Source organism: Puma concolor, chromosome D2 (genome assembly GCF_028749965.1).
Source record: "Puma concolor isolate L17-30 chromosome D2, mPumCon1.1.hap2, whole genome shotgun sequence".
Lineage (NCBI taxonomy): Eukaryota > Metazoa > Chordata > Mammalia > Carnivora > Felidae > Puma > Puma concolor.
In genome coordinates, this window is record NC_141677.1 from 18,405,990 (window position 1) to 18,550,168 (window position 144,179).

The 144,179-nt window shown below is 44.3% G+C and overlaps 1 long non-coding RNA gene across 7 annotated transcripts; it reads right to left on the reverse strand.

Annotated features, from left to right (window-relative positions):
- Positions 1-39,330: 39,330 nt before the first annotated feature.
- LOC147575817 (uncharacterized) lies at positions 39,331-120,847 on the reverse strand. Of its 7 annotated transcripts, none has more exons than XR_015241586.1 (15): positions 120,717-120,847; positions 120,425-120,563; positions 105,423-105,517; positions 105,205-105,322; positions 99,502-99,676; positions 75,058-75,176; positions 73,555-73,737; positions 58,416-58,660; positions 57,476-57,694; positions 55,241-55,307; positions 51,772-52,390; positions 44,001-44,285; positions 42,912-43,058; positions 40,916-41,072; positions 39,331-40,718 (listed from the first exon to the last, which is right to left on the reverse strand). It is a non-coding gene; the product is annotated as an uncharacterized LOC147575817 (long non-coding RNA). The 7 variants fall into 7 exon arrangements; XR_015241591.1 differs by having other exon boundaries at positions 39,331-40,516; positions 40,916-41,689; XR_015241590.1 differs by having other exon boundaries at positions 39,331-40,636; positions 40,916-41,689.
- Positions 120,848-144,179: the final 23,332 nt, after the last annotated feature.

The following is a 144,179-nucleotide window of genomic DNA, read 5'->3' on the forward strand; positions in this document are numbered from 1 at the left end:
AAGAAAAGAAAGGAACGGTCTGACAAAAAATGTCCACTTTATAAATTTCTTTAAAAATTTTTTTTGATGTTTATGTATTTTTGAGAGAGAGAGATGGCGGGGAGGGGCAGAGAGAGAGGGAGACACAGAATCCGAAGCAGGCTTCAGGCTCTGAGCTGTCAGCACAGAGCTGGACGCGGGGCTCAAACTCACAAACCGTGAGATCACGACCTGAGCTGAAGTCAGATGCTCAACCGACTGAGCCACCCAGGCACCCCTATAATTTCTTTACATGAAAAAAAATTGCAAACGCATAGCCATTAAGTCACACTCAAAAGTTTGATGGCTACAACTTTATTTAAATTAGAGTCAGTAAAATCGATTAGGTTATAGAAGATCATAAGTATGGTTATTGCATGTATATGGAGACTGCAAGTATGTGGAAACATCCAATTTTCTCATTTGCTTAAAGGTCATGGTTCTTTGTGGTCCATAGACCGTAACCATTAGTAACCATTAGTGGATCTTGTTAAGAATGCAGAATCCTGGGGCGCCTGGGTGGCTCAGTCAGTTGAGTGTCCGACTTCGGCTCAGGTCATGATCTCTCAGTCTGTGAGTTCGAGCCCCGCATCGGGCTCTGTGCTGATGGCTCAGAGCCCGGAGCCTGCTTCGGATTCTGTGTCTCCCTCTCTCTGACCCTCCCCCTCTCATGCTCTGTCTCTCTCTCTCTGTCAAAAATAAATAAAACATTAAAAAAATTAAAAAAAAAAAGAATGCAGAATCCTTAAACTTTACACTGGAAGTACTAAATCAGTACAGAGGGAAATGGCATCTGGGAATCTGCATTTTAACAACTGTTGTGTTCACTCAGTATTGACACCTGTTGCTTCAGAGGCTATCTCTGAGAGCTGTGAACAATGGCCAATGCTAGGAACACAGTCGGGAAACCCACCATTTAGACCTAGACCAGTTTCATTACTCAACTTCCCTGCTTTTAGCAAGATACAAACTTGTAACAGCAGCCTTTGGGTCTTGCATCTGCTTTCTAGATATTTTTAGATCAGATATGCTTCACTGAAGCCTCACCCATGTGCCCAGCAGGCTGTGGCTTCTCACGTGGAAGGAACAAACGTGTGGGAGTGGGAATGGACGATTGTCCCCAGGGCCCAGACTCTGGTGCTCAACTCTGATTGTCAAGAGACTCTTCTCCTGGTGGTAGGGTGACCAGTAGTCCCAGTTTTCCCAGGGCTAAGGGATTTCCCAAGGCAAATGACTTTCAGTTTTAAAACCAGGAAAGTCCCAGGCAAACTGGGAGTTGGACACCCTCCATGGCGGCACCACTATATTCTAGCAAATGTCACCAAAGACTGAGAAACCACTGTCCCAACTTATTTATTCCTCAATTATTTGAAATATAATTGCCAAACGTCTGTGGATTAGTCAGTTCCATCTTCCAATGGAAAAGTCTATTTGGGAAACCAAATTACCATCAAAAGTTTGATTGGAGAGAACAGAATCAGAGCAAAGAAAGTGGAATGATCTTAGGTGGGGGGCTGGATGACCCCGTGTGTAGTGCCAACAACAAAAATTCTCAGACAACACCTGGGTGTCCTACAATTCAGTTCAACTTTGACACTAACCACTTGGCATTAGCACTGGCTCCACAGATTAAGGGCTCAGTCTCACAAGGCTGCCTCCACTTTAGATATCAGTTACAAGTCTCGGGGACCACCCACACATCTGACCAATGGATAAATTGAGAGGTTCTCACAAACCCCCTTCAGTTTCGAGAATTCATTAGAATGACTCACAGAACTCAGGAAAGCATTACAATTGCAGTTTGATTATAAAAGCTACAACTCAGAAAGAGCCAAATGGAAGAGATACATAGGGTAAGGTAGGGGGGGTGGCAGGCACAGAGTTTCCATACCCTTTCTTGGAATCCACTGTGCCACCCTCCCAGCACATCAATGTATTCACCAACCAGGAAGCTCTTTTAGCTTCATTGGTTCAGTGTTTCTATTAAAATTCCACTATGTAGGCATGATTGATCAAATCACTGGCCAAGTGACCGAACTCCACGTCTAGCCTGTCTCCCAGGAACTGGGATTGGGCTGAGTGCAGATTAGTCTAACCCGGTAATCACGTGGTTGGTTCTTCTGGGACCAGCCCCCATCTGGAAGCTATGTAGGGTCTCCACAGCCTGGGCCAAGACTCACCTCATTAGCATAAACTCGGGTGTCCTTGAAAGGGGCTTGTCCTAAGTAACAAAAGATACTCTTATCAGTCGGAAAACTCTAAGGGTTTTAGGAGCTCTGTGCCAGGAACCAGGGACAAAGACCAAATAGGCTTTTTACACCCAAACCAGTACAGCGAGAGATCTGCCAAGGGGCCAAGATCGCTCCTGTCAGCCAATGAGGGCGTCCTTTTCCAACACAGCACCGGAAGTGCATTCACCATTTATCACCCTCTGACACTTCCCCGACTCAGTTACCAAATCGCCCACCCGAATGTTGATAAGATTTAACAAATCTCCACCATGGCAGCTTGGAAGCAAAGCCCTTTGTTGCACACCTTCTGGAAGCCTATTTGCGTGCAGCGAAGTGGAACCCTGCCCTCAGTGCCCCGCTGAGGCCCCCTGGTAGGAAACACCTCGGGCCTTGACAGGGACGCTCTTAAAACATCTGTGACGGTGGGGGATTTTCTGCAGCTGATGATGTCATTCATTGCCCTCTTGTCCTCAAATCCTAGAAGCACACCCTATTTAGAGCCAGAATCTCCGTGACCTCATATTGACCTTTCGCAAGATGGTTTTTCAAAGTATAGTATTCTTTTTAATTGAGAAAACCTGGAAAATAAGCACAAGGTTAAATAGGCCATGATAAAATACCAAACACAATGTTTTGCAGCCGCATGAAGTGATGACATGGGAAAACGTTCACAATATTATGTGAAGTCATACTTGTACCGAAAAGGCCACAAAGGGGCACCTGGGTGGCTCAGTCTGTTAAGCGTCTGACTTCAGCTCAGGCTGTGATCTCGAGGTTCATGAGTTCGAGTCCCAAGTTGGGCTCTGGGCTGACAGCTCGGAGCCTGGAGCCTGCTTCGGATTCTGTGCCTCCCTCTCTCTCTGCCCCTCCCCCACTCGCGCTCTGTCTCTCTCTGTCAAAAATAAACATTTTAAAAAAATCAAAAGAAAAAAGGCCACAAAGAAACGCGGTCATATGTTAGCAGCTGTTATCACTAGTGTTTGCTTTCTTTTCTATTTTTCCCTACAGTGGCCGTGCATAATTTTTATAACTAGGAAAAATATATTAATATATTAGGTAACACGGGCAGTACAAATAGATTCTGATTTGTCCCTCACCCAGCCCTGCTAACGTGATTTTACTTCTGCTCTCTGGGCTCCTGGCTTCCTTCTGGAGCCTCTTTCGGCGTGGTCTCACGTGAGGGCCCATTCCCAAGGCCACACTCTGCTCCCATCATTCCCTCCCGACCTCAGAAAAGCCTCACATTGTATTGTCCCTGCTCCCATCCCCGCCCCCATCCCCATAGCCAATTTGGCAAACCTTCCTCGGGATCCGTTTCCACTAACCTCTGCCCCACCAGGAAGCACTGTGAGGAGGAGACGAGAAATGCAGGGAAGTGAATGAGGTAGTCAACAAAAACCCATCTACAATGCATTTTTCATTATGGATCCATCAGTACGCAGATGAGTAGAGCGTCTCATGTCACCAGAGAGCGGTCCGCCCACTGATAAATGGTGCCTGCGCGGGCCAGAGGGCCATAAGGAACCCATTTCCAAGAAGACCTCGTTTTCACAGGCAATTTTCCCCCTTAATCAATTCAAGGTTATGTTCAACAAACTCTTATGGAGCATCGATTGTGTACCAGGCCCTGGGGATGGAAAGAAATCATCCCATTCAACATAATGACAGACACAATACATGCAAAATAAATGTGCGTTGAATAAAAAGGGCAAATAAGAAAATAGGCTTGCCCAAATCTATCCAAATAGCCGGAGACAAAAAGAAACACTGGACACAAATTGTTCAGCTAATTAAATCTCCCAGATCTGCCGCCATGGTGACTGTCCTTGCAGGCCTCCCTCTTCCTTCTGGCTACTTCCATGCACCCATGTGCAGAAGACCCACCGCTTCTGAGCCCACGTGACTTCTTAGGGTCCTTGTCACGGTCACATACCTTGGGATAGCTTTTTAGTTTAGTTTTTTTTTTTTTTAAGTTTATTTTATGTATTTATTTTGAGAGAGAGAGAGAGAGAAATTGCGGGGAGGGAGAGAGAGAGGAAGGGAGAGAGAAACCCAAGCAGGCTCCACACTGTCAGTGCAGAGCGAGGGTGGCTCGGACTCATGAACTGAACTGTGAGATCGCGAGCTGAGCTGAAATCAAGAGTCCGCCTCTTAAACGGAGCCACCCAGGTGCCCCACTTGAAGCTCTAGCCTTTTAAGGTTCAGTGACGGTGTATTCTCCGGAGCCTTCCTTTCTCTAACTCAGTGGTTCTCAGCACCCCCCAGAGGACACCCGACATGTCTGGAGATCTTTTTTTTTTTTTTTTTATCATCACAGCTGGGGAAGAGTATGCTGCTTGCCTGTACCGAGCAGAGTCCCCGGATGCTGCTTAAACACCCTGCAATGCAGAGGACCGACCCCATAACAAAGAGGAGTCCAGCCCGAGATGTCAAAAATGCCAACAATGGAGAAACCTGCTCCGGGTGAAGCAGATGCCTCTACGGGAACTCCCCGACTTCGTTTCTCCCTCACTCTCCTGATCTCCGATTCCCTGAACGTATATAGCCCAGAGCTGAGCACCTTGCCCCAGGGACAGCGTGACGTGTGCGGGGCAAAGCCTTCTGCCACATGGGAGGCCGCAGGGCACCCCCTTGGGCTCCAGGGCCCAAGTTCATCGCGGGCTCTGTCGCTCTCGGGCTGTGGGATTTGGGGCATGGCGAGCAGCTTTAGTTTTCCCAGTGTTGAAATTGTGGCAAGTAGCCAAAGACAGTGAAAAAGTATAAAATAGCGCCCACATCTTTGGAGGTATTGGGAAGATTTATGCGACACAGCATGTTCGGATGCCTAATGCGACGAGCTCAGTCAACGCCAGCAGGTAATAATAACGCCGTAAGCCACCTTGGGGTTGCAAACTCTCCTTTGAGGAGTTGTTCGTTTCTAAAACCAGTTATCTTTATGAGATTTCGGAGAGCTAAATTGAAATCTTTGAACTGAAAAACTTAGTTCTCGCCCAGAAGCCCAGGGACGAGGGACAGAGGGGCGGCGAGCACCAGAACGATTGGGGTCCAGTCTCTGAAGCTCAGGTCTGGGCCGGTGAAGAGGTCTGGCACCCAGGTCAGCGACCAGGAGGCTGTTCCCACGGCGTCTTCCGCCCAGCCGGGATTCGTCCGGGGGGTATTTGCCTGGCGAGGGCGAGGGTTATAAGGCTTTCAAGACTGATTTACAGCTTACAAAGCACCTCTGTACCCATTATCTCATTCTGTCCATTTTCCTGCTTCCCCCTCTGGCTGCCAAAGGAAACTGTCTAGAGGGTGGATGCACGCCCTCCTTACCACCGTTATCATTATTCATACCAAATAAATAGCAATGACCATGCCATTCTTGAAGTCAATAACATCGCAGCTGAGCCAGCGAGGAAAATTTCAAGGGTTGAAATCGCCTCTCTTCTGCTTTGTCGCTGCTGCTGGTCCCTCCAACTCGAAACGACAGCAGAGAAGGTGCCCTGTGGCTGCTGCCCGGAGGGCAAACGCTCCGCTTTGCAGGACTTTCGGAGGGGACTGTCGGGCCGTGGGTAGAGCCATGTGGGAACAAGGACGGTGAATGTCAAAGACAACCTGAGCCCCCGGCATCCTGCGTTACAAAATGGGCAGCTGGCCGACTTCAAAACTGAACCGGAGACTCAGCATGCAGTGTGGATAGGATTGATCCACACCGCTGCTGTGGCTGGGATGGGCAGCGGACCCATGCTCAGGAATCCCTGACTCTGAGAGGACCCTGGTAAAATAGGAGGACCCTGGGCTAATCCTGCTTTTTAGTATGTAGTGAAGGTATAGACATCATGAGCTGGACGCCAGGTGTCAGAGAGAGTGCTGTTCATGGGGTCACGTGCATCCTACATGTTTTTAGAGCATGATCTGCTTAAAGCAGGGTCTCCTTTGCATCTCCCACGAGAGCTTGTGCAATGTCTCACCCACGGCAGGTGCTCAATGATACCTGCTGGATTCAGATCAGCCGCCTACCTCTTCCACAGACCTACCCCCACCCCTTTCCTCCCTCTCTCTTCCAGCCCAGAGGGACTGTGGGTGATCCTGGCAGACATAGGAGGTTAAAAAAGGAAGCAATGAAGACAAAGAAGTAAGAAAAGGAGGTAAGAGAGCAGGAGAACTGTCATAGCTTGGCCAGACTCCTCCATGGCGTGGTTAGCTGGACAGAAGCAGGGCAACGACGGGTAATCGGCAGCCCTGAAGAGCCGGTTCAAGGGAGGTCTCCCAGGAGCCGGGGACCCACATGGAGGCGGCCTCCAGAACAGATTTCCAGGCAGCTCAGGTGCTGCCGGGGCTGAGAGACACCACAGTCTCTCCAAACCGGAAGTGGCTTGTGCTTCAGCAACCGGTCAGGGCGATAAACTCCAGTTGGGGTCCAGGCGATGAAGAGACAGTTGGGAGCCAGAGGGGCGGGGGTCATGGTTGCAGGAGCTCAGTCCAGAAGGTGAAGTCCCAGAGGCGTGCCCGGATCCCATGACAGAGGCTGAAGTTCAGGGAGAGCTCCAGTTGCCCGGTGCTGAGAAGGGAGCCCCTGGAGAGTAAGATTTCCCATCCCTCTCAGGGTCTCTCCCTTATGGACTCCTTCCCTTGGTGGGAAGAACAGCTTGTCTGGTGGAAGGTAGGAGTCAGGTGCCCATCGAGGCAGGCAGAGCCTAAAGGCCTTCCTCTCTCTCTCTCTCTCTCTCTCTCTCTCTGCGCTCTCTGCTCTGCTTTTTTGGGGAGCAGCCTTGATCGGCTTAGCAACTGGCTGGGCAAGTGTCCACCTCGCTTTCTCTATAGGAGGCCAGAGATCGCAGGAAGCCCCGTGCTGGCTTCAGGCCCAAGCTGAGCCCTCAGAGCCAGCCTGAATCAAAAAGTGCCCAGGAAGCTGCTCTCCTCATGCCTATTACCCAGCTGATGGGAGCCCGAAGGGAGGCGGCTGAGCACCGAGCACCTGCAAAACCTCTCTCTCCAGCACAGAGCAGCCAATCGGGGCTTTGAAGAGGGGCCGCCTCAGTGCCAGAGAACCAGAAGGCTTTGCCTTGAGTCCGTGCCTCTGATGCCAAGCCTGGCTGGCAGCAAACATTTGGGCCTGGGGCAGGATGTGTCAGACGCCTGGTCTAGGGAAGTGTTTAGGGCTGAGCCTACCGGGTGATGAGGGAAGATGGGAAATGGTGCAGAGGACCTATGCGACATGCTGTCTGTGGGGATTGGCCCCTACCGGTGGATTAGCCAGCAGTGAGGACAGGCGGGGGCAGAGGGGGGACAGCAGAGGCAAATGGAGGAAGTCGGGAGAGGGAAGGGATGGGCAAGGGGCAAACAGAGCCTATGGTGGGGGTGGGGGAGGGGTAGAGAAGAGAAGCCTCCTCTCCCACCTACCACCTCTGTGTGGGCCGCCTGTGCAACAGGCCCATTTCTTCCAGGGGCCCAGGAGGGGCTGGAAGAGTAGAGAAGGTTTGTCCTAACTTCTGCCCCCACCGCCTTTTCACTCTCAACTGCTAGTTCATTGCAGGACCTTGTTGGAGGAGAGAGGGAGTAGCTAACAGTTTGACGGAAGTTGAAGCTTTTTTATCGTTACCTGGGACTGACTGGTCTAATTTCTAAGCTGAGACTGTGTTTGTGACTTAGAGTGACCGCGGGACTTTTTTGTTATGCAAGTAGTAGCAGCAAATTCACGGGACATCCCAAGTTTTTATTCCGCCACTGAATGAATTTTAAAGGACAGTAGAACACAAATATAAAGACGCCTCTCGATTGTGTCATAAGAGAATTTCTTATTCAATGTCCATTTATGATTATGCAGTTGGTCTTTGCCCGAGGTTGGAAGGGAGTTTCTTATGATTTGAGTTGGTACATTTCAAGGGAAGAATGGATATGGATGCAAGGTAGGGGCTCGTGGAGGTAACAGGGAAGTTCCATTCTGTTTCTTAGGAAAAAACGTCCAGTTGTGCTTCACTTCAAAAGAAAACACATTGAGAAAACTACCGCTTAGGGGCATCGTAGGCTTTATTCAGAATCTCCAAGAGGGAGGAGCTAAATTACTCCCACTCAATAGACAGAAGCCCAGACGCCATGGGTGACCATCTAAAGAGGTCAGTCTGTCTTCAGGAAGCCATCATGAAGAAAGGAAGTAAAAGCAACCCTAGCTGTGCCCAGATGTCAGTCCTCAAACGTGAGCATTGACAAGGTGGCTGGACTGGGGATGGGGCAGGTTTGTTTTGCCTGACACAAAGCGACTTTGCTCTGTGACTACTGGGGCTCAGCTCAGGCCTCTTGTCTTGGAGAAGAGCAATCTAGGCAAAGCCACCAGGCTGATTCTGAATCCAAACTGGCTTTCCTGAAGCCCAACAAACCAGACATTTAATAGGCCACTAAGACCTCCTCCAGTCCCTCCAGCCAGCCTGCATCACTCGCTGGCAGACCAGAGGAGTCCAGGGTGAGGCCAGCTCATGTGCACAGGGTCCTTCAAGGAGTCTTCTCTTCACAGCTACATAAGCAGAAACATAAAGGCTCACTGAGAGAGAGAGAGAGAGTGTGTGTTAAATAGTTGATTTCAGGGGCGCCTGGGTGGCGCAGTCGGTTAAGCGTCCGACTTCAGCCAGGTCACGATCTCGCAGTCCGTGAGTTCGAGCCCCGCGTCGGGCTCTGGGCTGATGGCTCAGAGCCTGGAGCCTGTTTCCGATTCTGTGTCTCCCTCTCTCTCTGCCCCTCCCCCGTTCATGCTCTGTCTCTCTCTGTCCCAAAAATAAATAAACTTTGAAAAAAAAATTTAAAAAAAAAAAAATAAAAAATAAATAAATAAATAAATAAATAGTTGATTTCAGACTTCTTAGCCATAATTCTCTTCTCCAAGTAGAGCCAGAGGGGAGTGCCAGAAAAACTTCATTATCAGGAAAGCAGACACCTTCTAGGAAAGCACAAGCCCAAATCAGGCTTGATGTTCCAATGGGGTTTGCCCATGGGAACCACAAAACCTAGCGTTGGGCTTCCTGCAGGGATTTGAGGGAAGGAAATCGAGATTTCAAGAGTCAAATGTCGCCTGCAGAGGGGATGGCTGATGGGGGAGAGGGCACAGATCTCTAGAAACTCCGATAGAAGAAGCTTAGAAAGTTGCACATCAAAGAGGGAGCTGGTTTAATTTTGTGTTACAATGGAAAGACATGGGACCTAAAATCAATCCCTATCCCCTCTCTTTCTTCAGTGTAAATATATGCACATGGTTTTAAAAGTCAAATGGTACCAAAAGGCTAATTATAAAAAGTATCAGTGTCCTGCCCTACATCATCTCCCAGGACTCTGTGCAGGGGGGGGGGGGTCCTCAAATCATCTAGCTTCTCCCCTTGCTTCTAACCTCATCATTTCTAAATAATATGCATAGAGTGCTAAATCCTAATTTGTCCATTTTTGACACTGCAGGCTTCCTGCTGTGGGAGAGAAGGATGTAGCCCTCCTGTTCCATCTTCCACCCCAACTTCTACACAGCTCCCAACAGTAATATCACAATTATTGATTGAGTCAGTAAGCAGTGTTTACAATACTATGACTATGAAATATGACTCTTTATTGAGCCAAAAAGTTCGTTATGATCTCACCTCCTTTCTTCTACAATCTTTTCTTTTTCCTGGAGTTAATCATTGCTTTGCGTTTTTTTTTTCATTTGTCAAATTTTCTATGTTCCAATGGTTACTTGTCCCCCGCCAAGGAATTCAAAATCAATAGCATTATTTATATACACTCAAATACAGAGATTCCAGTTTTGGCTCCTGCTGGTGAATTCCTCCTAGAGAGATCCAATCCCCTGAGCCAGTCTGGAGGCTGAATATTAGCCTGAGATGTCCCTTGGCCCTTCCCTGTGTTGAATCATCTGTTCTCTATGTGCTATCTTCCTCTTTCTTGATTAATTTCCTTCTTTTGCTGAAGCATATCTTCCTAAGGAAAGTACATTGGAGGTGAAATATTTGAGTTTTTGGTTTTCTGAAAATGTCTTTCTCTTACCCTTGCTCTTGATTAATAGTTTGCCTGAGGATAGAATTGTGGCTGAAAGTCATTGTCCCTCAGAATATTAAAGGCATTGTATCATTATCTTCTATCTTTCAGTTTTGCTATTAAGAAGCTCAATGCTATTCTGACTTAAAACCCTTTATATATCACACACATGCACACTCACACCCATGCACACACACACACACACACACACACACACACACACACACATCATACCTGGAATTTTTAGAATTTTCTCTTTGCTCCTGGTAATTCTAAACGATGATGTGACACTTTTTTAGAAATTCATTATTATGGGCACTTTGTGTCCCCTTTCAACTTAAAGCTTCTCTCTCTCAGTCCCAAATATCATGGTTTTGATAATTTCCTCTTCACCAACTTCTCTGTTCTCTCTTCCTCTATAGTTTCTCTTCAACAGACATTGAAACTCCTAGATTGTGTTTCTAATCTCTCTTTTTCTCTTCGCCATGGTTTTGTTTTGTTGGTCAATTCCAGTTCCTTGGGATTTTGTCTCAACTTTATCCTCCAATCTTGCTAATGAAGCTTTTACATTTGTTTTCTGTGTTTCATGTCCTGGTTTTAATTTCCAACAGATCTTTCATATTCCCTGAAGACATTAAGAGGTTTTGTTTTGTTTTTAGTTTTCTGCCTCCTGCATTATCTGCGTTTCCTCTGGGCTCCTTTTTCCTCTTTATTTTCTTTTATCTCTCTCTTTGATATTGAAGACTTCCCTCAAATACTGATTCATATTAATCCAGACAACAAAAAGCTGACCACAATTTATATATGTGTGCAAGGGCTTGGGCACTCTACACAAGATGGCTGGTGACAATTCACGTTTGCAGTGGAGGGGACCCCAAGTGTCAGCAACCATCTGTCTTGAGAGAGGTCTTTTCCTCCATTCTCCTGCTTAGAGATTGTGGGGGTAGCAGAATGCAAGTCTGGCTCCAGCATTCAAGAATGACCTGAATGAGGTTCTACCATTTATCCGTTTCCTCCATATCCCCCTGCCACACCACACTCTATCTGGTGTCCCCAGTCAGCTTTCCTGGAGTATAAACCAACTATCTGTTCCCCAGGTGGAAGGAGAGACACTAGACTGCAGATGGGAGAGCAGCTGTGGGGATTTAAGTACACATGTGCAAATATCATTGAATCCCCACATCATACCTCACCCTCATTTCCTAAAAATTTTTTTAATATTTGTTTATCTTAAAGGAGGCGGGGGTAGGAAAGAGAGGGAGACACAGAATCCGAAGCAGTCTCCAGGCTCCAAGCTGTCAGCACAGAGCCCGACGCGGGGCTCGAACTCATGAACGATGAGATCATGTCCGGAGCCAAAGTCAAGAGTCAGATGCTTAACCAACTGAGCCACCCAGGTGCCCCTAAATATGCTAATTTCTTAAACTGTGCCTTAGATACTCAAGCTAAGGATCCTTCTTTTCCCTTAAGTCAGTAACTGCCATATTTTCCGTCCAGAAAAAAGTTGTTGACACTTCTTACCAGCTATTGTCAGTTTTCCCAACCTCTTTTTTCTTGCAGGTTATCAATTTTTCTTCTAGAGTTTTGGGATGGTGAGAAAATTGACTCTGTGGTCAATCTGTCCTGTCCTCTGACTCTGGCCTGAGAATCAGTCAAGGCTCTGCCATTTGTTAACAGTGGGATCTTGGGCAAGTTATTTGCCACTCCAAGCCTCAGTTCCCTCATCTGTAAAATTGGGAGACTAATGTCTGTCCTACATAGGTCACAGCCACCTCCAGTGATTAAACGAAATCATGTACGTAAAAGTACTTGCAATCCTAAAGGATCCACTTTAAAAAACTATTAGCGCTAATTAACAAGTTCAGCAATAAGTTCAGGACACAGGATCAATATACAGAAATCTATTGTATTTCTACACACTAGTAACAAATAACTCAAAAATAAAATTAGGAAAACAATATCATGTATAATTACATGAAAAAGAAAAAAAAATTAGGGATAAATCTAATGGTTTGTACACTGAAAACAAACCATTAGAAGAAATGATCTAAATAGATGAGAGGGCATGCCATGGTCATGGATCGGAAGGGTTGATCTACAGATTCAAAACCATCTAGATTTTTTGTGGAAAATGATACGTATGTGGAAGTGCAAGAGATTCAGAGTAGCAAAAACAATAGTGAAAAAAAAAGCAAAGCAAGGAGACTCACACTATCTGACTTCAAATTTGACGATAAAGCTACAACCACCAAGACTGCGGTACTAACATAATCATATACATCAAAGGAATAAAATTGAGAGTCTAGAAACTAAACTTTTACATTTATGGTCAATTGAGTTTTGGTAAGGGTGCCAAGACCATTCAATGGCAAAGAATAAACTTTCCACTGTATAGGGCACAGCTATGTATCCACATGCAAAAGAATGAAGCTGTCCCTCTTTCTCACACAATACACAGAAACTAACTCAAAATGGATTATCAACCCTAAACGTAACAGCTAAAGCCATAAACCTCTTAGATGAAAAATAAAGGAGTAAATCTTTGCGGCTTTGGGTTAGGCAATAGTTTCTTAGATACGATGCCGAAAGCATAAACACAGAAAGAAACAATAGATAAATTGGACTTTATGAAGACTAAAAATCTGTACTGCAAAGAATAACCGTCAAGAAAATGAAAAGACAACACACAGACTGGGAGAAAGTATTTGCAAGTCTATAAAGCACGCATATCCAGAATATATAAAGAACTATTACAAATCAATAGTAAAAAGACAAATATCCCAATTAAAAAAAAAAAAAAAAACGCTAAGAATCTGAATGGATAGTTCTCCAAAAAGAGATATGCAAATGACCAACATGCATATGAAATGATACTCAACATCATTAGTCATTAGGGAACTACAAACGGAAAGCTCAACAGATATCATTTTACACCCAGGAGGATGGCTGGTAAAATTAAAAATATATAGTTGGTCTTTGTCCCCAGTTCTTGGCACATGGTGCCTAAAATCTTTGGAATTTCCTGAGTGATGGGAGTTTCTTTTGTGATTCATAACGAGCTGCTTAGGACCACACCTGTGTTTTTGCTTGATGAGATGACTCTTTGAAGACCCCCAAATAGCCTCGGGATGGGGGCTGGTGCCCAGAGGAACCAACCACATGATTAGAGAGTTAGAACTACTAACACCCTTCCTGTCTGAAATGGAGGTCATCTTGTTGGACTGAGCCCTTAAACCTGCTCAGTCTATGCTAATTCCAGGTAGACGGTGTCAGAACTGGGTTGAGTTGTAGGACTCCCAGTTGAAGTCGGAAAACTAGAGAATTGGTTGTTATGTGGGAAATGAAACAGTGGCTGTATTTTTTTTTTTTTTAAGACAATACTAAGTGTTGGGTGAAGACGTGGAGAAACCAGAATATCCGTACATTGCTGACGAGACTGTAAAATGGGGCAGTCGCTTTGATAAACATTTTGGCAGTTGCTCGAAATACGAAGCACACAGTTACCGTATGACCCAGCAATTCCACTCCTAGGTATATATCCGAGAGAAATGAAAACATATATCCGCAAAAGACTTGTACATGAATGTTGACAGCAGCATTATCCGTAATAGCCAAAAATTGAAACAACTCAAATGTTCGTCAGCTGATGAGTGGACAAGTCAAATGGGGTATATTCACTCAATGGAGTATTATTCAGCAATAAAAGGGAGTGGAGATCGGATACAGGCTACCAGCACGGAGCACCTTAAAAACATGTGCTGCACGAAAGAAGCCAGTCACAAAAGGCCTTATCGTGCATGGGACCGTTTATACGCAATGTCCAGGATAGGCAAATCTACAGCGACAGAAAGAAGATTAGTGCTGACCTAAGTCTGGGGATGAAGGTTGGGGATGGGCAATGGGAAGTGACCGCTAATACGTATGGAGTTTCTTCTGTGGGGTGAAAAAAAATGCCCTAAAATTAGATCGTGGGTATGGGCACAGCCTCTGAGAATATGGGGAAGACTCCTGAATTGTACGCTTTAAATGGGTGAGTTGTATGGTCATATGAATCATCCATCAACAGAACCGTTTTTACAAGGTAGTTTGCAAACTACGAAATGAAATACAAAAGCTCAGCTTTTACCTAACATTACTATTGGTAGTGAAACAGAGTAGCAGAACATAAGCATTGGAAATAACTTCGATCACTATTCCTAAGGTTTATTTCACAATTATTTTTTAGCTGCTCTATAGGTTGCTGTTCGGAAATGGAATTTCACAGATGAAGCCGACGGTTCCTCAGGAAGCTGCTTCGTACGCTGTGTGGGGCCACCTACACATGGGATGTTGCGACTGGCGACAGTGGACAATGAGGATCACCTGTGCGCGTGGTCCCCGCACAAGCTCCCATTTGAACCATATATCACGTCTTTAATGGTCCAAGAAAGCTCCCTACTGAGTGGCACAGCGTGCTTCACATCTCAGAAATCAAAGGCTCAAGTCCCAATAAAAATGCCGTTCACAAAACCACTTGATATTAAACTTTCAGTTCAATTTCCTGAAGAATCATCAGAGCCACAAAATGGAGAAAGTAATCCTTCTTCTAGAGTCACTGCAATAAATGCTTGGAAGCACCTGCTGTTTCTAAATTCACTGGCGTGAGCCTGAAAGCATCTTGCAAGAGCACACCTACTTGATGATGAAAATTTGATTATAAGCTCAAAGTAGGAGTGGGCTCAGGCAAGGAGTGGGCCAAGGTGTGCCCTGGGGCGTTGCCTGTGCCGCAGTCTTGGAGCAAATGGCAGGCAAGTGTACAAGAAAATGGCCCTTTCTTCACCATACTGAGATAATCACCGGTTAACAGTTGTAATACATGCTTCTGGTTTTGTGTGTGTGTGTGTGTGTGTGTGTGTGTGTAAAGTATGTTATTTTGCAAAAATAGAATCCTACTATAAATATGGTTCCATAGCCTGCATTATTCACATAGCAATATGTTATGGAAATCTATGGATATCATTTTAAATGTTTGGTGTATTCCACTGAATAACGATACTTTCCTTTTACCAATCGCCTCTGGTTGGATATTTAAAATTTACATTGGCGGGGGGGTGGGGGTGCGCCTGGGTGGCTCAGTCGGTTGGGCGTCCGACTTCAGCTCAGGTTATGATTTCTCAGTTGGTGAGTTCGAGCCCTGCGTCGGGCTATGTGCTGACAACTCAGGGCCTGGGGCCTGCTTCGGATTCTGTGCCTCCCTCTCTCTCTCTCTCTCTGCCCCTCCCCACTCACACTCTCTCTCTGAAAAATGAATAAACCTTAAGAAATTAAAAAAAAAAATAAGTAAAAATAACATCCTAAGCCCTCACTTCATAGAAGAGTAAACTGAGGCCTGGAGTAAATAGCTTATCTTTGTATCTGACACTAAATCTCGGAGAAAGAATGAAGGTGTGAGACCTCAGACACCCGGGGAAGAAAGAAGGCCCAAGGGCTAAAGGTGACCCTGGGATTTGTCTGGGAACACGTGGCCACTGGCACTCCCAAGAGCATGAGAACCTCAGCCCCTTTCCAACACCCCAGGGCGGGCCCCCAGAAAGTGCTCACATGCTCATGTGTTTCGGGAAATCTTGTGAAGTTAAGATCACTTTTTGCTCTTTTTCTTAAGCAGGGTCCCCATAGCTGTTTTCTGGTTCGAGCCCCATAAACGTCATCTAGATGCTGCTGTCGAAATTTTTTTACCCCACAGTGAGCGGGACCATGAAGCCCATAGGAGCTGGTGGGGCTACAGGAGAGGTCCTTTTGTGGCGTCAAACCCTGCTTATGCATTTCACAGTGTGAGTTTTATTATCCCGTACTCCTCAGTGAAGGGCACGGCTAAGACTCAGGTTTGGCTTTTTGTAGTTACATTGCAGTCCGCACCTGGGTAGAAGGACAGACTGCACGTGCCTTTGAAACGACCCCCCCCCCACACTGCCATCACAGCACATTTCCCAAAGGGATTAGGCTCCTGCCCCTGAATTCAACGGTAAATTATGGCAGTGAGAAAGGCTGAGAAGAAATCTTTTTTAAATGTCGCACCACCAAAACTGCCGGCTCTTGGTTGACTTGACGCCTGTAGGTGAAGTCAATCTAGGTGGCTCGTCCTAGAGGGCTGTTCCCTCTAGATACCAGACATCACGGTGGTGGTCCTTCATCGAGCACGAAAAAGCTGCCCTTTGAATTTCCTGCAGCAGGAGATTGTCCTAGATTGAGAAAAGATTTAGCTGTGGTTAAGGAAAGATTTCTGAATTCAAATAAAAGTAGTTGTAATTGACCCCTTTGAAAACCCAGAGGTTTTATTATTATTGCTTTAACCAGTATGCTTTCCCTGTGTTTTTAATCTGTTTGCGTCAATGACCTCTGACGTAATTATACCTACCCACCTTATTTAAACCCATACTCCTATGTGGCAAAGCAATAAGGTTTGGGGTTCAATGGCCCCCTACAGGCAATGTGTTTGCCCCTCGGTTTGTCATTTGTAGCCACATCTCGGCGATCAGTGCTTCCTGAGAGTCGCAGAGGCAGAGTCGTTCTGCTTTAACCCCATAAAAATGGTGTTTGTCAAAACATGGAAGTCAGAGTCCTCAACTATAGAGAGGCTGTTACTCTACTGCAGTCCAAACATGATGCCTTCAGGTATGCACAAGTAAGACGAAGTCCTCATTGTCTCTGTCCTCTTGTGGGACCCGGTGGCTGGACAGAAACCAGGTAACTGCACAGTGTGAAGGCACAGCCTTAGTGGGTCAAGCTCTTGAACCAGATCGCAAATGGCGGTGGACTGGGCACCCACTACCGAGGCCAGAAGGGAGGCCAGACCAGCAGAGGCAGAACCGCAGGGCCAGGCAGCCCACGTGTGTTTCCGGTCGTGGCGCTGGATGTTGCAGTGTGGAATAATGGCATATCCCACCGTGGGCTAGGAAAGGAGCCATGGATTCCAGGGTTGGGTTCATCTGGTTGGCGCATTCGGTAGGGCCGGCTAAGTAAGAATGCCTTCCCTGGAGCACTGCAGAGGAGGAGACCAAAGTTCAAGGTGGTATAGCCAGGAAGTTGGAGGTGAGGTTCAAACCAGCTTTGTGCGTGACAAGGGAGAGGATAAAATGGAGTTGGCATTGCCGGGAGGGTTATTTAAAGTGGAGCTGGGAGAACATTGAGGAGGTGGGGCGTTCACATGTCTCCTGTCTGGAACCCTGGGAATTTCTGCTGAACTCAGCTAAAAGCCAAAGCACCTGCTATATGATAAAATGGACACAAATTAACTTTCTGCCTAACACCAGCCCTAGCAACCAATCACATATAGATTAGCGTAACTGTAGCTACACCAGCACCAATCGCATTTGGTTCAAAACAACTTATGTAAATTCCCTCTCTCCTCTCTAGAAACGCTAACCTCCTTTGTCTCTCCGGAAGCGCACTTTTGAGTGCCTTGGAATCTGTGTCTCCCGGATTGCAATCCCCGAGACCCCAAACAAACAGACCCGTTTTCTTTTGCAGCTCGCACCTTTGTCTTTCGTTGGTTGACATGTGACTTCAGAGCCCAACCGTGCGGCCGCCTCCTCCAACAACACAAGGACCATCTTCTCATGGAGGCCACAAGATAAACGCGCATGAAGCGGGGAGAAAATACTAAGGCTCCCAGACCACAGGGGTTCGGGGAAGGGAGAGCTGTGGGTTGAAGTGGCTGTTGAAGGTGTCATTCGCGAGGGTTTGAGTGAGCAGGAAAGAATGTCTCTCCCCCAGAAGAACACTGGCCCCACCTCCGTTGGCAGGGGCGGAGCTGCAGACCCATCATGGATTCCAGAGCACGGGCAGAATGTGTTCGGTTCGATCTTTGGTGACAAAGAGGAGTGGAAATGAGGGGTGAGGATTGTCACACTGCATATGTGTTTCCTGGGGGGCACTGCAACAAAGTACCACACACGGGGAGGGAGGCTTCAATAACAGACATTTATCACCTCCTGGTTCTGGAAGCTGGAGGTCAGAGAGCAAGGCGTCAGCAGGGTTGGCTCCTCCTGAGGCCTCTCTCCTTGGCGTGTCGATGGCCGTCTTCTCCCCGTGTCCTCGTGTGGTCGTCCGGCTGTGTGTCCGTGTCTAATCACCTTTTCTTAGAAGAACACCAGTCCTATTAAATTAGGGCCCACCCTAATGACCTCATTTTAACTTAATCACCTCTTTAAAGACCCTAGCTCCCAACACAATTATATTCTGAGGTACTGGGGGCTAGGATGGCAGCATATGAATTGGGGGGAGAGGACACGATTCAACCACAACACTCTGACAGAAGGGTTCTGTTAGGCTTGTTCTGTTTTTTTTTTTTTTTTTTTAATGTTTACCTATTTGGGGTACCTGGGTGGCTCAGTCGATTGGGCATCCAACTTTGGCTCAGGCCATGATCTCACCGTGTGTGGGTTCGAGCCCGTGTCAGGCTCTGTGCTGACAACTTGGAGCCTGGAGCCTATTTCAGATTCTGTGTCTCCCTCTCTCTCTGACCCTTCCCTGCTCGCATGCTCTCTGTCTCTTGTCAAAAGTAAATATTTTTAAAAAATTAAATGTTTATTTGTTTTTCTTGAGAGAGAGAGAGTGAGCAGGGAAGGGGCAGAGAGAGAAGGAGACATAGAATCTGAAGCAGGCTCCAGGCTCCGTGGTGCTCCCAGCGCAGAGCCTGACGTGGGGCTCGAACTCACGAACCGTGAGATCAGGACGTGAGCCAAAGTCGGACACGTAACCCACTGAGCCACCCAAGCGCCCCTGGAGCTTGTCTGTCAAGCCTCTCCTGCCAGATTTCCCACCACAGGCATTGGAGCTATAGCAGGTGTCCTGAGCTCACGGGACTGTGTGGGACAGCTTTGCAGGAGGGGCTCACCCTGAATGTAAGCAGAGACTTGGTGGTGTTCCAAACTTTAGACCTCACCCGGGCCCCAACACACTCATCCGGACTCTCTGCTTTCACAGGCTCCGGACGGGTGGCAGAGAAGTGACACGGTGTTGCCCTCTGAAGAGGGAGTGTGGAGGCGGGCACTCAGCAGGGTGCGTCTCCTGGGAGAGTCAGGTTCTCGAGCAGGGTAGGAGGAAGAAACCATTGCTCCCCGGGGCCTCCGGCATATTAGGTGCTTTCAGCCTGATTTCCTCACTTGATCCTTAGCACAGCCCGGAGAATCAGGTCTGACCCCCTTTTTTTTTACGGATGGGCAATGAAAGCTCAGCAAGGAGAACCTGCCTGAGGCCATCCAGCTTGCACAGACCAAGCGCTGAACAATCAAGCCTTAACCAGCCTGACTACAAAGCCCATGTCTGTCCCTTCTGTTACAGCTAATTAGAGCAAAAACTTCTTTCCTCCCTTCCCCAAATCCTGGCACCGCCCCCCTCCCTGAGCTGCTCATACCCCCACACCCCATGCACGGCCATTCCCTCTGTCGGCTGCCCCCCTACCCCGATTCAACTCAGGTATCACCCTCTCTGTGAGGCTTCCCACACCCTCGGTTGCCCCCTCCTCCTGCAGCACGTTGTTCAAACTTCTCTGATGGAACCCCATTTTAAAAATGGGCGGAGGATCTGAGTCAATATTTTTCCACAGAAGACACACAGATGGCCCACAGACCACAAAAGGTGTGAGCATCTTTGAGAAAAGATGCTCAGTGTCACTAATCATCAGGGAGATACCTGTTAGAAGAGCTATTATCAAAAAGTCAAGAAATAACAAGTGTTGGTGAGGATGTGGAGAAATAGGAACCCTTGTGCAGTCTTGGTGGGAATATAAATTGGTGCAGCCACCATGGAAAACAGTATGGAGATTCCATAAAAAATTAAGCATAGAACCCCCTTATGATCTAACTATTCTGCTTCTGGATGTTTAGCTGGAGAAAACCAAACACTAAACCAAAAAGATACATGCACCCCATCCATGTTCATTGCAACATTAATTATAATAGCCAATATATGGAAGCAACCAAAGTGTCCATTGATGGATGAATGGATAAGGAAGATGTGATATATACATACAACAAAATATTACTCAGCCGTAAAAAAGAATGAGATCTTGCCATTTGCGACATGGGTGGAGCCTGAGGGCATTATGCTAAGTGAAATAAGTCAGATGAGAACAAACACCATACGCTTCCACTCATATGTGGAATCTAAAAAAAAAAAACCAAAATGAATGAACAAACAAAGCAATACAACAACAAACTCGTTGATGCAGAGAACAGACTGATGGTTACCAGAGGGGAAGAGGGGCATAAGGAAGGACAATGGTCAAGGAGTCAATTGTATGATGATGGATGGCAACTAGAATTTTGATGGTGATGATTTTGGAGTGCAAACAGATGTCAAACTATAAGATTGTGTCTTATGCCAATATCTTCTCAATAGATAAATAAATAAATAAATAAATAAGAGAACTGCCTAGCAAAGCCCAGCCCCAAATCACCAACCCACAGAATTGTGAGCTAAATAAATGGTTGCTATTTTACTCTGTTAAGAAACAAGAACTTGCCTGTTTAGGAGGATAGATCTGTTAAGTGTTCTTCCCACAGTCACATTAAAAAAAAAAAAAATAAAGCCTACCCTTGCTTTCTAGGTTTTCTATGGAAGATTTGTATTACTCTGCAATGAGATATCGAGTAAAGGAAAAGTGCTTTGAAAATATCAACATAAGATTTACTTTCACGTGTACATTTTACAGATATTAAAACTTAGCAGATGTTACGCGAGATTACTTAACGTCGCATCAGAATCTAAACAAGCCAAACAAAATTTATAGTCCCATGACTGAATTTCAGATCCAGAAATGGGGGGGTTAAAGAAGTAAAAAGGTTATACGATTCACATGGTTTTCTCATCCATATTCCAACACCACTCAGGTTGTACAGTGAAGGATGAAGGAGAGATAAGTGTCTCTAACCACCTTTCTGGGACAGCCCCGCTTTCTGGGGCTTACACTGACTGGCCCTGGGCGCTCAGTGTGGCAGTATCCACTGATGTGAACGTTTTCTTTTTTTTTCTTTGAATGTTTATTTATTTATATTTGAGAGAAAGGGGGAGGGGCAGAGCGGGGGAGAGAGGGAATCCCAAGCAGGCTCCATGCCAGCAGCCCGGAGCCCGACGTGGGGCTTGATCCCACAGTCAGTGAGATCGCAACTGGAGCCGAAATCAAGACTCAGATGTTTAACCTACTGAGCCAGCCAGGCGTCCTTGCTGTGAACTTCTTGGAGAACACTGTCAGGCCTCTCTCGACTTATTCTATCCCCTGAAGTACCCACTCCTGACCCTCCATATTCGAGTGTCTGGGAGTGGGGTCCCTGACCCAGCCAACAGCCCCTAGGTATAGAGTACATAGCAAGATAGCCCAAGCTGTGCTGTGTTGTATGGTTTCTGCTCAATCCAGGGGAGACATATCCTGCCCACATCAAATTCTGAACTAGCCTGCTCCCTGATGGCTTGCTCCCACTCCCACCGTCTTCCTCCCCAGCTAGGAATCTGTTCCTGGGGAGCTTGCCTTCAGCCCTGTGCTTGGGGACAAGGGACACTACAAACCACTGCACCTTAGGACATGTCATATTTTTATTAGAGCGCCTCCATAGACTGAGTTGAAACCACCCTGCTGTCTCCCCTTCTGACAGGAAGCTCCAACCTTGAGAAGCAATTCTCTCAGAGGCCCCCTCAATTGGCTCAGTGAAAGGAAAGGCATCATCTCTTAAACTGAACACCACATTCTGCACAGGGCACAGCCACAGGGCCCTTTTCCCTGTCTCTCCTGCCTCTGCCTCTCCTATGACCTGGAGAGAGAGGGCTGGAGTGAGGGAAAGCCAGTTCTGCCGCAGACCTGGGTTGCTGGCAGCCCCTGGAAGCTCTCTCAGGAGTATGGGGAACCAAACACCGCTCATCTCTAGCTCTAGAGATTTGGCCCCAATTCCAGGAAGAGAGAAAAGGGACCCGTCAGCCATCCCCAGGAGAAGAAACTGGTGCTGTCTGGGAAGGGTAGAGTTACATGTGAGGGATTCTGGGAAAACATGGGGGAGCATGAAGTCCCTGAGTGTCTTGGTCAGAGCAAGGGTGAGGGGTGGTCTCAACAGGAAGAAGGTCGGTGCCAGAGGGGAGTAAAACACAATCCCCTATCTTGTCCAGAGCCACATCATGAGTATCTTTGGGTTTCCCCCATCTTCTGTCTGCGTTTCTGTCCAAGAAGTAGCCTGTCTCACAGAGGATTCACAGACAAGACAGAGCTGTCCTTCATGGATGGGGACAGTGCTGCTGAGGAAGCTGATTTGGGAGACAAGGGCCCACCCTCAGCAAGAACAAATAGATGGTTTTAAAGTAGGAGGTTCAAGCTGCCTGACTCCTTGGCCACTCCCACTCAGACCCTGTGGATAAGGGTACTGTCCAGAAAGATTGTAAATTGCTTTCAGAGTACAAGATGTGTATTAATAACCCCATACAGCTCTCTGGTGCTATCTAAATGCTAAGTAGAAGAGAAATTACTCTGGAGTATTCTCTCACCTGAATGATCTCCCAGATAGAACTGTTTTTGATAAGTTATCAACACAACTTTTGAAATAAAGCAGCCTCAGCCCTTGCAGTTCTGACCACAAGACACAAAGCATTGAACCAAAGGTTAAACTCCAATTGATTAAGGTCTTTCTTTGCCTTCCCCCCACCCCCCGCAACCCCCCCCCCCCCCCATCCTTTGTATCGCAGCAAATCTTAAGATTAGCCCCGGGATCACTTCCATTGTAGAGACTGCTGTTCTGTGGTCGACATTCACATTTCTCCCCCAGGCGAACAGACCAGAATTGGAACTTTACATGCATTACTTGGAACACCAACTAAGGTGGCTAAAATGCACCTCTCCTCCGCGCACGTTGTCTTGCAGAATAAATCTGGGGCCGTGAAAGGTTTCAGTCTGGTGTCCAGTGATTTCATTGTGACTCAATGCAAGGGTCTTAATTCCCCAGACGTGTCAGGTTTTAGTGGCGTCTACATTGTCATCCTTTGTATTTAAGATGGCTGCGTGCATCTGGCTTGGAGGGACTGCCATTTTGCCTACTGTCTGTCAGTAGCCTCGAGCACCCCATCTTCCTCTGGCCGCACCCAGAGCAGGTGGGAGTCGGCCCGGCGTCCTTTGTGTACTGAACTTTCTGGGGTTCTGCACCTGGCATTCCTCCCAGTACGTGTCTGCCTCTTTCCTTTCGCCGCCATCAATGCTCCACCTTCCATCGCACGTTTCCCAGGGCCTCGGTCGTATTCCCATGAGGTCACGTGTTGGAAGTCTCGCGGTTACCGTGTCCCCCAGGTCACGCCTTCAATCTTGTTCCTCCAGTGCCGCATCCTGAGTCTGACACCTTGAGCATCTCTGCAGTCTTACAATTGTGTCAGCTTCCCCCCTCTTATCTCCTTTTTTCCCCCTTCACCTCTCTCTCCTTAACTTCTGTCTTCTTTTTTAAATTTTTTTTAACGTTTATTTATTTTTGAGACAGAGAGAGACAGAGCATGAATGGGGGAGGGTCAGAGAGAGAGGGAGACACAGAATCTGAAACAGGCTCCAGGCTCTGAGCGGTCAGCACAGGGCCCGACGCGGGGCTCAAACTCACAGACTGTCAGATCATGACCCAAGCTGAAGTCAGACGCTCAACCGACTGAGCCGCCCAGGCGCCCCTTAACTTCTGTCTTGCATGAGAATACCTTTCAAATTCACAAGCTTAGGAGAAGGGAATTGGAAATCCCTTGGCTAGTCCTGCTTAGGATTTTGCGTCTCCAAAATTGAAGATGTGGTTAGAAGAAATGCTACCCAAGGCCTTATTCTGACCAACAAGAAAAACTGTGTCAATGATGTGGCCCTCTGATCTTTGGCCAACATAATACTTTTATTGTTTTTACAAAATAAACATGGGCTCGTTATTAAAAATTCAAGCAATAAAGAGAAGCAGGAAGAAGAAAATAAGAAATTACTCAAAATCATAGTGCCCAGTAAAAATCAGTGTTAACATTTGGTGCCATCACCCCAAACATCTCTTTTTGCCTATACAGTTGACGCTTGAACAACACTGGGGTTAGCGGTCCCTACCCCCTGTGCAGTAAAAAATCTGTACTATGTACTGTGTTCTTACAATAAAGCAACCTAGAGAAAAGCAGATGTTATTAAGAAAATCATAATGAAGAGAAAGTACATTTATAGTTCTGTACATTATTTATTGAAAAAAAATCTATGGGGCGCCTGGGTGGCGCAGTCGGTTAAGCGTCCGACTTCAGCCAGGTCACGATCTTGTGGTTCCGTGAGTTCGAGCCCCGCGTCGGGCTCTGGGCTGATGGCTCAGAGCCTGGAGCCTGTTTCCGATTCTGTGTCTCCCTCTCTCTCTGCCCCTCCCCCGTTCATGCTCTGTCTCTCTCTGTCCCAAAAATAAATAAACGTTAAAAAAAGAAAAAATAAAGAAAAAGAAAAAAAATCTACGTGTAAGTGGACCTACGTACTTCACACCCATGTTATTCAAGGGTCAACCGTGGGGGGCGCCTGGGTGGCTCAGTCAGGTAAGCACCCCACTTCATCGACTTCAGCTCAGGTCATGATCTCACGGTTTGTGAGTTCGAGCCCTGCATCAGGATCTGCGTGGACCTCTCAGAGTCTGGAGCCTGCTTCGGATTCTGTGTCTCCCTCTCTCTCTGCCCCTCCCCTGCTCACACTCTGTCGCAGTCTCTCAAAAATAAATAAACGTGTAAAAAATAAAAATAAATGAAAACAAGCGTCAACTACATATAAAAAGACAGTTTGATGAAAAGAATAACAGATACGTGGAGAGCTGGCTAAAAAAATACTGCTCCCAAGGTATCAGTTCTGTAAATATCTCGTCACGTTTATAAGAAAAGGCTACAAAAATTATTTAAAAAGCTGGAATCATTTCTTTAAAGTACACATTTCAGTCTCAGATAATATTGATCACTTGCTATGAGGGACAAGATATCAGGTATTCATAAGCCTTCCCGCAGTGTCCTCTTGTCCCCACCTCCCAACATTGGTTTTGTGCGTTATTAGGACTTTCAGGGGGCTCTGGACATTCATGTTCTACTGTGCAATTGTGACCCCCCCAGTGGCTTAATCTTAGTTCTACAGTTAAACAAATTCAGCATTAGTGTTTGTTTGCTAGCCAACAATCTCTCATTTTCTAAAAATTTTCCTATTTCTAAATTTTTGTTACCCTTATGTATTTAGTTTGAGAGAGCATGACGGCATGCACGAGCAAGAAAAGGGCAGAGAGAGAGAGAGAGCGAGAGAGCGAATCCCAAGCCGGCTCCGTGCTCAGTGTGGAGCCCGACGTGGGGCTCAATCTAATGAACCATGAGAGCATAACCTGAGCCGAAATCAGGAGTCAAATGCTTAACTGACTGAGTCGCTCAGGGGCCCCGTCTAAATTCCCAATTTTTTTTCACCTCTCAAGCAGTTAAATGTTATCACTGGGAAGTGTTTATCAAGAAGCTCCTGAAAGTCACATACTCTAAATTTGTTTTGTTTGTGAATATCCACCTGTTGTCTTTATATTTAAATGAACAACAGGGGCCAATATTCTTCAAGAATTCTGTGGATATCGTTCCATTTCCTCTCTGTGCTCTTGTTTTAAAAATGGGTGCGAAAAAATAAATAAATAAATAAATAATAAATAAAGAAATAAAAATGGGTGTGTATTCTTACTAAGTTCACCTGTAGTTTGAAACACTCAGGGGGAATATGCTGATTTAGGGATTATAATTTTTTTTTTCCAGACTGGATTCTTCTGTATTTTTTTTTAATATTTATTTATTTTTGAGAGACAGGGAGAGACAGCGTGAGCAGGGGAGGGGCAGAGTGAGAGGGAGACACAGAATCCGAAGCAGGCTCCAGGCTCCGAGCTGGCAGCACAGAGCCCGACGCGGGGCTCGAACCCACGAACCGTGAGATCGTGACCTGGGCCGAAGTCGGGTGCTTAACCAGCTGAGCCACCCAGGCACCCCGATTCTTCTGTATTTTGAATGCAGTGTGATGTCCCTCTTTCCCACTTGTGCGTGGAGGGCGGGGCAAGTTTGCAGAGTTCCCAGACCATCTTCTTTTCACCTTGCTCACTCTTAACATAGTTCTATCCAAACATCCCATTTTTTGATGCATTAAGAGTGAATTTTCACCGGGGTACATGTGACGCCTTATTGGAACCCGGTTTGTTCCTTCTTTCCCCAGAGTTGTAACTTCTGGTTTGAGGATTGCTTTCTACGCACCTTTCTGAAGCCTGGGGCATGGGAGGGGTGGAGCAGGGGGGCTGCTACCGGGGGGCCGGGACTCAACCCTCACTCTTGAGAGCTCCCGGGATGCCCTGTATTAAATGCCCACTTCCTTAAGCTACAGATACGTCCCATGTCTGTCAGCTTCTGCTCATTCTTCTGACTCGGTCCAGAGCCCTGGGAAGTTTCTGCGTTCTCGCAGTCAGACCGTATTTTATACTCGTCAGATGAGGAGAGCGTTGGGCATTTCGGACATGGACACTAGACCTTTTCGGCCATATCTTCGTCCATTCCACAAACATCTACTAGGCATTTACTCTGTTAAAAGACTTCAACTGGCACGACAGAAAGTTCTCGGGTTTACCGTTGCCTTCAACATTAGCCCCTTCTCCCCCTTTTCCCTACCTTTCCCACCCTGTGAGTACTCGGTAACCAACAAACTGCAACGCTTGTGAAACACAGTTCTTGGAAGTGCTGTTCTTAGTGGTACCAGGATGGGACCACATGAACAATCCTTTCATGCCGAGACGCGTGCAACCTGGGACAATCTTCAACTTCATGTTTCACACCAATAAATGAGCAAAACCTTTACCTGACCCAAATCACCAGGACATGCCCGTGTGCCCTTCCTTCCCCCCCATAGAACTCCAACCTTGTTTTGACTAGAAAGTTACCTGGTTGGGGGTGCCTGGGTGGCTCCGTTGGTTAGGCACCGGACTTCGGCTCAGGTCATGATCTCACAGTTTGTGAGTTCGAGTCCTGCGTCGGGCTCTGGGCTGACCGCTCAGAGCCTGGAGCCTGCTTCAGATTCTGCTCTCTCCTTCTCTCTCCCCCTCCCCTGCTCGCACTCTGTGTCTCTGTGTCTCTCAATAATAATAAATAAACGTTAAAAAAAAAAAGAAAGAAAGTTACCTGGTTGTCAGGTGCTTCCTGACATGTGTCAGCCTTCAATCTCGATCAGAGTCCCTCCAGTTATTTTCGTCGGACAACCCATGGAAGCCACGTCAGGCATGAGGCATGCAAAGGTGGATAAGACACACTCCGGGTGACGAAGACAAACCTCAATGAATGAAAACAATATAGAAATACGGGAGGATTTTTTTTACTCTTTTCTTTAAGAGTTGACGTACGAATACGCCGACTAATCGGGAAAAAGTGACATCTTCTCAAAGGAATTTCCACAAACCCCAAAGGGCAAAGCATCAGAGACAAGATATGGGATGTAGTGGGGGTCTGTTCCAGATGCTTGGCTGTCTGCGTACTACGTCTGTGGCAACCAGGTGTCCAGGTAAGGTCCCCATAAGTGCCCTTGAGTTCCATAAGGGAACACTTCCTTGTCACTGGGACAGAGACCATGGTTCCTATTTCTGCCATACACCGAACACGCCGAGAGATTGCTTCTCTGTGAAATATCACTTGTCTCCAAGCCATCTCCACTGACGTGCCCTCAGAGGAGAGCCATGGGTGTGCCCGCAGCAGTCACCACGCTTACAGCGGGTTCTGCCAGATTGTATGTCTGTATCTGTAGGGATATCTACATATCCCTTACGGAAATTACGTATTAAGCAAAAGAACGAGACAACGATAAATTCTTCTAAATCCCTTGAGGTATCCCAGCAGTTTACTCACGGGTGGACCGGTTTGTTCTGCTGGATGGCACAGCCCAGTGGTTGCCCACTTAATGTGACACTTCTGGGATCCAGGAAAGGGAGTGATTGGCCCACGAGAGAAACATGGTCCAATTGTGTCTGTGTCGCCATGAATCTCAAAAGCCAGATGCCCTGAACAGGCTTAGAGGCATAGTTGCTTTGGGCAAGGGGACAGAATGTGATTTTCCTGTGGAGCAAGGAAATAAACAAAATTTTACCCAAACCAGCTCTCAACAAGCTCATAATAGAAGGCACAGTAATTGCAGAAAGAGAGTCTTAGAATTCAATGGTGCAACTAATCACGGCTCCAGCAGAGAAGACATGGCAGCAAACGCTGGCCCAGATCCTTCTCATGCAAGAAAATGGCAGCCGTCCTAGAAATATTCAGAATAGCTGTACTCACTAATCTACTAGGGCTGGTTATCAGATTGGCTGCAAGACACCTTAAACACATGAGTAGAATTAGGACCAGTCGGTGGTTAAAGGGCACTTGGCTTCCTTTCTAAGCTAATCAAGAGCCTGCTGACATGCCTTTCAAATGCCATATAACCGCACTAATCAGAAGTCCCTTCTGGGACGAAATGAGCCGCCACCCGAAGAGCCCATGAGTTTCCTGCAAATGGCGTCCTACCTTCACTTCCCTGGGTAATAGCTTGCAAAATATTAAGTCAACAAATGGCGTGGAAAGGAGGCAAAGTGGACTTCTCTGAAGGGGCATGGGCTGTGGTGGCTCCTGTGTAGGTTTTCAACCCCAACAGAGGCCCCTGCTGCTTCTCAATTCACCCTCCCAGAAGTTCCCAGAGCAGAAACCCCGTGACTAATCCAAGTAAAGGGGTGGGGCTGGGCTTGTGAAGATAGAGCTTGCTGGAATCCTGTTAATATCGAGACTAGATGAGGGTCCACCTCCTTCTCAGCCCAGTGACTGCACACAGCAACATATGGAACATTGACAACATTTTTTAGCCTGGGGCCCCCGATCTATTTGTGAGGAAGTACTACATTCTGTTTTACGACTCTTTGAGATCCGTGTCTATGGCAGACAGGAGAGGAGAAATGTGATATGTTTGGTGTGGAAGGATGACCATCACATCTTTCGACAGAGAGATTTGTTGCTCTCTTTATGAGCTTTAGGGTAAGAGTGAGCGACAGTAGAATTCAGCTTGGAAATCTGCTCAGAGATGTACCAGTGTTTGCTTATCTCTTGGTGGAAGATCCTTCTTATAGGGCACCATTGAAAAGCGCATTCTCCTAGACCTCTCTTGGTGTTCTTACCTTCTTTCCTTCTCTACTTCTCCACCGCCAAAAATCACTGTGTGCTTAATTTTATAGGAGACACCAGGAAAATATGATGCATCATCCTTGTTCTTGACCTCCTTACTATCTGGTTCGGGATTCAAGAGGGTAACACAGGGGCACCTGAGTGGCTCCATCGGTTAGGCGTCCAACCCTTGATTTCAGGTCATAATCTCATGGTTGTGAGATCGAGCGGCCCATCAGGTTCTGCGTGGAGCCTGCTTGGGATTCTCTCCCTCTTCTCTCTCTCCCTCTCTGTCCCTCCACCCACCCCCTCTCCAAAAAAATTAAATAAACATTAAAAAAGAGGATAATACAAATTAACATCTTATGGAATACTCAGCCTGAGGGTTCAGATTTAAGTGCTACCAAATATTAGTAAAGAAAGACATCACCAGAAATCTGACTGGTGAAATCTGATCATCATAATAGCACTAAGACTGAGGTGAGCATCCATTTACTGAACGCTTTACATGTGCCAAGGACTCTGCTATTAAATGCGATGTATCTGTCTTAAATTTGAATTGTCACAACAGCATTTGGGAATAACTATTATTATCTTTATTCTAAAGATAAGAATATTTTTTTAATATTTTTACTTATTTTTGAGACAGAGAGAGAGCATGAGGAGGAGAGGGGCAGAGAGAGAGGGGGACACGGACTCCAAAGCGGGCTCCAGGCTCTGAGCTGTCAGCACAGAGCCCGATGCGGGGCTCGAACTCACACACTGTGAGATCATGACCTGAGCTGAAGTCGGACGCTTAACCGACTGAGCCACCCAGGCACCCCTAGAGATAAGAGTATTGAAGCTCTTAGATGTTACCCAACTTGCCTAAGTAGACCTTGGTTAGATAAGAGAGAAGTAGTCATTCCTAATGGGGAAACTTCTGAACACTGCACCTTTACTCTCTCTCTCTCTCTCTCTCTCTCTCACACACACACACACACACACACACACACACACACACACAGACTCCTCAGACTCCCAGGGATCAAGGGCACTAGCCTAGCAGGTTTGGAGCTCAGCAGAATTGGGTTAGGCATTGGTGTCTTGTTAGAGAAAAATCAGAGCTAAAGAGCTAATGCCCAGCTGAAGCTGCCTGGGGAATGACCACGGATGAACTGGAAAATGAAGGGAGACAGAAACTGAATACAAGCCACAGTGGACCTAGAGAAAACCAGAACGAAGCAGGGTGAGTTCATGAGTAAAAGATTCTATAGTCAAGCTCTTCCAATAGAGCTAAAGGGGCAGATGTTAATGGGTCACGCAATCCTTACTGCGTGGGGGACAGGAAGCCAAAGGCAAGGCCAGATCGGGAGGAGCCTTGAACACCAAGAGCTGGGATTCAAAGCACGTGGCTATAGGAGGCCCGTGGAGAGAAATGTGCTTTTGGTTTTTCAACTTCTAAAAATTCATCCTGAGGTGTCTGGGTGGCTCAGTCAGTTAAACAGCTAACTCTTGGTTGCAGCTCAGGGCATGATCTTGGGGTTCATGGGATCGAGCCCTGTGTCAGGCTCTGTGCTGACAGCGTGGGGCCTGCTTTGATTCTCTTTCTCCCTCTCTCTCTGCCCCTCCCTTGCTCACTTGCTTGTGCATGCTCTCTCTCTCTCTCTCTCTACCAAAATAAATAAACTTAAAAAAAATAAAAAATAAATAAAAATGCATCCTGGACCTGTATTTTTGACGGAGTAACCCTCAAGTGTGAAAACATTGCTAATACCCTCAGAATTAAATTTGTTTTGCAATTTGATCAGTGAACACGAGAGAGACCATTTATCGGCATCAAAACCCAATTTCCTTGTGACTTAACATCTCTAAGTATTAGAGATAGACCAGACTTTATATTCCGATGAGACTTCTACAGCTAATCTTCTGTCACTCTAAAAGTAATTTACTCTCAAGTGGATAAAACTACATATGTTTTTGGATAGGAATTTAAATTGTCAAATTCTCTCCTTGTGTAGTCACTCAAAAACTGCTCACTTCTACTTTCGTGATGCGATCTCTGCTTTAATGACCATATGCGACAGATTTCTCCCCCAATATCCTGGGCCATGGTCCACAAAGTAAACTCAACGTAAGAATACACAAAATATTTAGGGGTACCTGGATGGCTCAGTCAGTTAAGCATCCAAGTCTTGATTTCAGCTCAGGTCATGATCTCATGGTTTAGGAGACGGAGCCCCATGTCAGGCTCTTTGCTGACAGCACAGAGCCTCTTGGGATTCTCTCTCTCCCTCTCTCTCTGACCCTTCCCTGCTCTCTCCTCTCTCTCTCTCTCTCTATCTCTCTCTCTCAAAATAAGTAAAAACGTTAAAAAAAAGAATATAGAAAATATGTAAATGATATTCTATCCTGGTCTTGGACGACGAATCCCTAGAAAGCTGGCCACTAGTAAAAGCTCAAAGCTATCCTTTTTGTGCGTGATGAGTCAAAAATCGTCCTAGGTCCCCCTGTAGACTCTTCAAGGATATTAACATTTGCACCTTTGATCAGGAGACTTTGGAAGGGCACATGCCCTTGTGAGAGATGTCCACGCAGGCTTACCAAAGGAAGAAATACTGCTTTGCTTCTTTCTCCCCCAGGAGGAACGTGGAAATTTAGGCTTCATGATTGTTCCAGGTTCAGCATAACAAAAAGCTTCATGGCCCTGTGCTTCTACAGCACCTTCTTCTTTCTTCTCACCTTCAAATCATTTCTGAAAATGTGGGCTTCCCATTAATCTCCTATTTTCTCCCACTTGCTCATGTCTTAATTCTATCCGGTCAGATTTTTGGCCGTGATTCAACGGAGCTCACTTGTGACCTGTGGTCACCGTGTCAATGTGTTGTTTCCCTTCCCCTCCACCTCCTCTCCTCCTTCCTCTCTCCTCCCTGATCTCTAGGCAGCATTTGTCACTCTTCACTGCCTTCTTCATGAAGCTCTCTCCTCTCTGAGCTTCCCATACCCTCTGTTCCCCCTGGTTCTCATGGGGTCTTCTCCATCCTATAATCCTGGGCGGCTTTACTGACCTCCTTTCCTCTTCTGTATCTATAATAGGGATATTGCGCTCAAGGTTATCTCCTTGTCCTTCCTCTCTTCTTACCCCATCATGTGTTTCTTGCCCATGCCTACAGGTAAGTCCTTTCATGAGGATACCTCCTAAATCAATAATATTCACTCTCTCTAATCTTGGCAGCTTCATATTTCTTGACTGCCTGGCACATATCTCTGCATGGGTTGCCTTTAGGACCTCAAACTCATCACATTCAGCTTGGTCCTGCCTGCAAGATATGCCGGGAGCTCACCTTTGGAAGAAGGCAACCAGAGGGGGCCCTTCTGCAGCAACCATGGAGCGAGGGCTAGCCAGACCAGTTCGGGCAGGTGCCCTCCTCAGGAGAAGGAGGCAACCCGAAACCCAATCAAAGCCAACATAGAAAATTCCAGTCGGCTCCAGACCTGCGTTCATAGCCCAGGAAGCTCTGATGTCGCAGATCAACACGTGGTCCGCCCAGGTCCTAAACCAGACAGAATCATCTGGAATAAAGTGAAGGATGCCCAAAGCAAAGTCCAGGTCGGTGCGTAAAGGGGCAGACAGAAACTCCTCAGGGGGACCAGGACACTACAGAAAGCTAGAGCAGAAGAGCCACAGGCATTACATATATGGTGGGTGGGTTTAAAGAGACTAACGGGGGGGCGCCTGGGTGGTGCAGTCGGTTAAGCGTCCGACTTCAGCCAGGTCACGATCTCGCGGTCCGTGAGTTCGAGCCCCGTGTCAGGCTCTGGGCTGATGGCTCGGAGCCTGGAGCCTGTTTCCGATTCTGTGTCTCCCTCTCTCTCTGCCCCTCCCCCGTTCATGCTCTGTCTCTCTCTGTCCCCAAAAAAATAAATAAAACGTTGAAAAAAAAAAATTAAAGAGACTAACGGTCAGTATTTACATAAGAACCCGGACTCTGGGAGGGCAGATCAATTCCGGACACCACTCACTAGGAAGGGGCAGCTTCAGATGGAAACCAACCCATTGTCGACTTTCATCGTTCCGGAGTCCAGAGAAGGCTCAGCTTGCCGGGAGCCGACACCACTTGGCAGCTGGGATTGGCAAGGTCTGGTGAAACTCCCCCTCCCGAAATAGGATTCATGTTCAGAGACATCCCCACACCAGCCTGCCTCCAGATTTCCCTTTCTCTAACGAAGGCTTGGAATCATCTTTGACTCTCCAAAGTCATACCCCTTCCCTCCCCCGGTTGTCAAGGTGCAGCCGCTTGTTAATCTACACACATCCCACCGTGTTCCAAAGAGGATTTGAAGTAGCTCGAAAACGAGTAAGGGAGGAAAAAGGGGAGGGAACATGAGGAAGAGGAAAATAAGGTAAAGACAGGAATCTGACACAAAACGCGTGTGCCGCGATGCCACTCGCGGGAGATCTGGACACGCGGTTTGGAGATCTGAGCACCTAACACAACGAGGCAGCCGTGCTCCGTGTTACTAATCGCCATGGCCCAGAGAGGAAACCAAGGAGTTGTTCAAGAGAAGCACGGCGATCCTTGGTACCGAGACCTAGGAAAGGAAGCGCTCGTGAAGTTTCAGACCGAAAGCCCGCGACGACGTGGGAAAGAATGGGAAAGATCGTAAGGCTACGCCTCACGTCCCTCGGGGTAGGTGCACGGCATACGACCAGAGCACTGCTCGGGAAGACGTTATTCGATTGTAGCTTCTTTCTTTACGTTGACACTTGCCTCCACCTTCACTTTTCATGACTTTCTTCCTTAAGCCACCTGCTCCCCTGGGTCCGTCCCGAACCAGCACCAGTAACCCCTTAATCCACGGCACACCGCCTGTCTCCACTTCCTCACAAACATGGCCCCGTGAGGCACACCTCACCCCCTTCGCAGGCCTGGTACTCCCCAACCCCCACGCCAGCCTCCCCTTCTGCTGCATGGGTCACTCACTCTGCCCAAAATGCCCGCACTGTCTCACTTCGTGAGAAACGTGTAATGGTTGATTTCATGTGTCCGCTTGGCCGGGCCATGGCGCCCAGATGGTTGGCCAAACATTCTCTGGATGCTCCTGTTAACGTATTCTTTTGGGTAAGATCTACCTTCAAAGCCGTGGACTTTGACTAAAGCAGATTGCTCTACATCATGTCGGTGGGCCTTATCTAATCAGCTGAAGGTCTTAAGAAAAAGGCTGAGGTCCCCACCCCCCGTCACTAAAGAGAGACCCAAACTGCAATTTTTTCTCGGGTCTCCAGCCTTGTTGGCCCTACCCTGCAGATCTCAGATTCGCCATCTCCTCCCGCCGCGTAAGTGAATTTCTTAAAATCAGTCTCTACCTCTCCCTCCACACACATACACACATCCTATCGGTGCTGTTTCTCTGAAGAACCCAGACTAACACATTCTCCTGGCTCCTTCTCTCTCCAGTACTCCCTTCTACCATTCTTGTTGGTTAAACTCTGATCCATGCTTTTCTGGGGGGGGGGAGGGGCACCTCCCGATTCCTTGCGACACATGTGTGACCAGCTCCCTTTCCCTTCCCAGGATGTCTTGTGCCTCTCTCTGCGATGAGCTACAGTTATGCTCTGCCTGCCTAAAAATGATCAATTCCTGGCTCACGGCTTTGATGGTGCAGCAGCCCCATGAAGGCAGAGGTTCTTGGCCCGGAGTTAGGCACCCAGTGAATATACAAAGACACTCAGGGAATTTCCCCAGCAAGAGCCAGTTGCAAGTGTATCTTCCCAGAGCACACATCAACTGTATCCCAAATCTACATTTTGTAAAGGAAATTTAGAGCAAGACAGGCGATGTTCATTTAGCGATTCAGTCGTAAAAATGAATAAAGGACACGGAAATTTCCGACGCATTTTTCGGCACCACTGGGTCATCGTACACGGGGGCAAACTAGGATTTCTTCTTTCGTGGACGAATAAAAACTCTATGTGGCGAGACAAAGAGAATCTGAGAGAACCAAAATTAATTGCTCCCACCAGAAGCCCAGGCAAGGTCCCAGCGTGTGCAGTCACCTAGCGGCCTGCGACACTCCCCCATCCCCCCACCGCACCCCCGCAGACGGGCCATCAGGAGTCGCCTGGCCGCTCGTCCGGCTGTGCAAACCGCATGCCGATCTTCCTGCTGGAAGAAGGGGAGCCAAGGCAACGAGCAGCCGTGCAAATCCCCGCCCGGCAGCCAAGCTTGCGGCCTCGCAGCTGCAAGTTCGGCTCAAAGGCTCCTTTCGAAGTGACAGCCTTGGCGCCTCGTGGAGAGTGTGGCCCGCCACAGAGGGCGTGAAATTAACAATGCATACTTAGCATTTAGGTACCACTGGCAGGTCGGCCAAATCAGTAGGACTTGAGTTTCCGATTTCTTCCAGGGGTTGTTTCCCAGAGAGATTTCGCGTGGAGCTGCTGATAATGAAGCCAGGGCTCAAGGGAAGCGGCGAGGCACGAGTCAGCCTCCTGGCAGGGGCCGAGAACAAAAACCAGCTGGAGTCTGGTCCCAGAGACGCACAACGTGTGCGGCCATAAACGAGCAGGGGAGGGCCGGGGGCTGGCAGTTCCGGGCCCGCCGCCCCTGATCCAGCCTGCCTCTTAACTGAAGATGAAAAGTGCGGACCGTAGGATCTTCAAGTCCCCTTCAGGTCAAACTGAAGTCGCGGGCACTTCCTTTCGGCCGAATGGAAGATTCGGGCAGAGTCCATCAGCTCTCGGGACTGTTTTTCATTCGTGCCTCACGCACCAACCTCAACCGCGAGGTCGCGGCTTCCTTCCTGGGCTCTGAGTGCCTGTGTCCAGGCAGGCGGGGCCCCCAGAAGGGACACGTAGAATTCTAGCACATTCAGGCAGGTCTGGACCCTTTGATTTGCTGTCTGGCCGGCAACAAACAGAAGTGCACCAACGGCTTTCGGATGCTGGTCCTGTGCGTGGAGGGTGTTTATTCTTCATTCAGGTCACCGCTCTCCTGCTGCACGCCTGGGTCCCTGCTGCCCAGGAAGGACAGGTAAGCTGATAGACACTGACAGCATTTAGGTTCTTTGCAGAGGAGACCATCCGCAGTGGCCGGTCTCCCCCCTCCCCGCCCCCAGGGCTCCGCACCAGCAGATCTGTGGTTTCCACGGCCTCCCCAATTCCAGGTGGAAACGTCGAGACGCCCATCGCTGGGAGGACAAGCCTCAGAAGCACGTAAAGTAGAAGGTCTTTGGAAATGCCTCCTCCCCGCCTTCCCCATCGGCGCAGAGAGGAATGACTGTCCCCTGCAAACCCCCACCTCGTCAGATCCGCGAGGACGAGACCACCAGGGCTCCCTCAGACCACAAGCGCCATGGTGTGCTAGGGCCGAGGGACTAAGCTCTTGGACCCGAGACATAAATAGAATTGTGTTGAGAAGGACACCTGGGGAGGTTCCTCAAAAGAGAGACAGACCACGGAGCAGAACTCCTTTGCTCTGACTCCCTCTCCCTTCTCCCCGGAAGGTGCATGAGAGCGCCGGCGGTCCAGCAGCCCACCTGGGCCACGAGGTGACCTGAAGAATGGGCGCCCACAGTGGGAGGCACGGCGCTGAAGGCGGGAGGTGCCTCGGCCCTGAGGTCGGTGCCCCACAGCGGCCTGGCCCCATCCGCCCCTGAACCTCCGTGAGAGGAGAATCAACTTCCATTTGAGAAGATTCACAGTCCATTTGAGTCTTCCGTCAACTGTCACCAAACGCAGTCCTAACCGCTGAGCCACCCGATGCAACGGTCACACGCGGGGGGGGGGGGGGCGCGAGCCAGCCCGCCTCTTCTGTGAGCTGGAGCGGGTGTTGGTGGCCTTCTAAAGGGTCCCCCCACCTGCTCCGCTCCGGGGTGACCCTGACCAGGCCACATCCTGCTCGGTGCTCCTCCACGGCCCCGCCTTCCCCTCCTTCCCAGGCGGGCGGACCCTGAACTCCGTCAGCGCCTGGCTTTTGTCCTGTGTCTTTAGTTTTTACCGGGACAGGTGTGGGCCCCTTGTACAGGCAACAAGAAGGTGCTAGAATCGGAATCGGAACGGAGGCGTGAGAGGCACAAAGCTGGGGCACGCAGGAAGGAGACGGTACACAATAGATGAAACGGATAAATAAGGCACAGGGGCCCTTTGAAAAAAAATACGCCGCAAGTGACAGGAGGTAAGGATTGTTACCATGGTGACGCGGGGCTTGGGGCTGGGACCGCAGAAGCTCTGGCTGTGAGCATGTGTTGAAAACGAAATGCAAAGAGAGGAGGAGCCCGGCAGAGCCTCCCAACCAGCCGTGGAACCCCTGGCTCCCTCCTCTCCCACCTCTGCCTGCCCAAGACAGATTAAGACCCTCGAAGCCCAGCAGGGCGCAGGATACCCTGACCCTTGACCCTCCAGGCCCTTCAGTGAGCACAGGACTGACTTTTGTATGTTTGGAAAAGAGAGGGCCGGGCCAGAGAGTTCCAGCCACGCTCTCCCACCGTGAGCCTCTGGGCTTGGTCTCTTCTGGGTCCGCCATTTGGAATCAGGCTTCCCTCTCTGCCCTACTGCTGGGGAAAGGAATCTCACTCTCCCTGCCTGCCTCCTTATCTTTCCATTTTATTTTTGGCACCAGAGTCCCCGATTATCAAAGGCTGTGCGTCAGGAGTGAAAACTCGGTGAGGACCGGCCTCGGACCCGCAGGTATGAACTGAGGCCTCCTCGGGAACATTCCTCGGGCTCCGTCCCTGGGCATCCCGCTAGCTGCTCAGGTCTGCAGGGGAGAGGCCGGGGCCAGCCCCTCACGCTCAGCCATATACCCTGGTGAGCCCCGGCTCAGGCCACCACCCACAGTCTCTGCTACGGGGTCACCTCATACCTTGCCACTACAGCTGTTCGGCAGGCTCCCCCTGGCTCTCGACATTCAGTTTCCTTCCACCCACAAATGAGCATGCTCCCTAGCTCTCCCTGCCCTGACGCATGATCCTGTTTCTTTAAGGCCATGACCTCCGGATGTTGCCGCAGGCTGCAATTATGTTGCAGAGTCCCATAGACCGACAGGTGGGAAGGGCCCCTCTCCTTCTGCTCTCCTTTGGCCTCCCTGGGATGGCTACCTTTTACCAAGATCTCCCCTGGCTATTTGTCTGGGAGGGAAGAGGCGGGACCCTCATACTGGATGGTGACTAGCCCTTTGCGTCAAACCAGAGGACTTCCACTCGGCCTTCTGTCTGCAGGGGAGTAGGGATTTACTCTCCGTCATAGCCGCCTCCTCCCCTACCCCAGGGACCTCAGCGGTGTGAATGGTACCCCTTCAGTTTCTCTGGAATTTCTCGTGGCTGAGGCTGGACGGTAGAATGGATGCAATTTAGGAGGCCACGCAGACATCACAGCCTCTCAAAATTGCTAATAATTTTCTGGGAAGCAATACTGAGTCACGATTATAACGCCTATGAATTAAAGGGTCTGTCGTTTAGGAATCCGTACCAGGATTGGCCCATGTCACTAATTCTTTGAACGTCTTACAAACCAGAAACTTTTCTAAACAAATTCCTGTATGTTTACACGGCTAGATACCTTTTTTAAGACACCGAAATCCTACGGGTCTAAACAAGCTGGCTGGGCATATTGGTCGGAAATTCACTTGCTTCTAATGGAAACCTAATTAAAGGGCCTTCAAAAACTCAAAAACGAGTGCTGATGGTGCTCACATATCACAGAGTCTGAGCCTGGGCAGTCCAGGTTGGAGCACCTGCTCAACAAATCTTTGGAGACCAAGTGTCATCCTAACTTCCTCTTTCGCCATCCCCAGCATGTTGATAATTCACCCTTAAGCTTGTTGCCTCTTAGCACAACATGGCTGCAGCACCTCCAGACCTCACACCCATGTTTTTGGCCAGAAACATGAAGGAAGAACAAAAAAGGAAGGAGACGCCAGAATCAGGAAAATAAATCTTTTTAGAAACTCTCAAAAAAAAATCTTTTTAACCAAACAAAACATTTTTATTTGGCTCATCAGAGCCTAAGTCTGGAAACCACCTGTGAAGAATCATCCCACGGGGATGGGGACTGATGGTTGACAATTCTAACACTGTCTCTGTGTCAGAGACATACCCATATTGATAGGGTTAAAAATATTCACAGCTCAGAGTAATAGAAAGAAATAAAAAGGTGGCCCCCAGGGGGAGAGTACAGAGCTTCCTCGCATCTCTCTAGGTATAAGAAAATCCAGAAACCCATGGGAAGCGAGGGATCCGGGGCTGGGCCACTGGACAGAACTGTATTGAATGGTTGTTCCTAACAACAAGGAATTCTGAGAAAACAAGTATTTTTAGCTACTGCCCAGAATATAACTAGGATTTATGTAGTTTGAAAAGGGCGGGGGGGGGGGAGGGTGATGGGAGGGGGGGAGGGGCCATTAGAGGAACGGAATGAATATTGCATAGGCAGCTAACATTGCCTGCCAGGCGTGGGATTAGGACATATTTGATCTTTCTGGGTCTCGGTTTCTTCAGTTACAAAATGAGTGTTGGGCTAGATATAAAAATACCAACATTTTTCATCCAAGAGCTCCGAGTAGTAGATGATACCCAACTCTTTACCCCATTCCCATTTCAGAGAGAAAGCCCACAAAAGAACCACAGAATTTCACCGAGCGCTCATATTTAATACTGAGGGGCACCTGGGGTGGCTCAGTTGGTTAAGCATCCGACTCTTGATTTCCGCTCAGGTCACAATCTCACGATGGGCGTAGCACCTGCTTGGGATTCTCTCTCTCCCTCTCAATCTTCCCCTCCCCTGCTCACTGGCTCCCTCTCTCTCTCAAAAAAATAAAATAAAATAAAATAATAAATATGTTTAAAAAAGGGGAAAACTCATGAGCTTTTCATTCTAGGTCACATGTTAGTATAAATATAATCATAAAATATAAAAATAATGTTTTTAATCTACAAATAAAATGGGTAGATGTTTGTCCTGTGACCTTGCACACACCCCCTGCTCAGGGCACGTGTGCACAAGCTTGAGAAACTCTTAAATGCAATGCTAAGCATGACAGGAGTTTCCAGTTTCCACCATGGAAGGCTTGTGAGCCAGGCATTTGGAGATCAATGTGGAACGGGGGAGAGCAGTTGGCTGGTCCCGCTGAGGTCTGACCTCGAGCTTCCTTTAAAAAAACAATAGACCAGTTGGTCTCGATGGATGCGCACCAAAATACGGCAGCTGTCCTCCGGGTCCCAGAAGTTGGATCGCCGCCTCATAAACGCCCACCGCTTTGGCTGATGCTCTGTTGGTTGGAGACTTCTTGATTTGATGTCGCAAATAGCGATGGCCTTATTCACCGAATGACCGATGGCCTTGTTCCCCAGCTGCACGGGTAATACCCAAGAAACACCTGCTCAGGTGTCCTCAAGCCCGGTGTCAGAGAAGCACATCTGAAGGCTCGGCTTCTACTTGGCCCACTCCCCTTCCTTCCCATCTACACACCCTGGAGGAATTGTTGCAGGGGGTCCTGGGGACAGGAGTGGGGGTGAATGCGCCCCTCCCCGGGTGCATTCTGCCTTACCTGATGGAATCAAGTCAAGCTCGTTGTGCGAGGCTACCTCAAAACGTAGTCATCTCTCCCCAAGGTGAAGCGTTGTTTAAATACCCATTTTAAGTACTTGTGATGATAAGAAACCATTGATTTTGAGAAGAGGAGTGTCCATGAATATTCTTCGAAACTGTGTTGCACAAGACCATGGGGGAAGGGAAGGAAGAACAACAACAAAAAAAAAAAAATTAGAGAGGGAGGGAGCCAAACCATACGAAACTCTTAGAAACTGGGAACAAACTGAGGGTTGATGGGGGGTCGGAGGGAGGGGAGGGTTGGTGACAGGTATCGAGGAGGGCACCTGTTGGGATGAGCACTGGGTGTTGTATGGAAACCAATTTGACGATAAATTTCATATTAAAAATAATAAATAAGTAAACTGTGTTGCACAGAACATCCGGGAGACGCCAAGAGGATACTGGGGTAGGGTCGGGGGAAGGTACCCTGGAGAGAGACCCAGAATTCTGTGGAACCCCTCAGGCAGGCTCTCCATGCATATCTTCATGCTAGAGACTCCGAGAAATTCTGTAGGAGGGAGATCTATTTAACTTCAGTGAGTCCAGAATTTCCTAAACTCAAAGAGATGAACGTGGAACTCTTTTTCGTCGCTCCCCCGTTGACCACAGAAGGAATGTGTTTTTGTGAACCACCGCTTTAGGAGCTACCGCTTAGGCTGGCGGGACTTTTGTGGCCATTGATCCATTGTCACACATGTTGCGCAAGCTCCCATGAAGCCTTCTCTCCTGTCTGAGATTATGAAAGGAAAAGCCACGGGCTGTGTATTTTATTCTCGGCAGATGTTCTGCCGCATAGCGCCTTGCATGAACTCTCTCTTATTTCCCCCCACCTGCAAAGCAAGGGGGCCAATACTCACCATACAAAAAACATAATGGAAGAAGTTACTTCTAAGGTGTTTTAAGAAGGAAATGCCGATCGTTTATCGAAGGGACGTGTGGCAAAGAAAGAACGAGAGATAGATACACTCGGACTGTGGGTGACGTACATCCTGGGTTGCCCGGTTCCTAGCTACCTTCTCTGCAACAACAAAGTACATATGCATGGGTTTTTAATGCCCTTTAAAAGTAACAAAAACCAGAAAGGGGCTGAGAGTAACATCAGGTGCTGCTCCGGGTGTGTCAGGAAAGACTCCCCCCACCCCGCAATCCGATCGAATGAGATTGGATGGAGGATGCTCCAGAGGTGCCTGGCAGTGGGGTGCCTCTCAATCTGGGGTGCCGGCAGCGGGAAGCCACCGGGAGGTAGAGGAAAGCAGATGGACGAGGCACAGACAGAGGACAGGGTGATGCTGGCGAGGTCACTGCCCACGGGAATCCCTTCTCCTTTTTCCTGATTTGGAGGGGGGGTAGAAAATAAGAAGTTCTAGTTCATGAAATTTAAGGCAGCCATTTATCTCGGAGCCCTTTCAAGTCCTCTTTTTTTTTATTCTTTTTTTTTTAATGTTTATTTATTTTTGAGAGAGAGAGAGTCGGGGGGGGGGGCGCGGGCAGAGAGAGACAGAGACACAGAATCCGGGGCAGGCTCCAGGCTCTGAGCTGTCCGCACAGAGCCGGACGTGGGGCTTGAACTCGAGCCGTGAGATCGTGACCCTGAGCCAAACGAAGTCAGACACTTAACCGACTGAGCCACCCAGGCACCCCTCAAATCCTCTTTAAGCAAAAAGGTCAGGGATGAATGAGTAATAAACACAAGGGACAAAAGGAGCTAGCATGGAAGGGCACAGGACACCAGGTCAGAAGATTTGGGTTCAAACTCGAATCCTGGCAGCTAAATCCTGCCCTGCCTGGGATCCCCACGCTTCCCAAGGCCTCGATTTCCACATCTGTGCCATGAGGGTAATGCACATTTCCCACAGGCTCGTGAAAAGCAGTTGCGATCCCAAGGGCACACATTTACTGTCTCCCCACAGGCTACAGTAAGTGGGGTGAGGGGTTTCCTGTCACCTCCTTACCTGCTGTTCATCACCAGACGGAGGTGAGGAAAAGCCGAAGTGAGGTTTAAAACACAGCAGCCCTCCCAGGAGTGGTTTACATCATTTCACATCACTCGTGGCAACGCCATCCTGCTGCTAAAGACCATAATCATCTCGATGCTTTTTCTGCTTTTAAACATAAATATTTTAGAATAGGGAACGTTACAAGCAGCCAATTCTTTAAAACCTCCCACGTGAGGAAAGCAGCTAGTGAAAGAGATTTGATAACACATGAACTGTGCTGAAAACATTGAAACATAATGAAGCTACCAGCCGCTTCCTGATCTTTCCGACCATGCGGGCTTCTGATTTTACTACTTCCTTTTACGTCTGCTCAATGACAGGCTTAAAAAAAAAAACAGGGGCGCCTGGGTGGCGCAGTCGGTTAAGCGTCCGACTTCAGCCAGGTCACGATCTCGCGGTCCGTGAGTTCGAGCCCCGCGTCAGGCTCTGGGCTGATGGCTCGGAGCCTGGAGCCTGTTTCCGATTCTGTGTCTCCCTCTCTCTCTGCCCCTCCCCCGTTCATGCTCTGTCTCTCTCTGTCCCCAAAAAAAAAAAAAAAAAAACCTACATTTTCAAAGATGACTAAGGTTAGCATTTTGATGTATTTCCTTTTCATCAAGAACCAAAGGTAAGGGGTGAGCTAAAGAGCTAAAGAGTTAGCTGATGGGTTGAAGGTGATGTGGTCCCTTCCCCGAAAGAACCAGAGTCCCTTTCCTTGGTTCTCCCCCAGGCTCTCTCTTATCTCTCTTATCTGGAATCAGATAAAAAGCCATTCTATGAGGCCGTGGCTTTCAGTTACCATCAACGCCCAGGCGATTCACGAGTCTTCCTCTCCAGCCTCCCCTCTCAGCTCACGCCCGTCCGCCGGCAGATGCTCGACACCTGCACAATCTCAAAATGACACGCGTCCAAGGTAACACTTTGCTCTCCCGCCGCCAACTCAATCCTCCTCTGGGTATCCAGTGTCAAGTCATCAAGTCATGACAGTGGTTTTGGAGCCCTTCTTGCCTTCCCCTGGGGAGCGTGTTCTACCCGTAACCAAGTCCTGTTGAGTTTGCTGCCTACCTAGCTTCTGGAATGGTGTGCTTCTTGCCACTCACACGTATTCCACCCTGGTCCGAGTTGCAATCATGTCTCACATATAAAAGCTTCCTTCAGGGGCGCCTGGGTAGCTCAGTCCGTTGAGCGTCTGACTCTTGATTTCGGTTCAGGTTGTGTGATCCCTGGGCCATGGGATCGAGCCCCACAGCAAGCCCTGCATCAGGCTCCATGCTGAGCATCGAGCTCCTTGAGATTCTCTCTCTCTCTCTGCCCCTCTATTCTGCTCATCCTCTCGCTCTCTCTCTCTCTCTAAAATAAAAAAAAAAATTAAGCCTCCTTCACTTGCCTTTCTGCACCCAGTAGGTTTCCCTCCATTCCATAGTAGATAACACAGCCATAGCCATCTTTTTTAGAACATAAAATTGTATGATCACATTTTATACACACACACACACACACACACACACACACACACACACTTAAGAGTCTCCTTTTTTATTGAGGTATAATTAACATATGACATCATATTAGTTTCAGACATAATGATTCAGGATCTATGTGATCACTGTGGCAAATCTAGTTAAGATCCATCACCATACACAGTTACAAAAAAATGTTTTTTCTTGTGGTAAGAACTTAAAAAATCTACTCTCTTAGCAGCTTCCAAATGCTCAATAGAGCATGATGAACTGTAGCCACCATGCTATATATCGCATCCCCAGACTTATTTATCTTCCAGCTGGAAGTTTGTACCTTTTGATTCCCTTCACCCATTTCACAACGTCCCGCCCCTGCCTCTGGCAACCACCAATCTATTCTCTGTTATCTATGAACTTGTTGGGGTTTTTTTTTTTTTTAATGCCACGTATGAGTGAGATCATAGGGTTTTTGTCTTTGTCTGACTTATTTAGCAAAATGCCCTCAAGTTGCATCCGTGTTGTCTCAAAGGGCAAGCTTTCATTTCAAGAGCATTTTTCTCTTTGTTCTAATAAAAATTCCTTCCTGTTATTCATACCATAAAGACCAAAATCCCTAAGGGGGCTGTGTGGACTCCTTGAGGACAGAGATTGTGTCCTTTCTTTTTCTGCCCTGCCCTATATTCCTAGTACTTGGCACAGGCTGCCACAGTGAAATATTAATGGCAGATATTTCCAAAGGGGTCGTGTGGCCTTGGGAAGATGTCTGTAGCCCTCTACCGTGGGGCTCAGTTACTCCTTCTGTAAAATGGGCATGGTAACAGTGCTTCCCAGGAGACTGTAATTATAAAAGCTGCACAGCTCTGTTGTTAATGTTTTCTTGCACAAAAGTTCATGCGATGCACCTGAACCCTTTAAATCTACTGTTTTTGATTTCTGCATTAAGTGTTTCAACTATATATATTTTAGCCTTATCGATATTTCGAAGTACCAACTGTGCACCCAGAATTGTCCAATGTGTAATGGTTATGATTTGTGTCCAGGAAACTTACAATCACGTATAACTGATATTAATCCCAATGGAATCAGATAACAATATTTAGGTCTTCTGAGGTACATACATTCATTTATTATCTACCTCTCTTTTTAAAGTGCCAACCCAGGTAAGAAGTCTCTATTATCTCCACTCTACAGATAGAGAACTGGGAGCAAAGAGACGTGGCATGACGTGCCCAAGGGCAGAGTCCGAAACAGAAGAGGGAATGATACTCATAATAATTTGCATTTGTGAAGCGCTCTTCCTCCTGAAAAATCCAAAGCTCTTAGCAACGCACAATGGAATCCGTCATTACAAAAATGCTAGGAGGTTAAACAACAAGTATTGATTTCCCTAAGAGAGAAAAGTTTTAAAATGTAGTTGTGTCGCTAACTTCATAACCATGCAGTTAGATTGGATCAAAAAATCGTATTTTGCATCGCACTCAAACAGGGATTATTAGGAACTCAGAGGGAGTTCCAAGGCAGAGTGAATTGCTGAGTCAGGGTTCTGCCGGCTACGTCTCTTGCTTTCTGCTCCCTGAGGTTAAACCAGAACAAAAGACACAGGATATGCATTGAAGGGAATGCATGTGAATTTGGAGTCAAACATGACTCTTTCTACTTAGCACTGTGATCTTAGGCAAGTAACTTAACCTTGAATAACCCTCTTTTCTCATTAGAAGAATGGGTGTAATAACTCCACTACATATGGAAATTAAATATGAAAAAGAAAGAAGGCATCCGGCGTGGTGTCTGGACCAAAGGGTTGTTTAACAGTGGCTGATATTGACACTTGTATCTATCAGTGATAATAAATGGTTTCTTCCATTTTTAAAACGTCGTAAGCAAATGGCCAAGTTAACTAGGCAAGAAATTCTGAAGGCTAAACTTGTGCATGGAATTCGGGTAGAAGTGAAGATGGGGGTCAGTTGAGACTGATTAGCAAGCTCCCTCCTTCTACGAGCTCCCAAATTTTCATGGGAGGGCCCACTCCAGTTCCAATGGCAGATCTGGGGCCAAAGCTGAAGGGGGCTTTCTCCAGGTTGGACCTCAAAGATAGGGAGCAAACATGGAGAAAGATGGCAGAATCTTTCACGTCAATCCAGAGAATACGTCAAAGAACAAAGCAAGAACAAGTTCTAAACCTTGGGGATCTGCCGGAGATGTCCCTGGGGGAATATTCCTAGGGAGTAATGATTAAAGAAGTAAGAAGCTGAATAAAAATGCTTTTCTGAGAACACTAAAGCCAAACCTTCCCTGGAAGACAACCAGGAAACTTCCACACCACCCAAGATGTAGCACATTGTCTGAATCTCCATCTGTTAGGGAAACTCCTATTAGGCAAACAGAATGCCTCCTTGAAAACACTAAAATCTTTGGTGGGCAGAAGTGGGCACTCTACAGTTTACTGCTTACTGCCAAATCATTCCACCCCATGCATTGGTCTTAATATCTTGCCGAGAATGGAAGTTTCAGGGAATCAAGTCCAGGAGAAAGAATCACTTTGGAGGTGATGGCACCATTTGGCGGGAGTCCACAGAACCAATACACCATGAACATCAAGGAGGGAGTCAGTGAAAGCCCAGGAGGCTGCATCACGGACCAGAAACTTCCTCGGAGTATGAAGGACTTTTTCATATAATTTCAGCTGGCAATTGTTTTCTTGTCAAGCAATTAAAGAAGAAATAAGGAAAAGAAATAAAAAGCATCCAAATGAGAAGGGACAAAGTAAAATGATCTCTCTCTCTGCAGATGACACAATCTTATATGCAGAAAACCCTAAAGATTACACACACACACGCACACACACACAATTATTAGAATAAATGAATTTAGCAAAGTTGCAGGGTGCAAAATCAACACACAAAAATCAGTGGCATTCTTACATATTAACAATGAACCATTAAAAAAGGAAATTCAAAAAACAATTCCATTTCCTATAGTATCAAAAAATAAAATAATATAAAATGCTTAGGAATAAACTTAGCCAAGGAGAGTTGTCCACTGAAAACCACAAAATGTCTCTGAAAGATAGTATCTTCTAAAGAAGATACAAATTAGTAGAAAGGTATCCAGTGTTCATGGATTGGAAAGCTTAATATTGTTAATATGACAGTACTAATCGAAGTGATCTACCAGGGCAGTGCAATCACTATCAATATTCCAATGACAATTTCTGCAGAAATAGATAAATCCATGCTACAATGCATATGAAAACTCAAGGGACAAAACAGTCTTTAAAAAGAAGGAGGGGCGCCTGGGTGGCTCAGTCGGTTAAGCATCTGACCCTTGATTTCAACTCAGTTATGACCTCATGGTTCGTGAGTTTGAGCCTTGAGTCAGGCTCTGAGCTGACTATGCAAAGCATGCTTGGGATTCTCTCTCTCCCCCTCTCTCTCTGCTCCCCTCCACTTGTGCGTGCACGCATGCACATGCACGCGTGCTCTCTCTCTCTCCATCTCAAGTAAATAAACTTCAAAAAACTTTTTCAAAACAAGAAGAAAATTGGAGGGCTCACACTTTAAAACTTATTACAAAGCGGATGGCAATCAAAATAGTATGGTTCTGGCATAAAGACAGACTTACAGACCAATGGAATGGAATAGAGAGCCCAGAAATAAAATCTCGCATATGGGGTCAAATGATTTTCTTTTTTTTTTTTTAATGTTTATTTATTTTCAGAGAGAGAGAGAGAGAGAGAGAGAGCACATGAGTGTGAGTCGGTTAAGGGCAGAGAGAAAGAATCCCAAGCAGGCCCCTTGCTGTCAGCACAGAGCCCAACTTGGGGCTCGATCTAATGAACGATGAGATCATAACCAGAGCTGAAATCAAAAGTCAGACACCCAACTGACTGAGCCATCCAGATGCCCTGATGGTCAAATCATTCTCAACAAGAATGCCAAGACCATTCCATGAAGAACGGGCAGTCTACAACAAATGGGGCTGGGAAAACTGGATATCCACAGGCAAATGAATGAAGCTGAATCCAGACCTTACAGTGTACTCAAAAATTGACCAAAAATGTACCATAAATGTAACTATAAGAGCTATAAACCATAGAACTCTGAGAAAAGACAGGGGGAAAGCTCGTGACATTGTATTTGGTAATGATTTCTTGGCTATGATACCAAAAGCACAGGCAACAAAAGAAAAACCTTCATTGGACCCCATCAAACTTTAAAACTTCTGTGCATTGAAGGATAGAGTCAATAAAATGGAATGCCAACCCTCTCAATGGAGAAAATATTTGCAAATCATATATCTGATAAAGGGTCAGTATTCAGAATATACAAAGAACTCCTGCAACTTAACAACAAAACCAAATAACCTGATTAAAAATGGGCAAAGGATTTCTCCAAAGAAGATAAACAAATGGTCAATAAGCACATGAAAAGATACTCAACTTCACCAACCTCTAGCGAAATGCAAATTGAAACTGCGGTATTTTTATAAAGGAAAAAGAAGGAAGGAAGGAAGGAAGGAAGGAAGGAAGGAAGGAAGGAAGGAATAACCAGTGTTGATGAGGATATGGAAAAATTAGAGCCTTTATGCTCTGCTGGTAAGAACGTAAAATGATGCAGCCACTGTGGAAAACAGTTTTCCTCAAGAAGTTAAACCTAGAATTACTCTATGATCCAGAAATTCCACTTCTGGGTATATAACCAAAAGACATGAAAGCAATAATTTGAACAGATATTTCTACCCACATATCCATAACAGCCTTATTCATAATAGCCAAAGTGTGGAACAACCCCAGTGGCCCTCAGTGCATGCATGGATAAACAACATGTGATATAGGCACGCAATGGAATGCCATTCAGCCTTAAATAGACTCTGAAATGTTGACACTTGCTACAACATGGATGAATCTTGAAGACATCATGCTAAGTGAAATAAGCCAGTCACAAAAGGACAAATACAATTTGAGTCCACTTATATGAGGTACCTACAGGAGTCAAATTCATAGAAACAATAAAAATCGAATAATGGTTGTTAGGAGCTAGAGGAACAGGGAAATAGGGGGACAATTGTTTAATGGGTACAGAGTTTCAGTTTGAGATGATAAAAATAGTTCTTGAAATAAATAGTGGTCATGGTCACACAACATTGTCCGTGCACTTAATGCCAATAAGTTATGCACTTGAAATGGTAAATGTTATGTTATGTGTATTTTATTAGAATAACAAAAAATTTAAGGAAACATTTAGGTGTAAATCTAACTAAACAGGTACAATACTTGTATACTGAAACAACACAATGCTGATGAAAGAAAATTTTAAAACATATAAATATGTAGAGAAATATACTATGTTCATGGATTAAAAGAATCAACACAATAAAGATGTCAATTATCCCCAACCTGATACGTAGATTTATCATAATGCCTATCAAAAGCCCTTCAAGAGTTTTTATAAGTATAGATAAGGTTACTCTAAACTTTATAGAGAAAAGCAAACAAATTCGAAGAACCAACACAATGTTGAAAAAAAAAGAATACAGTTGGAGGAATCAGTCTACCCAATGTCAAGACTTCTAGCTACAGTCATCAAGATTCTGTGGTATTGGCAGAAGCACAGACTTATAGATCAATGGACCAAAACAAAGAATTCAGAAATAAACCTATACAAATATGCCCAGCTGGTTTTTGACAAAGGTGCAAAAAGCAATTCGGTGAGGAAGGATAGCTTTTTCAACGAATGGCACTGGAACATTTGGACATGTAAGCATTTGAACCACCAGCAAAAAACAATACAAAACAAAACAAAACCAACTCAAAATGGATCACAGATTTAAATGCAAAACACAAAACTATAGGAGAAAACCAGCAGATCCAGGGCTGTGAGCAAAGATTTCTTAGACTCAACTCTAAAAGCATGATCCATAAACAGAAAAAAATTACACCTTTTTAAAAACTTTCAGCAGAATTATAAACTTTTGCTCTGTGAAAGACCTTGTTAAGAAGGTGAAAAGACAAACTTCAGCCTGAGAGAAAATATTTGCAAACCATACATCTGACCCAAACACCTAGCATCTAGGATATATAAAGAACTCGGCAGTAAAAAATAAACAAGTCACTTTAAGAATGGTCAAAAGATATGAAAACACATTTCACCAAAGAGGATACATGGGTGGCAAATAAACACAAGAAAAGCTGTTCGACATCACTAGCAATCAGGGGAGTGCCGATTAAAACCACAATGTGATATCACTCCACATCCATCAGAATGACTAAAAAAAAAAGAAAGAAAGAAAGAAAAAGAAAAAAAGTGGTACAACTGGGTGGCTCAGTCAGTTAAGTATCTGACTTGGGCTCAGGTCATGATTTCACAGTTCGTGAGTTTGAGCCCCGCATTGGGCTGTCTGCTGTCAGCACAGAGCCTGCTTTGGATCTTCTGTCCCCCCACCCCACCCTGCCCTACCCTGCTTGTTCTCTCTCTCTCTCTCTCTCTTTCAAAATAAATAAATAAACTTTTAACGTTTATTTATTTTTGAGACAGAGAGAGACAGAGCATGAACGGGGGAGGGGCAGAGAGAGAGGGAGACACAGAATCCGAAGCAGGCTCCAGGCTCTGAGCTGTCAGCACAGAGCCCGACGCGGGGCTCGAACTCACGGACCGTGAGATCGTGACCTGAGCCGAAGTCGGCCACTTAACCGACTGAGCCACCCAGGCGCCCCATAAATAAACTTTTAAAAAGTCTATGTATATACTACGTTTTTTCCTACACATTCATCTTATAATAGAGTTTAATTAAAAATTAGGCACCATAAGAGGGGCGCCTGGGTGGCTCCGTCAGTTAAGCGCCCAACTTCGGCTCCGGTCGTGATCTCGCGGTTCGTGGGTTCGAGCCCCGACTCGGGCTCTGTGCTGACAGCTCAGAGCCTGGAGTCTGCTTCGGATTCTGTGTGTGTCTCTCTCTGCTCCTCGCCCACTCACACTCTCTCTCTTTCTCTCTCAAAAATAAATAAACATAAACAAAATTAGGCACCATAAGAGATTAACGACAGTAATTAATAAAATAAAATAATTATAATAAACTAATAAAAGTTATGTGAATGTGGTCTCTCTCTCTCTCTCTCTCTCTCAAAATACCTTCTTGTACTGCACTCACCCTTCTTGTGAGGATGTGAGATGAGAAAATGCCTGCGTGACGAGATGAAGCGACGTGAGTGACGGAGGCACCGCAGCATTAGGGCTACTATTGACCTGACGATATGTCAAAGAGAGGATCATCTTCTTCCAGTCCGCAGTTGGCAGTGGGTAATTGAAACCACAGGAAGTGAAACAGCAGATAAGGCGGGGGCCGGGGGGGGGGGCGGGTAGTGTCTTACTCAAACTTACCTTGAATAAAAAGAAGACAGACCTGGAAAAATTCTTTGGCCTTATACTCGTCATATCATCCTGAGTTCCTAGCTCCCTGCTTCATGCGACAACCAATAAATTAATTAGGGCCTGGCCAACAGAAGGGAGTCCTCTCTGATCAGCATTCTCAAAGACAGTCGGCACCCAAACACAGCAAAAGACCTTAATCCTTTCTGCCAAACAACCATCCTCCACCACGGGCGATCGGACGCCTGGAAAGCACTTTTTGATGAAGTCAGCGAGCAGAAAAAATGTGCGGGAGAGGATTTTACTACACATCTGCACGCAAGCAGAGCGGTGGTGTGCTGAATCGGATCCAGGACAAAAGGTCTCGTCGTGGTCGTAGACAAAGAACAATAGTCATGGGGGCTCTTCGCCCTCTTGAAGGACGCCGGCCCTGCCGGTCACCTTGGCTGGCAGAGCAGCGGCTCCGTAGCCAGGGCACCTGTCACTCCGTCGGCCGTTGCTGAGAAGTCCAAGTGGGCACCCTCCTAATGGCAACAATTCTTTAAGCTGGCCTTCGACCCATGACTTGATGAAAAAGAGTTGCCTCCGGTTGCCTCTGCCCCCATGTCTCAGGAATCTGGATTAAGAGACGCTGAGGAAAAGAAGCGATTAGCGGAGGAAGTACAACCCAAAAAGTTCATGATGGCAAAAGATGTGGGGCAGACCCAGGAGGCCACGGGAAAGCCAAAGTTGCCAGCACCTGGAACTCTGGAGCAGCGAGAAGAAAGTGAAGCAGACGGGCAGAGGGAGGTTGGAGGTGCCTGGAGAAAAGCCTGGAACCCTGAAGGAAACGGGGGGCTTAGGCAGGCCCTGGCACAGCCCACGGCAGCCTAACAGCTAACCCCTGCCTCGCCTTGTGCCCTCCTTCGGCCTCTAGCAGCTTATCATCACATTTTCTGGAATGAAGCTCTCTCCCTAAGAGGAATTCTGGTGCCAGCTGTTAATGTGCCTCCTTCTTACCCCCCTACAAATTAAAGCACCGCCTACCCTCTGCCTCTAAGTCCATCAAGGGGATTAAAGGTCTGCTGCTCCGACTACCAAAAAAAAAAAAAAAAAAAAAAAAAAAAAAAAAAAAACCTACCAAATCAATAACCGGGGTCAGTTCAGCACGATCCCGGCTCCCACTGGCCCATCTGACAGAGTGACGGCCTCTGTAATACACAGAAGGCCTCAGTCAGTTGTGGCCACGTACTGAGAACTTGCGTGTCAGCCGAGCATCAGGACTTTGCTTGTGTCAGATCTGTGCCCCCCGTGGGCCCCGTTAACTATGACACCACCTGCACACCAGCGAGGACAAAACACGCCTGCTGTCAGCTCTGTCCAGGTCACAATCTCCCTGGGCCTCAGTGTTCTCGTCGGCAAAACAATGCACTTGGACCAGAACAGCGGGTCCAGAGGAGACACCAGAGAGCCCAGGCAGGGAGCGGGGAAGCCTGCACAGCAGACGAGAGGGAATAGGGCTGAGTACCAGCCCCACCTGCACCCCGGCTTCTACCAGAGGCAGCTCGACTCTCACCCCTTCTTCACACTGGGCTCCCTGCTCAGAATGCAGTGAACGAAATGTTTCCACTGCTGGAAGTACTTGAAAACCACTTGTCTAGCTGTTCTCTAAATTCCCATCAGCAGCTTCTATTCGGCTACGGTATCGCACTTGTCATTCCAGGAGCGAATGTTTCCGCTACACTTAACAGACCCATATGACTCCAAGTCAGAATGTATATCCAGGAGGATCTGATCCAGGAGGCGGAGAGCTGCTGAAAGGGATTTCAGGGCTAAGGTGAAGCACAGCCAGGTCCACGGCAGCCTGTAGCCCACAGACAGGGTCCTTCTGCTAAGAGCGGGCCCCAGCGTGTAACGGGGGGAAGGACTGCTAACCCTACCCGAACTCCCTCATTATCTCTCAATAGTTACTTCCTCTTCCGCAATAACAGAATCCCATATCATGTCAGCAGGTACCACCCAGGATAAAAGACGACAGGGGCGCCTGGGTGGCTCAGTCGGTTAAGCATCCGATTTCGGCTCAGGTCGTGGTCTCTCTATTCACAGGTTCGAGTCCCGTGTCGGGCTCTGGGACAGCTCAGAGCCTGAAGCCTGCTTTGGATTCTGTGTCTCCCTCCCTCTCTGCCCCTCTCCCCCTTTTCTGTCTCTCTCAAAACTAAAAAAAAAAAAAAAAAAAAAAAAAAAAAAAAAGGCATTTCCCAGCCCCCTTGCAGCCACTTGTGGATAGATGAGTGACCAAATTCCAGATGGTGACATTTCAGCAGGAGTATTGTCCAGGACTTCTGGGAGGCTTTTTCAACAAGGGGGACACATTTCATGCTCAGCAGCCATCTTAAGTCATGGAGACTGAGGCTAACATGACAGAACAACAGGTTAGTGGGAGCCTCGGTCCCCAATGACCTTGGAGGCACCATATGAGCCTGGGCTATGCTTCTAGAGTCGCTATGGGCGAGAGACATAAGCTTTCATCTTCTTTCAGCCACTGTTATTTTGAGTTTGAGGTCACAGTCAGTTTGACCCAATCTGGCAAATAATTAATGCCCCAAAGTCGCAGTCAGTAGGGACGAGAGAGCCTAAAATGTAACAATTTTTGGAGGAGGTCAGATGGCAGGCGATAACGACACAGATGGTAAGCTGGAAACTGGGTGAGCCTTGTTACGCAGGGACAAAACGTTTGGTAAAACTGTCACCCGTGGTTCCTTGGGTCAAAGACCACAAGCTGAGATCTGTGCAGAGAAGGATCGATGGAGAGAATTCAGTTGGCAGGTGGTGGCCATTATGGCTTCGTAATGGGCCAACCTGCCCAGGCCCAACTGTTCCCAGAATGCCTGGCCGAAGGCGTCCATTAGGGTGGGTCTGAAACTGTCCCACTTTCCTCTGGATTCCCCTCCAGAGGTAGACCTCCAGCTTCCCGGTGGTGCGACCCACGCCAGGCCCTTACTTAGAAGTACCCTGCTCTGGATGCTCGGCTGCTACCATCTTGGAATTCGGAATTTTTGAACAAGAACCCTTGCATTTGCACTTTGCACTGTGTCCGGAAGATTATACAGGCGTTCCTGCTCAGTGATTCTGCACCTCTGGCTAGACTCCGATGCAGTCTTCTATGCTTCCCTTTTAACAGAGTCCTGGGAGAGCGAGCAAGCTCACACAGAGTGATCCAGCCCCAGGCAGAGTAGAGAAGATAGCAAAGCCGAGGGAGGAACAATCTGCCTGCAGTCCCTGCTCTCGGACCCCCAAGGAAGCACGGAAGACAGCCGTTCCGAGGAAATGAGATGGTGATCTCCACACGGGGGTGGTGATCTGCCGGCAAAACCATTAGCCTCACAGCCGAGCGCTCTGTTTCAGATGGCCGCCAACCTGACACATCGGGTTGGAGGAGAGAGCAAACAGTAAACGACAAGAGTCCGTGGGCTGGAACCCCACAGGTAGGAGGGAAACTTACCTCTGAGAATCCCCTGCAGTTCACCTTTCCCTACTGATGCTTGCTCCGTTGGGAAACACCTCTTCTTCTGAAAAAGGAGAAATTGAGCTTTTCTGGAGACCTGTCTTTACCCTGTCGGATCTACAGCTCTTTCTTTTTTCCACGTTCTCCTTCTTTCAGACAGGCAGACTTCCGGGGGTATCGGACATCCTGAGGTTGCGTTGATCACAGGGCCAGATAATCTGTGGACGGGAGGAAACCACGAGGAAGCAGGAAAGGACTTTCCAATTCTCAAAGCCAAGCATTTCTGGAACCAGCTACAGGGAGTGACAACCACCGTAGGTGACGTTGCACCCTGGTGACCAGAACCAGGTCAACAATTTAGCCAAGCAGTGATGATGGCAAGGCTGGTATCAGATGGGGGAGTGGACATGGGTGAACCAATAGTGGTCTTTTGACCCTGAGACTCTGACCTTGGGACTTCTGCAGAGCAGGTGGGGACGGGGGCGGGTGCAGATCCTCCCAGAGCCAATCTGGAAAGCACAAGTGACAGAAGCCAACCTCTAGAGTCAGTGCTACTAACCACCCTCACTGTGATGACTGAGTGTGTGTGTGTGTGTGTGTGTGTGTGTGTGTGTGACAGAGAGAGACAGAGACAGAGACAGAAAGAAACATCCACCCAATCTCTCAACTGACCCTGAATCACTAAATGATTTAGAACCTACAAGGAACTATCTCATTCTTTTCTGAATTCTCACTACTAAGAGCAGGACTTGGCATCATACTACTGCTCAGTAGACGTTGAGCCTCGGGTGGCTATCATATCTACAGTATCTCCTCCTCCTCCCTTGAAGATTGGGGTGGGGGTTGGCAGGGTCCTGGCAGCTTACCGGCTCCGCCCCACCTTGTCAGGAGTGACGGCCTGGGGACCCCCTTCTCTTCCCGCTAACTGGGTATAGCCATGGTTCTTTATCGGCACCGGCCAGGCGGTCCTGGGCTGGACTCCCACGCTCCAGAAAAATGCAGCATCGTAAGCACACCGTTTGTAATTCAGACATCACAGTTGTGCCTACATTTAAGTTGCTGTGTTATAACCAACTTGTATCCTCTTGTTATGATTTAAAGCCCACCAACTTCAACCAATTAAAAAAGCAATCCGGTGGGCTGAGGGGGAAAGTCTTGCTACGTGTTTCGCAGTGGTGCGGTGGGCCCCAAATCTGTGTTTTCTCGGTGATGCTCATGGACACCCCAAGGGTCTGTGCAGTCCCGGAGTCCCGAGAAGTGGTTACCAGACATTTTAGGTCACTGATAGGTAGTCACGTGTGAGGGGAACGAAGGTCTTTTCCTTTGTCACCAGGCCCTTCCTCAGGTACTCTGTATGTGCTGAGCGTAAGCACACGCCCAGCATCTTGCAGAACGGGTGGTCCTAAAACGTGGGCCTGTCCCTCCAGGGGCTTCTAGCTGAGCTCAAGAGAAAAGACAAACCCAGATGCGATGATAGAATTAAGGACTGGGTTGCATGGTAATGACAATAAATGCATTAAACACTGCAACGTTAAAAACAGCGCTTCGCAGGGAGAGGTGAGAGGAAAGCGTTTGCTCACATCACACGGTGCTTAGTGGCAGAGGTAGCACTGAAACTCACGTCCCTTTGGCACGTGGGCCGTACAAGTTCAATACTGTCGAGTCACCATATTGTACACCTGAAACCAATCTAACGCCGTCTGTTAACCAGCTGGGGTTGAAACAAAAACTTAAATTAAACCAACAAACCATCAAATGAAAGATCACAGAGCCCGGGTTCAAATCCAGGTCTTCCAGCTCTAAGATCTCCGTCCGTTCCACCACACCGTATTTCACAGATGCGTTAGAAATTTAAAGAGCTGCTCTTCATTCCGTTTGGGAGAGGGAAAAAGAGAGTTTCAGCCTTCTTCGATAGGACAGTTACATTCACGGAGTCCACATTTATGAACCAAAAGAGGGAGAGGGTGCCTGGGTGGCTCAGTTGGTTCAGCGTCCAAACTCCTGATTTCAGCCCAGGTGATAATCTCACGGTTTGTGAGTTCAGGCCCCGCATTGGGCTCTCTGCTGTAGCACAGAGCCCACTTTGAATCCTCTGTCTCCCTCTTTCTCTCTCTGTCTCATTGCCCCTGCCCCACTCATGCTCTCTCGCTTTCAAAACAAACATTTAAGAAAACATAAAACAAACATTTAAGAAAACATAACATTTTTGTTATGCTACATCATGTCCCTCACCTCCACCCTCGGGGATGTCCCGAGAAAACAGGAAAACAGCCCCTTCTCTGCAATTTTCTTCTCCCCCAAGGAAACTTCCATGGGTTGGGTGGAGCAGTCCAGGTTCCGTCTCGTGTGTTCCACTCAGCCAACGACCACACTTCTGTTCTCTCCCTCGGTGCTGATGGCCGTTCTGTTCCTCAGTGTACCAAAGAGTGTTTAGATGACCAGGGGCAAGCCCTGTCAGCCCAGCAGTGAAATGGAAAGTGTGACGTTGGAAGATTCATTTGGATCTGCCTGAAAATGGTGTGACTTGTTTCCAAAATCTATGGTTGAGGGCGTCCCATTTTTAACCTAAATCTTTCACCTTGTGACCGCTAAAACTTTTCCTTGCAGAGTTTAAACGGGGACTCTAGTCAAAACTGTCTTGTGGTTCAGTCTTTCAGCTGATTAACTTTTTCAAAAGCGTATGTCCAAGGGGCAATTCAAGATGTTGTGTTGGCATTAGCTCAGTGTCGGAGGCTGTCTGCTGGTCCCTTATGTGTGCAATAAAAACTTTTATACTGCATGTTCAGAAGGGGAAAAAATAAATTACCCATAATAGGAAATTAAGAGGAATTGCCATGGAATTGCCATCATAAATTAGATGGGCCGTCAGGAAAATATGATGGAATGGGCTGCTACGGAAAAGCTTATTTCTCTGGGCGCATTTATTTTGCATGAGTTTTTATTATTCAGTAGCTTTAGATTCAATCAATGTGCCTCCATCTGTCTTAGATGGCCAGGGTTTTTTCCCAGGGAAGAAATGGGGGAGGCTGCCCACCCAGACTCTGCCTGAAACCACGAAGGGATTTGTAGAGGAATGTTTTAAGAAAGCAAAAAAGCATTTGCCTCCAAGAAGTTAGTGCAAAGGCATGTTAATGAACTTCCCAAAGAGCCAAGATGAAATTTAGAAACTTACAGAACTGAAACGTGAAGCCTGTCAATACAGTAACTTTCTTGGCAACTCTAGCCTTGTGCCTCTAGGTCTGGAGCAGTAAGGGAGTGGGCGATCTTCTCTCCTTGGCCTTGGTGAGATTCATCTTATGTTTTCCCGTCTCTGGGAAAGATTGTGCTGTCTTGGGAGACATGGCCACCATTGCTGTTCTCGGTAAGATGCTACCTCGCCGGGACTGGGTATCCAACACTCAGGATGGCTTCTTTATCCTGTCGTAGAAGATATATCATCCCAGCTTGTGAAGGACAGAAAGCAAAAGGCTGCAGATGGAAAAATGGGTTATCGTGGCAACTCTTCCTCCTCTTATGAAAGTTGTCTGACCCACTGAGCTCATGGGGATGGTTGTTCTTGGGTGACCCGACACCCTGAATTTTCATAGAGGTTAATTTTTCCCCCCCAGACATTGTACTTGGTGATATTGGGACAAAAATGATGGGTGGCGCAGTCGGTTAAGCGTCCGACTTCAGCCAGGTCACGATCTCGCGGTCCGTGAGTTCGAGCCCCGCGTCGGGCTCTGGGCTGATGGCTCAGAGCCTGGAGACTGTTTCAAATTCTGTGTCTCCCTCTCTCTCTGCCCCTCCCCCGTTCATGCTCTGTCTCTCTCTGTCCCAAAAATAAAAAAAAAAAAAAAAAATGATAACACAGCCACTGCCTTTAAAGGACTTTGGTACAGAGGCAAATTTTAGATGAAATTCCAAGATACGATAAAAATAGGAAATAAGCACAAAAACAAAGAGCAATTCTGCCGTTCTCCCCACCCCTTCTTCACATCTTCTCTCTACCCCCATTCCTGGGAAGCCTGGGAGATTTATCTGATGATACTAGACAGAGTAACAAAGCCAAAGACCTGGCGTCGGAAGTAGGAGGCTTAGGACCTGGTTCTGACTGTACTCATTACGGGCCTCCTGGTCCTGGAAAGTCATCCAACAACTCTGGGCCTGGCTCAAAAGTGATTTGTTCTGCAAATAAGTTCTGTGAGGTTTTAATGTTCCTTATACATCTGTGTCAAACCTGTTCTTGCATTGGGCCTTGTGTAACCAAAGGAGGAACACACTTAACCCCTCGTTCATTCATTCATTCATTCATCCAACAAATATTTATTAATCACATAAATTTTTAATAGAAAAAAGAATAGGAGGGGCACCTGGGTGGCTCAGTCGGTTAAGCGGCCGACTTCGGCTCAGGTCCTGATCTCGCGGTCCGTGAGTTCGAGCCCCGCGTCGGGCTCTGTGCTGACGGCTCGGAGCCTGGAGCCTGTTTCCGATTCTGTGTCTCCCTCTCTCTCTGCCCCTCCCCCGTTCATGCTCTGTCTCTCCCCGTCTCAAAAATAAATAAACGTTAAAAAAAAAACTTTAAAAAAAAAAAGAAAAAAGAATAGGAAAAGAAAGCAGCAGTTATTACAATCATATAAAGAAAATGTACAGTAGAAATTGGCAAGGAAGAAGTTAAACTTTTACTCTTCACAGAGGCATGATACTCTATGAGGAAAACCTGAGAGACTCTGCCAAAAAATTGCTACAACTAATTCATGAATTCAGCAAAGTCACAGGATATAAAATCAAGTACAGAAATCGGTTGCATTTTTAGACACCAATAATGAAGGAGCAGAAAGAAACATAAAGGAATCAATCCCATTAACAATTGCACCAAAAACCATAAGATACCTAGGAATAAACCTAACCAAAGAAGTAAAAGATCTGTACACTGAAAACTGTAGAATACATATGAAAGAAACTGAAGAAGACACAAAGAAATGGAGGAACATTCCATACTCATGGATTAGAAGAACAAATGATGTTAAAATGTCTATACTATCCAAAGTAATTTACACATTCAATGCAATCCCTACAAAATAACGCCATCATTCTTCACAGAGCTGGAACAAACAATTCTACAACTTGTATGGAACCAGAAAAGACCCCAAATAGCAAAGTAAGGTTGAAAAAGAAAACCAAAGCTGGAGGCATCACAATTCCAGTCTTCAAGCTGTATTACAAAGCTGTAATCATCAAAACAGTATGGTACTGGCGCAAAAACAGACACATAGACCATTGGAACAGGATATAGAAATCAGAAATGGGCCCACAAATGGATGGCCCGCTAATCTTCAACAAAGCAGGAAATCATATCCAATGGAAAAAAGACAAATGAGGTTGAGAAAACTGGACAGCGACATGCAGAAGAATGAACCTGGACCACTTTCTTACACCATAATAAAATAAACTCAAAATGGATGAAAGACTTAAATGTGAGAAGGCAACTTTCAAAATCCTAGAGGAGAAAACGAGAAGAAGCCTCTTTGACCTCAGCCACAGCAACTTCTTACTAGACATATCTCTGGAGGCAAGGGAAACAAAAGCAAAAATGAACTATTGGGACTTCATCAATATAAAAACTTTCTGCACAGCAAAGGAAACAACCAACAAGACTAACAGGCAACTGATGGAATGGGAGAAGACATTTTCAAATGACATATTGAATAAGGAGTTAGTATCCAAAATCTGTAAAGAACTTACCAAACTCAGCACCCAAAAAACCCAAATAATCCAGTGAAGAAATGGGCAAAAGACATGAATAGACACTTTTCCAAAGAAGACATCCAGATGGCTAACAGACACATGAAAAGATGCTCAATATCACTCATCATCAGAGAGATACAAATCAAAACCACAGTGAGATACCCCTCACACCTGTCAGAATGGCTACAATTAACAACTCAGGAAACAACAGATGTTGGTGAGAATGCAGAGAAAAGGGGAACACTTTTCCACTGCTGGTGCAGCCACTCTGGAAAACAGTGTGGAGGTTCCCCAGAAAGTTAAAAATAGAACTACCTTATGACTCAGCAATTGCACTAGTAGGTATTTATCCAAAGGATACAAAAATGCTGATTCAAAGGGGCACACAGGATCCCAATATTTATAGCCAAAATTATTGGAAAGAGCCAAGTGTCCATCGACAAATGAATAAAGGTGTGGTATATATACACAATGGAACATTACTCAGAGATCAAAAAGAATGAACTCTCGTCATTTGAGACAATGTGGATGGAACTAGAGGCTATTATGCTAAGCGAAATCAGTCAGTCAGAGAAAGATAAATATACGATTTCACTCATATATGGAATTTAAGAAACGAAACAGATGAACATAGAGGAAGGGAAGGGAAAATAAAGTAAGATAAAAATAGAAAGGGAGGCAAACCATAAGAGACTCTTAAATATAGAGAACAAACTGAGGGTTAATGGAGGGGAGGTGGGTAGGAGGATGAGCCAAATGGGTGATGGGCATTGAAAAGGGCATTTGTGATAAGCACTGGGCATTATATGCAAATGATGAATCCCCTGAAACCAATACTACACTATATGTTAACGAACTTGAATCTAAATTTTTAAAAAATGTACAGTAATATCATGATTCACGGTTGCAAACAAAGTCTCCGCTGAGTTTTATTTTAAAGAAAGGGATTTCTTTGAGGGGTTTATAGACATTCTGCAACCGGGAATTGGCCAGGCAACCCGGAAGGGCTGCTCTAGCAAAGCCTCACCACTTTTCCCAACACCTACCTCCATACTGGGCGCCAACTGCACAACTCACATTGCAGGACCATAGGTCAGATGCCAAGAGCTGCCTCAGGACAGGCAGACCTTCCACTGACCCACTCGCCCAATGGTGGCGAATCCCACGGCCAATAAATAAATAGACAAGCGTGCATGAAAATGTCTTTGGGAAATCTTTTGCCAAGAGCCGGTCGTCAATTTTATTTGGAATTCAGTTGGGAGTACCGGAAACTTGTGACACAGTCTTCATCTTTTTAAAAAATTACTATAAGAAACATATTCATTGTTAAGAAAAATAGCAAACAGAACAACATGATACAAAGTAAAAACAACAAAACTATTTCCCATCCCACCCATGTCCACTCCAAGAGTTACATTATTTAAAGAATATTTTATTGTGAAAAGTTTTTAGACTATGTAAAAGTAAAGAAAACAGTGTAATGAAACAAAATTACAAGCCCGAATTCAACACAATCTAACCTGATTTGTTTAGATTACCACCTATATCTCCTTCCACGCAGCGTATCAATTCACTGGTAAATATATTAGTAGATATCTCTAAAACAGGAGTCAGTTGGCAAAGGGCCCCAGAAGGTGTCCGTCATAACTACTCAAATCGGCCACTGGAGTGCACAAGGGCCACAGACGATAATGTAAACAAAGGGGACCGGCTGTGTTCCAACAAACTTCATTTATATTACATGCTATGGGCCAGATTTGGCCCAGAGGCCATAGTTTGCCAACCTCCTGCTCTAAAAGACACAAACTTTTTTCTTTCGTACACAACTTTTCTCCATCATACTAAAAGAAGTTAATAAAGAACTCCAGGGGCACCCGGGTGGCTCAGTCGGTTGAGTGTTCGACTTCAGCTCAGGTCATGATCTCGCAGTCTGTGAGTTCGAGCCCCACGTCGGGCTCTGTGCTGACAGCTCAGAGCCTGGAGCCTGCTTTGGATTCTGTGCCTCCCTCTCTCTCTTCCCCTCCCCTGCTCATGCTCTGTCTCTCTCTGTCTCAAAAATAAAATAAAAACATTAAAAAATTAAAAAAAAAAAAGAACTCCATTCTTTAATATCCTCAGACCTAAAAATGCTAATAATTCCTTACTATTATCAAAGTCGGTCAGTGTTCACTTTTCCTGGATTGTATTGTAATGTTATTTACATTTTGTTTATTTCCGCGTACAGTTCATTTAAGTCAGAATCAAAATAAGACCCATATGTTCCAATTGCTTGTTATATTTTCTAAGTCTCTTCTAACCTCCAATGTATTCCCCATCTCTTTCCTCCCCTTAAGATATTTGTTGAAGAAACAGAGTCTCAATTGTCTTGTAAAGTTTTCCAGTTTGGGTTTTTTGATTATACCTCTGTGGTAACACTTAGCATGTTCCTCTGTCCCTTGTATTTCTTATAAGTCACTAGTAAGATTTAGAGTCTTGATCGGATTTAACTTAATTTTTTTTTTCTTTTTCCCAGGACTACTTCTTCAGGAGGCACATGATTCTGATGGTTTCCTTCTCTGTAATGTCATCAACCACTGATAGTCATTGTCTGATCATATCTTAAGTTTGCTATCCCTTTTTCATTTATCAGTTAAATTCCTTTAAAGAGGAACCTTTACCGGTTACTATTTGGTTATTCTGAAATGCAGATCATACGAGAAACCTGAAATAGTCCTCTGCTTCTTTTCTTTAATGTACTTGTTTTTAAAATAATGAAATGATTCCCTGAAACCCTCCAAAGATATCCAATGAACGTTTCTTCTTTTTGATGTCATTATGAGCCTATAGATTTAAATACTGCAGTCATGATCCTTATTAATGTTAAAATTGTCCCATCTTTGATTAAGAACTTGTTCAAGTTAGGTCTTCAGTCCTGTGGACATCATTCTAGTGTTATTTCATAGCGTCTTTTCTTTCCGGTATGACAAAATTTCCAGGCTCATTTGCACCCCAGACCTAGATGCAGGCATTTCTCTGAAGACTCCTGGTTCCTTCTAGTGACATTTAGAGAACATAATCTAGATTGGAGGGATGCTTACTGCTACCATGTTGGTCTTTGTCCCTAGGGTTTGGGATGGATAGAGCTAAAAAACACATTTTGTGTTGTTGAGGATAAAATGCATTGTGAGTTCATACTGATGTTTCCAATTCAAATTTAGGGCTATGGGGTTTGTACATAACATCGTCAGTTTTACATGTGTGTTTCTTTTCAACCATGCCAAAAAATTTCAACTTTCAACACCACCAGCATAATTACTTTTCCTATAATAATGCACACAAAATCTCCAAATAACAATATCAACCTTACTATCAACAATATGATTACTGAAACAGTATATTGGGGGGTTTCTTATTTGGTTAGGTCATTTGGCTTGGTGCATATCCCCAGAAGGGATCTACAGTTAAAATTTTCTGCTTTAGAGTCAATTGGAATACATCTTTTTCAGAAGTATGTCCCACCCAGGAACAGGTTCATTTGTTTTCCTTTACTTTCAATTTCCAGCAATTCATTTTTTTAAATTTATTCAGCTTTGTTTTAGAATTCTCCATAATATTTACATAACTCCAAAATTAAATATACAAAATAAGGTACATTCGAAGAAGTCTACTTTCTATTGCCTCCCTCTCCTATAGACAACCATTTTTAATGTTTTCTCCTGCCATCCTTTAAAACGTACATAAGCAAACGTATAGCTTTTGTATTTTTTTTCTTTTCTTGGTTGAATCGCCTTCTGCGTACATCTACAAGGAAGATAGAGTTGGCAGTGTTCCCCCAAAATCTGATCATGAAACTCTTTTCCAAAGGAGCATCCCACGGGGTAAATATTGGGCAAAACTCATTTGGGAAATGTTGCTACAATGCAGAGAGAAAAGAAAAATAAATAATCTACAGATGCTCCATAAGTACAACTCTTCTAAGAACATAGACCTGCGACTGACAGTTTGCAACTGTGATTGCAAAGTCCTAAGCATTGCAATTTCTTGACTCCTCACACGGCAGGTTGGTTCTCCACTGACATTTTTTCCCCCCTTTACTGCCAGTCACCTCTGAACAGGGTTACTTCCCGGCACTGTGAGCGGTACTCAGTCACCAAAGATCACAAAATAATCCACGAAGGCATTTTCCCGTTGTTTCACCTCTATTCTCTCTTCTTCAATGTCATTAATCCAGTGTTTCCTCCTTGCTCACAGATCCAAGCGCACCTCCTGCTCTGAAGAAGCCACACAGTAGGCCTCTTTGTCAGAGGACTCATTCTTTGTCCCCACGGATTCCTCTTGTGTAGTTCCTTTATCTGTAGTTAAAAGGCTTCTGTCTTTGCTCCAAGCCCCAGTGGTGGTTAGTGTTTGGACAGAAAATAGGAAGATTTGACTCCTCACTGGTGATACATCAAGGGGGAATTAATAAAGGATTCTGAGCAGCACTCAGTCGACCCGAATTCTTGAATTCTTGCGGAGATAGGGCTTTTAGGAACCCTGATGAAGAGATCAACCCCACTCTCTGTTTCTACCGAGCTCTTCAACACAGCACTAAGGCAAGTTGGCCAATATAACAACCCAGCGTGAAGGACTACAAAGCTACAATCGTGTCCCTAGAGAGCTCACTGGGACGGAGACGAGTATTTCATGAAAAAGGCTAGATCACTGCAGAGGTAAAGGGTTCATCTAAATCAGTATTTAGAGTTGCCAGTGTGTCAGCCAGCAAAGTGAGGTTTTTATTTTGCTTTGACTCTAGCTATTCTCCTCCAGGGCTTCTCTTGTTCCTGTGTCTGAACCTCTCCCTGTAGGAGGCCTTCAGCCACCTAATCCTGAGGCATACTTTCTATACGGTCTAAGCAGCCTACCAAGGGAAAGTAATTCTTGCACCCAGTACCCTGTCACCTCTTACCCTTTCCTTATTCCTTTACTTTCCATCCAGTCCTAAAAGACAAGTGTTTTCTCGTTGGCGCCTGCCCATGTGCCTGAGATCCGTAGCTGGTGTTTGTCCAAGAACAGTCCATATAACGCCTGTATCAAAATCACCTTAGGGTGCCTATTAAAATGCAAACTATGGGGCACCTGCGTGGCTCAGTTAAGTGTCTGACTTCAGTTCAGGTCATGATCTCACGGTTCCTGAGTTTGAGCCCTACGTTGGACTCTGCTGTCAGCACAGAGCCCGCTTCAGATCCTCACCGCCCCCCTCTCTGCCCCTCCCCTGCTCACTCTCTCTGTCTCTCAAAAATAAAGAAACATTTAAAAACACAAAAACAGGGGCGCCTGGGTGGCGCAGTCGGTTAAGCGTCCGACTTCAGCCAGGTCACGATCTCGCGGTCCGTGAGTTGAGCCCCGCGTCGGGCTCTGGGCTGGTGGCTCGGAGCCTGGAGCCTGTTTCCGATTCTGTGTCTCCCTCTCTCTCTGCCCCTCCCCCGTTCATGCTCTGTCTCTCTCTGTCCCAAAAATAAATAAAAAAACGTTGAAAAAAAAAATTAAAAAAAAAATAAATAAAAACACAAAAACGTAAATTATAAGGTCCTATCCTAGACCTTCTCTTGTAGGAGGCTTGGAACCTACCTTTTGGCAAACACTTAAATGCTTCTCTTTGCATTAGAGGTTAAGAGTCACTGACCCCGCCCCTCCTATTTGTAGATCTGGCAGCTGGGCGTCACCTCAGCTAATCTCTGTTTCTCTAGAAAGCCTTTTATATACTTGCAGGGGCGCCTGGGTGGCGCAGTCGGTTAAGCGTCCGACTTCAGCCAGGTCACGATCTCGCGGTCTGTGAGTTCTAGCCCCGTGTCAGGCTCTGGGCTGATGGCTCTCTGGGCTGATGGCTCTCTGGGCTGATGGCTCAGAGCCTGGAGCCTGTTTCCGATTCTGAGTCTCCCTCTCTCTCTGCCCCTCTCCCGTTCATGCTCTGTCTCTCTCTGTCCCAAAAATAAATAAACGTTGAAAAAAAAAAAAAACTTTAAAAAAAATTAAAAAAAGAAAGCCTTTTATATATTTGCAGAGTAGCCCTATCTGCCTCATGCACATAGGCTCATACTATTAAATACATTGCTGTAAATTTGCTTTACCCCAAACAGTCCCATGAACTTAACACATCAAATCTCTATAGTCTTACTTAGCTGTCATCAAAAGAGACTTCCAAATATGTGTATATATATATATATATATGTACACATATATATATGTGTGTATATATATGTGTGTGTGCATGTGTGTGTGTATATATATATATATATATATAAAGAAAAAGAAGAGTCCAAAATCGCCTTCTCCCATTAAAAAAAAAAAAAAGAAAAAAAAACCTTAACAAACTATTTTCAGACCTTGGAAATTGGACTAAATTAGCCCTAGAATAAACGCTCTAGACTCTAGACCTAGAACTTAAAAGTGAGCTTGGAAAGGACCAAACTGACCTATGAATATTTGATTGCTTGTCAGATCAAACTCTACCACTCTTTAAAGGAATAAAATAATATTTAGCATTCAATAATAAAAAAATTGCCATGTCCTACAGCCAATAAAAAATGACTAGACTTCCAAGAAGGAGAAAAATGTGATACATAATCCGTAAAGATCAGTCCATAGTAAAAGTTTCAGAAATAATAGGGAAAATTGAATAATCAAACAAAAACACTAAAGCAGACATTATAAACGTATGATAGCTCAAAGATTTAAAGGAAAACATGAGTATAATGAGGAGAGAAGTGAAAGGTATAAAAGGGAAGCAAATGAGAAATACAATACCCAAAATGAAAATTTTGCTAAGTGGAATTTACAGATCCAACATCTCAGGAAAAAAAAAAAAAAAACCAGCAAGGAACTTGAATGCCAAATGAAACACAAAAAGAAAAAAAGTACTTAAAAAATGAAAAGAACCTCAGTGATCTGTGGAACATGATCAAGTATATGTATATACATATATATTATATGTATATAACATACATATAATTACAATATAAATATATAATTAGAATCCAAAGAAAAAGTAGGATTGAAAACAAAAATTCTTGAAGAAATAATGTCTGAGGGAGATTTCTGAGAACCTGTCCAAGTAGAAGGACCCTAAATCACCTTGCCCCGTGGACAAACCTAGATAACACCCACATCAGGGACTCTAACCCAGAAAACGACCCAAAGACCGGCAGAACAGACTTGCCACGGTGAATTGTGAAAGGAGGCCCTGTTGAAAAAGGTAGGAGGGACAGAGACATGGTGAGGAACTAAACTGTCCAGATGAACCACAAGTGCGTGGGACACCACGGGCACAGAGCAGAGGAGCAGACCCCACACCAAGCACCCCAGACACCTGCACTGGGAAGTCGAGCCTTCATAACACTTGGCTTTGAAAGCCAGCAGGGCTTAACTTTGCAAGTTTTCGCAATCAGCAGGGTTTAACTCTGGGTACTTTAAAAGTCAGCAGGCTTAGCTCTGGGGAAGCTGGAAGGTGATAGGAAACTGAGTCCCCACCCTTACAGAGACAGCACAACCAACAACTCAGGAGATACAGCATAGCGGCAGCAGTCTGAAAAGTACCTGGTGTATACATGAAGGAGATTTATTTATTAATCTCAGAACATGTGCTGGAAGGACAAGGACCTTTTTTTTTAATGTTTATTTTCAAGAGAGACAGAGAGAGCATGAACAGGGGAGGGGCAGAGAGAGAAAGAGGGAGACACAGAATCTGAAACAGGCTCCAGGCTCTGAACTGTCAGCACAGAGCCTGACGCGGGGCTTGAACTCTCAATGGCAAGATCATGGCTTGAGCTGAAGACGGACGCTTAACTGACTGAGCCACCCAGGCACCCCTGGAGGGGAGAAGGACCTTTTAAGAGTGTTCTTCAAGAACAAAACAGCTGGCAGGTGCTATTTCTCTCCCCTCCCCCAGCCTTCGTGGGAACAAGAACAAACAACCTACGTTTACCTTGCCAACACCACACAAACTGCCCCCATGTTCTCCTACGTATCGGCCCCATTCAACCCACCTCACTCAGCAATCATCTCTCCAAAGTGGCTCCTGCTATGTCACATCCAGAAAGCAGCCCTGGCAGGGACCCGAGTCATTCCAAAGTGACTCCTGCCCTGGGGAGAGGGGAATATAACCACACGTACACCAGGTCAACTGCAGCCCCAGCAGACAAGTGATCTGACTGCTGGCCCTGCCCACCAACAAAAACTCTCAGGGGCAGCACAGGGAAAGAGCCTGCAATTGGGTATGACTTCAGCCCCAGCAAATGGGTTGAGGGTAGGCATCTGGTCTCACTGCTGACAATGACCATCTACAAGCCCATGGTAGCTTCAGATTGGTCTCTTAACAGAACAAGGACCAAACCCTGTCCTCAACAGGCAAACTGGGCCATTATAGCCAACTGGACTGAAGGCAAACCCAGCTCAGCCACAACACTAGGGTGCATGCATACCACATAGGAAACACTCCTCAAGTGCCTGGTTCTGGTAAACAGGGGACATTGTGCTACAGGACACCATAGGACCTCTTTTTCATAAGGCCACTACTTCGAGATCAGGAGATATCGCTGATTTACCTAATGCATCAAAACAAACAGAGAGTAAGACAAAATGAAGAGAGAGAGGATCAGGTCCTAAGTGAAAGGACAGCAAAACAACAGCAAAAGTGCTAACTGAAAAAGATAAGCAATACGCCTGATAAAAAAAAATCAGAGTAATAGTTGTAAAGATACTCACTGCACTTGGAAAGAGTGGAAGAAAGACCTCACTGGGAAAACACCAACAAAGAGATAGAAAATATAAAAGAGAACCCATCAGAGACAACGAACTCAGTAACTGAAATTAAAAATACGCTAGAGGAAATCAACAGCAGATTAGAGGAGAAAGAACGGATCAATGACCTGGAAGAAGAGTAATGGGAAGCAACTAGCTGAACAGCAAAAAGAGAAAAAGAATAGTACCAAATAAAAATAGGCTAAGGAAATCCAACGACATACCTGCTGAATGGGAGGAGTTATTTGCAAATGATATAGCCAATAAGAAGTTAAGATCCAAAATATCTAAAGAACTAATACAAATCACATCATAAAAACAATCTGATTTAAAAAAATGAGCAGAGGACCTGAATAGACATTTTCACGCAGCAGATATACAGATGGCCAACAGATATTCGAACATATGCTAAATATCACTAATCATCAGGGAAATGCAAATTAAAACCACAATGAGATACCACTTTACACCTATCGGAATGGTTAGAACCAAAAAGAGAAGAAACAACAGGTGTTGGTGAGGATGTGGGGAAAAGGAAACCCTCATGCACTATTGGTGGGAATGCAAAATGGTGCAGCCACCATGGAAAACAGTATGGAGGTTCTTCAAAAAACTTAAAACATACATACACACATACATACATACATACATACAAATAGAATTCCCATATGACCCAGTAATTCTACTACTGGGACATTTACCCAAAGAAAATGAAAGCATTCGTTCAAAAAGATACATGCATTATTGATGGCAGCATTTTTTATGATAGTCAAGATACAGAAGTGACCCAAGTGTCCATCAATAGACCAAAAGTATTAAAAAAAGGAAGAAAGAAAGAAAACCACACCAATGCAAATTATAATCAAACTGAAAACTGTGATAAAGAGAAAAATAATAAAAGTGGTAGCCAGAGAAAAAAGCCACGTTACAAACAAAGGAATAAAGATATTAATTACTACAAACTTCTTGCCAGAAATTATGGAAGCGTGGAGACAATAGAGTAATATGTTTTAAGTACTGAAGGGAATAGAGGAAAACCGTCAACTAGAATTCTATGCCCAGTGCAAAAATAAAGGTGAAATAAAGAGTCAGATGAGCAAAAACTGAAAGAAATTTCCCAACAGGCAGACACAGTACAAGAAATATAATTCTTCATGAAGTTCTTCAGGCAGAAGGAAACCAGATGGAACTTGGATCTACACAAAAGAATGAAGAATGCCAGGAATGGTGCTATATAGGTAACTATAAGGCATTTTTCTTACTTTTAATTTCCTTGAAAGATAATTGATCATTTAAAGCAAAACAGTGACGATAAATTATAGAAGTTCAACATATTATATAAAAGTAGAATCCATTAAAATGGTAGCATAAAGGATATAAGAAGGAAGCAGAAATACACTGTTGTTAGTTTCTTACACTATACTTGAAGTGCTATAATATTATTTGTAAGTAAACTTTGATATGTTAAGAATGCATATTTTATAACTCAGAGCCACAATTAAAAATGAAAGAGAAATATCTAACAAGCCAATAGTGGAGATAATCAATTAATCCAAAGAAAGTAGGAAAAGTAGGGGAAGAACAGTATAGAATAAAAAGAAAACAAATAGAAACATAGCACACTTAATTCCAACAATATCAATAATTATTTAAGTTTATTTTTGAGAGAGAGAGAGCATGGAGGAGGGGCAGAAAGAGAGGAAGAGAGAGAATCGCAAGTAGGCTCCCCACTGTCAGCACAGAACCTGACATGGGGCTAGATTTCACCAACCAAGAGATCATGACCTGAGCTGAAATCAAGAGTCAGAGGTCTAACCAACTGAGACACCCAGGTGTGCCACAATAATTATATTACACAATCTAAACTACTATCAAAAGGCAGTTACTGCTTGACTAGATTTTTAAAATTTTTTTAAATTTTTTGAAAAGTGTAACTTAATTATATTCAGTCTATAAGACATTCAGATTAAATATAAAGACACAAGTAGATTAGAAATAAAAGAATGGGAAAATACAAACCATCCAAATACCACCCCCCTCCAAAAAAAAAAGCTGGCAAGCTGAAGTGACTATATTAATATCATAAAAATAGATCTCAGAACAATAAATACACCAGGAATAAAAAGGGACATTTCACATTGATAGAGGGGGTCACTTCATCAGGAAGAGATAACAATTCTAAATACATAAGCACCTAAAAATCAAAGCTTAAAAAAACCATAAAGCAAAACTGACCGAGTTGAAATGAGAAATAGACAAACCCACAATTACATTAGGAGATTCCTTCACTCTTCTTCCAGTAATTGTTAGAACAAGTAAACAGAAAATCAGTAGATACAAGAGACTTGAACAATACATGAAATAGGATGCTCACTAGGACTGTTGTCCCAGAATTGACACTAGGGTCTATATCTCAAAACAACGGGCTCTAAGTATGCAATATTCTAAAGAAGTCTGCCAAATACTGGAGCCAGCACTGCCTTATTAGAAGACGGCCAAATTAGCCCTACTCCCCCCTCCCATTATTCTAACTAACATCCACCTATCTCATCACCAGCCCGTATGAGAAAACAACTGCCAAGGGGAAAAATGAAAGCTGTACGTCTCTGGTCTTGGGAGGAGTCTGAGGTTCACATTTAAGAGGTTTCCCCTAGAACAAAGCCCAATTTGGGGAAGGGGCCCCAGGAAAATCCCTTACAGAGCCTGAGAAAGAAAGACTACCATCTCTCCTCTGCCTGGATGCTTGCTGAGCTGTAGAACGGTGGACCCACAATGAGGCAGCCACCAGAATGGAGAATAATGAGAAAATTATTGAGAGAGCTTGATCAGTAGCCCTGGGAGTTGTGTGGCCCTTGTGAGTTTGATAAAGGCACTTTCTTCTCCTCTGGAAATTTCTGGAGGCAAAAAGCTTTGGAGTAGCTAAAGGCAGGCAAGGAAGGAGCCTAGAGGATAGAGGAAAGAGGGATATGGATGCCAAGATGATGACCAGCAGCCATGTGCCAAGAAAGTCCACTCTCAAGTCAGGGTCATGAGATCTCTGCCTCTCTTCCTCTTCCAATCCCAACACCACAGGAACTGGGCTTTGAGAATGGGTAGGAGTTGAGAGGCTGATTCTAAAATCAGACCTCCAAATAAGCCTTCCTTCTAAGCTGGCTGCAGTGAGGAGACTGAAATACCAGCCCACATCCTCACCCTCTTAAGTGAGGCCCCTGGGCTCTGCTGAGGCTGGGTGGGAGAAAAGGATGTCGATTTCAGATTGAGATCAGATCTAAGCGTGGAGTTTGAATAGCTGAAAGTCCCTGGAAACCCATGGGATTGGCCAAAAATGTTGCTAATGTAAAAAAGGGGGGGGGGGGACTCGACAGAGCACAGAGATTGGAAAAACATTAAACTATTTCATGTTAATATCCCACTGAGTTCCTAGTGCTGAACAAAATCAGACTGAGCATCTCTGTGTATCCAAACAGTGCACACATTTGTCAACTTAAATGGCTTTTCATCATATTGGTATGTATTACATTATATTTATAGGCCATGATGTGCTTAATAATGTACCCATTATTGAACATTTGGGTTATTTCCATTTTTTTCCTCTTAGGAAAGAGGTTGCTATAAACATCTTGGTATAAATTGCTCTATTTTTCTTCTTAGCTCTTTCCTTAGGTATATGCCTCAGGACTTCCTTCCTATACAATGCCCAGACTCACTTCTTCCCCCCGTTACTCCATGTGACATCCCGTCAGTACACCAAATGTGTATGAGTTGACTTCCCTTCTGTTGTAGGTGACAGCCTGCGATTCAGACTGGCTCGTACATGAAAGAGAACTTACTGGCTGACACAACTGAAAGTCTGAGGATAGAGCTGGCTGCAGGTCCTTCAATCCAGAGGCTCAGAGGACACCATCCATTTCTCTAATTGTTTTTGCTCTGCCTTTCTCTAGAAGTCGATTTCATCCTCCGTCTGGACATGCCCCCGGGAATCGCGATGGTGGCGGCAGCTGGAAACCTCACACCTTCATAATACAGGAGAAAGAAACATAGTATTTTCAGAAAGCCCGGCAAACATCTTTATTCATCTCATTGGCTCCACACGAGTTATGTGCCATCTCCGAACCAATCACAGAGGCCAGAAGGGTAAAATACAAGGATAGACTTATATTTGTAGGTATGGATGGGTGAGTGGTCAATTCATTCACATGGTAGAAATGAGGAAAGATGTTTCCTAAGGACGATTTGGACTATTGTTATCAGAAAATGGAAATACGGGGGCACCTGGGTGGCTCAGTTGGTTGAGCGTCCAACTTCCACTCAGGTCATGATCTCACGGCTGGTGAGTTCGAGCCCCGCGTTGGGCTCTGTGCTGATGGCTCAGAGCCTGGAGTCTGCTTCAGATTCTGTGTCCCTCTCTCGCTGTGCCCCTCCCTCACTCATGCTCTCTCTTTCTCTCAAGAATCAACAAAACATTTTTTAAAAATTAAAAAAAGAAGAAAATGGACATATGGACGCTCGGTACCAAATAATAGATGTCCCTTACACCCAGGACTGTGTCTGTTTTTCCCTCTAAGACTGTAAGCTCTGAGGGCAAGGATGATGTGGACATCAATCGCCACTGTGTTCACCACACCCAGAACCTCCATTTATCAAAGGTAAATGTTTAGTGACTATTCATTGAATGAGTAAATTCACCAAAGTAGAATAACCAGGTTGAGGAAATAAAAGATCTTATTGCGCGTTGCCACATTCTTCTCCAGAAATTAAAAAAAAAAAAAAAGTGTCGATGTATAATAAAATTGCAATAAAACAATAGTATAATGGTAATGTATATTAGGATAGCTATTTCCCCAAAATATTGCCAACATTGAGTAATATCATTTTGATTCATTTCTAGTAATACAGTAAGTCTTCAGCAGATTTTTAAGCTGCTATATTTTAGATGCATTTAGTCGTTAACACAGTTGATCATTTGCCCAGCACTAAAATATTATATATAAATTTGGTCTGTAAGCTTTCAAAAGACATTCAGTGAGATTTTATAAATCCCTTTTCTCACGTTCCATCTTCCAGTATATTTTCACAGTGATTGATCGATGAAGATGTTTTAAGTTGCTGTAACATACACATAATATACAATTTACCGTCTTAACTATTTTTAAGTGTAAAGTCCGTAGTGTTAAGTACCTCCACCTCGTTATGAAGCCAACCTCCAGAACTCTTCTCAACTTGCAAAACTAAAATTTTATACCTATGAAACAACTCTCTATTCCCCTGCCCACCCAGCATCTGGTGACCACCATTCTACCTTCCATCCCTACGCGCTTGACCACTCTACGTACCTCAGATCAGCGGAATCGTACTGGGTTTGTCTTTTGAGGCTGGCTTATTTCACTTAGCACAATGTTCTCAAGGTTCATCAATGTTGTAACATGTAACAGAGTTTCCTTCCTTTTTCAGGCTGAAAAATATTCCATTGTATGCGTATGTCAACATTTTATTTCTTTATTCATCCATCGGTAAACACGGGGGCTGTTTCTACCTTTTGGCTATTGTAAATAACGCTGCTACGAATGTGAGCGTACAAACATCTCTACAAGACTCTGTTTTCCATCGTGACTACACCGTTCCACATTCACATCCCACCAACAGCGCATAAGGATTCCAATTTCTCCTGATCCTTGCCTACGCTTGTTGTTTTCTGGTTGTTGTGGTGGTGGTGGTGGTGGTGGTTATATTTTCCTATAGCCATCCTAATGGGTGTGATCCGAGTAGTTGATATCCCATAAAGATGTGGAACACAAGGTGGGTAGCAATGTGTTAAAGGTGGTAAGAGGGAATTTCTGCCAAGAAAGCAGACAATGATGGTGTCTCCTCGGCAGCCAGGTTGGGCCCTCTCCCACATTTACATGCGAATTCTTTTTTTTAAAAAAAAGAACCATTCCCGTTCTTGTTCTCAAGAACTAGAAAACCCTGGAGAAGTATGGGTTGTGTCCTGTTGGAATTACATTCCTGATGTCATTGCCGGGAAGCCCGACATTTTCTGGAGATCAGAAAGAGAGTAAGCGAGAGTAGCGAGAGTAGCGAGAGTAGCGAAGAGAGCACAATGGGAAAGAGAAAACAAACAAGAGGGTAAAAGATAGGAAATATCACACATTTCAAGGGACTGTTCCTATTTTATACAAAAAGATGAGGAAAGGATCCTCTGTGACAGTAACGTCTGAACATAGATCTGAAGGAAGAGAGAGAATGAGAGGCGGTGCGCCGTGCAGATATCCGGGGGAAGAAATCCAGGCAAAAGAAAGAGACTGTGCAAAAGGCCTGGGGCAGAAAGCAGCTTAAGCATGTTGGAGGGATAGTAAGGAGCCCAGTGTGGCTTAGAGGGATGGGCGAGGAGAACGTGATGGGAATGGTGCCGGTGAGTAGGAGGGTGCCAAGCCATGCCAGGGACTTTGGCTCTGCTTCTGAGTGAGCTGGCAAGACATTAGGGAGTTGGAATGGAGAAGAGGTGTGACCTGATATAGGTTTTTTAAATATCATTTAGTCCAAATATCATTTGGGCCAGAAGAGAAGACTGTCCAGGGCTGGATTAGAAGCAGAAAAAAACCGTTGGGAGGTGACTGCCATCATCCAGGACAGATGGTAGCTGGGACAAGGGCGGAAGTGATGGCTGCGGAAGGAAGCTGTCAGAGCTCAGCATGTCTTGAAGGCTGAGCTGTCAACACTGGGTGATGGCTTAGATGTGCGGTAGGAAGGAGGGGGGTTCAAGGAAGAGTCTGGACTTCTGTCTGAGCAACTGGTAGGACTGGGTCACCATTTACTGAGAAGATGAGAGGAGGAGCAGGCCTGGTGAGAGAAACCGGGAGTTGACTGGATGTATGGCGGTTGGATAGGCAATTGGGCGCAAAAGCAGGCAGCCCGGGGGGAAGGTCAGGGCTGGAAAAGCAGCCCAAGACGCAGCCCCAGCCACCTGGGACTGTGAACTGTTGCCAGCAACCTGCATGAGAAACGCTGGAGGCTAGAGCACGACTCACATCCTTTACATTTATGTGTTATAAGGTATCCAACTTATTTGCAGAAGTTCAAAACTCAGAATTTGGTAACAATTATATATACATGTTCTATATAAGGGAACAAAATATTTTCGAGGAATAGCCTCCAGTAAAGACTAGATTCTCCATGTGATCCACACCTTGCCTGCCTCTCCGTCTTCTTCTCCGGGCACGCCATTCATATTGTCTTCCTGCTGGCTCCTCAAATTCTCCACGTTTATTCTCACCACAGGGCCTTTGCACATGCTGCACTCACCACCCAGAGCCTCACTGGCCAGGAAACTCCTCCTGCTCATCCTTCAGATCTCAGTTCCTCCTCCGTCTCTTCCTTAAGAAGCCTCACCCACACCTTTAGCTTATGCCAAGTCCCTGCACTCTAGGCCATCTCAGAAGTGCCATCCCTCTTTCCAATGGTAGCTTAATAGTCGTTCATTAATTACTCGATTAATATCCCTCTCCCTCATTAGAATGTAAGCATGGTGTAGGATTTTATTCACAACAGTTTCTCTAGGAAATTGCCTCTCTCTGGCACACTCAATTATTGTTGAATCAATGAGTAAAAAGGAAGAGAGTCAGACAATAAGATTGTTCCCTTAATGGTTTGAGAAATACAAAGAACAAATGTGGTTGCTAAGGTCTAAGTCCTTTACTTTAATACTAACAGTCCCTGAAAAACAACACTGAAGTAAAAATATGAAAACTGCTAATGCCTTTACACGTTATGAGAGGCTTATATTTCCAAGGAGATAAGAAATTGTAAAGTAGCTCGTTACACCAGGCCTTTTTGACTTGATATTTGATGACATTTTCAGCATTCTGCACAGACTTCTAAATTTTGTCCTTTTTCGTTCACAGTTGAATACATCCTCAACTAGCTTAACTCTAAAGAACATCCAACTGAGACTTAAGTTTCCCCTGTCAGCATATCTAGTGATTTGGTTCATCGTTGCAGTCAAATTAAGTTTGTTAGGTCTATACTCCTGTCTGTATCTAATAGTCTGTTTCAACCAACTGGTGGTTGCTAAAGGCAGCTGGGGGGGGGGGGGGAGGGGTCGGGGGAGGGGGCAATACAGTGAAGGGGATCAAGAGGTACAAACTTCCGGTTATAAAATACATAAGTCTTGGAAATGAAAAGTACAGCCTATGGGGAGGGCCAGAGAGAGAGGGAAACACAGAATCGGAAGCAGGCTCCAGGCTCTGAGCTGTCAGCACAGAGCCTGATGCGGGGCTCGAACCCACAGACTGTGAGATTGTGACCTGAGCCGAAGTCGGACGCTTAACCGACGAGCCACCCAGGCGCCCCTGTCCTCTATGTTTATAGGCATGACTCTGATTTAAAAACCAACAAACAAGCACTAATTGTTAAGAACAAAAGAATTAAATATATACATAAATTGGATAAAAATCTCATAAATAATAAAAAATATATATATACTAATAATCCGGCGGTGGAGAAAGTATACAAAAATAAATGTGAAACAAAGACCACACGAAAGTGCTAAGCGGTCCTTCGGGGAAAGGGATTCTAAGCTGACTGATCATAAAAAGCCACTTAAGTGGAATTTAAACGAGGTGGTGGAAAAAAGTGGACACAGTAATAGCAGGAAAAGATCAACCCAGGAGTGACATCTTGGAAGAGAGCATAGGAAGCTCCAGAAATCCCTCTTTGCACCCATACAACTATTAAACTGGCTGCAACTGTCTGAAGTTAACTATTTTGGAACTCTGTATCCAGTTGAACACTCTGAGCATTTGTAGGAAGACCTTGATGAAGAGGCTGGTAAATTTCAGTGACTTTCAGCCTGTTTGCCTGGCAGAGACTGTCAGCCACAGTGGCAAGCCTCTGGGGGGATGGCTAGCCTAGGTTTCTTAGATGGCTTGTTGGAGCTAAGGGTGACCAACAGCACCAAGTCCTCCAAATATCAAGACTGTGTGTTCCGATTGCTGATTGCTTCTTTTGAGAACTGAGGGGCTGGCAGCCATCGTTTTAATCCTCATGGGGTGGAGTGGCTTCAAGGGAATTTAAAGAGACTCCTCAGTTGACACAGAAAAAGCATGTCAGCAAGCTTTTGTGATAAAATAACAGTCAGCAAACTAGTAAAAGAAGGAAACGTTCTCAACATAATAAAGTCCACATATGAAAAACTCGCACCTAACATCACGTTTGATGCTAAAAGACCGAAAGTTTCTCCCCTCAGATCCAGAACAAGACAAGGATGCCCGCTTCACAACTACTATTCAGCGTATTACTGAAAGTTCTAGCCAGAGCCAATAGGCAAGAACAAGAAATGCAAAGCAGCTAAATTGGAAAGGAAGAAGTAAAATTACTTCTGTCCACAGATGACATGATCTAATAGGTAGAAAACCCTGAAGACTCCACCAGAAAGAAAGAGAGAAAAAGAGACAGAGACAGAGAGAGAGAGGAAGGAAGGAAGGAAGGAAGGAAGGAAGGAAGGAAGGAAGGAAAAGAAATTGTTAGAGCCAATAAATGAATTCAGAAAACTTTCAGCATACAAAATCAATGTTCGAAAATTAACTGCATTTCTATATCTAGTAATGAACAACTCAAAAAGGAAGCCAAGAAACTATTCCATTTATAATGCCATCAAAGAGAATTAAATACTTAGGAATAAATTTAACCAAGAAGGCAAAAGACTTGCACACTGAAAACCATTGCCAAAATACATTTTTAAACACTTAAATAAGAGGAAAGGTACACCATGGTCATAGATTAGAAGACTTGAAACTCACAATACTCGTAATCTATAGATTCAATGTAATCCCTATCAAAATTCCAATGGTGTTTTTTGCAGAATTAGAAAAACCCATCCCCAAATTCATATGTAATCTCAAATAACACTGAATAGCCAAGTCAATCTTTATTTTTTTAATTTTTTAAATGTTTATTTATTTATTTATTTAATTTTTAATATGAAATTCATTGTCAATTGGTTTCCATACAACACCCAGTGCTCATCCCAACAGGTGCCCTCCTCAATACCCATCACCCACCCACCCCTCCCTCCCACCCCCCATAAACCCTCAGTTTGTTCTCAGTTTTTAGGAGTCTCTTATGTTTTGTCTCCCTCCCTCTCTAACCATTTTTTTTCCTTCCCCTCCGCCATGGTCTTCCGCTAAGTTTCTCAGGATCCACAAGTCAATCTTTAAAAAGAAGAATGAACTTAGAGGACTTCCACGTCTCGATTTCACAACTAAGTATGAAACAGCACTAATCAAAATAGAATGGCACTGGCATAAGGGTAGATATAGAGACCAATTGAGTAGAATAGAGAGCCCAGAAATAAACTCTCATATATACGGTCAATTGCCGACAAGATTGCCAAGACAACTACTGGATATTTAACTCAAAGGAAATGAAAACACAACTTGAAAAGATATATGTCCCCTGTGTCTGTTGCAGCATTATTTACAATAGCCAGGATAGGGAAGCCAACGCAGTGTCCAGCAATAGGGATAAAGAAGGGATAAAGAAGACGTGGTTATATATACACAAAGGAATATTACTCAGCCATCAAAGGGAGTGAGATCTTGCCATCTGCAACCACACGGATGGACCTAGACGGTATTCTGCCAAGTGAATTCAGAGAAAAACAAATACCATAGGATTTCACTCATATGTGCAATCTAAAAGCCAAAACAAATGAACAAACAAAGAAAGCAGAAACAGGCTCCCAAATACAGGGAACAGACTGGTGGTTGCCAGAGGGGAGAGGCCCAGAGGGGTGGGCAAAATGAGTGAAGGGGAGTATGAGGTCCAGGCTTCCAGTTTGGGAATGAATAAGTCACGGGGATGAAATATATAACAGAGGGATAGAATCAATGGTGTTGTGGTAGTGATGAATGATGATAGATGTCCTACACTTACAGTGAGCACAGCATACAGAGCTGTTGAATCACGATGTTGTACCTGGAACGAATGTAACACTGCGCAAACTATACTTCAATGTAAAAATTTTAAAAAGTAAATTTTTTTAATAAAAAGTTTTTTTTAAAAAAAAGATTGCCAAGGCTATTCAACGGGGAAAAGACAGCCTTTCCAGAAAGAGGTGCTGGGAAAACAGGATATCCACATGCGAAAACAACGTAGTTGGACCCAAACCTCATACTATAAAAAGTTACTATACAAAAACTAACTCAAAATGAATCGAAGACCTAGCCTTAAAAGCCAAAATCATGGAAGAAAAGCTTTGCGACACGGGATTCAGTAATTTCGTGGAAATGACACCGAAAGTCCGGGCAACAAAAGAAAAAAATTGATAAATTGGACTTCATCAAAATTTTAAAGAAATGTTTTAAGTGTTCATTTAGTTTTGAGAGAGAGAGAGAGAAAGAGACATAGTGTGAACAGAAGAGGAGCAGAGAAAGAGGGAGACAGAGAATCCGAAGTAGGCTCCAGGCTCTGAGCTATCAGCACAGAGCCCGATGCGGGGCTTAAATCCATCAACTGTGGGATCATGACCTGAGCTGAAGGCAGATGCTTAACCAGCCAAACCACCCATGCATCCCAGACTTCATCAGAGTTTCTTTTTTTTTTTTTAATTTTTTTTAACGTTTATTTATTTTTGAGACAGAGAGAGACAGAGCATGAATGGCGGAGGGGCAGAGAGAGAGGGAGACACAGAATCGGAAGCAGGCTCCAGGCTCTGAGCCATCAGCCCAGAGCCTGACGCGGGGCTCGAACTCACGAACCGCGAGATCGTGACCTGAGCCGAAGTCGGACGCTTAACCGACTGAGCCACCCAGGTGCCCCTTCATCAGAGTTTCAAACTGTGAATCAAAGGATGCTGTCAACAGAGTGACAGGACAATGCACAAAATGGAAGAGAAGATTCCAAATCACGTATCTGAGAAGTGGTTAATATAGAGAATATGGAAAGATCTCGTAAAACTCAACTTCGGCAACAAAAACCCATTTCGAAACGGGCAGAGAGATTTGGAAAAAACATTTCTCCAAAAGAGACATACAGTAACACATAAAAAAGATGTCGACATCCTTAGTCATTCGAGAAATGCAAATCTAAACCATGATAAGACGCCATTTCACACCCATTAGGATGGCTCTTGTAGAAAATCAGAAAATAAAAAGTCTTGGTGAGGATGTGAAGAAACTGGAACTCTCATGCACTGCTTGTAGGAATGTAAAATGACGCAGCCACTGTGGAACACAGTTCGGTGGTTCCTCAAAAAGTTAAACCTAGAGGTACCATAGGATCAAACAATTCTACTCCCAGGGCTATATATGCCCAAAAATAGACACAAGTACACCAATCTTTATAGCAGCATGATTTACAATAGCCAAAAGGTAGAAATAACCCAAATGTCCATCAACAGATGAATGGATACAGAAAATGTGGCTTACCCATACCATGGAATTAACTAGACACAAAATAAAGAAAAATCCTGATACCTGCTACAACATGGGTAAGCCCTGAAAACACTATGCTGGATAAAATTAGCCGGGCACGAAAGGGTAAATACAGTATGATTCCACTTATAGGAGGTACACAGAATAGGCAAGTCCAGAATGGCACAGAGGAGAATGGAAGTAACCTGGGGTTGCCAGGGATAGAGAGTTATTGTTTAATGGATAGTTTCTCTTTGGAATGATGAAAATTTCTGCAGATGGGTCACGATGATGGTGGCAAAAACATTGCCATTGAATTGTTCACTTAAAATAAACTAGGGTTGCCTGGGTGGCTCGGTCAGTTAAGCTTCTGACTTTGGCTCAGGTCATGAACTCACGGTTTGTGAGTTCGAGCCCCACACTGGGGTCTGTGCAGACAGCTCTGAGTCTGGAGCCTGCTTCGGTTCTGTGTCTCCCTCTCTCTCTGCTCCTCCCCCACTCGTGCTGTCTCTTTCTCAAAAATAAATGAATATTTTTTAAAAACGGTTCAACTAGTAAATTTTATGGTTTGGTATTTTACCACCATAGGTAAAATAAAATAAAATAAAATGGAATAGAATAGAATAGAATAGAATAGAATAGAATAGATAATAAAATAAAATAAAATAAGATAAAATAAAATGAAATAAAATAGATAAAATAAAATAAAATAGAATAGAATATATAAAATAAAATAAAATAGAATAGAATAGAATAAAATAGAATAGAATAGAATAGAATAGAATAGAATAGAATAGAATAAAATAAAATAAAATAGATAAAATAAAATAAAATAGATAAAATAAAATAAAATAGAATAGATAAAATAAAATAGAATAGATAAAATAAAATAGAATAGAATAAAATAGAATAGAATAGAATAAAATAAAATAAAATAAAATAAAATAAAATAAAATAAAATAGATAAAATAAAATAATAGGGGATCAACCCAGGAAGAAGACTGAAGGATGATACTCCTTGCCAGCACGGTGAAGAACACGTATGTCTGGATGCCCCCTTGAATTTCAGAAGCAGTGCCCTGCTTGGCGGAGGGAGGAGAGCCGCAGCGGCCTGTGGAGGTAGCCTGCCGCCTGGAAGTTACAGCCACGAAGAGATATCTGAGCCTGTCTAGAGCATCAGGGCCACAGCAGGGAATCAGGCACAACACCAAACTGTAGGCTCTAGGAGGACAGACATCCTCTCTGCCTGTCATCATTTTATCACTAGCCCCTGACGCCTAATAGACATTCAATAGGTATTTGTTGAATGAATGGGTGGATGAATCCATCAACTATACAGTGACATTGCTTTCAAACTACATCATAATGTATGATATCAGAATGTATCTGCAGGTATCAGAATCCCTGGAGGGCTTGTCAAAACACAGATTGCTGGGCCCAGAGCTTCTGATCCCATAGAATGGGGATGGGGCCTGAGAATTCACATTTTTTACCAGTTCCCAGGTTATGCTGATGCTGCTGTTCTGGGACCACACGCTGAGAACCACTGATTTAGAAGAAACAATTACCATAATTGAAAGCCCAGATCCCTGCTCACATTTCTATGTAAATGTGTTAACTCTTAGCTTATTTTTAAAAACCTAGGGGCGCCTGGGTGGCCCAGGTGGTTACGCATCTGACTCTTGGCTTTGGCTCAGATCATGATCTCACAGTTAGTGGGTTCAAGCCCTGCATCAGGCTCTGTGCTGACGGCATGGAGCCTGCTTGGGATTCTGTCTTCCTCTCTCTCTGCCCCTCCTCTGCTTGCTCTCCCTCTCTCTCCCTCTCAAAAACAAATAAATAAACATTAAAAAAAATTTTTTTAAAGCCTAGGCTGAGAAGCCCAAAACACGATTGAGATTGAATTTCTTGCTACCCTGGGTAGGGCTTGCTGAAAGTCAAATTTAATCAGATTTGAGAAAAAGAAGGGGCACCTGGGTCGCTCATGATCTCGCCATTCCTGAGTTTGAGCCTCACGTCAGGCTCTGTGCTGACAGCTCAGAGCCTAGAGCCTATTTCAGATTCTGTGTCTCCCTGTCCCTCTGCCCCTCCCCTGCTCGCGCTCTGTCTCTCTCTCTCTCTCTCTAAAATAAATATTAAAAGAAAAAGAAATATGGCTTTTCTTGTGTGTGATTGCTAAAATTTTACTCAGTAGGGTGCCTGGGTGGGTCAGTCTGTTAAGCGTCCGACCTTGGCTCAGATCATGATCTCACCGTCTGTGGGCTCGAGCCCCACGTAAGGCTCTGTGCTAATAGCTCAGAGCCTAGAGCCTGCTTCAGATTCTGTGTCTCCCCTTCTCTCTCTGCCCCTCCCCACTTGTGCTCTGTCTCTGTCTCTCAAAAATAAAATAAACATTAAACAAATTTTTTAATTTTACTCAATAAAACAGGTGAAGAAACCAGTTCATGACGCAAGCTAATCCTCAGTGAGACCTGTATAGGCAAATAGAGAAGCGGATTGAATTTTTGAACATGCTGCTCACTAGCTGTGTGACTTCGGTGAAATATCCGACCTCTCTGGATTTCAAATACTGAACCTATCAAGCAGAGATGATTGTAGCAAACTCATGGGCTTATCATAAAGATCACATGAGACAGAGTAAGTTAAATATAGGAGAAACTCTCTTACCCAATTTCTCCTTAAACAACTTGCTGGTTTAACCATCTTTCCTCCTGATCCAAGCCCGTTGGTCAAGGCCAGCAGCAGGCTCACAGCCACCTGCCCTTCCTGTCCTTCCCTGCACTTCTGTTCCCACCATCGGAGCGAAAGACATTCCAAAGTCAGGTGCATCGACTCTCAAACCTTCATACTCTATGTAACTCAACTAAAAATACTTAAATCTTTGAAATATGCATGCAAAAAGAACAAAATAACTTGAATGCTTTGGAAAGTCTCCATAAAGGCAAGTTGTTAAAATAAATTACTATCAGATTACGTGCAAATGAGACGTCTTGTAGAAGAGTAGGCAGGAATAGTAAAAGTCTAGAAAGATTGTGTTCGGCTGCTCCCAACATACTTTTCAGTCTTTGCTCCACTTTAAAGAATCCTAACCTGGAAACCTTAGGTAACAGATCGCAGATGTGGTTTATGGAAGAATAATGATCTGGAATGCGGTCAAGTACCGTCCTCAAAGAAGGGATCTCGGCCATAAATCAATAGGTTGGCAAAGAAATGTACAGAGTTATGCTTTGAGTTAAAGTAGAAGTTTAAGGTTGAGTACAACACGTTGTATGATTCCCTGCTTCCACTGACTTTTTAACAGACCAAAATACCCGTCCTAGTCACATCGGATTAGCAGTGCTCAGGGCGCTTGGCACTCATTAAATGTTACTTCTCCCGCCACCACCTTGAAAGGTTGCACTGGTTTCACACCCAAATGCCATTCCTGTTTTTTAACATTTCATCAGTAGATACACACTACCGAAGTGCTTCATGTTGCACCAAACCAGCTATTTGCAGAGAACGTTTGCGGCCCAGGACATTTCTGTTTTACACGTTCCACAAGCCTTACCCCCAGCACTCAGCAGAATCCGGGGAAGGTGAGGGGCAGAGAGCGCTCATGAATAGTCATGCAACTTTTCAGAAAAATAACAACACCTCGCCTTTCCAGGGCACTCTAATGAGGATGAGCCCTTCGGAGATGTAGGTTAATCTCCCGGCACCCCTCCGAGCTGGGTCAGTGTTATTCCTGCCACTTAGAACGTCAGGGGGTAGAATGCTGGCAGGTTAATTGACTTGCTAAGTCAGCACTACAGGTTAACAGGAGGGATGGAGTGGGACCTCGGGCTGCGCAGGTTGTCAGCTGTCTGCCCTTGGCCTCTGGGTTTTTGGTTTGGTTCCTTTCCCAAAAGCTTACATGTGTTTTCTGACCTCAGTAACACCTTTATGTAAAATGTGTGTGTGTGTGTGTGTGTGTGTGTGTGTGTGTGCGCGCGCGCACGTATGTGCGTCTGCATATATGTATGTGTGTCTCCTCCTTCAGAAGCAAGCCTGGAAAGGAAACAGCGTGGGCTATGTTTCTTCCTGCTTCATTTTCTGCAGTCCCTCGGCTGACCTGACCGGAAGGAGCTCAGCCCTCCCCCAGCCTTTCTGCATTCACTGATAACTTGCTTCTGAGAGAAAGAAGCAGAAGCCAGGGCCACTGCGAGCACCTTCCCAGGCCACCCGCAGCAATGAGAAAAGCCTGGAGAAACAGCCTAATCCAGGGGAAGGACTACAGCCTACAGACAAACTCCCCAGAAGGCCCCGGCTATCTTGCCCTCGGCAATCCCCGGAGAACAGTCAGGCCCACTTATACTTTTTTTTTTAAATATAATTTATCGTCAAATTGGCTTCCATACAACACCCAGTGCTCATCCCAACAAGTGCCCTCCTCCATGCCCATCACCCACTTTCCCCTCTCCCCCCTCCTCCCCGCCATCAACCCTCAGTGTTTTCTCTGTATTTGAGAGTCTCTTATGGTTTGCCTCCCTCTCTCTCTGTAACTTTTTTTTCCTCCTTCCCTTCCCCCGTGGTCTTCTGTTGAGTTTCTTAAGATCCACATATGAGTGAAAACATATGGCATCTGTCTTTCTCTGCCTGACTTATTTCACTTAGCATAACACCCTCCAGTTCCATCCACGTTGCTACAAATGGCCGGATTTCATTCTTTCTCATTGTCAAGTAGTATTCCATTGTATACATAAACCTATACTTCAAACATCCTATTGTGTGAACATAGGATTCCTGGGTGCCTATCAACGTCCCTACCCACTCTTCCCAGGCCACCGTTCTGACAGCTTAGAGAGGCTGGTTGTAACCTGTGACAGTGGCATGTAAGTTATTGGCATGGTATAAGGGCTTTTTTTGCAGGAAGTTATGCAAACATCAGCTCAGCCTGAGGAGTAACAGGTTGGTCACAGACAGGGTATAATCAGGGAAGACTGATAAGATCCTACTGTGTCTTCCAGGGCCAATCCTGTGAGCCTCCGGGAACAACATTCATTCACCTACAAACGTCTATCGAGCAACTACGGTGCCCTGGGCACCAGTGTATCTTCTGCCACTCAGGAAGAAACCCTACTCGCCGGAAGAAGTAGGAAAGAAGGGGACAGGAATAGACTAATAAAAAAGTGAGGAGGGGTGCCTGGGTGGCTCAGTTGGTTGAGCGTCCAACTCTTGGTTTCAGCTCAGCTCATGATCTCACGGTTCATGAGTTCAAGCCCCGCAAGGGACTCCATGGTGACCACACAGGGTCTGCTTGGGATTCTCCCTCTCCCTCTCTCTCTCAAAACAAATAAATAAACTTAAAAAAAAAGGAAGAAAAAAATTAAAAACAAAATGAGGAGGAGATTGAAGGTGACACATGACCTCAGTAGTCTCTGTGGCTGCCTAGCACCGACTGGCCATCACTCAGGCTGGGAAGTCACTGGGTGCCATCCCGGGGCTCTACCCACTGTCCAGTGCAACCTCTCCCCTGCTCCTGGGTTTCCTGCTTCCAAACTTTAGAGGTCCTCCAAGGGTGATAGCCTTGCCCCACAAGGACGGCAGGGCTCTGTGTCGTACAGAACCAGCAGGAACTTAACAAAATCCCTCATTTTAGTATAGGTCGAGTGGGAAATTGGGAAGGAACTTCAACTACTTTGTTTCTCAATGAAGTCTGATTTTCTAGGCCACACATGGGCCCAGAAACCCATCAGGTGATCATTCTCCACTTGTAGCTTGAGATGGATTTCAAGGAAGTCATATCACTATCAGCAAAAAGACCAGAGGAAAGGGAGCCCTTGTGCACTGTCGGTGGGAATGCAAACCAGAGCAGCTACTGCGGAGGTGCCTCAAAAAATTACAAATAGAACTACCATATGATCCAGGAATTCCTCTTCTGGGTATTTATCCAAAGGAAACGAAACGACCACCTTGAAGAGATAGCTATGCCCCCGTGCACTACAGCGCTATTCGTAACAGCTAAGACCTGCAAACAACCTAAGTGGATGAAGAAAATGTGATTATATATATATGATTTTTTTTATAAAAACATGGTTTTGTATATGTATATACACATATATATGTATACACGTAGGTAGGCACACACACAACCATCATAAAGAATGCAATTCTTGGGGCGCCTGGGTGGCTCAGTCGGTTAAGCGTCCGACTTCAGCTCAGGTCACGATCTCACGGTCCGTGAGTTCGAGCCCCGCGTCAGGCTCTGGGCTGATGGCTCAGAGCCTGGAGGCTGCTTCCGATTCTGTGTCTCCCTCTCTCTCTGCCCCTCCCCCGTTCATGCTCTGTCTCTCTCTGTCCCAAAAATAAATAAACATTAAAAAAAAAAAAATTTAAAAAAAAATTAAAAAAAAAAAAAAAAGAATGCAATTCTGCCACTTGCAACAACATGGACGGACCTTGAGGGCATTAGGCTAAGTGAAATACATCAGACCAAGAAACGCAGATACTATATGATCCCACTCATATGTGGAATCTAAAAAAAGCTGAACTCACAGAAGCAGAGAGTAGCCTGGGGCTTGCCGGGGACTAGGGGCTGGGGGGAAAGGGGAGAGTCTGGCCAAGGGCACAGACTTCCACTTCAAAGATAAATAGCCCTGGAGAGCTAATGTATGGCCTGGTGACCACATTAACAATGCTAGATTGTATATCTGAATAGATCTTAAGTGTTCCCACCACCCCCCCCCCCCCCGCCAACACACACACACACACACAAAGGTCGTTATGTGAGATGGCTAAAAAAAAAAAAAAAAAAGAATAACCATTAGAATCTCTGCTTTATTACGTTAACCAGAACCATTTTCTAAACTCTGCTCTACACAGAAAGCTAGCAGTCAGTGAGGTGGTAAATAAACACCCACACTGATCCTGTCTTGTTCACGTAGAGGAGGCAACCGCCCTGTGATGGAGGCCACGGGTCCCCAGGTGCCCCCTCAGCACCCAGGCTGCAGGAGGCTGGTCACGAGCCCCACCTGAGGTCCTCTTTGAGAACTGCCCCTTCTTGAAGACAGTGCCAAGGCACCCAGGTTACACTTTCCCCCTCGGGGACAGCCTCGTTGTGTGGGAGTCCAAGGGCCCAGTCCCCTGGCCTCAACGGAGGACAATTCAGAGGACCGCCCCAGCTGCAGAGTCCCGGTGAGACATACGAGGCCTTTGGTAGGATTCCGTCGCTGTCCAGCTTGCTCCTCTGTTTCCCTTCCTCCCCTCACTGGGGCTGTTCCCCTGGCACGCACCCCCCCCCCCCCGTTACCCTCCCCTCGGCCCCCCGCGTGCTGTCTCCACCTCCCAGTCTGTCTCTCGGCAAAGGACCTTAGACAGCTACCCACCCACACCCACACCCAGCCCTGCCTTAAAGCAAAACTTGGTTCAAACATTTTAGAGTGACAGACAACAGGCACCCTTCAGCCCACAGCTTTCAATGAAAGGATGACTAACCGCTTTCTATGTTCAGGTTAGGGTGTGTGTGTGTGTGTGTGTGTGTGTGTGTTTTAATCCATTCCAGAAGAACCAGAACAAACTGGGTGATGTCCTATATGTAATTGACTATGGGATTAGGTCAGCCTGGCTAATTAAGACTCACTCACTGCCATCTCCTGAGATGAAAGCTACCGTGGGGCTGGCATAGAAAACAATTAGCCCCTGCTAGAGTTCAAACAGCTTCTGTGCGCCCAGAGAGCCCACGTTCCCTTCTGGAGCCCTTAATTAGTGAGTCGACTGCTTTCCCCCATCCCTTATTCTTGTCATAACTTCTTTCACTGGTGGCCTCAATTGTCATTCTGCGCAATTCCCCAACTGACAGCACAAATGCAAATTTGGGGAGAATATCACAGGAAGAGGGCACACTGTGCCCGGGGACGTGAACATCTGTTTCTGTGGAGATGCCCCTTTTGCTCGGGAGCATATCACAGCCTAGCTAATGCGAGGAGCTGTGGTCTTGAAAGACACCAGCAAGAAACCCAGAGGCACTGAAAATCCTCACTAATATAAATGAGTGTGGCTCACATTCGGCAGGGATAGGAAAACAGTGTGTTTTTAAATGAGAAGAACTGAAGCACTGTAGGTAAAATGAGAGGCCTCCCCTCACAGGTAGGGATGTGCACCACTCAGATCCTGGTGATGAATGCTAGAGGCTTGTAATCACCCGCCCCAGCAGCTCTTTTGAACTGACCTGGTTATTTGCAAACAAGGTTACACGGGCTGTCGCTTTCATTCGCACTATTGCCAAAAGAGATGCACGGCTTTCTAAGGGTGCCTTTTTTCCCTCTGTGCCTGGGGTCGTGATGTGAGGTTTCTCCAAAGCTGTAATGGAGAACAAAGAGAGAAGTTGGAAGGCTAGTTCAGCTGGAGATTTCTAGGGAGTCTGCAGACATCAGATCAGTCTCGAGGGGAACTAAGTCACGCCAGCCAAGGCCGTGGGAGACCGAGCTGTGAAGCAGACGCCTGATGGACAGCTAGGGAGTGAGAGTGAGGTGGGAGGAAGGAGAGACACATGTGTATGGACTGGAGCATTCAGAGGAAGCTGACACGTCCTCACCGAGCAAGTTATCTGGAATAGTAATTGGGAGATTAAGCGGAGAATCAGAGCAAAGGGAGTTTTGTAGGTTATTTTATCCAGTCTAGGGAAGGCTGTGAAGAACGATCTCAATGCTCCCCTAGAGGTGACTGTTGTAACTATAATTTTAATCTCTTCTAAGTTCAGAGTCCCTTTCTCTCCCCCATTAGACAGTGCTAAACACAAATGCTTTGCTTCTGAGCTCTTCTTTTTTTTTTTTTATGCTCCATATAAACTACCACCCTAGAGTTGGCATTTACCATAAGAATGTTGCAGTTACTAAGATGACTATTTATCATCTACAGTTGACCTTTGAATAACATGGATTTGAACTGCATGGGTCCACTTATACATAGATTGTTTTTTCAATGACTATAGGGCAGTACTGTAAACGTATTTTCTCTTCCTTATGACTTTCTCAATAACCTTTTCTTTTCCCTAGCTTACTTTATAATAAGAATATAATATGTAATATATGTAACATACAAAATAAGTGTTAATCAACTGTTCATGTTATCAGTAAGTTCTCCAGTCAACAGTAGGCTCTTAGTAGTTACGTTTTGGGGGAGTCAAAAGTTACATACGGATTTTCAATGGCACAGAGGATTGGTGCCTTGAACCCCTGCATTGTTCAAGGATCAGCTGGAATAACTAACACACTGACTTTGAATGGTGACGATATCTGTCCTTGTTCTTCAGTTATAAGAGTTTACCTGTGTGACGTCTCTCCACGAAACCAAACACACCCAGATTCTTTTTCTAAATTGTACCATTGGGACCCACGTGGTAGTCTTTAGAATTAGAGAGTACTATTAAAATTATCAGAGCGCAAGAAGGGACAGCATAGCAAAAAAGGAGGGTGGAGGAAGGAAGAATGGACAGATCAGTAGATACATGGTTGAGGAAGTGAGCCAAGACTTACACTCGCATGTAAAAGGGATTTGAAAGACAGAATGAAGAGTGAAGAGTGAGGAAATCCTTGGGGTGGCCAACCTGGTCGCTGTAATTACTAAGCCCAAGGCCCCTTACCCCCGAATTCCATCTATTATCACAGTAGATTCCCACACGTTTCTTAGAATGGAGTTTAGACCCATGCACACTTTTGCCCCAAATCCCTATCGTATTTCCTATACTAGAGAACTAGGCTGTGAAAACCCCTGTAGCCTCCCTAGATTAAGAGCCAATTACTGGTTCCACATTTCCTTTCTCCAAGGAAGAGTCCTTGTTTCCACATGGCTTTCTAAGATGATGGGAAAAGAGGAAGCACTTCTGGACTGGCAAAGTTAAGGACTTCCAAAATCCTGCCCCTTTATAAAACAACTAGAAGAGTGTCAAAGCAACAATAACAACAACAAAACAAAACAAACAAACCCACATGGATCAATGATTTAAACCTCTGAAAAATAACTGCAGACTGGAAACAATCCAATGACTATTTATTCAAGAAAAACACCTGAATATTAGGAGGAAGAATAAGCTTTGTAGCACTTTAACTTATCCTAATTCCACTATCAACTTCTGAGATCCACAATAATGTCCTTGAACACCAACAGCCTAACAATACAGTAGCTGTGATAAATCAGCAGCCTAACAGTCACTGGAGGGGGCAGAGTGGAATTGGAGCGCCGTCAAAGCCCTATCCCCAGAGAATTATCACTATGTAAAGAGACTGATGGCTCAAAAGCCCCATTCTCAGGATTTGTCTTTACTTGACCTGACTCAGAGCTCACTCAGTGCAGGCAGCTTTATTCCCAGGGTATTCGTCAAAAACCATGAGCAGCAACTGTTTAATATCTTAGCTGCCTGAGTCAGCATTGCCAGTTGGAACTGACAGTAGGTTGACCAAAACACTTAAAAGGAAAAACGGGAGAATGAAATATTTGTAAGGGGCACATATTATATTTTCTAATATAATACTGGGAATCTAGAAGGCCACACACATATGCAGGGTTATATGCATGCCCAGGAAATATTGGGAGTGCCCTAATTTCTTCCTTCTGGCTAATTTCAGGCTTAGCACAAGCAAGAAGTGAAGACTAAGGAAGAGTTGTAAACTCCTTCATAGTACCATTGATGGCATACCTCAACACACACACACACACACACACAGCCACACGGCAAAGTCTGGGAGTCATATTAGATCAAAGGTTTTAAAGAAATCTCTGTCCAATCATTAGCTGACCACTAAGCTAACCAAACACAGACCTCAATGGTTTCACATAACAAAGAATACAGATTTGACAGATTTAGTCTAGAAAAATCAATAAACAAATAGCAATAACAACAAACAGAAACAATAAACCCTGGGAAATGGAAAGAATATTATTTCCAGAGTTACCACATTATATTATTTAATGTCCAGTTTCAAAGAAAAAAAATTATAAGACATGTAGAAAAACAGGAGAGTATGGCTTGTATACAGTTAAAATAAACAATATCTATAAATTTGGACTTACTAGAAAAAGCTTAAATATTGGACTTACTAGAAAAAGATCTTAGATGGGATATTATTAATATGTTCAAAGAACAAAAGGAAACTATGCCTTAGAATTTTTAAAAATCATGAGAATAATGTCTCACCAAATAGAGATTATTTATAACTAGATAGAAATTATTGTTTAAGGACCGAAAAGTTCTTGAGTTGCAATGTTCAAAAGTTGAAATGAAAATTCACTAGAGAGGTTCAACAGAAGATTTGACCTGGCTGAATAAAGAATCAGTGAACTTGAAGTCAGGCCGATCGAGATCATCTAGTCTGTGGATGAGAAAGATAAAAGAATGAAGAAAAATGAATACAGCCTGTTAGACGTCATCAAGCATACTAACATACACATGAGAGAGAAGAGAGAAAAAGAAGAGAAAGAATATTGGAAGAAATAATGGCTAAATACTCACACTTGATTAAAACAACTAATTGGCATATCTAAAATCTCAAACTCCAAGTAAGAAATATCAAGAGTTTCACACTGAGACACACTACAGTCAAACTGTGAAAAGACAAGATAAAGAGAGAATCTTAAAAGCAGCAAGAGAACCAAGCAACTCATCACATACAAGGGATCTCCAATAAGATTAACACCTGAATTCTCACCAGGAAACATGGAAGCCAGAAGATAGTAGGATGACATATTCAAAGTGCTGACATAAAAAAGACAATGAAGAATTTCACATCCAGAAAAACTACCCTTTGAAAAACAAAGAAGATTCGGCTATTTCCAGAAAAACAAAAACTGGGAGAATTCATCACTAGCAGACTGGCCCTATAAAAAACTCTAACGGAGATTCTTCAGGATAAAATGAAAGATGCTAGACAATAACTTAAATTCACATGAAAAAATAAAGAGACTAATAATAATAACTACCCAGGTAAATATGATAATATGAATGTATTTTGTTTCTAACTGTTTTCTTCTCCTATCTGATTTAAAAGTCAGCAGCACAAAGCAGCAATAATAAAACCGCATTGATGGGCTAACAATGAATAAGGACGTAATTTGTATTACAATAACAGTACAAAGGAATGGGGGACACAGACTTATACTGGAACAAAGTTTTTGTATATTATTGTAATTGAGCAAATTTTAATCTGAACCATATTGTTTCAACTTAAGATGTTAATTGTAATCCCCAGGACACCACGAAAAAATAACTAAAAAATAGAAAGAAAGAATAGAAAGAAACAGAAATAACATATTAGAAAATACCTAACTAAAAAGAAGGCAGTAATGAAGGAATATAAAAACAAAAAATACATAAGACATACCAAAAAATATAAAAACAAAAAATACATAAGACATACCAAAAACAAGTAACAAAATAGGAGATGTCAATTCTACCTCATCAGTAATTATATTAAAAGCAAATGGACTAAGCACTTCAATCAAAAACAGAGATGATTGTCAGCATGGTTTAACAAGAAGCCAAAACTATGGTCCAACTATATATGCTGTGTGCAAAAGATACACCTTAGATGTAAGACACAATACATTGAAAGGTTGAAACTAAATAGATGGAAAAAGATATACCATACAACTAGTACCCAAAAGAGCACCAGAATGGCTATACAGACGAAATAGTATAAGGCAAAAATTGTTACTAGAAGCAAAGAAGGACATTTTATAACCCTAAGAGGAGCAATGCATCAGGAAAACATAACAATTATGAACTCATATGTACCTAACAAGGAAGCCCAAAATACATAAAGGAAAACTGACAGAACTGGAAGGAGAAATAAACAATTCAACAATAATAGTTGAAGACTTTAATACACTACACGCAGCAATAGGTAGAATAACTTCTAGCAAAAAGTCAACAAAGAAATAGAGGATTAGAGCTACTTCTTCCCTGGTTGGAAGACATTCTAAGTATACCTTATCACCCATGTCTTATGAAAGGGAAGAGAAAAGAGTGGTCCAAAGCAAAAAGGGGATCTGGAGCATCAAAAGGGAGATAGTCCCAAAAGAGTATCTCCCTTTGAAGGAACAAAAGCTTTTACCCTTTTTGTTTCTCCTGGAAAAGTCTCTCTACCCCCAGAAATTTACTCAGTTGCTGGTCCTTGATCCATATCAATACTTTTCATTACGGGGAGGAGAAAGCTGGGTTAGAAGTGAGGATCTTGACTTCCTCTTAAAAACTAGAGAGTACCCTGTCCTCATCTTTCTACACAAGTTGGCTATTATTTAGAGAGATTGGGGCACAAAAGAATGATAACAGCCTCCCAGAACTTGTGCAAATGTTAGGCAGAATCATTTACCTAGACAGACAGGAAATACCTGGAAATGGTCATCAGCCTACCAACTTTAATTTAGAACCTTAGTCTGATATATACGTTGGAAAAATATATGAAAGAAGGGAGGGTATGCAAAATGTAATGAGACACCAATAGAAGAAAAAACTTAATTTAAAATTAATTGAAATTATAATAAATATTTTATTTTTATTAATACAAATGAAATAATTTTCCCTCATTTGAAGAGGATTATTTTTCTCTACCCATAAATACCTGAACAAAAGTTACTGCTTTTTTCTCTCCTCAAATATTGCAAACATTTTGCTATGTCACTGGGCAAGGAATGATGGATTGATTTAAGTTCAACACTCCACTGGGGAATGCATTACTGCATAAATTAAAGCTGAGCTTCTGTTACCTTGTAATTTATTGACCAATTCCTTCAATCAAGTCCACTTAAGGGCTTTAATAGATTTCCAATGTAGTTTAATGGCTTTTTGTGCTGCCCTCCTCAAATAGTACTTTTTAGCATTCTTTAAACACCTTTATAATCTTTAATCAGTTAATCTTCATAATATCTAATGAAGTTATATGAGATTTGTTCCATTTTTACAGAAGACTCAGTGGAGTGATTCCTGTATAAGAAGAGTGCACATCAAAATCATCAAGGTCACTTGTTAAAGGAGATTTGTGGACTCTACCCCCCAAAAACCTTTTTGTCAATAGGTCTGATGGAGACTTACAACCCTGTACTTTAACCAGTCCTGATGAGGATAGCAGAGAACCACATCTTGGGAAACAATATCTTAATCCACAAATGTCTAGACAGAGAAATCTTAAGTTTTAAAAAATATAGCAGACTATCTACCTTGACTTCCAAGTAATCTTGCTTTCATGTTACATTGTAAAATATCTTCAGGGCTGGATAATGCATAAGACAACTTTTAAACACAATAAATCTAGAGGGAAATTAAGTGACACCTCAAGAAAGTGACAACTGAAGGGGTAGGTGAGGAATTAGGGCCAACTTTCACCTTGAAAGCATTTGATAGACCAGTGAATTTTAGTGTCAGTTTTTACGCTCTGAAAGGACCACAAAACACAAGAGAAAAAGACCAGGGCCTGCCCAGGTGGTAAATTTATTAGACGTCCCCAGTATGCTAGGATCCCAAAGGGCTATAGTCTCAATGCAAGGGTGAATCAGAAGTAAATCTGTCCTCATTCATAGCAGACTATAAAGAAAACTGCTAACTCACATTGACTGTTGATGAACAAGAGGGAAGAACTACCCTAAGATTTATACCTTCATAATACTTCTCACATAGATGCAGCTCCAATCCATACTACCTGTACAGTTTGAAAAACCTCAAACTAAACATTTTTAAAAACCAGGTCCTGGGGTCAATCCAACAAGAGGGTATAACACTTCTAAGTAGTTATACAACGAATATACAAAGCAAATATTAACAGACCTAGGCAAAGAAAGAAATAGGAATACAATAATAGTAGGGGACTTAATACCCCACTTTCAACAATGGGTAAATGTGACAGAAAATCAACAAAAAACATGGGCCTTAAAATACTTCATTTAACATATGACTTAACAGACACATACATAACATACCATCCAAAATCAACAGAATACACATTTTTCTCAAGCACACACGGAGCATTCTCCAGGACAAAACGAGCCTTAATAAATTTAAGAAGATTTAAATCATATCAAGTCTCTTTTCTAATCTCAATGGTGTGAAACTAGAAATCAACTACAAGAAGAAAAAATGGGAAACTGTGCAGATATGTAGACATTAGACAACATGCTACTGAACAAACAATGAGCCAAAGAAAAATTCAAAAGAGAGACAAGAAAAAATACCTTGAGACTAATGAAAATGGAAACACAACTAAAACTTATTGGATGCCAAGTCCAGGACCAGATAGACTCACAGGTGAAGTCTACCAAACGTTTAAAGAAAATTAGTATCCATTATCCTCAAACTATTTCAAAAAATAGAAGGGGAAGGAAAGCTTCCAAATACATTCCATGAGGCCAGAATTACCCTGATACCAAAACCAAAGATACCACACACACACACACACACACACACACACACACACACAGATTAAAAAGAAGAAAGCTATAGACCAATATCCCCAATGAACACAGATGCAAATATCGTCAACAAAATATCAGTAAACCACCTTCAACAATACATTAAAAGGACCATTCACCTGATCAAGTGGGACTGACTCTGGATGCAAAGATGATTCAATAACCGCAAATCAATCAATGTAATAACATCACATTAACAAAACAAAGGATAAAAAATAATTTTGTCTCAGTAGATGCAGAAAAAAGCATTTGACAAAATTCAAGATTCATTCATGATCAAAACTTTCAATAAAGTGAGTTTAGAGAGTATATGCCTCAACCCAATAAAGGCCACATATAAAAAAAAAAAAAAAACTCACAGCTAACATCATAGTCAATGGTAAGAGGCTGAAAGCTTTTCCGGTAAGATCAGGAACAAGACAAGAATGTCCACTCTCATCACTTTTATTCAACATAGAACTGGAAGTCCTAGCTACAGAATCAAACACACACATACATGCAAAGGGAAAAAAAAGAAAGAAAAGACATCCAAACTGGTAAACAAGTTCAACTTTCACAATTTGCAGATGACATGATACTATATATAGAAAACCCTAAGGACTCCCACCAAAAAAACTATTAGAACTGATAAATGAATTCAGTGAAATTTCAGGATACAAAATTAACATACAGAAATCATTTGCTTTTCTATAGACTAATAATGAAGTAGCAGAAAGAGAAATTCAGAAAACAACTTGATTTATAATTGCACCAAAAAGAGTAAGATACCTAGAAGTAAACTTAACTAAGAAGGTGAAAGGCCTGTACCCCGAAAACTGTAAAACACAGATAAAAGAAATTGAAGACAACACAAATGGAAAGCTATTCCATGCTCATGGATTGGAAAAACCAATATTGTTAAAATGTCCATATTACTCAAAGCAGTCTACAGAGTCAATACAAATCCCAATCAAAATACCAATAGCATTTTTCACAGAACTAGAACGAACAATCCTAAAATTTATATGAGAGAACAAAAGGCCCAAATAGCCAAAGCAATATGAGGAAAGAAGAACAAATGATGATATCATACTCCAAATTTCAAAACATACTACAAAGCAAAAGTCATCAAATTACTATAGTAATTATAACCACTATTTACCATAGTAAATATAACCACAAAAACAGACCTAGAGATCAATGGAACAGAATAGAGAGCTCAGAAATAGGCCCATACATACATGGTCAATTAATCTATAACAAAAGAGGCAAGAATATACAATGGAGAAAAGACAGTCTCTTCAATAAATGGTGCTAAGAAAATTGGACAGCTACATGCAAAAACATGAAACTAGACCACTTTCTTACACCACACACAAAAATGAAATGGATGAAACACCTCTGGGGTGCCTGGGTGGCCCAGTCGGTTAAGTGTCCAACTCTTGATTGCAGCTCAGGTTTCGTGAGATCAAGCTCTGCATTGGGCTCCATGCGGGGTGTGAAGCCTGCCTGAAATTCTCTCTCTCCCTCTGCCCCTCCCTTGTTAGCTCATGTGTGTGCGCACACATGCTTGCCCGCTCTCTGTCTCTCAAAAATAAATACATAGAGAGATAAGTAAAATAAAATAAGATAAAATAAAATAAGATAAAATAAAATAAAATAAAATAAAATAAAATAAAATAAAATAAAATAAAATAGATTAAACAACCAGCATGTGAGACCTGAAACCATAAAACTCCTAGAAGAAAACAAAGATAGTCATTTCTTTGACATCAGCTATGTCAACATTTTTCTAGATATGTCTCCTAAGACAAGAGAAACAAAAGCATAATCAAACTGTTGGGATGACACCAAAATAAAAAGATTTTACACAGTGAAGGAACTATCAACAAAACAAAAAGGCAACCCACTGAATGGATAAAGGACCTTGCAAATGGTATAGCCAATAAGCGGTTAATAGCCATATAAAAAACTTACACAACTCGGGGTGCCTGGTTGGCTCCATCGATTAAGTGTCCAACTTCGCTCAGATCATGGTCTCATGATTTGTGGGTTCAAGCCCCGCGTCGGGCTCTGTGCTGACATCTCAGAGCCTGGAGCCTGCTTCGGATTCTGTGTCTCCCTGTCTCTCTGTCCCTCCCCTGCTTACTCTCTGTCTCTCAAAGGTGAATAAATGTTAAAAAAAAAATTAACAAAAAAAACTTACACAACTCAACACCAAAAAACACAAATAATCTGAATAAAAATGAGCACATCATCTGAACAGACATTTTCCCAAAGAAGACATGCAGATGGCAAACAGATACAAGATGCTCAACATCACTAATCATCAGGGAATTGCAAATTAAAAGGCACAATGAGATATCACTTTACACTTGTCAGAATGGCTGGAATCAAAAAGACAAGAAATAGGGGTCCCTCGGTGGCTCAGTCGGTCAAGTGTCTGACTCCTGATTTTCCTTCAGGTCATAATCCCAGGGTCATGGGATTGAGCCCATCGTTGGGCTCTGAGCTGAGAGTGGAACCTCCTCCCTCTTGCTCTCTCTAAAATTAAAAAAAAAAATTTTTTTTAAGACAAGAAATGACAAATGTTGGCAAGGATATTGAAAACAGGAATCTTCATGTGCTTCTGGTAGGAATGTAAATTGGTGCAGCCACTCTGGAAAACAGTGTGGAGGTTCCTCAAAAAATTAAAAATAGAAATACCATATGATTGAGTAATTCCACTACTGGGGTATTTACCCAAAGAAAATAAAAACATTAATTCAAAAAGATATATGTACTCTATGTTTATTGCAGCAGTATTTACAATAGCCAAGATATGAAAGCAACCCAAGTATGCATCAACAAATGAATGGGTAAAGAAAATGTGGTGGAAAATGGATAAAGAAAATACATACACACACACACACACACACACACACACACACACACACACACACAGTGGAGTATTACTCAGCCATAGAAAAGGTGAGATGTTGCCATTTGCAACAACATGGATGGACCTAAGGGATATTATGCTAAGTAAGTCAGAAAAAGATAAATACTATGTGATTTTACTTATATGTGGAATCTACAAGACCAAAATAAGAAAATAAATAAACAAAAAACAGAAGCAGACCCATAAATAAAGAGAAATAAACTGATGGTTACCAGAGGGGAGGGGAATGGGAAAAATGGATGAAAGGGAGTAGGAGATATAGGATTTTAGTTATGGAATGAATAAGTCATGAGAATGAAAGGCACAGCATCGGGAATATAATCAATGGTATTTTAATAGCATTGTATGGTAACAGACAGTAGCCACACTTGTGAACATAGCATAACATACAGAGTTTTTGAATCACTATGTTGTACACCTGAAACTAATGTAACATTGTGTATCAACTATACTTCAAAATTAAAAAAAATAAAACTTAAGGGATGGATGCAGCAAGAGCAGTTTTAAGAGGAAAGTTCATAGTAATAAATGCCTACACCAAGAACAATCTCAAATGAAGAACCTAACTTTAGACCTCAAGAAACTACTAAAATATCAGAGTAGTAATAAATAAAAGACTTAAAAAGACAACAGAAAAGATCAATGAAGCTAAGAGCTGGGTTGTTTTTTTTTTTTATTTCAAATTATTTTATTTTATTTTCAAACCCAATATTTTTTTATTTTTTATTTATTCTTTAAATTTATTGTCAAGTTAGCTAACATACAGTGTATACAGTGTGCTCTTGGTTTTGGAGGTAGATTCCTATGATTCATTGCTTACATACAATACCCAGTGAAAAGCTGGTTTTTTAAAAGATAAACAAAATTGACAAACTTTTAGCTTGACTCACCAAGAAAAAAAAAAAGAGAGGATTCAAATAAATAAAATAAAGAGTGCATATATCTTTTTGAATTAATGTTTTTGTTTTCTTTGGGTAAATACCCCAGTAGTGGAATTACTCAATCATATGGTATTTCTATTTTTAATTTTTTGAGGAACCTCCACACTGTTTTCCAGAGTGGCTGCACCAATTTACATTCCTACCAGAAGCACATGAAGATTCCTGTTTTCAATATCCTTGCCAACATTTGTTATTTCTTGTCTTAAAAAATTTTTTTTTTAATTTTAGAGAGAGCAAGGAGGGGGGGGGTTCCACTCTCAGCTCAGAGCACAACGATGGGCTCAATCCCATGACCCTGGGATTATGACCTGAAGGAAAATCAGGAGTCAGACACTTGACCGACTGAGCCACCGAGGGACCCCTATTTCTTGTCTTTTTGATTCCAGCCATTCTGACAAGTGTAAAGTGATATCTCATTGTGCCTTTTAATTTGCATTTCCCTGATGATTAGTGATGTTGAGCATCTTGTATCGGTTTGCCATCTGCATGTCTTCTTTGGAAAAATGAATCACAATACTTAGAATACTAGCAGGGGTTGGAGAAAAGCATAGAATCCCTTTCTGCAGAGATAAAAGAAGCAAAATCCAGTCAGGACAAAATTAAAAATGCTATAACCGACATGCAATCTCAAATGGATGCCACGGAGGCAAGGATGGACAAAGCAAAGCAGTAAATCAGCAATATAGAAGACAAAATTATGGAGAATAATGAAGCAGAAAAAAAAGAAGGAAACTAAGGCAAAAGAACATGATACGAGAATTAGAGAACTCAGTGACTTATGTAAAAGGAACATCATCTCAATCATAGGAGTCCCAGAAGATGAAGAGAGAGAAAAAGGAGCAGAAGGTTTATGTGTGCAAATTACAGCAGAAAACCTTCCTAATCTGAGGAAAGACATAGACATCAAAGTCCAAAAAGCACAGAGAACTCCCATTAGATTCAACAACAACAAAAAAGACTATCAACAAGGCATATCATAGTCAAATTCACAAAATACACAGACAAGGAAAGAATTGTGAAAGCGGCAAGGGAACAAAAGTCCTTAACCTATAAGAGAAGACAGATCAGGTTTGCTGCAGAACTATCCACAGAAACTTGGCAGACCAGAAAAGAGTGGCAGAATGTATTCAACGTGCTGAATAGTAAAAATATGCAAGCAAGAATTCTTTATCCAGCAAGGCTGTCATTCAAAATATCAGGAAAGATAAAGAGTTTCCCAAACAAAAACTAAAGGAGTTTGTGACCACTAAACCAGCCCTGCAAGAAATCTTAATGGGGACTCTCTGAGGGTAGAAAAGATGAAACAAAACAAAAAAGACCAAAAGCAACAAAGACTAGAAAGGACCAGAGGACACCACCAGGAACTCCAAACTCTATAGGCAACACAATGGTAATAAATTCATATCTGTCAGTACTCACAGAACTCATGTTCCAATCAAAAGACATAGGGTATCAGAATGGATAAGAAAACAAGATCCATCTATATGCTGTTTACAAGAGACCCATTTTAGACCTAAAGACATCTTCAGATTGAAAGTAAGGGGATGGAGAACCATCTATCATGCTAATGGGCACCAAAAGAAAGCTGGAGTAGCTATACTTATATCAGACAAACTAGATTTTAAAATAAAGACTGTAACAAGAGATGAAGAAGGGCATTATATCATAATTATGGGGTCTATCCACCAAGAAGAGCTAAGTTATAAATATTTATGCTCCCAACATAAAACACCCAAATATATAAATCCATTCATCACAAACATAACAGAAACTCATTGATAATAATACCATAATAGTAAGGACTTCAACACCCCACTTACAGCAATGGACAGATCATATAAGCAGAAAATCAACAAGGAAACAGTGGCTTTGAATGACACACTGGACCAGATGGATTTAACAGATATATTCAGAACATTTCATCCTAAAGTAGCAGAACGCACATTCTTCTTGAGGACACATGGAAAATTCTCCAGAATAGATACATAGTGGAACACAAATTAGCCCTCAACAAGTGCAAAAAGATCGAGATCATACCATACATATTTTCAGACCACGGTACTTTGAAACTCAAAATCAATCTCAAGAAAAAAATGGGAAAAACCATGAATATTTGGAGATTAAAGAACATCCTACTAAATGAATGTTAACCAAGAATGAATGAATGGGTTAACCAAGAAATTAAGGAAGAAATCAAAAAGTATATGGAAGCCAATGAAAATGATAATGATAATACTGTATTGTATATTTGAAAGTTGCTAAGAGAATAGATCTTAAAAGTTCTTATCATAAGAAAAAGAATTTATAACTGTGTGTGGTGATAGATGTTAGCTAAATTAGACGTACCGTTGTGATCATTTTGCAATATACACAAATATAAAATTATTATGTTGTATACTTAAATCAAGTAATATAATGTTAATGTCAAGTAGTGATAATGTAATAACAAATAATATAATGTTATATGTCAATTATATCTTAAAAAAAAACAGGTTCTGAGTTAATAGTGCCCCAGGCAACTGACAGATACAAACTTTTCCTGGAGAAAACAACTTTCAATGGAGGACCCAAAGAATTTCCACAGGTACAATCTCAACAATCAAGAGCTCACAAAGAAAAATATCATTTAATACCCAGGAAACAAGTCTCCATGAGTTAGAGCCAGAGAAAAAACAACAAAACAACAGAATCAGACCCACCAAGAATTCTAAAATTGGAATTATTAAACATATAAAAGCATATATGTAAAATATTTAAAGAATAAAAATTGTATAGGACCGAGGTTTGGAAAATTAAAAAATACAAGAATTGAAATGTGAAGAATTACGTTGGGTTTAACTGCAGATGAGACATATGAAGAGAGATTTATAGAATGAAAAATAAATCTGAAGGAATTACACAGAATGAGGTGTGAAGAACAAGAACAAGAAAATCTGAAAGATCAAAAGAAAAGATAGTAAAGTCTAACAAATGTCTAGTTGGGATTTCAAAAGAAGAAATAAAGAAACAGAGTCAGAGATAGTATTTAAAGTGAGAGTAGATTAAAATTCTCTAAAACTCATAGGATAAAAAGCTTCATATTCAAGAATCTCAAAGAATCCCAAGGAGAATAAATCCAAAGACACCTCGGGGGTACCTGGGTGGCTCAGTCAGTATAGAGGCTGACTCTTGATTTTATCTCAGGTTACCCTCAGGTAACCTCAGGGTTACGGGATTAAGCCCTATGTCAGGCTCTGTACTTAGCGTAGAGCCTGTTTTAAGATTCTCTCCCTCTGCCCCTCCCTCCTGCTCACACTGGTTCTAAAACATTAATGAATTAATTTAATTTTAAAAGATACATCATAGTCAAGTTGCAAAACACCACAGACCAACAGCAAGCAACCTTCTCCTGAATAGGGTTAGTTAGTAACAATTTTAGTTTTTCGGGTGAGAGGTGGTGTGTGGGCTAGTTTGCTGACTCCTGACACAGGCAAAAATAAATTAAACACAACTAGAGAGGAAAGACAGATTACCTATAAAGAAATGACATTTAGTTTGGTATCTGACTTCTCAATAGCAAAAATTAAGACAGTGGAACCAGGTCCTCAACATGTTAACAGAAAAAAACACAAACCTAAAATTCTATCAGTCAAAATAACTTTCATAGATGGAAAGAAGAAAAAAAAAGTTATTTCAGTCCAAATAACTTTCATAGATGGAAAGAAGTAAAAAGTCATCTATTAAAAGCAAAAACGGTGGGAATTGCCAGGGCGGCTCAGTAGGTTAAGCATTCGACTTTGGTTCAGATTGTGATCTCACCGTTCATGAGTTTGAGCCCCGCATCAGGCTCTGTGCTGACAGCTCAGAGACTGGAACCTGCTTTGGCTTCTGTGTCTCCCTCTCTCTCTGCCCCTCCTCCACTCGTACTCTCTCTCTCCTTCAAAAAGAAATAAACATTAAAAAAAATTTTTTTTAAACAAACAAACAAAAACCAAAACTGTGGGCGTCTGGGTAGCTCCGTTGGTTGAGTGTCTTACTCTTGATTTCAGCTCAGGTCATGATCCCAGGGCTGTGGGATCAAGTCCTGCATCCAGCTCCACACTCAGCCCAGAGTTTAAGATTCTCTCTTGTGCTTAATATTCTTTCTTGAAAAAAAAAAAAAAAAAGAAAAGAAAGAAAAAGAAAAGAAAGAAAATTAGTAAACAAAGAAATGCTTCAAAAAAATATCCTCTCTCTCTCTCCCTCTCTCTCTCCCCCTGCCCTCTCCTCTGTTTGTGCTCTCTCTGTAAAATAAATTTTTTTAGAAATGAAAGAAAAACAAAAACTGAAATTAGCTGCAAACATACTCTTACTTAAGAAACAAATTCCAAAGGATATATTTCAAGCACCAGGAAAGTGATCCCAGATGAAAGGTCTTAAAAAAAAGAAAGAAAGAAATCATGAGAATTAAACTATAAGAAAATGATTGGAAATATGACAAAATTTGTCTTATGGCCCAGAATATAATCTATCTTAATGAAATTTGTTTGGGCTATTGAAAAGAATATGAATATGTACTGTGATCTTCTGGGTGGAGTATTCAATAATTGTCAAGTGGGTCAAATCTTTGGTCATTGTATTATCTATTGCTGCATGACAAATTACCCTAAAAGAATTAACATTTATTATTTCACAAAGTTTCTAAAGGAATCTAGAAGTGGCTTAGCTAGGCAGTTCTGGCTCAGTGTCTCTCATGGAGTTGTCTTTCAAGCTGTTGCCCAGAGCTTCAGTCTCTGAAGACTTGCCTGGACCTAAGGATCCATTCCCAAGCTCTATCACATGACTATTGGCAGGAGGCCATAGTCCCTTAGTTCCAGGCCCTCCATAGTGCTGTTCACATGATGGCTTCCCCCACAGTGAACAATCCAAGAAAGAACATAAGCGTGCAGGGTAGAAAATATAGTCTTAAATACAGAGAACAAATTGAAGATTGTTGGGGGAGGGGAGAAAGTGGGGGAGAGGGAGAAATGGGTGATGGGCATTGAGGAGGGCACTTGTTGAGATGGGCACCAGGTATTGTATGTAACTGATGAATCATGGGAATCTACTCCCAAAGTCAAGAGCACAATGTATACACTGTATGTTAACTAATTCAACAATAAATTATGGAAAGAAAGAGAAAGAAGAAAGAAAGAAAGAAAGAAAGAAAGAAAGAAAGAAAGAAAGAAAGAAGGAAAGAAAGAGAGAGAGAGAGAAAGAAAGAAAGAAAGAAAGAAAGAAAGAAAGAAAAAAAACACAGTCTTTAGCAACCTAATCTTAAAAGTGACATGCCATCACCTCTGCTATATGATATAGGGCTCTCAGATCAACACTCGTATGATGTGAAGGGGACCACACATAGGTATGAATACCAGAAGGTGGGACCAGACCCTGCAACTGAGTTGTTCCAGTTTCTATATCCTTACTGATTTTGTTTGGTCTGCTTGTTCTACCAATTACTGAAAGAAGAATGTTGACATTTCCAACTATAATTACAATTATGCCTATTTCTCCTTTTGGTTCTATCATTTTTTTGCTTTATGTATTTTGGAGCTGTGTTTTTAAGTGCATACACATTTGGGATTGTTACATCTTCTTAAGCTACTGTACCCTTTATCATTATAGGAAGTCCTTCCTAATCACTGGGTTAGAAATTGACTTTGTCTGATACTAATATAACCAGCCTTGATTTATTTTATTTACTCTTCTCATCCATTTACTTTGATCCTATATATGTCTTGACATTTACAATGAGGTCTCCCACATTCCCTGGCTTGTGATCCCCCTCCTCCATTTTCAAAGCAATGGTGGGTAGAGCCTTTCTTGTGCTGCCATTTCGCCACTTCTCTGCAGCCAGAAAAGCTTCTCCACTTTTGAGGACTCATGTGATTATATTCGGCCCACCTGGATAATCCAGAATAAATCCCATCTCAAGGCCCTTAAATTTGAGGACCTTCATCTCTCCAAAGAGCTTTTTGTGTGACTGATACTCCTACCTTCTGATGTCTCTAAGGTACGGGCAAAAGGTTGTGCAGCCACACCCTCAGTTTACCTGCAGTATTCAACAATGTCAGCTTTATGAAGAAGGCCTTTAAAAAGTTATAATTTTGCAGGTTATCTGGAATTTTCTCCTCAAGTTAAGAGCAGTATCCTTTTGCAGCTTTCTACATTTTAATTAATGGTGGAAACTCTACTTAATATTTAATAATTTAAAAAAACCCTTTTTTAAAGAAATAGGAAAAAAAAATGAAACTACTGAGTGTGAGGTGAGCCAGGGTAGGTGCTAATCACACAACTGAGAAGTTGGCTACAAGACATACAAGTACATTTTTTTTTTAAAAGATAAGACTCTGGTAGTTTACTTTTGATTCATTTTTTTTTTTTTTAATTTTTTTTTTCAACGTTTTTATTTATTTTTGGGACAGAGAGAGACAGAGCATGAACGGGGGAGGGGCAGAGAGAGAGGGAGACACAGAATCGGAAACAGGCTCCAGGCTCCGAGCCATCAGCCCAGAGCCTGATGCGGGGCTCAAACTCACGGACCGCGAGATCGTGACCTGGCTGAAGTCGGACGCTTAACCGACTGCGCCACCCAGGCGCCCCAGATTCATTTTTTTTTTAAAGCTAAATACAAAGATATGATTCCTGGTTGAACCATCACAAAGACTGGCATATTTGGAGGAGGGGCCAAGATGGCGGAACAGCATGGAAGTTTTCTTGCGTCTCTCATCCCTGAAATGCAGCTAGACCAACACGAAACCATCCTGCACACCTAGAAAACTGATTGGAGGATTAACACAACAATCCACACAACCTGAACCACAGAATTCAGCAGGCACCCAGCGCGGAGAGGTGAACTGGGGGAGAGAGAAGCCGCGGAGGGCAGGGAGCTGTTTTTGCTTGCAGAGACAGGACAGAGATGCGGCGGTGGCGGGGCAGGGGGGCGGAGTTCGGGAAAAGAACCCCCCCCCCCCGATAAAAGCAGCTGGAAAGAAAGTGAAAAACTGGAAACAGCTACAGTCGACGCCGCAGTCCCTCAGAAGTGAGGGGTTGGAGAGAGGAGCAATCATGGCAGAGAAGTAGGGTGACCCAAAGTTCTCTCCTCTCTCAAACAAAGCAGTGTTGAGTCCAAAGGTCTTTGAACTCCAAGAATCCAGGAGGCAAAGAAATAGAGTCACTTCCAGGGACTCATTGGGACAACCTGATGGGCCATATGTAGCACTTCAGGGAATGGACAGCAGGCCCACGGTGCAGGCGGGACATACCTACAGCAAACCACGCCCCTCCATGCCTGGTGGCTGAGTATGGACTAGAGTGGGATTGACGCTGAAGAACCAGACAGCCCCTCCTCCAGACCAGCGCTGTTGGATTGCCTGATTTAATTCTCCGACAATTCTTATTATATAGATATATTCTTCCATCCTTCTTATCGCTTCCCTCCTCTAATCTTGTTATTCTGGTTGTTGGTTTGTTTGAGCGGACACATATTTAATCCATTCTGTTGATATATGTTCTACACCTCCTTCTTTATTTTCCTTTCTCTCTCTCTCTCTGGATTAAGCCTAATAGTTTGTCTGGTCAATTTTTATTTTTTCCCCACCCCTGTCATTTCTCTCTTTGTATGGGGTAAGGTCTCTGCCATCACCTTCGCCTCGACCCTGTTGTTTACTTGTAGCTGGTGTTCCTGTTTTTTTTGTTTTGGGGGATTTTTTTTGTTTCTGTGTGTGTTTACATGTTTTTGTTTTCTATTTGTATTTTGTTTGTTTTCCTTTCTGGGGCTACTTCAATGAACAAATCAAAGTACACCTGGTAAAGGGTCCAAAACATCACTAAGAGTAGGGAGAGAAAGTACCCAAACAACAACAGTGAGCAAGTAACATTCTTCAAAAAAAAAAAAAAAAAACAACCTCCTGAAGGGCCAGGCCCTGGACAATGTATGGCCCTCTTTAATATAGTAATGCTATTGGGTGAGGAGCACATAACAAGCTTTTAAAACACATAAGGGACAGAAAACTAGCCAAAATGACAAATCAGAAGAATTCTCCTCAAAAGAAATTCCAGGAAGAAATGACAGCTAAAGAATTGATCCAAACAGATATAAACAATATAACTGAACAAGAATTTAGAATAATCATCATAAGATAAATCACTCAGCTTGAAAAAAGCACAGGAGACAGCAGAGAATCTATTGCTGCAGAATTCAAGGAACTAAAAAATAGTCATGATGAATTAAAAAATGCTATAAATGAGGTACAAAATAAATTGGAGGCAGCAACAGGGAGGATTGAAGAGGCAGAGGGGAGATTAAGTGAAATAGAAGATAAAATTATGGAAAAAGATGAAACTGAAAAAAAGAAAAAAATTCTGGACCATGGGTGGAGAATTAGAGAACTAAGTGACTCAATGAAGCAGAACAATATCCGTATCATAGGAGTTCCAGAAGAAGAGAGAAAGGGGCCAGAGGTGTACTTGAACAAATCATAACTGAGAACTTCCCCAATCTGGGGAAGGAAACAGACATTGAACTCAGGAGGCACAAAGAACTTCCTTCAGATGTAACAGGAATTTATATTCTGCATGACATATCATAGTGAAACTGACAAAATACAAAGATAAAGAGAATTCTGAAAGCAGCTAGGGACAAACGGGCCTTAACCTACAAGGGTAGACACATAAGGGTGGTAACAGACCTAACTACTGAAACTTGGCAGGCCAGAAAGGAATGGCAGGAAATCTTCAATGTGATGAACAGAAAAAATATGCAGCCGAGAATCCTTTATCCAGCAAGCCTGTCATTCAGAATTGACAGAGAGATAAAGGTTTTCCCAAACAAACAAAAACTGAAGGAATTCATTACCACTAAACCAGCCCTACAAGAGATCCTAAGGGGGATCCTGTGAGACAAAACACCAGAGACATCACTACAAGCATGAAACCTACAGATAACATAAGGACTCTAAACCCATATCTTTCAATAATAACACTGGACGTATATGGACTAAATGCTCCAATCAAGACATAGGGTATCAGAATGGATAAAAAACCAAGACCCATCTATTTACTGTCTACAAGAGACCCATTTTAGACCTGAGGGTACCTTCAGATTGAAAATGAGGGGATGGAGAACTATCTATCATGCTACTGGAAGTCAAAAGAAAGCTGGAGTAGCCATACTTATATCAGACAAGCTAGATTTTAAACTAAAGGCTGTAACAAGAGATGAAGAAGGGCATTATATAATATTTACAGGGTCTATCCATCAAGAAGGGCTAACAATTATAGATGATTATGCACCGAATTAGAAAGCACCCAAATATATAAAACAATTAATCACAAACATAACCAATCTTATTGGTAAGAATACAGTAATTACAGGGGACTTTAATACTCCGCTTACAACAATGAATAGATCATCTAGGCAGAAAATCAATAAAGAAATAATGGCCCTGAATGACACACTGGACCAGATGGACTTGAACTTTTCATCCTAAAGCAGCAGAATACACATTCTTCTCGAGTGCACATAGAACATTCTCCAAGACAGATCACATACTGCGTCACAAAACAGCCCTCAATAAACATAAAAGAATTGAGATCATACCATGCACATTTTCAGATCACAATGCTATGAAACTTGAAATCAACTGCAGGAAAACGTTTGGAAAACCTCCAAACGCATGGAGGTTAAAGAATATCCTACGAAAGAATGAATGAGTCAATCAGGCAATTAAAGAAGAAATCTAGAAATATATGGAAACAAATGAAAATGAAAACACAACAATCCAAACCCTTTGGGATGCAGCAAAGGCAGTCCTAAGAGGAAAATACACTGCAATCCAAGCCTATCTCAAGAAGCAAGAAAAATCCCAAATACAAAATCTTACAGCACACCTAAAGGAACTAGAAGCAGAACAGCAAAGAAACCCCAAGGCCAGCAGAAGAGAAATAATAAAGATCGGAGCAGAAATAAACAATACAGAATCCAAAACAACAAACAAAGAACAAAAAACAGTAGTACAAATCAATGAAACTAAGAGCTGGTTTTCTGAAAAAATAAACAAAATTGATAAACCCCTAGCCAGACTTCTCAAAAGGAGAGAGGATCCAAATAGATAAAACCACGAATGAAAATGGATTTATCACAACCAATCCTTCAGAAATACAGGAAATTATCAGAGAATACTATGAAAAATTATATGCCAAGAAACCAGACAACCTGGAAGAAATGGACAAATTCCTAGACACCCACACACTACCAAAACTCAAACGGGAAGAAATAGAAAATTTGAACAGACCCATAACTGGTGAAGAAACTGAATCAGTTAACAAAAATCTCTGAACAAGTAAGAGTCCTGGGCCAGATAGCTTCCCGGGGGAATTCTACCAGACATTTAAAGCAGAGATAATACCTATCCTTCTCAATTTGTTCCAAAAAATAGAAAGGGAAGGATAACTTCTGGACTTATTCTATGAAGCCAGCATTACCTTGATTCCCAAACCAGACAGAGACCCCACAAAAAAGAAGAACTACAGACCAATATAATATCCCTGAGGAACACAGATGTAAAAATTCTCAACAAGATACTAGCAAATCGAATTCAACAACATATAAAAAGAATTATTCACCACGATCAAGTGGGATTCATTCCTGGGCTGCAGGGCTGGTTCAATGTTTGCAAATTAATCAATGTGATTCATCGCATTAATAAAAGAAAGGATAAGAACCATATGATCCTATCAATAGATACAGAAGAAACATTTGACAAAATACAGCATCCTTTCTTAATAAAAACCCTCAAGAATGTCGGGATAGAAGGAACATACTTAAACATCATAAAAGCCATATATGGAAAGCCCACAGCTGATAGCATCCTCAATGGAGAAAAACTGAGAGCTTTCCCCCTGAGATCAGGAACACGACAGGGATGTCCACTCTCACCGCTGTTGTCTAACATAGTGTTGGAAGTCCTAGCATCAACAATCAGACAACAGAATGAAATAAAAGGCATCAAAATAGGCAAAGAACAAGTCAAACTTTCAGTTTTCACAGACGACATGATACTCTACATGGAAAACCTGAAAGACTCCACCAACAGTCTGCTAGAACTGATACATGAATTAAGCAAAGTCGCAGGGTACAAAAATCAATGTACATAAATCAGTTGCATTTTTATACACCAGTAATGAAGCAACAGAAAGAGAAATAATGATGCTGATCCCGTTTACAATGGTAACAAGGACCAAAAAATACCTAGGAATAAACCTAACCAAGGATGCAAAAGATCTATATGCTGAAAACTATAGGAAGCTTATGAAGGAAATTGAAGAAGACACAAAGAAATGGAAAAACAGCCCATGCTCATGGATTGGAAGAATACATATTGTTAAAATGTCAATACTACTCAAAGCAATCTACACATTCAATGCAATCCCAATCAAAATTGCACTAGCATTGTTCTCGAAGCTAGAAAAAGGAATCCTAAAATTTGTATGGAATCACAGAAGACCCCAAATAACCAAAGCAATATTGAAGAAGAAAACCATAGCGGGAGGCATCACAATCCCAGACTTTAGCCTCTACTACAAAGCTGTCATCATCAAGACAGTATGGTGTTGGCACAAAAACAGACACATAGACCAATAGAATAGAATAGAGAATCCAGAGTCAGACCCACAAAACATGGCCAACTCATCTTTAACAAAGCAGGAAAGAGTATCCAATGGAAAAGACAGTCTCTTTAACAAACGGTGCTGGGAGAACTGGACAGCAACATGCAGAAGAATGAAACTAGACCACTTTCTTACACCATACACAAAAATAACTCAAAATGGATGGAAGACCTAAATGTGAGACAGGAAACCATCGAAACCCTAGAGGAGAAAGCAGGCAACAACCTCTTTGACCTCTGCTGCAGCAATTTCTTACTGGACACATCTCCAAAGGCAAGGGAATGAAAAGCAAAAATGAACTACTGGGACCTCATCAAGATAAAAGCTTCTGTACTGCAAAGGAAACAATCAAAAAACCTAAAGGTAACTGATGGAATGGGAAACAATATTTGCACATGACATATCAGAGGAAGGGTTAGTATCCAAAATCTATAAAGAACTTACCAAACTCAACATCTGAAAAACAAATAATCCAGTGACAAAATGGGCAAAAGACATGAATAGACACTTATCCAAAGAAGACATCCAGATGGCCAACAGACACATGAAAAGATGCTCAACGTCACCCCTCATCAGGGAAATACAAATCAAAACCACACTGAGATAGCACCTCACACCAGTCAGAGTGGCTAAAATGAACAAATCAGGAAACTGTAGATGCTGGCAAGGATGTGGAGAAATGGGAACCCTCTGGCACTCTTTGTGGGAACGCAAACTGGTGCAGCTGCTCTGGAAAACAGTGCGGAGGCTCCTCAAAAAATTAAAAATAGAACTACCCTACGACTCAGCAATTGCACTACTAGGTATTTATCCAAGGGATACAGGTGTGCTGTTTCGAAGGGGCACATGCACCCCAATGTGTATAGCAGCACTTTCAGCAATAGTCAAATTATGGAAAGAGCCTAAATGTCCATCAACTGGTGAGTGGGTAAAGATGTGGTTTATATATATGATGGAATACTACTTGGCAATGAGAAAGAATGAAATCATGCCATTTGCAGCAATGCGGATAGAACTGGAAGGTGTTATGCTGAATGAAATAAGTCAGAGAAAGACAGATATCCTATGTTTTCATTCATTTGTGGATCTTGAGAAACTTAACAGAAGACCATGGAGGAAGGGAAGGGGAAAAAAATAGTTACAAACAGAGAGGGAGGGAGGCACACCACAAGAGACTCTTAAATACAGAGAACAAACTGAGGGTGAATGGGGGGGGTGGGGGAGAGAGAAAATGGGTGATGGGCATGGAGGAGGGCACTTGTTGGGATGAGCACTGGGTGTTGTATGGAAGCCAATTTGACAATAAATTCTATTTTAAAAATAAATAAAAATAAAATAATAAATAAGTTTTGTTTTTAGAAAAATTAACAAAAACAAAAAAAAAATTTTTTAGGAAAAAAAAAAAAAAAGACTGGCATATTCTATTCCATCTGGTAAACAAGACAAATGGTCCCTGGAGGGGCCTTAGCGCCACTTACCCTCATTTACCAGAATTAGCACAATACAAGCATGGATGCACATACAACACATCCTTCTTCCTGCCCCGTTATGGACACCACCTGCACCTCAAGGGTGGGGACAAGGTGACTCCAGCATTTACAACAAAGGACAATACATGTTGACAGCTAGCAAAATCTATCCTAAAGTCTAGGAGCCAGAGATGATACCTTCCCTCAATCCTCTTTTTTGTCCCTAAAAGGAGACAAAGCATCACATCCTAATCCATTACCAAAAGGGGCAGGTATTCTTTTCTGTCACAGAAATAGAGTTCGAAGGAACCCCAAATGTACTTCCTTGCCCCAAGCAAAGTCAACATAAATTGGTTTGTGGGATACCTAGCAAGACTGGAAGATGTGTTTTCTATACATATAAAAATAGCAAATTTGTTCCTCCTTTGGGCTGTGTCTCTGTGCAAAAAGAACTATTTGTTTTTATGGCATCCTTTTTCTGCTATTTTTCCACAATTTTAATGGAAATAACTAAAATGTATGTAAACTGTAATCAGTTATTACACGACCTCAAGTCATTGCTACGCGGCGGGGACTTTTTTTCTTTTAAAACTTCCAAGACCCTGCTGGGTCAAGGCAAGGAACAAAGAAACAACATCAAAAATTAAAGAGGGAGTTTAATCTCTGCCAAGCATATTCCTACAAGTCACAATCAGGGGCCCCAGCTGGCCTGAAACCAGTAAGTGGTTCTCGCTCATTGGTATGGAAATTTCTTATTTCCTCAGCATTTCTGCTCCTGGGGAAGCCATCTAGCACGGGGCTCTCAGAAGTCCCAGGGGACACAGGGTCTTGTGCAGCATGTGTTTACAAAGTTGAGGCCAGCCAAGGACGAGGGTGTTTGAGGTCACCTGGGTCCATGCACAGCATAACTTGGAGGATGTGTCTTCGGTCCCATGGTGGTGCCTGGTTAAGTCTGGGCTTGTGTGGAGTCTCAGAGGAGGAAAAACTTTCAAAGGAGGAAGAAGATACAAAAGAAGAACACCTCCTCCCTGGTGCCCCCATGATAGGCTTGCCAGCTAGTGCCCAGAGTGTGTTGGTTGAGCTGTTCAACTCCCTACAATAAATGTGTGGTCCAATGCTGTGAAAAGGACATAGCCCATGCAGATGAGGGAAAGTGGGATGCCAGCACTGCCTGCTCCATGCCAGGCACGGTGCCCATGTCTAGATGTGTATGAACTCTAAATCCAACACTATCTAATAAAACTCACACTGTATCCCTATTGGACCAATGCAGAAACCAGCTCCCAGAGGGGAAGTCACTTGTACAGGTAATACAGCTAGTAAGCGGCGAAACAAAGATTCGGCCCCATGAAAGCCCTCCCAACTGCCTCTCTCCTGAAGAAGTACATTTCCACTCTCACCTCCCCGAAGCAGCTCTATCCCACCAGGAGAAAAGCTGCATATAATCCTGTATCGGCCTCCCTGGGCCGGTCAGGTTGTGCCTGGGGTATTTTTTGGGGTCTCCAATGACGCGGTCTTCGTCTGTCCTATTTGAGGCACTCTGTCAAAGCTAGTGTTTCTTCAGAAAATGTCAAATGCTAGCTTTGTCCCGATGCTCAGTTAGGAAATGAAGTTGAAACGCTTGGCCCCAAGATCGCTCTGCTTTTAGTGAGAGAGCCCTTCCTGACACCCAAGGCTCCCGAGTTCTCCAATGAAGCTCCTGAGGGAGCCTCCCACAGCCAGAAGCCTCAAGCTTCGGGCTGCCTTCTGCAGGATGTCAGATGTCAATACCAGATTGAGTAAGAAAAAACTGTCCCTTCGAACTGGAGCTGTTGCGTGAAGTCTCAGCTTGGAAGGTCTTTGCCGTAGCAGAGCTGCCTAAGAGCCTTGAGGACAGCCAACACCTGCTAAACCAGAATTCTGCATTCCTTCGTTGGTAGAAGGCAATGGGTGCCTTAGGCACCCACCTCCACAGCAAGGACTAAAAATCAGGTGGCGACTTGAGTAATGCCCCTCCCAGCTTCGCCTACCTGAATCCTATCCTTTCTTCAAGACCTGGGTCAAGGTTTGCCCCTTCCTGACGTCTTTCTTGACTAGCTAGACCTTTTCAGTGATTCCTCCGACCTCCAGCTACATGGCTTGGGGCAAAGCCTCACTTTTGTTTCCTCGTGTCTAGACTGTCAATACCAATGGTACCCCCCAAATCGGCCTTTTGGGAGGGCTAAAGGACATAATTCATGGGAGTGACCCGCACAGAGCAGTGTTCGATTCGCCTCCCTTGCACGTATCATTGTTTGCTATTGTATATTCATGTGTGTGGTTGTTTGACTAATACTGTCTTTTCCATTAAAAGACGTGCGTGGTGAAGCCAGAAGCTCTGCTTTGCTCATCTCTGTACGTAACGAGTCCCAGCACACTACCTAGCCCATCACAGATAATTGGTAAATATTTGGTGAAGATGTGAATGTATGAGTGAATAGAAGAAGGCACTTCATAAATGTTTGCTGGATTACAAGAGCACGATGCCCCTGGAAATGTTGCTAATGTTACTTCTTGACTTAGGTGATGGCTGTATCCATAAGGCAATACCCGTGTTTCAAAATGTAGGTTTTATTATTATTCATATGGGCAAGTCCAGAAGATCAGGAGATACCTTCTACTGAAAAGATACTTTGTTACGGTCCCCAAGAGGAAGGGACTGGCCAGGGGAAGGGGAGCACACGGTTGACCTTTGAGCACACTGTGCACAGGGCTTTCTGTGATGGAAATCAACCCAGTGAACTTTACCAGATAAGGGAGGAGAGCACCTACAAAGTTTCCAGGAAACATGACTCCTGACCTGAGCTTTGAAGGATGCATAGGAGTTCTTTGGGCACGGGGCTCGTTAGGGTGAAAGTGATCCATGCAGAGAAAAAACATGCACAGAGTGGAAATGCAGGGCAGGCATAGGCATGGAAGACCCCAGTGTGTCTATGAGATATAAGAGATGATACTAGGGAGGTGGAAGGGGCCAGGCCATTCTCTAACAGACTCTAGAAGAGTCCAGAGTTCATTTTCAGTGGTCAAATTCCATTATTTAGTATACGCTGGCCATTTGAAATAGCCAAATTCCAAACACAAACACGTGAGATTACTTCCCATCACTTGTCCTTTCAGGTGCCAGCGGTCAAATCTTAAAACCAAAAGGCTTGCCTTTGGCTTTGATGGAAACACCCGAAGCGCTCTGTCTCTGTAGGACCAGACGTTCGTCACACCCAACTGTCTCTCCCAAGAGAGACACTGCTCACCAAGAAGCAGGATTCTGCTGGGGACAAAGGGAGGCAGGGGGTGAAGGCTGCCCTGACCCCTTCCCACCGCACATCAACCCTGGCATAACCGCACCACCTCACCATCTGGCAGGGCCACTCCAACAGCTGCAGGCTGTTAGTCCTGATGACATCTCTGTCCTCCTGGTTCTCATCAGTATGACTGGCAAAGGGGAAGATGGGCATGTTTCTGTGCTCAGCGTGGCGCTCTGGCTCTTGCTGCCTCTTCCTTCGGCTCTGACTTCAGCCTCCACCTGCCTCCCAGAGTTCTGCCCTCAAAGGAGACAGAACCCCAGAACAGGTTCTCATCCCTGGCCTCCTACCAGCGCCCAAGGACCTTCTGATTCAGAGGAACTCGGTAAGCAGAGCCCCTCTGGGTCCTTAAAGCACCACCGTGATTTGAAGCACAGCCAGAACTAAGATCTACATTTCCCCCAGTCTCTGTATCATCCTCCAGCCGTCCTGCCAGTGTGGGTCTTTGACAGGACAAATGGGAAAGAAGTTGGCCCTTTCCGGCTCCCTCCAGGCAAATACAGTTCCTCACCTATCTGAGGATAATACACGCTGCGCTTTTTCAAAGAGCTTTCGTATACTTGTCTCATTTCACCTTGTGCATCAAAACCCCACGCTGTGGGTAAAGCCACCGGTGCTACAAGTCAGGAGCCAGTTAAAGGCGGATTTGGAACTGGGCATCTGGTGTCCCCGGCTCCTGGCCTGGTACATTTCATAGACCACCGCATAGCCACGTGTCGACTCTTGGTACGGCTGTGCTTTGAATTAATGACTATCTCTTTGTGCGGAAGGCAATCCAATGGCTAATCCAGAGCTTATGTGGAACTGCCCGTAAGTGGCATCGACCGGAGTCTCATCAACCACAGAGACTTCTCCGTGTCTGCGGGAAAAGTCAGGGTCACCGCCTCCAAGCCCCGGTCAGGGTTAAATGCCTTCACACCAGCTAGGAAAAGGAATTCACTGAGGGCTGACAGAATCTCCCTCACTCTGAGGGAAAACATCAGCCACTGGGCCTGGGGAGAAACCGATGTGCACTGGACGGAATCGGGAGCAATTTTCACGGAGGGATCAGAAGCCCACAGAAGCTAAGGCAAGCAAAGGGTTCACTGTTTAAGATACAGAGAAACCTGGGGGCACCTGGGTGGCTCAGTCGGTTAAGCTCTGACTTCGGCTCAGGTCATGATCTTGTGGTCCAGTCCATGAGTTCAAGTCCCACATCGGGCTCTGGGCTGACAGCTCAGAGCCTGGAGCCTGCTCCGGATTCTGTGTCTCCCTCTCTCTCTGCCCCTCCCCCACTCGGTCTTGCGCACTCTCTCTATCTCAAAGGTAAATAAGTATTTAAAAAAAAATTTTTTTTTTTTTAAGATACAGAGAAACTAAGAGAACCCAGCTTGACCAAAGAAGTACAGCTGGGCCTCAAGAAAAACAGAAGAATGAACAGCAACATCTCTCTCTCTCTCTCTCTCTCTCTCCTCCTCCTCCTCCTCCTCCTCCTCCCCCTCCTCCCCCCACCCTGTCATCTTTCATCTCAGCCTCTCTCTGTATGCCTGGTCACTAACCTTCTCTACATACTGGTTTCTCTGGTTGCTCAGGGCTCCTACTCCATTATCCTTTCATCCTGTCTATTGCTTTGTCTGACCTGCCTCAGCATGAAGCTTTGGCTCTATCTGTACTTGACCCCTACAGCTACCAAATAAATCCTGTAGTTGGGCATGTCCCAACTCAAGAGCTGGGAGAAAGGATCCAGGGGTTCCGCTAGGCTGGCAAGGCCCACCCCCAATCCACTCATCTGATTCCCGGGGCACTGAGTCCCATGGGATGCCACCAAGACCCCCCCCCCCCCCTTCAGGAGAGACCGATTTCTTAGGACTGAGCCTAGACAGGCACGCCCACGGGTCTATCTCAGAAAGGCAAGGCCTCATTTCTAGAGGCCACCAAGCTAAAGTCTGCCAAGCAGTGTTGGAACATGGGTCACAACAATAGCGAGTAATCCGTTAAAGACCAGAACACGGAGCCTATTAGATGACATCCTCACTAAGGAAGTGGTTGTCTAGAACAGTGATTATGTAATCGCTTTTAATAAATGAAATTCTGCGAGTAGAGCAAAATGCCACAAAACTTACTAGGAAAAAAAAAAAAAAAAGCCCCACGAGATTCAATGAGAAGACAGGTCTGCTTTAGGTGAAACTCTAAAACTTGGATAAGCACGAAACATCCTGAACCGGAACTCAGGCGACCCGAGTTTTCGTTCAGGCTGTGTTATGAACCTTCCATCTGGCAGTCCCTCCTTCTCTGTCTTGCTAACTCCTAACTGATTTTATTTTCAAGACTCAACCCCAGAAAGTCCCTGCTCTGTGCTCCCATGGGGCCCTCCACATAACCCCATGACGGAAACTTCACATTGTCCTTAAATGGTTGGCTCACCATCTGTCTCTCTCACCAGAAGTAAGTTCCTTTAGCACACAACTGCTATTTGTATCCCCGGTTATATCCCAGTGTTTTCCTGACATACAGCAGGCAGTCAATAAATGTTTTTCAACTGAACTGATTTTACAACATGCTTATCTGTGCCGCAAACAAAGGCACGCATACTGCTACCTGGATGAAACCGTTGAGACCTCTTGGGACAGGCGGAGGGTCACCGCTGGATGGACATCGCAGAGGTGGTGAGACAGCAGGTATTCTAGAGCACAGCCAGCCCTTCCTGGGACGTGGAGGTCTCCGCCTGTAATATTAGGAAGAAATCGCATATTCCTAAGCTCGAAATCAATGCAGTTCTTTCCAAGGCACATTTTATTACAAAAGGAAAGCCTGCATGTAAAAACAAATAGCAGAGTAATGTCAGAAAAATGACAGATAGGAAGCCCCAAGCTCTCACCCCTTCCACAGAAACATTAAAAAACAAGAGAAACTGTCAGAACACATTTTATAAGAACTCTGGAAAACAGTCAAAAGTTTACAGCAACCAAGTGAAAGCTGGATCAAGAAAAAGGCACTTCAAAATTCCACAAATCTTTTCTGGCTATTTTGGAGGCCCTTCCCCCATCCCTTCCCCCTTGACTGTAGTCTTAAAGTGGCAACAGCCTTAAAGTGGCCCCAGTCTTAAAGCAGCAACGGTCTTAGTGACGACGAGCTTAGAGATGCAGCAGCCTGATTTCCCAGGGTGGGACAATTTTTCTGGTTCTGGGAGGGAGAAGAACACACTTTATTTGCAAATTCTTGTGTAGGTCACATATATGTGAGCCACATGTGTCTTCTTTTTTTTTTTTAATTTTTTTTAATGTTTATTTCTGAGACAGAGAGAGACAGAGCATGAGTGGGGGAGGGAGAGAGACACACACACACACAGAATCAGAAGCAGGCTCCAGGCTCCGAGCTGTCAGCACAGAGCCTGATGTGGGGCTCAAACCCACGAACCATGAGATCATGAACTGAGCTGAAGTCAGACACCCAACTGCTCAACCGACTGAGCCACCCAGGTGCCCCCCCCTTTTTTTTTTAATGTTTATTTATTTCTGAGACAGAGAGAGACAGAGCATGAGTGGGGGGCCACATGTCTCTTCTAACCTGTCTGAAGATTACCTGAAGGGCTGATACAAAGTGCTTCTCTCTGCTTGCCTAACTCAGAAATCAGACCAAAAGAGCTCAACAACATGACAAGCTGAATTAACAACCTTCAGATGCCTGGAAAAAAAGATTATAGCCCAACATACAATAGACAACATAAGGCAAAGCTGTAGAGAGTTCTTCTAGGAAATTAGGACATTTAAAGCAACCAGGCATCTATACAGGCACACGGATTCCTAAAGCAAGATGCAATCTCAGAAAAACCTGAGAAGATTCTAAGCTTTCACCTTGAACTGATCTTTAGGCACGGTGCAGGCCTGACTAAAAGAGGAGAACCCAGGCACAGAACCAGTTTGCAGAGTCAGAGAGCTCCTGGCTTTTAAAGAATTCTCCGTCAAACCATCAGCTGAATGCAAGCGAAGAAACAGAGACTTTGGTCACCACATGAACACGAAACAGTCTTTGAAATAATACTTCGAGAATGTCACTAATCAAATAGACTTCTACAGCCTTCAACAACTGAAAAAGCCAGCAAATCCTTGGGAAGGGGAAGAATTTGGTTTCCAAAATCACCGCGTAATAACAGCCAAGTGTACAATTTTCAGTGAAAAATCATAAGGGCATGCAAAGAAACATGAAAGTATGGCTCAGCCAAGGTAATAAAATTAATTGAAACAGTCACTGAGGAAGGCCAGAAAACAGATTTACTAGACAAGCATTTTTTTAATGGTCTAAAAGATCAAACCACCAAAGGAAAACATGGACAAAGAATGAAAGAAAATCAGGAATACAATGTATAAGCAGAATGACAACATCAATAAGGATATATAAATTATTATTTTTTTTAATGTTTATTTTTGAGAGAGAGAGAGAGAGAGAGAGAGAGAGACAGAGTACAAGCAGGGGAGGGGCAGAGAGAAAGAGAGACTAAGAATCTGAAGCAGGCTCCAGGCTCTGAGTGGTCAGCACAGAGCCTGACGCGGGGCTCGAACCCATGAACTGTGAGATCATGCCCTGAGCCCAAGTCGGACACTTAACCGACTGAGCCCCCCAGGAGCCCCAGGAGATATAAACTATTTTTAAAAACTGAAATTTTAGAGCTGAAAAGGACATTAAACTGAAATGGAAAATTAAATAGAGGGCTCAAAAGCAGATTTGAGCAGACAGAAGAAAGAATCAGCAAACTTGAAAATAGGATAATTGAAATGATCGAGTCTGAGAAGCAGAAAGAAAAAAGAATTTAGAAAAGTGAATAAAGCCTAAAAAAACCTTAGGCCTTACACTATCAAGTAGAGCAACAAAAACGTTATGGGAGTCCCAGGGGGTGAAGAGAGAGAAAGAAATAACAATATTTGAAGAAACAGTTGTTGAAAACTTTCCAAATTGGGGCGCCTGGGTGGCTCAGTCGGTTGGGCGGCCGACTTCAGCTCAGGTCACGATCTCGCGGTCCGTGAGTTCGAGCCCCGCGTCGGGCTCTGGGCTGATGGCTCAGAGCCTGGAGCCTGCTTCTGATTCTGTGTCTCCCTCTCTTTCTGACCCTCCCCTGTTCATGCTCTGTCTCTCTCTGTCTCAAAAATAAATAAACGTTAAAAAAAATTTTTTTTAAAAAAGAAAACTTCCCAAATTCAAGAAAGTCAAACGTTAGTAGGATAAACCCCAAAGAGAATATTAAAAGAAAAGAGAGAAGTGACTCTCTCTCGATTTAGCCCATAATCACACTAGAGAGTAATTCAAAGCCATTAGAAAAAATAAAAAGCATCGATAAAGGTAACTACAGAGATAAATATGAGAGACCAATAAATATAAAACCCAGTATTATTGTACTTTTGGTATGGTTTTTAAATTCTCTTTTTCCTACATGCTTTAATAAGCAAATCTATTAAACAATAGTTATCATTCTATGTTAATGGGCATAACAAATGCAAAGAGATGTAATTTGTGACTTGCGCGATATAAAAGGGAGAGACGGGTGCCTAGGAGCAGGGTATTTGTACATTATTGAAAATAAGTTGGCAGTATTAAAATTAGGTTGTTAAACGTTTAAGCTATTAATAATAATCCCCATTAATCCAGCGATATCCTGATAACAGAGCCACACAAAACTACAGACCAACAAGCTTTATGAATAGTATGCAAAATCCTCAAAATACTAGCAAACCAAATTTAGCAGCATATTTTTTAATGTTTATTTATTTATTTTGAGAGAGAGAGAGAGAGAGAGAGAGAGAGAAAGTGAGCAGGGAAGGGCCAGAGAAAGAGAGGGAAAGAGAGAGAGGGAATCCCAAGCAGGCTCCACAGTCAGTACAGAGCCCAACACAGGGCTCGAACTCACATTCAAAAATGGGCAAAACCCTTGAACAGACATTTCTCCAGAGAACATATACAAATGGATGATAAATACCTAAAAGGTATTCAACATCATATTCATTAGGAAACTGCAAGTCAAAACCACATTACAACGTCTATTATTAAATTTTACAAATACAATTAGTGTTGACAAAGCTGTGGAGAAAGCGGAACCCTCTTGCACTTCTGATGGGAATGTAACACGATGCAGCTGCTGTGGGACACAGGTCGGCAGTTCTTCAAACAGTTAAACATAGGCTTGCCATGTGGCCCGGCAACTCAGCTCATAGGTATGTACTCAAAGAATCAAAAGCAAGTGTTCCAACAGATGCTTCTCCTCCAATATTCACAGCAGCAATATTTACGACAGCCAAAAGTTGGAAACAACCTAAGTGTCCATCAACAGATAAATGGACAGACAAAATGTGATATACACATGCAATGGAATATTATTCAGCCTTAATGAAAAAAGAAAAGAAGAAAGTTCTCAGCCATGCTACAACATGGTTGTACCTTGAAGACATTTTGCTGAGTGAATGAAATCAGACACGAAAGGACAAATACTAAATGATTCCACTTATAGGAGGTAACTAGAGAGGTCAAATTCATAGATAAAAGTATAAAAGTGATCACCAGGGGCTTCCGGGAGGGAGTAAAAAGGAGTCATCGCCTGATGGGTATAGAATGTGAACTGGGGATGTTGAAAAGGTTTTGGAAGTAGCTAGTGATGATAGTTATACAACCCAGTGAATGTACTCAATGTCCCTTATTTACACACCTAAAAATGGTTAAGATGGTAAATTTTATGTTATGCGTATTTTATCACAATATTTAAAAATTAAAATAGTATTAAAGGATCACCCCAGGTGGAAGAGTGGAGGTTGGTGCTTCTTCTCAGGACTATTCAGGGCACAAAAAAGGCATCTGTGAGAGCAGGCTGCTGACTCAGTCTGCAATCAGGGAGCTCTGCGCTTACGTTGCACCCCACGTTTCGGCTGTTGTGAATAATGTTGCCATGAACATTGGTATACAAATATTTGAGGCCTGTCTTCAGTTCTCTTGGGTATATACCTTCCACGTCTGAAGTCAAGTGGGGTGTGTGTTAGGATCTTTCGGGTTATAGCACTCACCAAAACTAACTTAAGACACGTCCATTAATGCCTCAACTATACACTTACTAAGGGACAATAATTGGCCTACATTAGCTGCCTTCTCCTGGTCCAATAACCTGTAACCAGGGAGACAGGATCATATAGCAGAGAGCTACAAAGAGCCCCCCATTGGCTCTTGTGTGTATTTGAGGGCAAAACAGACAAACCAAGAGGTATCCACAGTGGTGGGTGGGAGGCACCAGAATATAATTAATAACACAATGTACTAAAGGTTGGTGGGAGCACAGAGCTACAGGACTGTATCAGAGGGACTCTAGAATCTACATAGTAGGGACAGAAAGGAAGACGCCATATTGAAACAGCAGCTACATACAAGGTTGAACTATATTTTTGTTTGTTTTTTATTTTCCAAAGCCAAAACCAAGAAGGACAATTCTAGCAAGGTGGAGATGGGAAACAACAGGACCTGAGGTGGGTCAGAGGGACTTGGAAGGTTTCAATTCACATAGCTAGTAACAGGCAGATTGAACACGAAGACCAAATGTATCCAATCCAAAAGCCTACCCTCTTCCCTTTACTTGTCACTGTAATTCTTTGGGTAGAAAAATATTTTGCTAGTCTGAGCAAGTGTGTAAAAGAAAAGCTCATGTAGTTACGATTTTGTTTGTTTGCTGACATATTGCCTTGTTTTTATTAAGTTTCTGAGAGGCACATAACAATACATTGTTTTCAAAAATAACTAATCAAACATTGACCATGTAGCAAGTATGTGCTAAAGCTTTTACCTATACTGTTATATTTGATCTGCAGTAACCTTTTACAGTAGGAAGTATTACTATCTCCATTTTTTAGATGCAAAAAAACTGGGATTTGAAAAGTCTTTAAGTAATTGCACAATGTGATACAGCTAATAATTCAAGTAAGCTAGAATTCAAGTCAACTATGAGCCCACAAGCTCTCAACTGTTATGCTAAATAGTTGAGAAGTCAAGGTTAAGGGAAACCATGATTAAGAAACTACATCCTGATGGGGTGCCTGGGTGGCTCAGCGTCCGGCTTCAGCTCAGGTCATGATGTCACAGTTTGTGGGTTCGAGCCCCGCATCGGGCTCTGTGCTGACGGCTCGGAGCCTGGAGCCTGCTTCGAATTCTGTGTCTCCCTCTCTCTCTGCTCCTCCCCCACTCATGCTCTCTCTCTCTCTCCTTAAAAAATAAATAAAAACACTAAAAAAAATTAAAAAAAAAAAGAAATTACATCCTGATTATCCCCTAGAATTATATTCCATAGTGTCCTGATTAGAAGCCAGGAATAAGTCAAAGATATTAAAGATTCCTAGTAGACAAATAAAAAAGGGAAGAATACTAGTTTTAAGAGTCACAATATCCTTAAGCCAAATTTAGGATAGCCCCAATTTTTCTGACACTGGGAGAATTTTACCCATGAGTCATCAAAAAGAGAACACAGTGTGATATCATAGATAATGTCCTGGCGACATCTTTACAGTTAAGACTATGATGAGTTTTAGAACTCATACACTTGCAACTCACACACTTAATTGTAGTCAGCATAAAACCAAAGAACATGTGAGTTTAGGAAGTTTTTTGTAAGGCCAAACTAATGGGGTCCAGTTCACAGCTCCCTGAAGAATTAGTTGGAACCAGTGTGGGTGTGTGTGTGTGTGTGTGTGTGTGTGTGTGTGTGTGTGTACATGGGTTCCTCCAGGGACTCCTCCACACATATTTGAATAAGAATTATACAGAGAGTGCTAGTTGGGATTTCTGAGATGAATCTGGAGTGGAGTCTATGTTGCTAATTAAAAGCAGAGCCCCAGAGAGGGATGTGGGCTAAAATTATGGCACTAAGACGCATTTACCTGGATGGATGGTCACCCTACCTACATGGAATAATTTGGGTTTGATCAATAGTATCTCATACAAAATGTTAAAAAGCAAAATTCTATGGAAATTATTTTAAGAACAATATGTGAAGTGCAAATTTACATGCCAATGCTACTTTGTGTTCCCTCGAGTGTTTTGAAAATAAACACGGTGATTCTTACTGTTTAAACGGCAAGTAGGGGAAAACATTTTAATAATCTAATAAACAACCACCAGTTCCTACCATCAGAACACACAGAAGTTGGTAAGGCAGCTCCCCGTTGACGCCATTTTGATCACTCGATACAAATCTGTCGTTCGAAAGATTGTCCTCTCTTCTTTAAAGTGGAAATAAAGTGCCTTATAAATGAAGGTTTCATTAGGTATTGAAAGAAAGCCATGACAATTTTATAAAGAGCTTCGAATGAGGTGAAATTGGTAAGCAAGGAATATTGGTGGCACATACATCAAAATACATGAAGACGTCGAATAAAATATTACTTGGAATGTCAGCCAGGTTAAAATAGAGAACGAAATATTCAGATGTGTCTATTTAAGCTAGGAATAGGATGGACAGTCAACACGCCTACTGCTACAAAGAATTCAATTTGGCTCGTTAAAAAGTATCCCTGGGGGCGCCTGGGTGGCTCAGTCGGTTAAGCGTCCGACTTCAGCCAGGTCACGATCTCGCGGTCCGTGAGTTCGAGCCCCGCGTCGGGCTCTGTGCTGACGGCTCAGAGCCTGGAGCCTGTTTCAGATTCCGTGTCTCCCTCTTGCTGACCCTCCCCTGTTCATGCTCTGTCTCTCTCTGTCTCAAAAATAAATAAAAACGTTAAAAAAAAAATTAAAAAAAAAAAAAAAGTATCCCTGGATTGCAGCATAAAAGCTGAACTGTTGAGTCCATTTGAGAATCATCTGTGATAGTTCTTGCTCGTGACAAGATTTTCATGAGACGGTTTGAAATTAATGGTGGCTCAATCCAAGGACTCGGCCAAAAAGGAATGTTTTGCGTGTACACCTTAATGAGAGAAGAAACCAGGATGATACAATTAGAGAAAATTGGTTCTTTATAGAACGAATTAGAGACACCAGAGAAAGTTCCCCAAGGGGAAATGGGGACCTATCCCAATGTTTTACAAACCATTTTTAGTGCCGTGATAGAAAATGGTACATCAACCCACTGCCTCGCAGCAAGATAAGCTCCATGAGGGCAGACTGGTCTGTTTGTACTCCCAGCACCCACAACAAACAGCATGGCACCTAAATACTGCTCAAGAGGTATCTATCTGTTAAGAGAATGAATGCTTTTGAGCGAGTGAATGAATGTCATTTAGATGCAGAAGTCAATGCCTGCCAAACCTTGGGAATAAGGTTACCCTCTGGGAATTAAACTAATAATAAAGATACACTAAAGATCGGGGGCGCCTGGGTGGCTCAGTCAGTTGAGCCTCCCACTGCGGCTCAGGTCATGATCTCACGATTCGTGAGTTCAAGCCCCACATCAGGCTCTCTGCTTGCTGTCAGGGCAGACTCCACTTCAGACCCTCTGTCCCTCTCTCTCTGCCCCTCCCTTGCTTGCGCGCTCTCAAAAACAAGTAAAACAATTTTTTTTAAAAAAGATATACTGAAAGTCCATAGCTATCTGTAAAAAAAAATCCAAAAGATTGCCTATATAGGTGAGGAGGGGATTTGGGACTTCTAGGTATAATTAAGCCATGTGGGATAGTATCAGGAGTCATGACATAAACATGATTTCAACTCAGAAAATAGAAGACTAATTTTTTATATGCTGCTGGGGAAAAAAAAACTATAGAACTGAATGGGATCTGGGAAATAACAGATCAGAGATGAAGAATTTTTAATTTTTCTGTTGAATCACTGTATTGTACACCTGAAACTAATACCTTAATTATATTGGAATTAAAAAACAATACAATAAAGAAAAATAAGTAAACAACCACGTTTTACAAGTATATTTGATGACAAAACAGTCACCATCTAATGGTAAATAAAATTTGAGATTACAGATGGGATTTGCTTGATTAAATTAAATTAAACCTACACATACCTTGAAGGAAAAAAAAAATCTCAAATTATGAAAGTGGTAATGTCTAAATACTAAAAAAAAAAAGGGGGGGGGTGGCACCTGGGTGACTCAGTTGATTAAGAGTCCGACTTCAGCTCAGGCCATGATCTCGGAGTTCACGAGTTCGAGCCCCGCACCAGGTTCTGTGCTGACAGCTCAGAGCCTGGAGCCCGCTTCAGATTTGTGTCTCCCTCTCTCTCTGCCCCTCCCCTGCTCGCATTCTGTCTGTCTCTCTCTCAGAAATAAACATTAAAAATTTTTTTTTTAATAATAATTTTAATTTTTCCGAATCCCTTCCTAGCCAGAAAGTAGGCTCCACGAGGGAAGAGATTATTTTTCTGTTGAGATGGATGGGCCGGCGGGTAGGTAGACCAAGGGAGAGACCGTCCTTTCACTCACTTCTTCACGCGTGGATGAATTTGTCCCTGTTAATCCAGCCATGATCCGGGAGAAAGAGTTAGTGACTCTGTCCAACAGAGGACTTCTCATGTGCATCTAGACCACATTGCGGCTCTGCTCCACGGAGCTGCTCCAGGAACAGTCAGGGTGCTAGTTGGGTTAGACGAAGCTATGCTGCGGGGAAACAACCCGGAAATCTCAGTGGCCGAAAAACTACACGTTTTCCTGGTTCTTTCCCCCTGCTCATGGCGCAGCTGCCACGGGCCTGACTGTTCCCTAGGGAAGCTACTCAGGCAGTCGTACGAGGATCCGGATTGAATTCCTGTTTTGGCCAAGCACCAGGCCAAGGCAAGGCCCAAGTGGGTACCCGTAATCTGGCTACAGTAGGAGTTAAAATATTGCTGTTTGTGAAGGATCGTTTGCAATTTGCAGATCACATCCCCCCCTCTCGTGTTTGACACGATTCTGAGCGAAGCACCAGGCACGGAGCGGCAGCCACCACATCCGGGTAGACGAGCAGAGCTTTGGCGGACCCGTGAGCTCCATCAGACGAGTAGGCCACAGCAGGGGCAGGGGGGTGCACGGGGGGAGGTGGGATAAACGCAGTAAGAGCTTGGGGGCTTCCTTAATAGATCGAATCTGGTAGTCACTGTCGGTGGCTCGCATCCGTGGTCAACCTGTCTCAGGTTTGGTGATCAGGACGTTATGAGCGAGACCCGAGAACCTGGCGAATGCCGGGTTCACGGGTACGGCGGGGTTTCCGGAACTGCTAAGTGAGCGCATGTTACCAGGACCTAGGGATCCTGTTATTGGCCTGCCCCATATAGCTAGCCACGCGGCACCCCCTTAGCGTTTCTATCACGGGCATGTCTCACGACAACAGGCTCGCCTGACAATATGCGGTCTCGTGGCTTTCATGTGCCTGTTCACATCAGAGTGACTGCCTGAGGACTAAAAGGTGCGGCCATGTCCATACAGCTATGCATTTGAGACAGAAGGTGCTACTGAGGTCACCAGGAATCACAGAAACTCTTAGGGCAGATACGCACAGAAATCCCCAAGTGCCTTTTCCCTAGCACTCAAAAATAAGATCACCAGGGGCGCCTGGGTGGCGCAGTCGGTTAAGCGTCCGACTCCAGCCAGGTCACGATCTCGCGGTCCGTGAGTTCGAGCCCCACGTCAGGCTCTGGGCTGATGGCTCAGAGCCTGGAGCCTGTTTCTGATTCTGTGTCTCCCTATCTCTCTGCCCCTCCCCCGTTCATGCTCTGTCTCTCTCTGTCCCCCAAAAAATAAATAAACGTTGAAAAAAAAAATTAAAAATAAGATCACCAGTATTTGGGTGTTTTTTTTTTTTTATGTTTATTTATTTTTGAGAGGTTGGGGACAGGCAGAGAAAGAGAATCTAAAACAGGCTTTGGACCGTCGGCACAGAGGCCGATGCGGGGCTCGAGCTCACGAACCTTGAGATCATGACCTGAGCTGAAAGCAACAGTCGGGCGCTTAACCGACTGAGCCGCTCAGTCGCCCCGAAAACACCACTATTCCCGATTTAACATCTCTGATTTGTAATTCATGTTTCAGGGGAGAAAAGGGGAACAGATCTCCTGCCAATAGCTACAATGGAAATAAAATAATGAAACTTTACAAAAAACAACAAGTCAGAAATACATGGTAAATATAATCAAAGGTACACCGTGCCCTGCCTATCAGTTTTCTTAAGTGATCTTTTCATGTTTGGTGGAGATTACAGACATAGCTATTCTCACAAATGTGTGATTTGGATGGAGAAAAGCCCAGAGGTGGGATAAAATTCATCTCTATCAGTTGGTGTTTAGATCTTTCTAAAATGAAATAGAGCAGAAACAATTTCAAAGCTCCCAGAAAGTGAGTTGTTTCGAAGAAGTAGCAAATAAAAATCGAACACTTGCAAAACCTTCAGGGAAACATCTGTAGCATCATAAGCTCCCAGCCACCTCAGAGGATATTTTGATTCCAGTAGGATTGTGTCCACGTCAGGAAACCGAAGAGGCTTTCTTTTTCTGTATTAAAATATCCTTCATTGGGGCGCCTGGGTCCCTCAGTCGGTTAAGCATCCAAGTTCGGCCCAGGTCATGATCTCGCCGTTCATGAGTTCGAGCCCCAGGTCAGGCTCTGTGCTGACAGCTCGGAGCCTGGAGCCTGCTTCGGATTCTGCGTCTCTCTCTCTCTCTCTCTCCGCCCCTCCCCACTCGTGCTGTCATTCTCAAAAATAAACATTAAAAAAAAAATAAAAATAAATAAATAATAAAATATCCTTCATTGCTTAGAGCAAGGGATATAAACTAAAGTCTAATGACTCAAGGGCAAAGACCACAAAAAGAACAATGGTTAAGAAGGTCAAGACTTTTTAGGGTCACCTGGGGGACTCAGTCGGTAAAGCATCCGACTTCGGCTCAGGTCAGGATCTCACAGTTCGTGAGCCTGGAGCCTGCTTCAGATTCTGTGTCTCCCTCTCTCTCTGCCCCTCTCCTGCTCACATTCCGTCTCTCTGTCTCTCAGAAATGAAGAAACGTTAAAAACAAAATAAGAAAAAAGTCAAGACTTTTCTTAAATTTTACTATGTATTTGATTCTTGCTGGTGCTCTTATAAACCCCGACTTCTATCAAGAGTGGCTTCGGTCTCCACAATGAAAGCCCACCAAACCCCACCTCCGTGTAACGTGATCTCTCAACATAAATGTCCTTCTCCTCTGTCACTCTGTCCCAAGGGAAGGGGATGAGCTTGTCTGATCACCCAGAGTTTCCCAATCCTTGACATCGTCAAACATCAGCATCCCCATTTCCAATGGAAATCTCAAGAACCAGATCTAATAATAAGCCCCTACTAGATACTTGAATTGTCTTCATCAAAATACAGCGTCTAGTCCTTGCTTATCTTTAATAACAATAGCTTGTAAAAATGCCCCTTATGACTTCCCTGGCGATGAGACTGGGGAGATGTTGGGTCGTTTTTGTTGTAGGATCTAATCCAGATCAAGGATTGCTTTTTCTATCTCAGCAGTCTAAAACAACCCCCTTGTCTTTTTCTTTCTCTCATGACACGGACTTTCTGAAGAGTTTTAGAGAATGCCCCCAAGACGCACGTCTCCGTTCCCTGACCTGAAAGTCAGGTCTAGAGCAACGCTGTCCACTCTAAACATGATGCATGCCATGTATGTAATTAAAAAATTTTAGTAGCCATAGTTTAAAAACGTTAAAACAGGTGAAGTTAATTTTTGTTATTTTACTCACTGTATCTAAAATCTTATCATTTCAACACTTGATCAGTATTTTAAAAGTTACTCATGATGGGGCGCCTGGGTGGCTCAGTCAGTTAAGCGTCCGACTTCGGCTCAGGTCACGATCTCGTGGTCCTTGAGTTCGAGCCCCGCATTGGGCTCTGTGCTGACGGCTCAGAGCCTGGAGCCTGTTTTGGATTCTGTGTCTCCCTCTCTCTCTCTGCCCCTCCCCCGTTCATGCTCTGTCTCTCTCTGTCTCAAAAATAAATAAACGTTTAAAAAAAATTAAAAAAAAAAGTTACTCATGAAATATTTTACATTCTTTCTTCATAATAAGTCTTCTAAACGTGGAACATATTTTATGCGTAGAACACATCTCAGTGGGTACTTGTCACAGCTCGAGTGCTCAGGAGCACACACGGCTAGCTGATGGCTACCATATTGGAGAGGAGGTCTAGAAGCCTGATTACAGGCGAAAATTCTGGTGGCAGTATCTCTTGCGTGATGGTATGTAAGCAGACCATCGCTAATGATACTATGCTTTTTGTTAACGTGGCCGGATCGCTCTATGATAGAGACACCTTCCTCCTTCTTTGTACTAAGTACTAAGTACTTCTTTGTACTAAGTAATCCCTGAGGTGCTACTTTGGTTTCATACAAATATTCCTCTTGGGATGGCTGGAAAATTTGAATATAGACTGGACGTTAGATGTTTTCAGGAATGGAACATCATGAGGTCGGCAACTTATTTTCACGCTGTCTTAGCAAAACTTTTATGTAGGTGTATGCACAGCTGTAGACAAGTTGGTATGTTTAAAAAGAGATAAAGCAGTCATGTCAAATGTTTACAATTTTTAAAAATCTAGGTACAGAGTATATGGGTATCTATTGTGCTATATTTCCAATCTTTCTATAATTTTGAAATTCTTTACGCTAAAAAGCTGAGGGCAACATTTTTGAGTAAATAATAGCGCCCATTTTTTTCCAGGTTCTGTACAAACAAGTGCTAAAAGTCTTTCACACATTATCACATTTAATCCCTGAACCAACCAATCGAGGTAGGTGCTCTTATTACCCCACTTTTCCTGACAGAGAAAACAAGGAACAGAGAAGTTAGGTGATTTGCGGTACATCACACAGAGCGTCAAATGGAAATGCCACGACTGAATCAAGTGACTTGGAATCCCAGTTCTGAATCACAAAGGCATACTGTGTCCTCAGCATTCAAAAGAAGGAATTCTAGTTCAGGAAAGTCCTTTTTCTAGGTCTTTCCAAGCTCAATCTTTCTCCTAAAGACCCAGAAGCAGCGGGATGTGAACTCAGAGAAACTATAATCTCGATTCAGGATCCTGACGGCGAGGTCATGGGAGTGAGGGTGCGGACCTACTCCCGGGACCAGGCCTCCTGGGTCTTCTCACTTACAGAACAAGCCCCTGGTCAGTCTGATGCCTCCAGTAACTACCATGATTTTCTCCAGCTACCCACAGGCAAAGGGCCAGCACCAGTCCATTTCAAATACTACTGGCAAGGTTGGGTTTCCACGCACGCCTCTTTCCTTGGTTACAGAATAACGAGGATGGTAACTCTAAGCTACTATTTACTGAACGCTTGCTACGTGCCAGACCCTGTTCCAACTGCTCTTCGCGCAGGCCCTGACCAAACTCTCCCCACAACTCTGTGAGGCACATTCTAGAAGGAACATGAGGCACAACAGTTGTGGGTACTAAGTACAGCTTGGATAACATAATCCCAGAGCACATAGTACCTACCACTGCGTGGCAAGGTGGGAGGTGGCCTCCCCGGGGCTTGTCCCACTGGAACGGACGTGAGGGCAGGCCTGGCCTTGGAGGCAGCCACTGTGCCATACTGCCCTCCGGGGAAGGGAGGGGAAGCCTGGCAGGGGAGAGCATTCACACCCAGTGAACCCCTTCCGAGTGCCGGTGTTGGGTGAAGCCCTTGAAAATCCACTATCCTGTTTAAGGTCCACGACCATTCCAGGGGTTAGATAATAACTATCTCCATTGCACAGATGAGAAAACAGAACTCGGGAAATTAAGTCACTTCCCCAGAGCCTCACAATTAAGAAAGGCTCCCTGCCATATAGCAAAAGTTATTAAAAAAAAAAAAAGTTTGCTAAATGAAAGCACACGTAGTTTCATAAGTTAAAAAATAAAAATACACAGACTGTCGTACGTGCCATGAGCTAGATGTCACCGTTCGTCAAAAGGAAAACCGTGACCCGGAGCCTGCGGGTCCCCCGTCACACCACAGGCTGCCCTGACCCTGGCCGTGCTGGGGGTGCCTGGCTGAAGCAGGGAGTGAGCTGAGGGAAGCACCTGGAAGGAAAAAGAATGAACCGAGGGCCAAGTCCTCACATTGGAGCATGAGAAATCCAGGGCAAAACCAGCTGCCAAGCGTCGGGAACAAAACTCAGGGGCAGGTGAACAGGAAAGGGGGCCCCACGAGCAGGGACTGCTCCAGAGGGGGTATCTGAGCTGTACTTCAAGGCTGGGTCACAGGGTCAAGTGGCACGGGTGGACCCCTGGTCACTTTGGAAAAGCAGGTGAGCAGAACTCCCCCCGGAGCTAAGGGAATAAGGTACCTGCTCTGGGTGGACACAGGATCCTGGTACGAGGCTCTGCAAACAGAGGTCGGGTCAGAGTCCAGCCCTGACCTGCTCCCTCAGCCAGGAGATTCTGGGCAACGTGCAAACTGAACAACTGCACATACCGGCCCAGAAATTTGTCAGGTTAGACAGAGATTCTGGATCAGACCCGTCTCGGTCCCACCGCAGAGCTCTGTGTAGATTTCCAACGCTGGGAATTTTGAATTCTTGCAGACACAGCCCAGCCTCCCATCCCACTGCCTCCCTCGATGGATGTCTCCTCCTCATCCCCTGCTTGATGCCCAAACAATGCAGGTGCCGTCCTATTAGCTCTCTCTCTCCTCTGCTTCCCAGTCAGTGCCCCTCAGCCCCTCTCCCTGAGTCCAGACATAAGACCATACACGTTCTCTCAGTCTGCTTTCTGGGGAGCCCAGGCAAGAGAATAAATGAAAGCCGCAGAGCCACTCCTCAAAAAAGAACGTGGCCTTGAAGAGAAAGTAGAAAGGGTTACCTGGGTGGCTCATTCAGTTAGGCATCCAAGTCTTGATTTCGGCTCAGGTCAGGATCTCACGGTTCGTGGGTTCGAGCCCCGTGTTGGGCTCTGCACTGACAGTACAGAGCCCGCTTGGGATTCTCTCTCTCTCTCTCTCTCTCTCTCTCTCTCTCTCTGGCCCTCCCCTGCTCTCTCTCTCTCTCAAAATAAATAAACAAACTTTAAGAAATAAAATAAAGAGAAAGCTAAAGGTTACGCATTCCACGTAGAAGCACATTTTCTTTTTCTTATCCTTGGACACACCAGGACATCCGGGACCTCTGACTCCAGGAAAACCCAAGTTGGTCATGAAGAAGGGAGCTCAACCTAGCACACAGCAGCCTCAAAACATCCACCGGAAGCTAAAACCCAAGGAGAACGAAGCACCTGTCAAAAATTCCCAAAGAACCGGTTTTCGAGGTGGGAGAGTGTCTCTCTCCCCCACCGCCCCAGCTCTTGACCAGCGGCCCAGTCTCAGCTTATCTAGTCTTTCCCCCAAATGCCCTCTGTATTTTAGCAAGAAGGGTCCAAATTTTTCAGGAAGATAAAAAGTTCCCCCAACCCCACCCCTGCACAAGGAAGGAAAAGGCCACCGGGGCTCAGGGGGGGATTTCTGTAAGTCACCTCCAGCCCGGGTATCCTGAAAGGAGAAGCGTCCGCCCTTCTGGAGACTTTGAAAGGAACCTTTGCAGTTCTCCCTCCTCTCCTCTAGGGAGGAAAGGCCACATGCCTGCATCTGCAATGGATATGCATTTAAGGGGCTGGAGAAAACCGTTAGCAATGGCGGAACGCACAGCTAATGCAAGTCTTTGGACACGCCTGCTAACCATTTTGACAAGCTGTCCGCTGAGAACCGAGAGTGCCATCCAAACGCCACCTAGGGAATCCTAAGAGGCAAGGAGGCCGTTAGGTCTGTGCGGTGCCCCCGCTCCATGCGAAGGCACGGGGGACAGGGGAATGGCTGCTTTCAATGCACTCCGGCTGGCTCTCTTCGGGGCTCTCATTGCAAAGGGAGCCACCGGTCCCCGCATTTCCAGCACCGCACGCCCGCGCGAGCAGCAGGACGCGTTGCCAGGAGCTTCCTCAGAATATCAAATCTGGCGGAACCGTCTTCCACCTGCTCTCAAATCTGAGTGACGGCCGAAACGAGATGCTGGCAAACAGGTTCCAAAAACCTCAGCCTCTGGGGCTTAAAGCGGCCCTCTGGACACGTGCTGGATCAGGGACGACGCATCTGGGAAATTGTGACGACCGGGAAACTAAAACACAAGGACCGAACACCATGCTAGCGTCGCATTCCCCAGATTTTGCTAAAATGTAAGCCGCGGGCGGTACGTGGAATGAGGACCCAGCTGGGAAGGTTCCCTGCAGTAAACAGCGGCCTCTGCAGATCCAGGCCGCGACGCTGCACCCGGGGGAAGGAAAACCTCATTGACCGCTTCACTTGTGCTTTCAAATATTCTACAGAGACGCGTTCGCTGACATTTAGGAGGCAGGAGGGTGGAGCACAGGTTTTCGAACTGCTCTGCTGAAAGCCCGGCGTTCCCAGGGGGCTCCCTGTAACAAACATGAATTGAACACCTACTACGTACCAGGCACTGTTCTGGGTGCTGAGACACAGCAAATGAACGGCACAAACATCCCCGCTCGTGTGACTCTTAACTTTTGATGGGAGAGAGGGCACCAGATGAATTTAATAGGTAAAAGACACCGTGGGGCGCCTGGGTGGCGCAGTCGGTTAAGCGTCCGACTTCAGCCAGGTCACGATCTCGCGGTCCGTGAGTTTGAGCCCTGCGTCAGGCTCTGGGCTGATGGCTCGGAACCTTGAGCCTGTTTCCGATTCTGTGTCTCCCTCTCTCTCTGCCCCTCCCCCGTTCATGCTCTGTCTCTCTCTGTCCCAAAAATAAATAAAAAACGTTGAAAAAAAAAAAAAAAGACGCCGTAAATTGGAAAGCAACAGCGATAATAATTAGCAGTAGTAGTAATAATAGGAAGAAGTCACCAAGCAGGGAAAGGGGATAGGATGGTCAAAGGAGGGAGGCTGGGACTTCCGTTGGGTTTCTAGGGAAGGCTTCACAGAGAAAGAGGCTTTCAAGTAAAGCTCTGAAAGAGAGACCCGGCTAGTCCAGCCGAGCTAGGGAGGGAGGACACGGGAAGGCAGAGCCGGGGGGATGTTCGGGGCCACGGGGGCGGAGGTGGTAAGGGAGGGGAGGGGAGGGGAGGCAGATCAGAGACAGAGGACAAGGGAGGGAAGAGAGCGAGCTCTGCCAGGTGGCCCAGTGCTTCAAACTATGGCAGCCCTATTTTCATCTGTTCAAAAATACTCATGTTCTACATCCATTTTTGTTTGGGGAAAATCATTCACTGCTAAAGAGAGCAGGGGCCAGGGGGTAGGGTTGAAAACAACCCCCCTGTGGTACAAAAAAGCTGGGTTCAATTCTCGGGCCGGTCACCCGTGACCTGAGTTTTCTGGAGCTCTCACTTCTCATTGTGCGTGCACCCGGCAGAGGGAGACTCGAAGAGCAACTGGAGTAGGGTTTGGAACCTACCAGAGCCCAGTGGAGGGTTTCCCTGTCCCTACTCTGGTTTGGGCTGTGCTTGAGGGAAGTGCGGACACTGGGACCCGCCTTCAGGGAACGCACCAGCCAGTGGGCAAGGTGCAATGGCGCACACGAAAACATGGTGGGAGGCAGCATCGGGCCGTGGCCTAGCTAGAGTTTTCATCTCCAGAAGCCATTATTTTCACCTACAGGGATCAGGAGAGGGCAACCCGGGCATGAGGCCTGCGAGCAAAGGGCGTCATTGTAACACAGGATATGAATCAGGGAGGACACTGCGGGTGGAGGGGACAGAACACATGAGGTTCAGGTTTAACAAGCAGGATGTGTGTGAGGGATGGCAGAGAGACCACTTTGGGGAAGGTCTTTCCTTGACAGCTGGGAAGGCTGTGGAGGGACTGCAGTCTGACCACAGAGAGCCCCCGGTGCTGGGATAAAGGGGATGTTTTTAGAAAAGAAAGCATCCTTGAAGGTTTTTAAGCAAGACAGAGCGATTTAGAAAAATACATGGGATTGATGAGCGGAGGCAGGAAGACAAAGGAGGACAGACAGGGGCCGGTACATCAACACAGATGCAGGGAACGACCGCTCAAGCCAGAAGAGTTAGACAAGAATCTGGAGACGGAGCGGGACAAATCCACTCTCTCCTCTCAGGCAGTCAACTCAAGAAGCAAGACAGGGTGATTCAGTGTAGACATTAGGCGATTTGAGAGGGTCTTGCACAGAGGCAAGTGGTGACGTCAGAGGAACGGAAGGGATTGGGGTGGGAGGAGAAGGTTGAGAGAGAATTGCCAAGGTCTGATCCTGGATCCTGGGCGAGGGAGACACCAGCATTTCAGGGTGGGACTGAGAAAAAGGAGCCAGTGAAGGTAAGAAAGCATTGGAGATATGCAAGTCCCTAGAGACAGAAGAGTTGGAGGAGCCAATGGCGGACCCAACAAACCAAAGGGACCTCGAGACGAACAAGGTCAAAGATCAACCCAACAGCCATGATGCTGGGTAGTTAAAATTGACCCCAGGCCTTCAGAGGGCAGTTTCAATGGGGAGGATTATCAAGATCAAGGGTGGCAAGGTATGAATAACAAATGTAGGCTATTCCTTGTTCTTGGCTGGCAGTCAAGGGAAGGGACTGCCAGCGATTTGGGAGGATAACACGAATAGTCAAATTTTTTAGATCAAGGATGTTCTGTGTCTGTAAACAGAAAGTGACAGACATCCAAGAGGCAGAAAGGATATGGTTAGAAGATTGGAAAAGAGACTGTTTGGCTCATTTCCTCTGTGACAAACAGCTCAAAGAGGACTTAGAAAGAATACCAGCACAGTGAGCCCACAGAACACCGGGCACGGAATGCTGTGGGCATCCACGTTCACGCACGCAAGGCCCATCACCCCAGTCTTCAAAGTGGCCACGGTTGGGAAACGTGAGCATGGCCGTGTCCTCCAGCAGGACACCGGTACATCCCTGCTCATTGGTGTGGCTTCCCTCAGGACTCTTCCTCTGGGGGTGTATCGCCAGTGGGGCATCTGGCCAGGCATTCCCGGGAGGATCTTCCATGGTCCTATTTTTCTGAATGTGTCTCTCACCCACCCACACACCAGGTGAGCCTGGTCCCACTGCGTGTGGTGTGGCTGGTGCTGAGTCACGTCCCTCAGGCCCCCTTTGTAATGAAAACCCTGCCTCATCACATAGGTTGTGTCTGTTACAGAGCCTGTTCCAAACCTCCTTCTCTCATCTGTAACATTTATGTTACACAATCAACCGGAACTTTGTACTAAAACCATTACAGTAATCCAATCACCACTAAATCATAACATCTCACAGATGCATCTCCCTCTGATTAAAAACAAGGAGGGGGGCGCAGGGCGTCTGGGTGGCTCAGCCAGTTGAGCATCCGACTTTGGCTCAGGTCATGATCTCTCAGTCCTCGAGTTCGGGCCCCACATCGGGCTCTATGCTGATAGCTTAAAGCCTGGAGCCTGCTTCAGATTTTCTCTCTCTCTCTGTCTCTGCCTCTCCTCCACTCATGCTCTCTCTCTCTCTCTCTCTCTTAAAAAGAAATAAACATTAAAAAAAAATGCTTTCCTCTAAAAAAAAAAAAAAACTTTTCCTTCAAACAGGTGGATGCAGCTGAGGAGAGAGATTTTATGGCGAATCATCACCAGGATTCTATTACCTTCTCTGGCCACAGATCTTGCCCCCTTGGAGCGGAGGAAGCAGTGGGATAACCAGGGGCATCTCGGGAGCTTGACAAAGTCACAACAGCCAAAGGAGGGAGCCGCCAGATGCAGGAATGGGAATACGGGCATGGTGACACAGTGGCCACAGGGAAGAAGCTGGGTGGGGGGACAACAGGGCAGACAGGCTGAGACCAGGTGGTACAGAGGGAGAGGAGACACTGGTCCTTGGAGTGAGGGGAGCCTTGGGGAGACAGATGCTGAAGGAGAGCAGAAGCGGAGGCCCCCGGAAATGTGAGGGCCAGAGTGTCGGAAGGGTGTTCCGCGTGGGTGCTGGGGCTACAGAGGAAGCCAGGAGGAAACAAGAGGGGAAACCGGGTGCAGTGGAAAGGGCTGGAAGCTGCAGGCATAGCCACGGTCAGCTGGCCAGAGAGCCCGGGGACAGATGCTGCTGAGGGCTAATGCAGAACGTGTCTGCAACAACCCTGGGAACAAGACATTCCTGCGGCCCCCTGGCCCAGGGGAACACACGTCACACCCATGAAGAGTGACAATAATCACCTACAGGCTGAGCAGGAGAGGAAGAGCCGTTAAAGGAATAGAGACGCTTGAGCCCCTCAGAAAGGGAAGAGGAACGAACAAAGGAAAGTAAGAGTGTTGAGAAGACAGAAGACACAACGGGGAACAACGACTCAAACCCTGACTCAGCTGCTGCCTCGGCGGTGGATCTTACGAGACTCAAAGCACAGGGATGTGAGCTCATCAGACGCGAGAGACGGGGCTGTAGCCTGGCACCTCGGCAATAGGTCAGTCACCTCTGTGAACTGTTTGGAAGACTCACCCCAGATCCCTTCCAGGTACACACACACCCTCCTTGACGTGTCTTTTCTTCTTAAGCCTTCACACCCTTCCACGGCATCGGGCAGTTTCCGCAAAGGAGCAGCAGGGAGGGGGGGCAAGCAAGGAGGGGAGATGATGTGGAAGGTCCACATTTCAGGAAGCCGGAGAGGAAGACAGGCTGTGAAGACCTACCCACTGTGGGGCCTGGGTCAAGGTCAAGGTCAAGGCTGGGAATGGGGCCGCTGGCGGTCTGTGTCTCCTTTTGGGCCGCTTGAGGTGCTACCGTTCACGGCGGCTCCTGCGAAGTCACCTCCCAGGCAGAGCCCCCCACATCAAGCCTTCTCCCTTCCAACTCCCCCCACATCTGCCCCTCCCCTCGGGGGCTTTGTCTCTGCCCAAACATCTGACAAGAGAATTCAGAGCAGGCCTCCTTAAAGGCCCCTGCCCTTCAACTGGTTGGCCCCTCATCTCAGGCAGGTATCAGCTGAAACGTCACCTCCAGGATGGCCTCCTCCTGCCAGCCCCTGTGCTTCTTTCCTTTGCTTCCCATCCCTTTGACCACCCCCTGGAAGGATCACGGTTACGTGACTGCTGGCTCTGTGTCGACGTTTTACAGCAGTCCCCGAGCGATGACGGTGAGGAAGGGGGACAGCGTTTCTCAGGAACAGGCATCCTGCCGAGGCAGCACGTTGGAACTGTGTGGGAAGGCCGCAGGGTTCAGCCTTCTTTTCCTCATTCCCCTTCCTGCAAGGCAGTGAGCGCTTCATATACAGGCGTCTCCAGGCTTGGTTCAAAGCAGCGCACGGCCTGGAGTCGCGGCCCGCAGTGCCACCGTGAGGACGCCGGAGGAACTGCTCCGCCCTGGCCCGCACTCCGCGAACATTCCCAGCGTAGGAGAAAAACAATTACTGCTCATCTCTGGCCTCTGTGAACAGCTGGCAGAAAAAAATAATAGGTACAACTTCGTGAGGGAATTCTGAATCCAGCGACCCTCCTATCTGGGCACGTGACCAAAACGGTAAAAGCAAGAACATGGTTTTAATTCCAGCTTCATTTACAGCCTGTGTCCTTGAAAGGTCACCTGCTTGCGCCAACGCATCAGCTCCAGGTGTGAACAAGAAATCACGTCACCGGGGTGCCTGGGTGGCTCAGTCGGCTAAGCGGCCTTCGGCTCAGGTCATGAGCTCGCAGTCCGTGAGTTCAAGCCCCGCGTCGGCTCTGTGCTGACAGCTCAGAGCCTGGAGCCTGTTTCCGATTCTGTGTCTCCCTCTCTCTCTGACCCTCCCCCGTTCATGCTCTGTCTCTCTCTGTCTCAAAAATAAATAAACGTTAAAAAAAAAAAAATTAAGAGAAGAAACAGCAAACAACCTTTTAAAAAAAAAAAAAAAAAGAACGTCACCAACCTCTCTTAGAGTTAGAGGTTCCTGCAGGGAATTGGGCACGGAAACAAAATTTCATCAATAGAGAGCATTAAGCAAAAAGATGCCAAGCCACCTGAATCCACTTCTGGATACCAGAGCTTAGAAGCCTCTACACACACTGTCTAGACAGAGGGAAGGAAGTGGATAAAGCATGCAGCATACAAAGCAGAACCATCTCCCCAACTCAGTCAGCCAACGCAAGAAACAAAAAATCAAATCTGGGGCAGGAAAAGTGAGCTGTTTCTCACAGGTAGCCCCAAAACTCCACTTTATGATGTCTGTTCCAATCCTATGTGCTAGAAAAAGTAGGGTAAAAGAAGCCTTTTGTTTAGGGATGACCTTCAAATAATTTAAGCCTGTATTTCAGGAGAATTCCAATAGAAATTCCACAAAGATAGTAAGAAAAAAAAAAAAGCAAATATCCCACTTGAGAAACAGGCTAATATTACATAAGAAACATAATTACATAAACATGGTCTATATAAAAAATAAAAACGGTAAATATGAAAAATGTACAAGCTCTTGGTAGCTAAAGAAATTGAAGAGAAAATAACGTATCTCTATCAAGGAAGCATAAAACCAAGAAAATCAATTACATTAAACTTGATTCACTAGTAAGAAATTAGTACACTTTCTGGAAGGCAGTTTGGAAATATTTATATAAATCTTTAAAAGGGAATAGGATTCAAAAAAAATTTTTTTTAATGTCTATTTGTTTTTGAGAGACAGAGCATGAGTGGGGTAGGGGCAGAGAGACAGGGAGACACAGAATCTGAAGCAGGCTTCAGGCTCCAAGCTGCCAGCACAGAGCCCAACGCGGGGCTCGAGCCTACGAACCAAAAGATCATGACCTGAGCTGAAGTCGAACACTTAATCGACTGAGCCACTTAGGTGCCCATGAATAGGATTTTTTTTTTTTATGGGGCACCTGGGTGTCTCAGTTGGTTAAGCATCCGACTTCAGCTCAGGTCATGATTTTAGGGTTCGTGAGTTCAAGCCCTGCATTGGGCTCTGTGTCAGTGCAGAGCCTGCTTTGGATCCTCTGTCTTCCTTCTCTCTCTGCCCCTCCCCTGCTCATTCTTTCTCTCAAAAATAAGCATTAAAAAAATATTTAAAAAACTAAATAAAACAAAGCAAAAACAAAAACAAAACCTGGATAGGACGTTTTGGCCAACAATACAACTATGGGAGATCATCTTACGGAAGTAACGACAGAAGGAAAACACCATCTGTAAAAGGAAGTCTAGAAAGATCCTGACGTCTAACCAGGGAAGATTTATTAAGTTAAACAACTGTATCTACTCAATGGACTACTATGTAGCCATGAAAAAGTGTGTCAAATGTCTTCATAGACTCAAAGATGTTACTGCAATAGGGAAAAAGCGAGGTAACTAAAACAAAACAAAATTGTATTTAAGATCCAATTTGGCAACTATATATTTACTTACACGACCATCTAGACGCACAGGGATGAAAATAAGGTACTCACGATGACACATACTGTCTGTGTAGCCGATACTAGGAGTGTTCTAAATTTTTTTCTTTTTCTTTTCTGAGGTAGCCACAA